At 50.5% G+C, this 121,896-nt stretch overlaps 1 protein-coding gene across 8 annotated transcripts; it reads right to left on the reverse strand.

The window, feature by feature from the left end:
• Positions 1-44,436: 44,436 nt before the first annotated feature.
• Positions 44,437-121,233, reverse strand: Banp (BTG3 associated nuclear protein). Of its 8 annotated transcripts, none has more exons than XM_052166158.1 (14): positions 121,117-121,233; positions 100,283-100,421; positions 98,869-98,960; positions 93,196-93,395; positions 83,464-83,580; positions 81,857-82,032; positions 75,143-75,382; positions 70,229-70,396; positions 65,117-65,247; positions 63,888-63,950; positions 63,259-63,297; positions 49,982-50,107; positions 46,553-46,696; positions 44,437-45,053 (listed from the first exon to the last, which is right to left on the reverse strand). In XM_052166158.1, exons 2-14 carry the CDS (start codon positions 100,350-100,352, stop codon positions 44,982-44,984), a joined length of 1,638 nt encoding a protein of 545 aa, XP_052022118.1. In that variant the 5' UTR covers positions 100,353-100,421; positions 121,117-121,233; the 3' UTR covers positions 44,437-44,981. The 8 variants fall into 8 exon arrangements, with proteins under 8 accessions (XP_052022118.1, XP_052022116.1, XP_052022117.1 ...); XM_052166156.1 differs by having other exon boundaries at positions 63,888-63,959; XM_052166157.1 differs by lacking the exon at positions 121,117-121,233 and adding an exon at positions 118,190-118,250 and having other exon boundaries at positions 63,888-63,959.
• Positions 121,234-121,896: the final 663 nt, after the last annotated feature.

A 121,896-nucleotide genomic window follows, 5' to 3' on the forward strand; every position in this document is an offset into this window, starting at 1 on the left:
CGAATGGAGATAGGGGCAGGGAGGTAGAGGAGGCAGAGACGGGGCGGGGCAACCATAACTAAGGATATATGCAGAAACTTTATGGGAATCTATTAATAGTCTGAATGGTAGTTTTTTTTAAGTATTACATTAAAAATAAAAATTGGTCAGAGTTTATCTCATGTAGGTGGACAATTCTGTTTCCAGAGGGTGTACAGAGCCATATTGGGGCAGTCTTGGGGCAGTCTTGCACTTGGTCAGAGTTTGACTTTGGTCAAGGTTAACTTCTCCCAGTTAGCCAGGATCCTGCTCCACCTAGGGTGGAGCGCACGTAGTAAAGGTTAAGTTCATTGTTCCTCCAGGTGTAGGGATTCCTGAATTAAACAGGTGACCCACCCAGCTGCCGGAGCAGTCAAGACGAAGACCTCCAAGAGAAGCTAGACAACTTCCACCGGAACTCAGCCTGGAGTCTGGGGGGAGGGTTTGCCCAAACTGTTAAAAGGTCCGGCGCCATTAAAGTTTACGGCTTTGATCAGTGAACATTGACTTGGCCGTACGTTCTTTTCGCCGCTCTTCCCTATGACCCCAAAATTCTCTCAACAGGTAACCTGGTTTACATGTGGCTGCGGGCGGCTACAAGAGGGCATGGTTTATTTCATGAAGATCAAGGTGACAGGCCACCTCCCTGTTGAGTATTGGTTCAGAGAGGTCCCAGAAACGCCCACACCTGCTTGCCTACTGTAACTACCACCACCATGTGCTCTGCTTTCAAGACACTGAGGAATCGATTTCTTTGAGGAAATTCTCTCCCTGTTAGCTAGCTTCTATGGCGCCGGATGCTGACAGGTAAGTCAACAAGGGAGAAAGACATCAACAGTCTTCCCTGGTGCTGGGCCCTGTGCAGTAATGCCAGGAAAGATATGTCACTGGGACATTGTGGCATAGTGGTTATGGGGGTGAGCAACTACTTTCTGTTTGGATGTGAAGCTGGCTCCACAGGAGGGATTTCACGTCTGATACTGTACGTTTGATCAAAAGCCTATGACTGGGGGAGCTCAGATGTTGTGGGAGGGAAGAGAATTAATGGTGGTATTTTACTAAATAGTCATGGTATCAAACTCCCCTGTAAATATACGTTTCTACCCATAGATCTATACTGTTTTTCATGATGACCAGAGAAGCTTCATTTGTGCAGTGAGCAGAAGTTAATGCAGAGACGCACAGCTGGTTGGCGTGATTGAGTCTGAGTGCCCAGCTGATTGGCCATCTGTGTAAGCCTCCGAAGCACAGGGGACGTCACACAAGTGTGAAGACGAGAGTGTGAGACGGGGAGCTCTGAAACTCTGTTTCCTGGACATGACGCGATGACGCACACGTCAGCTCACAATGGCAGGGATTGCCTGCGTGGGACCTGGACACGATCAAGCCATTGACAGTGGCAGTGTGGCTGCTGAGGAAGGGAAAGTCACTTTGCTCTGGGGGTGTGGGTGCTGGTGTGTTGCCCAGGCCACAGAGGACGGCCCCACACTCATGCACTGTGGGCAGCACTAACTGGACTTAAGGGTCTGTTGTTAATAATAATAATCCATGAGTCTGTGAACTCAGGAGGGAAGGAGAAGGCAAGGCCCTGGCAGAACTGGAGGAGGAAGGGGGAGGTACTGGGCAAGCTCACAACACACTGTACACATGCATTCAATTCTCAAAGAAGAAATGAAACTATTACTGTAACAGGGGGAGATGCCTGTGCATCAATGACGCCCACCTTTGGGTGTGCCTCTGAGGGCTTTTCCAGATAAGATTGACTGAGGAAGACCTGCAGTGAAGTGCGCGGTGCAGTTCCAAGTATTGGGGTCCTGGCCAGGATAAAAAGGGAAAGGAGAGACCGACATGTGCTCTGGTGATCCTGTCAGGGCGCTGAGTCTGCCCAAACGTGAGCACGCGCCCTGCACAGCTGCTCTCGCTTCCCTCCATGAGGCCTGAGCGCTCTTCCCTCATCTTGCTTCTTACGAGGCATTTGGTCACAGTCATGACATTCGGGCAGCCTTTCTCCAGCAGTTGTCAGAAATGGTCTGCTGCCTGGGCTGTCCCAAAGGTAGCAGCGCTCTTCAGACAGGGTGACATCTCGGCTGGGCTACCATCATAGAATACCTTTTTTAATTTTAAAGGATTTATTTTTATTCATGTGTACCCGTGTCAAGGCGCACATGAGTGAGGTTGCCCTCAGAGCCCAACAGAGGACATCAGATCACCCAAAGCTAGAGTACGGGTGATCAGGGGCTACTTATTTCCAAGTGGCTTTTAATAGGAAAAAAATGGACTAAATTATATAAACTCATCAGCCAAGGGATTCTTTAAGTTAGCACTGATGTGTGAGCCCTAAACTCTGTCCCTTCCCTCTGTCCCTGGCTCCACAAGCATTTGGCTCATTATACACATGACATATATTTTGTAGGGAAAAATTAAACTATATACTTGGTAACTGTTTTTTTTTTTTTTTTAAGGAGAAAGAAGACAGCACAGAGATATACTGGACAGGAAGATGATCACAAGGTGCGGGTGTGTAGGAACGGCCGCAGGTAACAGAAGAAATATGGAGGGCAGCTTGTTTCCCTGACGACGAGTATGAGTTGGCACTCAAACCTTCGCCAGGCCCACTGTGATGCCCCCCATCCGCCATGGAGTCGGAGAGAGCATTTCCTATACTGATGGTGCACCTTGAGTTCTGCCTTCAATCTCCCAGAACAGCTGGAGAACTGCTTCCTACAAGGACACAGAGACCACGCCTTCCCATCCATCCTCGCCAGCTCTGGGCTGCGGTCTGCTTCATTCTCACCCGGCAGCCCTCTCCCTCCACGCTGACATTAAAGACATGGAGGCAGCAGACACGGCGGCATGAGACACTGGGCAGGTTGCTAGCAGACTGAAAGGAAACAGCCATGCCTAGAAAGGAAGGGCCAGTGTGGCTGTGCAGCTGTGAACTGCCCCGGGGGCACAGGGCAGGGCCACATGTCACTGAAACCTCAGGCAGCATAGCAGTGTGGCCATACCTGACCCTCTGGGAGGACCTGACCCTGGGATGTGCGGGATCTTCTAGGTGCGGATGTACCGGACTTCATAAGAATGTATACTCTACAGTGCTGCCCAAAATGCTACACAGCAGAGCCCCTGCAGATGTGTTCACATGTTCAATGGAGGACATTGCTTCTGTGTCCTCCAATCATGGCTACAAAGTGGACTTCAGATAAAGCCCAGAGTCACAGGCCACCTTGCCACCCAGTCACAGACACCCAAGTTGCCCTTATCACCTGTCTACGGCATCCATTCTCAATGTTTCCGTTTTATTTGGCCACAGAAACATGAGAGGTCACTGCAAACATTCACAAGAGTGAGACGCAGACTCCTAGAGCATCTATAACGTGCTTCAGTATTGGTGGCAGAGCTGGAGAGAGCTCTGGTCTTTCAAATCCCCCTGCATATGTGACACTGGGGTGCAGTGTTTTCCACTGTGGGGAAGATCAAACTCACTCAATGTCACAAAAAGACAGACTGACAAGGCCAGCCAGCCATCTGGGGTCCTGGTGACAGAGGGTAGAGTACTGGTCACATACCCAGTGACCAACAGTACAGGAACAGACCCACAGACTCCCTGGTACCTGGGTGCAGAGGGACGGATCCAGGTGCCCCTGGGCTACAAGCCAACCCAGGCCAAGCCCTTCCCCATGAGTGAAGGGCAGGCAGCTGAGGTCACTGTGAGGCTGGGCTGCGGAGGGCAATTTCCAAAACATGTGGACAAGAGCAGCCACGGAGCATCAGCACCCCCGGGCCATGATTCAAAGCAGATGGAGAGGCTGGGAGTGTCCCCGCTGATGACGGGCCTCCCAGGGACGGGGATGGCAGGCTCTGTCCTTAGCTCCCCTGAAGGTGTGGCTGGGTACAAGCTGCTCCGTCCAGGATAGCACATGCATCCTACCTAGCATTGCTATGACCGTGTGGGCAGTGAGGGCCCAAGTCACCCACCAGCAAGTTGTAGAAGTGGATCCAAACAGAGGCCAAGTCCCAGGCAACAGGCTAAAGCCTGCCAGCAGAAGAGCAAACGCAGCCAAGCCCAGGCCCTGCGCCTATCACCCACGGGACGTATGCACAAAACACCAGTGGGCTCTACTCCGTTGAGCCAGAGGCACCTGCCTCCATCTCCTCAAGACTGAGAAACACACACTGGACCATGCCCAACCAGACCCTGGAGACCAGGGCACGTAACATGCTTTCAGAACTGTAGGAAAACAGGGTCCCTCCTAGGCAGAGCGGCTGGAAGGCCCGGGAGGGGAGCTGACAGGGAACCTCACTATTGGGAAGGGAGTACGGGGGACATCCCCAGACCAACCTTGCTGCTTCACCTTGGCATATGCAGTCTCTGTTTCATTTGCCTTCTTTTATTTGGGGTTTTCATTTTCAACAGTGTCTGACTGAGAAAAACTGACATTTAAAACAATGTTAACAGGGTATGATATGGGTGCTAATTTCTCATGTCACCAGAAAACAGAGCCTTGTCCCTACTGACCATGTGGCCACCTGACAGCTTCTGTCTTGTGCCCTCACAGACAGGGATGGTTTTAGTGTCACTGAATTTCAGGTCTGAGTATGTCCCAGGCCGGGGACTCAGAGCTGAGAGTTCATTCCTGTCCTGAGCACGCGGGGCTGAGCTGTGGGCTGAGACACGGAAGCATGGTTCTGGGGACAGTGTTTGGGGAATAAGAGCTTTGATCTTCACTGGCCATTTAAGGTCCCCCTACCCTGAGGGGAGAAACCAAAATCCCCATGGGAATGTGGGTAAGCACTGTTTCACCACCAAGTTTCCTGCCCAGCACAGGTCTGAGGTGGCCAGGTCCCTCTGCTGTCCTGCCCTGCAGCATTCTCAGGAGTGCTTTTGTATTACAGAGGCCATTGCACTAGTACTCACCTTTAAACAGATGGACATAAACTGGAATGCATGCATTGAGCCATCAAACTTGGCCTTGCTACTGTGAACACTCTGCAGAACTAATGGACAGGGTAGATGGTACCATAGGAATAAAAGTAAGACACTGGGTCTGGTGACACACTCTTGCAATCCCAGCTCCTGGGGGGCAAAGCAGGAGGACTGTCACAGTATAAGCCAGCCTGGGCTACATAATGAAATCCTGTCTCCAAATGAAGCAACAGCTAACCCTGCTTTGGAGGTCCATGTGCACCTGCAATCTACCCCTCACGGTGAGGGTGGGAGGAGCAGGCAAGGCCCCCTCATATGGAAATAAAGACACTGCAGTGCTACGAAGGTCTCGCCTGATCCTGGGGTCAGAGGTGCTTGTTGGCATATCCTATCAAATATTTTATGGGCAAAACTAAGTTATGCAAATTTACTCAGAAAATAAAGGTAACATAGAGCTGCCTCCCTACTACGTTATGAGGCCTGTTGCAGTAAAAATTAACTGGCAGTTTCTACCCCACCTTTATTCCCAAATAAAGGACACAAAACCTTAATATTTAGCCGGGCAGTGGTGGTGCACGGCTTTGATCCCAGCACTTGGGAGGCAGAGGCAGGCAGGTCTCTGAGTTCAAGGCCAGCCTGGTCTACAGAGTGAGTTCCAGGACAGCCAGGGCTACACAGAGAAACCCTGTCTTGAAAAACCAAGGAAAAAAAACCCTTCATATTTATAATAAGCCTTAACAGCGCCAGAGCTGAGCAGATATCTACCTCTATGCTAGTTTGTCTACTTCCTTGTCCATACCCTGAGGTATGACTTGCCATGTTCAGTGGCCACTCCTACTCCAGCTGTCCAGTCCTCATGGGCAGTTCTCACCCTCCCTTACCACACAGTCCTCCTCTCCTCTCCTCCTCATGGTATCTGCCTCAGACCCCAAGCCCAGAACAAAAGCCATGCCTACCTCTCTTCTGCCCTGCCACAGGCTTTAGACATCTTTATTCAACCAATAGTTTTAAATCAGGAGCAAGCTTACATAGCATCACTTCGTATACATGAGGATGTCCTCGTGCCTGGGACAAGGAGATCGTGTTAGCCAGTGTTTAGCATTACAATACATGGCAACAGACCAAACCTCAACACTGCACTGATGACAAAATTGAAGATACTGAGGTAGACAAGCATAAGGAATAGCTTAGCAACCCGGAACTCCACTTGGTTTGAGCTGCGCACACCTCTCCTAACAATGCACCTGAAAACCTGGGACCACAGCTGCAACAAGGTTCGTATACATTCCATTCTGGAGAATGGAGTAAGTCTCTCCTATAAGTCTACCATCAAGAACTTCCCTTTCAAACCAGGAGTGGCACAGGCCTTTAACCCCAGCACTTGGGAGGCAGAGGCAGGTGGATCTTTGTGACTTTGAGGACAGCTTGGTCTACACAGCAAGTTCCAGGACTAACAGGGCTGTTACACAGAGAAACCTGTCTACAAAAACAAAGAAACAAAAAGTTCTCTTTCATGAACAGTTTCTATTCAAACCAAACATATTCTTGAATATCCCTAGGTAAGGAATGCAGGGGGGCAAATCTGGTTTATACTGTTTTAGGATTCGTGTACAACAAGGTAAATTGTAGCCTAAGTGAGCCTTTAGGAAGGATCCTCTACCATCCTGTGCCTGCTGTGATGGTTTGAATATGCTTGGCACAAGAAGTGTTAGGAGGTGTGTCTTTGTTGGAGGAAGTGTGTCACTGTGGGGGTGGGCTTTGGGAGAGCCTCCTCCTAGAACATGGGAGACAGTCTGCTCCTGGCTTCTTTTAGATGAAGATGTAGAACTCTCAGCTCCTCCTGCACCATGCCTGCCTGGACGCTGCCATGTTCCCACCTTGATGATAATGAACTGAACCTCTGAACCTGTAAGCCAGCCCCAATTAAATGTTGTCCTTATAAGAGTTGCCTTGGTCATGGTGTCTGTTCACAGCAGTAAAATCCTAACACATCTATGTTCATTTGGGCACACATATCATTAAAATCAGATCCTGGGGAAGGGCATGCTCAGTGAGAAAGAGCTTGCATAATCCAAACCTGAAACCATCCAAATTATGGCCCTGAGCACTCTTTTCTTCTTATATTTATTTATTTATTATGATAAATTTATTTTATTTTGTGCTTTGTCTGCTTGTATGCACGTACTCCAGGATGCCAGAAGAGGAAGTCTATAATCCGGAGAGTTGGGAGCTGCTGGGTAGGTTCTGAGACTGAACCAGGTCCTCTGGAACAGCAGCCAATACTCTAATCACTGAGTCGTTTCTCCAAACCATATTTGGTTTTATTACATACATTTGTTTGTTTGTTTGTAACACACACACACATGTACACAGACACACACACACATAGACACACACACACACACACACGCACGCACGCACACGCACATGCATCAGGGCATGCATATGGAGGCCTGAGGATGCTCTCTCCTTCCAAAATGTGGGTCTGAGGAACCACATTCTTGGTGTCAGACTTAACAACAAGTACCTCCCACTGTGCCATCTCATCAGCCCAACAAAATCACAAGGAAAGAAAAGACATTAACAGAACAAAAAGATGCCCAGTCCCTGAACAATGTGTCATGCCAGAAGCCCAGAACTGGAGTCACTGTTGCATTGGGGGGAGGGGTTCACCCTGGTAATGGACTCAACACAAAAATCAACCAAGCAGCACACTGAAGGGACTGTGACATCATCCAGAGTGGCTACGAACACCTTTTCTTTAGAAAAACAAAAACTCAAAACAACTCAGGATAGAAGAGAATGCCCAAGGTCGGAGGAAGGACTATGAGGTGCAGAGCCTATGCCCTCCTCGCCCTCCTCACCCTCCTCAGCAGGAGACACCAGACTCTCCCAGCAGGGCAGGTCCAAAGCCAGAAGGTCTGTGATCCAGCTTCTGCTCAACCATCCAGGAGGCCGCAGCCAGCACAGCAGGGCAGAAGCAAGCATGGGGGCAGAGGTCAAGCCCTCAGACAGATCTCTGCATGGCACAGATAATCCTAAGGAATGTTTTAAAACCAGAGCTGTGCACAGCAGGGGCTCAAGAAGAAGGCCCATCCACAAACATTGATTGCCCTCCCCCAGAGAGCACCAGCCACTGGGACCCCAAGATGGTGCAGGGCTTTTTAAAATAGCATTTGTTACAATGTTGGCATACTTAAGGATTTGCTTAACAAAACAGGAGGTGGGGCCGATGAAAGCCAGGGCTAGGGATGTGCTCTGAGGCAGAGGGCTTGCTCAGCTCCCATGAGCCTCAGTGCTCCATCCCAGCACATAAGAAAGAAAGGGGGAAGAGGAAAGATGGGAGAGGGGGAGGGAGGGAGGGAAGGAAGGAAGATTGGAGGAAGAGAGGGGGCCATAAAACCAAAATGGATTGGGAAAAAAAGAGACAACTTAGAAGACATTATTTTCAGACATTAATTTAAGGTATATTCTAAAGTGAAGATGTGCAGGCCAGCAGCAGCAGCAGAATGCCCAGAGGAAACTCTCGGGTGGCAGAGGGGTCACTCAGGGAAGCAGTCCCCTCCTCCACACAGCTGAACTAGTTCTCAGCTGTATGGAAAAGGCAGGAAATTCCACCCTGACTTCACAGCATATTATCCTGAAATGGATTATAGATATAAATTTATAAAAAACCCCAATCTATACAACTTTTATATAAATCTTTATTCATGATCTTGGGAGAGACAAATACTTCTTAGAGTGCAGAAGGCATGAAGCACTTAAAGAAACATCAATACTTTGAATATCAAAAAACTGCCACCGTTCTTCAAAAGAATAAACTAGATAAGGGAGCATGTTCCCTATTCTCCCAGCACTTAGGATGTGGAAGCAGGAAGATTAGAGGTTCAAGGCCAACCTGGGCTACATGAGTAAGCCAAATCAAACAACCCCCTGCCAAAAAAAATTACAGAGCATTATTTCGGAAACTAAAAAGCAAGCCTCAAACTGGGAGGAACTATGTTAGCACTACATCCCTGATAAAGGACATAAACACAGACCATGCTAAAAGGCTCCACAATGGTGGTAGAAACATCCCAATTAAAATGAAAGGATGGGCTGGAGAGATGGCTCAGTGGTTAAGGGCACTGACTGCTCTTCCGAAGGTCCTGAGTTCAGATCCCAGCATCCACATGGTAGCTCACAACCATCTGTACTGAGCTCTGATGCCCTCTCCTGGTGTGTCTGAAAACAGCAACAGTGTATTTATATACACTGTTATATAATAAATTAATAAAAATTTAAAACAAATAAACAAGGAAAGGACAAAGAGAAGCAGGTTGTCAGGTGACAGATGCTCAGAATCAGGAGTCACATAGTCACCAGTCCGCTCTCCACCTGGAGCAGAATGACTAAGGAGCCGTAACCGACTGCAGCGCCAAGGTCCAGCATGACTGTGGACAGGCCGCTCCACACTGAGGCACTCCACCAGCTAAGTAGAGGAAGCCACAGCTCATGTTGGCAGGCAACTGCCCCAGAGTCACAGTGTGTGCAGTGCACCCAGGCATGTCCCGCAGCACAGCAGCACCGTGACAGCAGAGCTCCTGTCAAACATGTATTTTGTAGGCTGCTCATCACAACAAATAGTATTTTCAACAACCACACAACACATGTCTACATGCTTGCATGCTAACACCCATGTGTATGTGTATGTGTACCTGCATGCTAACACCCACAGGAGCATGTGTGCCTGCACGCCAACACCCACAGGAGCATGTGTACCTGCACACTAACACCCACAGGAGCATGTGTACCTGCACACTAACACCCACAGGAGCATGTGTACCTGCACGTCAACACCCACAGGAGCATGTGTGCCTGCACGCTAACACCCACAGGAGCATGTGTGCCTGCACGCTAACACCCACAGGAGCATGTGTGCCTGCACGCTACACCCACAGGAGCATTGTGCCTGCACGCTAACACCCACAGGAGCATTGTGCCTGCACGCTAACACCCACAGGAGCATTGTGCCTACACGCTGACACCCACAGGAGCATGTGTGCCTGCACGCTGACACCCACAGGAGCATGTGTGCCTGCACGCTGACACCCACAGGAGCATGTGTGCCTGCACGCTGACACCCACAGGAGCATGTGTGCCTGCACGCTGACACCCACAGGAGCATGTGTGCCTGCACTCTGACACCCACAGGAGCATGTGTGCCTGCACTCTGACACCCACAGGAGCATGTGTGCCTGCACTCTGACACCCACAGGAGCATGTGTGCCTGCATGCTGACACCCACAGGAGCATGTGTGCCTGCATGCTAACACCCACAGGAGCATGTGTGCCTGCACGCTAACACCCACAGGAGCATGTGATGCGGAGCCCCAGAGTGGAAATGGCCCAAGCATCAACAGGTGAGCCAGAAGCAAATCACCTGCAGTCGGTCACTCCATCAGCGCTCACACTGACAGGAACAGAGCTCCTCTTGGGAACACCAAGTAGTCAGTCTCAGTGACACTGCTGAGAAAGAAATCAGACACACCGAATGCACACAGATGAAGACATTGGTTCAGAGTTATGGAAAGTCTATCTAACCAAAGCCAAAACTATCAGGCAGTCACTGGGTTGGGGGGGGGGAGGTAGGGGTGGTATTCTACCATGATGAGAAAGATTGACCCAACGTAGTATGTGCCCAATTTACCAAGTGATACAGGGTGAGATTTCAATACTCCAGGCAGGGCAGGCTTTGAAGCAGGGTCTCCCTCTGTAGCCCAGTCTAGCTCCAAACTTGTCACCTTCCTGCCTCAGCCTTACACTGGGATGGCAGGTGTGAACAGCTACTTCTGACTCTCAGGAAGATATGTTTACAATAGAAACAGTGGCGACCACATAGTGGAAACAACACTGCTGAGCTCACGGCACAGTCCACCTCGCTCACACTGACTCTCCAGTGACTCCAGCTATGGCTCTGGAGGCCTCTGGTTTTCACAGATCACTAGCCTGCCCCACTCCCACTGGATCCACCCCAGGTTTTGAAAGTGAAATGTTCATCCTAAGAGAACGTGAGGTCAGGGAAGGCCAGCATCGGAGGAAGGACAGTTCTCTAGAAAGACCCATGACTAACACATACAGAAGGAATAGTAAAGAGAAGACTCCAGAGTGAGATAGACCTGTAGTGGGCATAGTAAAAAGATGCCTTTCAGACAGTGAAAATAGCTTAATCAGGATCCCCACTACACCCAAGGCTGCACACAAAAACCAGAACCCACGGACACCACTCACTCAAGATAATCACACACACTCCTAGAACCCCAGGACACCTACCACTCAGTATATAAGCAGAGACCAATAGCAATGCTCTGCTCTGCACATCTGTAGAGATGACATCTTGATCTGCCTTGTGGCTAGAGAGCCTCTCCCAGGATCCTGACCCTAGAATCAGAGATTTCTGTTAAGAGACTGGGCCTGACCTTGAGCTTGGATACGCCCAACAGGTGAGCAGCCTTCGGAGGCAGGTATAGAACTGGAGTTAGGGACTTAGAGCATGAACCCTGTGTCATGACCTTCACTATAACATAGTGTACACATACCTGCCTTCTTGCTTGTGACCTCATCACATCAGGACCTGATGACACAGTCATTTACCATCAGAGGAAAGACTGCCCAGGCCAACAACCAGTACACAGGAGCCCCAGCTACTCAGGAAGCACAGGCAGATGACTGAGTCAAGGATTCCCGCGTGGGTAGCCATGCTAGGTTAAGCATCAACATGGTAACCTCCTGCGTACCGGGGACCACTTGGCAATCTAAGGAAGGTAGAGTCAGCTCAGGTAGAAATACAGCATGCCTTGAGTTTCAAACTGATCAGACAGGAAGTTCAGATGTCAGAGCCATCCCAGTAAGTCATGTCTAGGCTGCACAGAGCCACCTACCTGTGACATCTTCTGATCAAAACAGACTTTTTTAAAAAATAGAACCAGGATCTAATCCAACCACTATGTCTACCGAGAAATTTGAAGGAACACAGGGAACAAGGGATGTATTAAAGGCTACAACTGGGTTTGATCACCCAAGCCAGGATGATGGGCAGATTCATCAGTCTGAGGGATGCCCCGTGTCGGAGAACCAAGAGTCAGGTGATGGGCAGGGGGACGGTCCTGCCTGAATTAGATGTCCTGTGGGTTTTAAGCTGCCATCTGTCAATATTCATAGGCAAGTGGCTTGAAGGCTTCCTGGTTGTGTCACACTGGGAAACAGGAGTGAGTGGGCTGGAAGGCCTGCACCTGGCATAGCTGGGCAGTGAAGATTCGCTTGTTCTGTCTTTCTCTGAGAGGTCCTCACCCCTACCCCCAACCCTACCCTGGATACACTGGCTCAGCTCCGTCCATGGCCAAGAGAACAGAAAGACAGACTGACATGGGACCCTGACGGTAAAGAATAAACCTGCTCTCAGAGGCCATCCTGGACACGTCAGAGCAGTGCAATGTGGTCTGGCAACTGCTTTGACAACTCGGGATTAGGAAGACAAGATGAGGAGGTTGCGGAGAAAGCAGCGAGTGATTTATCATCCTGAGGTCATTGGAATCAGTTATGGATGCGAGCAAGTATGTATGGCATTCCACCTACTCGGCTCCCGGAGGCCCAGGGCTGGGCCTCAGCATGGGAGCCAAGAGCCAGCGCTAGGGCCAAACTCTCGAGGGCTCTGGGCCAAATGAACCCCCTTCAGAGTTAGTGTTCTATCTACATAATTGATGACATTCTCATGTTGAAGCCTGACCAGGGCTTGTGACCAACATGAGCTTTCAGCTCACGATATGGTAGGGGCCCCATTGCCCTAGTTTCAATTCCCCCGCTAAGTCCAGCCCATCCTCGCAAGCCCCAGAACCAACACCTACTACCAGTTCCAAGGGGCTGATCACACTGCCCCCAAGCGGAAGCCAGAGGATCCAGTATAGCATGCTGGCCTTACTGTCTGGTAGCCTGATCCACCCACCCCTCCAGGATCAGTGCAGGACACCCACAGTCATCTTTCACCCACTGCTCCCAGTCTTCCCCAGTGGGGAGCTGATGTATATTATATAGTGGATCTCTGCTTACTCAAGGAGGCCCTACCCAGGGGTGCAGTGACTCAGGTTTTCTGGCATTTGGCCTTGTCCAGCAGGGGATTCTCATCCCCTTTGCTGCCATCCTGGGTTCTAGCCCAGACACTGGAGGCCCAGGGTGCCCAGCTCCTGCACATCATCAGTAGGTGCCCAGGTAATATGCTATGGTCACTTCCTCCAGCCACCCTTGAGTAAGTTCCCAGCCCCTGCACTAAGCTACCCTCTCACACCTCATGATGCCATTCTAGGGAATGGAAATGAGGGCAAAGCACAGGGCTGCCTGTCAACTCTGTCCGGCTGTCCTGTATGGAGTAGGCAGAACCCAGCCTCCTGCCCACACCAGGGGCAGCCAGTTCCTGGTGGTGGGCCTCTGGCTCCCTTTGAAGACCCCACCCAACCTTAGAATGGATCTGTGAACAGGCAGAGCTGGGAAATGAGCCAGGGGAAAGGTTTCTCTCTTTTTACAGATTTGTCCCCCTAGCACGTGTAGGCTGTGTTCTCTCTGTCCTGTCTTCGGGTAGGTTTCCTAGCTGCTTGACGGAGTTTGGCTTCCCCTACCCTACTCTTTCCAGAAAAGCCTGATCTATGGGTGAGACAAAGCCTCACTTTACAAACTTGGCTGGCCATGGTCAGAACAAAACCCAGACCTCCCAGCCATATACCCACAATTCTCTCAGTTTACCAGGAGGAGCAGGCTGAGCAGCTGAGGATACCCTCCCTGTCTTCACTGTCCTCCGCCTTCACTTCCCTTAGCTAGAACTCAAACAGCAAGGGCAGGGAAATGCACTGCAAGCTGCAAACTCAAGGCTGTCCACAGCTGTGTTGCAGACCTACCCAAAGGGTAGGCCACCCCGCCCAGCAGGAACAGCGTCCTGCACCAGAACCTCAGGCCCCTCCCTCTGCTGGATCCTGCATCCAAGCCACAGACCCCAAGTCCCAGAGCAGGTGTCACCTATGACCACACCTGCAGCAAGGGTTCCAACGAAAGCCTCAATGCTTGGCTGCTTTAAGCGGCCGGCCGGAAAGGGAATTGTTGACCTGGAGAATGGCTGAATGCTTCCAGAAGAGCTAGGTCAAGCTCATCGGGACCGCTAATGATGATGGATGCAAGCACGGCTGGAGGGCTCCAGAGCATGCTCCAGGGATGGCCTCTGAGCCCGGGATCTGCCCTTAAAGGAACAGGAAGGAGGGGCGGGAGGGAGGAGGAACCCACCCAAGGCCAGATGTGAGTCTAGAAACCGACTCCGGGCAGCCTCGAGACCCCTCGGCTTATGCAGAGCAGCCGCAGCCATAATTGCTCTCTCCTCTGCCAGGGCTCCGTGGAAGCAAACTGAAGTGGGGAGGGGCTGCACATCAAGCCTGCCTGCTAACTGCCTCTGCCTAAGGGGCAGTTTTACACTGCTGTGAGTCACAGAGGGGAGAAATGAAGGTGGGAAGGCCTGCTGGGGGCGGAGGCAGTCACCACCACCACCACCACCACCACCACCACTCGCATCTGGTCTCTTGCTCCAGCACTGCCTCTTCAGTACCGATTTGTAAATTCACCCGACTCTCCCCATGGCCTTATCTACTTGGCTCTCTGGATCTCTGGGATGCTGGCAGCATCTTCCCATCTCCCTCATAAACTAATGCATTGAAATCGCTGACATGTGTGCCTTTGGTATGTGTGTGTCAGGACATCATCTTCTGAAACTGGCCCTTCATACAGGGGTCGCAGTGCTGGGAAGCTGTGGAGCAGTGATCTGAGCCCAGATCAGCCCACTCTGCCCAGAAAGGGAAGTCAGCGCCACATCTGCATGTCATTGGTGCGCTGCTCTGCTCTGTGGTGGAGGAAGTCCAGGTTCAGCGAGGGGAGAGAAGCAGAGGACGGCTGACAGGCTGTCCCAGGTGCTACACGTCCTGTTGCCCTCCTCTGAAAAGTTCAAAGCTGACCATCTGAAAGACACCACCTTAGGGGAAGAGAAGGAGGGCCACACCCAGAGGCCACAGCTGAGGAGCTGGTACTTCAGAAGGATTAGATTGGGAAGGAACTCCTGACACTGGGCTCTGGCCTTGTCTGGGTGCAGAGGAGCAGGTAGGTACCAAGCAGCTGCTGAAAGGATTCCCACAGCATGGTGCTAAAAAAGAGATGAGGGCTCCTGGGCTGTCCAAGGCTCCGGGCAGCTTTGTCCTTCCTCCATCGTGTTCTGGCTCAGGAATAATGATTGCTCCCCAGGCCCTTTAGAACATCCTCCTCTAGCATGTGAGCATCACGCAGTGTCCCGGTTCTCCCCCAGCGGATCCTGGGATCTGGTGGTCTATACTCATGATGGCAAGTCTCTGAACACAGCTCCACTCCTGTCCATGCGTAAGTTGGGGTCTCATCCAGGGTCATAGGGATCTCAGGAGGTCACCTGACCTTTCCCTTTCCCAGCTTATTAAAATGCAGCGTGTCTTCACACCCTCCACTGTGGGACCAAACAGCTTTCCAAGGTGGCTGAGCTGCCCAAGGCATCTCTGGTGCATTCCGCTTCACTTTCCCACGGTGCAGGCTCCTGTGCCGGTCCAGAATGGTGGAACTATCGGAAGTATCACAGTCTTCCCCAAGCCACCTGGGGCCACGGCACCCCAGAATCTAGCAGCTGACTTCTCAGCCTGGCCCCACAGGACGCTGCACAGGGTGAGGATGTCCCCACTGACCACCCTCCTGGGCGGCAGTGAGGGCAGAGCTCTGGCTCCTGCTTGAGGTGAGCCCAATCTTCAAAAGGTTTTATCAAATTTTATCAAATCCATGTCCACCCCTCCAGAAGGGTGAGTCCTTCATCCCCACAAACACGCAGAAGCCCAGGGGAGGCAAACTCTGGTACCCAGCATAAGCCAGGGCCACTGAGGGCTTTCCTCCAGCCCGCTGTCTACACTCAGTCATGGGGCAGAGAGAGTTGACCATGGGAACTAAGAGGCTCCTCCAGAGGCCTCAAGCTACTCAAAGGGCTGAGAGATGAATTCACTGTCCATGGCTGGAAGCCATAATAAACACATGCAGGCAGCAAGAACGCAGAGGCCTGCAGCCTACCGTGCAGTGTGATAAACAAGAGGCCACTATTATACTCCAAACATACAGTCAGCCCTGCACCCCAAACACATCCACCCCTGTACCCAAAATACAGGTCTGCATCTCGAACACAGTTCCATATCCCAAACATAGTCCAGCACCCTAAATATTCAGCCTTACACCCCAAGCATCCCATCAGCCCTGTACCTTAAATACAGTCAGCCCTATGTCCCAAACACACACAGACAACCCTGCACTAGGAGACTGATTAAGAGAGGGACATGCTGGCCTATGAAACTAGGCCAGAGGTCACAACGCTGGGTGTCCTCGGTCACTTTCTACCTTATTTGCCAAGGTACACTCTCTCACTGAGTCTGGAACTTGCTGTTGAGCTAGACAGGCCAGCAAACGAGCATCTGGGGATCCGTCCATCTCTACCTCTTCAACACTGGAGCGAAAGATGCCGCAGCCCCATCCACCACAGCCAGCTTCTCGTGGCTGCTGGGTGTCCATGCAGGCTCCCCTACCACTGAGCTACCTCCCCAAGCCCTCAAATGCTTAATTCTAAAAGAGAGAGATAAAGTCAGAGAATTCTACAGATGCAGAATGCTTGCTCCAAGCACTATCTTAAGCTGTGGTCATAAAAGTGACCATGAGATCATAAAAAAATTAGCGACAATAAAAGACAACAATCAAAAGTTAACTCAAAATATAGAAAGCAAAGGATTTGAATATTCTTCTGCGCTGTTCCTCAGCATGTGAGCATAATCTAGGATATATTTCAATTGTATTGCACTAGAATGTTTCATTTTAAGAACTATTGTTTGCTGGGCGGTGGTGGTGCACACCTGTAATCCCAGCACTCTGGGAGGCAGAGGCAGGCGGATTTCTGAGTTCAAGGCCAGCCTAGTCTACAGAGTGAGTTCCAGGACAGCCAGGGCTAGACAGAGAAACCCTGTCTCGAAAAAATCAAATCCAAAAAATCAACCCCCCCAAAAAAAACCTATTGTTCAAGTTACTGATTTAAGTTTCATGATAAAGTAATTGTTAAATGAAATGTGTACGATGAGCTTTTTAAGATGCAGCTCAGCACTAAAGATTACCAAATAAAAATATCAATCAACTATGAAAAACCATCAGAGTTCTGTCCTACAAATATATCAAATATTCAGCCAAGATTTAATCCTTTATGTAAAAACAACCATATACCTCTCATTAGTATGCAAATTGGTTTTCATCTTTAATAACTGGTGACCGTTTAAATCCATCCAAGTGTTCTAAGGTAGACTTGTGGGTTAGTGAGACGTGCAGTGGGCAAAGGCGCCTGCCAACAAGGCTGAAACCTGCATTCCACCCCTGGGACCCACGCGGCAGAAAGAGAGAACAGACCCTCTCAAGTTGTCCTCTGACCTCCAGGCAGGTACTGTGGCATGTGTGTACCTCACAGACAAAACAAATAAGGGGTAAAAAGAAAAGATATGGTTTATTATTCAGCATATTTGATTTGTTTGTAGAATCACCAGCACCGCCAGTCTGCTGCCCACAGACACGGCATGGGAACAGACAAAACGGAAAGGAAGGCCCAGCGATGGAGCTCTTGACACACGGCAGGCCTCTGAGGAAAGCACCTCCACAGCTCAGTGGTCCTGGCCAGGCCCAGTCACTGGAGTGGAGCAGACAGTAAGAGAAAGCAGAAAGCAGTCCTCAAAGCACCCAGCTCCCAGCGTAGACAGGCATCAACCAACGCAGGAGAGGCCAGGACCTAACTGAAATTTTAGAACCTGGGGATCAGGAGAAAATATTCGGACCTGGGATGACATGAAAGTCTCTGGCAAGACCAAAACCATGGTTCATAGGGAAATTGGACTTCATCAAAAGGAGACTTGCTTACTGGTGACAAATTAGAAGGATGACAAGAGGGGACATTTGCAGTGGCACCTTCTAAGGATCTCCTAATCTACAACACACTGAGTAGTCACACACTGCAGAGCAAGCACAATGGATAAGCCAGTTGGTAAATGGGCAGAGGGTGCAGAGAGCACTCCCTGAAGGAGGCTGGAGGCTGGTGATGAGTGGGCGTGAGAGATGTTAGGGCTGGGGGGAGTGCACATCACTGCGGGCCAGCAGAGGAGCTGCCCTCTCCATCACAGAGGGCACAGAATAGAGCAGTCATCTAGGACAATGCTATTGTATCTCCTAAAACCACACCACAGCCAGCGCCAAGCCCAGCATATGCACACATGGGGATCTTGTCCACAGGACAGACCCATCTTCACATAAAAACAACAAGAATGTCCCCATGTTAGTCACTCTTTCTGCTGCTATGACAGCGTACCAGGCGAGACTCTGCTTACAGAAGGAAGGGTTTAGTTTGGCCTAGAGTTTGGGGCTGTGCTCCCATCATGGTGGAGAAGGCATGGTGGCAGGAGCAGAAGGTGGTTAGCCGGTCACAGGGCAGCCACAGTCAGGAGGCGGAGAGATGAATGCTGGGGCTAAGCTCCCTTCTCCTTTTGATTCTTTCCGAGACCCCTACACATGAGGTGGTGCCACCCACGATGACAGTAGGTTTTCCCATCTCAAGTAACGCAATCCAGAAACTCCCTCATAGATATCTCCAGAGGGTTGTCTCTCAGGTGATTCTACAGCCTGTCAAGTTGACAGCCATTATAAACCACCACAGCCCAAGTGTTCCTCAAGAGACAGGCAGACCTCCACCGCAGTTGACTCTTCAACCCACCTCCCTCCTTAATGTGTCTACACTCAGCAGGCCACGTTCCAGTGAGCTCAGGCCAGGATTGCTGACGGGACAGTGGGTCTCACTAAACCCACCTCCAGCTACAAGCAATTCTACATTCAGGCTAAGAGCCCTACAAAGCTTAGGAAAGGATGGTCTCTGAACCAGAAACGCGGTCCCCAAGATCTCAGCACTGAGAAGCTGTCTGCTGTGGCCCTCTGCCCCTTTGTCTATGTCTTCTGTGCTTGGAGAACAGCCATGACCACACAGAACACAGATGCGCTGTCCTCCTTCCCGGGTCATGTCTGGCAGATCTATGTGAAATCCACTCCAGAACTGTGCAGTGATCCATCAACAGCCAGTCCCAGGGGTGCCAGGCCCACCCGGAGAGTCAAGCACTGTTGACTAGGGAACCGGAGAGTGCCAGATCCCAGCATGAGAGTCCTTGTACCATGGCTGGGGCTGTCCCTGACCCTGCATCTGTAGACACGGTCACTACGGGAAACAGGCTCTACCAGAGCCTCACCGCATACCTGTGCAGGAACAGGCCAAACCCTAACAACCTGCTGTGGCAAAGTGGAGGAGCTCAGGGCTTCTGTCCCTGGCTTCTGGTAAAGGTTTTGGTCTTTGGAAAGACTTTGTAGGACATATATGTACAGATGCTGCCTGATTTCAAAGTTGAAAAGAAAGAAGCCCAGGACTCAGAGCCGCCCATCCGTAGCCACACTGCAGCCCAGGGTGCTCTCACTCAGTCTCAGGACCTTGCACCAAAATTAACAGAGATCTTGGGTACACAGAGCCATGTGCCACCTCCAGCCCAGGGAGGGGACAACCCCAAGATGCTTCAACCCCTTCCAAAAATGCCTGGAGCCCCAAAGGCCTGAATTGAGAGATGCTTCCTCCTCCTGTCTGCTTTGGCTATGGAGTGCTCCCTGCAAGAGGCACACGTTGAAGCTCCGCCCCAGCTAGTGCTGGGGGCAATACTGAGAGGTGACTGGATAATGAGAGGAGTGTCTGCCTCACCAGCAGTCAGTCCACTGAGGTTTCCCACAGGGATGCTTTACAGGAAAAAGCCTGTGTGGAAGAAGTGGGTGAGTGATACCTTATCCCTGGACCGGCTGCCTCTGTTCCCTTTCTCCATTTCCTGGCAACCTTAAGGTGAGCAATCTCCAGGGCCACACATTTACCTCATGCTTCAGTCTTTCCACAGACCTAGAAGCGATGGAGCCACAGCCTCGGGTGGGGCCTGTGAAGCCTGGACCAATGAAAATCTTTCCTCTCTCATGCTGATTCTTCTTGGGTATTTTGTCACAGTGACAGGAACTAGTATATCTGCCAAGACAGGCTACCTAGCAGTAAGTACCCTTACAGCCACGCAGTTGGCCAGCCGCAGCTGTGCCTGCACCCCACAGCCCCTGACTCAGGGGAGACTGGCACTGCGCACTGCCCATGCACTCACAGGTGCCCAGCCCTCAGGCCTCATGGTTTCCCATCCAAAGAAAGAATCAGAGGGCCCACCCAGCAACCAGACCTAGGCCCGGTGAGGTCTCCCCGTTTTCTATTCTGGGCTTTCTCTTTTCCTAGTTAGAACCACAGACCCTGGCGTGGCACAGGAGGTAACATGCTCCTCTCGACAATGTACACAGGCCTGGCTCCTCAGCTTCCTGTGACACCCAGTGTGCCAAAGAAGCAGATGGAGAGGACATGGGGCCAAAGCCACCTGAGCCACCATGCTGGCCAGTGGCTCAGGGAAGCCTCACCCCATACGTCGGTGAGTGGAGATGAAGGGAACAGCCTTAGCTAAGGAAACAGCCTTACTTCTTCTTAAGAGACAAAGGACGCAGGACACCAAAGATCCCTGGGAGTCTGCAGAGGTGCTCCTGGCCTTGGGCAGCTCTCGGATGGTTGCTTCAACCTCAGCCCAGTTGCTGGAATTCCACAGTTGTTACAGCTGCTCAAAGCATCAAAAACTTGATACTCCACGCAGGCGTCAGAGATATAAGACACAGCGTGAGGGATACCGGGTCCCTCAGAGTCACCAGGAGGCTTTGTCTGCCTCTTTCCAGTAGCCCTGGCATCCCCTGACCTGTGGCTGTATCACATCAATGCCATCCTGTTGCTACATGGCCACTCCCTGTGTCTTTGCCTCACGTGCCTTTGGTAGGACCCGTGCTGTCACGCTGGATGCTCCGGAAGGCTCTCCATGAGGCCCCGATCCTGCCTACAAAAACGTTTACTATGGAAGGAGGTGATACTAGGCATGCTTGGGGCCCACATGCAGTCTGCCATCTTCATCTCTCCTCACAACAAGGAGGTCACAGAGCTGCCCTGGAGTGGACAGAGCAGGCCTCACACCTCGTGGAGGTGGAACTGACACCAAACTATGCCAGTTAATGCTGATGTTTAGTTACTGCTCATCCACTGCACTGCAGTACTAAGTAGGGCGGTACTGCTCTGAAATCTAGGGCCACGGAACTAGTGTTCCTCACTGGGACTATGATTCTGACCATATCCCCCAAAACAGCTAATGGGGCTCCTCTCTGAGCACAGTTGCTCTGGCCTGATGCCTCTCGGGGTGAGCAGGGGCATCTGTGGTGATACAGCTCTACTCAACCCCAGCCATGCCAAGAAAAGGACTGGCTAAGCATCCACACACCTCGGTGGCCTACCCAGCCCACACTGTCATATCTGTCTCTTGAAATAAAAGCAACCAGGTACAGGCCAGCCTAACTTTGACTTCACAGGGAAGGGAAGACCACTGAAGCCAGAGGTGGAGGTGAAGACAGCTAACCTTCAGGGGCAGTCCTATTAGAAGGACTTTACCTTTCTGTGGAAAGGGACTAACTGGTCTTTTAACCCTTTTGGGGTCATGAGCTTTCTGGATTGCCTTTTTTTTAAGATTTATTTTTAATTATGTGTATAGGATTTTATCTTTAAGAAGGTCATATGTATGTGTAAGTACATTCCCACAGAAGCCAGAGACGACACTGGTCCTCTGGGGCTGGTTACAGGCAGTTGTGAACAGCCTGCTACAGGCCGAGGACGCAAACCCTGGCCATACAGAGGAGCAGTCTCCTAACCACAGAGTAATCTCTCCAGACCCTGCTGGGCTTTTTGCTGTTCTTCTTTTGATCTATCAGATATTTGTTCCTGCTGAATTAAAAACCTGGCCTTCCAAAAGAAATGGATTAGGAGACTGCAAACAAAGACAGAAGACAAACAGCACTGAAAGTTCTAGAACACAGGCAATGTCAACCAGACTCTGCTCCCTCAAAAGCACATGGATTCTTCCCCGCTAGGTGGCCAATTACAGCTGTGGGGTTCCTCTGAGAACCCTTTCCCAGGGAGCCCCTCTAACCCCTGCCAAGCACAATGGAATATGGAGGTAGGGCAAACAGGAAGGGAAGACACAGGTCCTCTGCTACCCCTCAGAGGAGGGGCCCAGGGGAGAGGAGCCTGCTGGACACTGCACCAATCCATTCTGTCTCCCTCCACAGAACCCAGCCAGCACGAAGAAAGCACATCGTACCTGCCAAGGCTGTCAGATACTGCTGGCAGGGCAGTGGTTTTAGATCCTCGATTACTAGGGGGTAGTGAACCTAAGGGAGGATGGCCTCTCAGCTCCCTGGAAGCAGGACCCTGGCCCTTACCAAGACTGTGACCTAAAATTTCCAGGGAGCCTCTGGGGCCAGGTGGTATGGCTGGTCTAAGAATACATCTTTCTGTCCATACTCACAAGGTGGTATGAGCACTGGCCTCAGGGGTGACGCAGCCATGACTTCTGGAATCCAACGACTTTTCCTTTGATTAAGACAGGGTCTCACCATGTAGTCCTAGATGGCCTGAAACTTGATTCATGGACCAGCCTGGCTTCAAACTCATTGAGATCTCTCCGTCTGTGAGTGGGACTAAAGGTATGCACTACTGTGCCTGGTCTACCTTTCTTGTTAGCTGTATTCGCACGTTTGCTGAGGCCTCCATATCCCATGGCGGGTGTTAGTGCACAGTCGCTGAGGCACAGGCAGGGCCTCAGGCCACGCACTCAGTCCCCTGCACGCTTTCCCTGCCTACGCAGCTACTCTGCCAATCCTGTCTGAGATGCTTGCCTCCCGCACTATTTTTAAATATTCCCAGGCTGGGACTGGGACTCAGTTAGTAGAATACTCAGGTACCATTCAAGAAGCCCTGGGTTTCTCCCCCAGTTCCCCATAAATTGGTGTGATGCCTGTAATCCTAGCACTGGAGAGGCAGAAACAGGGAGACCACAAAAGTTTGAAGCTATATTCTCAATTACATTGTGGGTTTATCTAACATGTACTACAAGAGACCCTGTCACTAGAAAGAAAAATTTCTCCAGAATATGCATAGGTGACAGGCACCTATTATACTTTCAAGTATCAAATCCCTCTTAATGACCAAGTGGCTCCTGTCCGGGGGTGGGGGGAGGTGGGGGGGAGGACCAGCCAGAGGCCACACACCACTGTCACCAGCTCAGGTCTGAAGCACACAGAGATGAGAGCTTCCAGGTGGGCACAATCCTCATCAATCGATGCCACTGCAAGCCAGCAGTCCCTAAATGACAGTCCTCAAGTCTAGCGGGCTTAGAGCAGAATCCTCAGATCCCACCTGTGCTGTATGGAAGAACTTCAGAGTTTAACACCATGAGAAAAGACAGACCTGCAGGCAGAATGCCATGTGACCCCCTCAGAAGATGTGTCCAGACAGACACAACAAAAGCTAGGAAAGGGACAGCCTGGGCTGGAGCTGCGGGCTGGCTGGTGAGAAAGCTGGGGTCCTGTCTGCAGCGAGGGGACAGCTCTAAAATGCAAGAGTCCCCAGCTCTGCAGACACAGAAACCCAGAGAGCTACACACTTCGGCAGGGAGAACTGTACACTACGTGGACTGTATCTCAGTAAATCTTTTTGTGGGAATCCCATCTGGAAGGCAGATGCTTCGCAGTGGGACAGGCCTGGGCTGCAGGCGGGGCTCAGCAGCTTCCTGGCCAGGTGGCTCTGGCCTGTATCCACACCTCTCTGAGGTCCAGATTTCTCTGACCATAAACCACGGTTACAACTGTTTGTCTTGCTCAGTTCTTTGGGGCTCTGGGAAGACAGGAAGGCACCGTTCTAACTGCCCAGCACACAGGAGATCAGGCTAGAGGCCTCGAAGAGCAGCCCTGGCACTGTCAAAGGCTCTGCAGTCCAGAGCCTTGTGGCTGGTTTGCATCCATGCCTCCTGAGCCAAACCCAGCTGTGCCCAGCAGCTGGGAACAGACAGCTGAGCTACTCCATGCCCCAGAACCACCAGCAAGAAACTGTTCAGGAAAGTGCACACGCTCACACACGCACACACATGCATGCACACACATGCAAACTGCTGCTCCAGATCAGTGAGGGCTTTGAGAGCAAAGAGAGCAGTGAGAGTCCCTACTGTGGGCTCTCCGAGCTGGTACTGGGGGGGATGTGGTCCTAAGCAGAGTAGTACCTCAGCTTGGCCAGCGCAGAGCTCAAGGCCCAGAGGAATGCATCTACTGTGCAAGCAGACAGCCTATCGCTCCTATGGGGGGCTGAGGGGGAGGCTTCTGTGTTCCAGTGAGAACAGCGCTAGAAACCGAGAGCTCTCCATCCCAAGCAGAGGAGCCATGGGACCAGAGGCAGGAGCAGAGTGAGACACTCAGAGTAGCCCTGCTGGGGGCTGGGGGCTGGAGAAGAGATCGTTCCTGCCTTGGGATGATCTTGGAATTCTTCAAATTAGGGTACCACTCCCCCCAAAAAGAAGAGCTGTGGAAAGCTACCTGTGCACAGAGAACCCCACAGACCCAAAGCTGGCAGAACAGAGCAGCAGTGGGGAACGGGGAACAAACCAGGCTCAGGGCCTGCAGCTCCACGCCCATCTCAAGGAGTGTTGTCCTTATCAGTATGGGGGAGCAGCAGGTATGGGGGAGCCACACAGCAGCAGGACACCAGGAATGACACAAGGACACTCAACAGCTAGTCCAGTATCTGACCTGTTGGTCACAGAGATCAAGGGCACTCAGAGAACCTGGCTTTCTCAATGCAACCATGCTAGGGTGGGAACTGCTGGTTTGGGGCCTGTGTTTTTTTAAAGACCACCTGTGCCCTCTTGTTGGTGCTGCGGATACGGCATGACACATGGGCGCCACTCTCACACGTTCACCCCAGGCTTCTACACAAAGTGTAACCACACTTGAGGGGAACACAGAGCAGCATCGGGGAGCCTCGTCCCCTTCCCTCGCTCTGTGAAGCTTCAGAAACCAGCCAGGGTCCCAGCCCTCGCTGCCGCTATCACCCCACTGAGAAACACCGAGGCAGACTCCACCCGCAGGCTCTGACTCCAGTTGTGCCCGTGGAGGAGCCTTCCGAGAAAGTTCCAGGAAGTTTATCCTTAGAAACCGAGATTGTCACTTTCGCTCATGGCCCAAATTCTTAATGGGAAACAGACACATCAAATAACTACCAGAAGGGGCCTGCTTTGAGTCCCGTCCAAGGAAAGGGTCGTGAAGAGACCAGTACTTAGAAATATCATAAAAATGGGTAGTTAACAGAAGCATATACCTAAAGTAGCTTGCCTGTGGTTATAAACTGTCTGGGCTGGCTGGCTGGATAGCGAGTTGGGAGGACGCAGCAGTCCTACCCCCTACTTTGTCAAAAACAACAACAAAACCAAAGAACCAGTGACAGCAGGCACCCGGAATATAATGTCTAGTTAAGTCAGCTTGAAGCATCAGTACCCAGGACTGACAGATGTTCCTGACACCTGGAAAGCATCACAGAAGACTCAAAATAGCCGTCATGGATGCCCTCGCAATGCCAGAGCCAAGGTGTGCTCGGATCTCTTCACCTACAGAGCTAATCTCCCTTCTCAGTCCCTAGACTTTGATCCAGCAACTGGAATCTTCAGGAGGAAAACAAACACTTTGTTTTGCCTTGAAGATGTTTCCAGATTTCGAGCTCACATGACTGGCTTGCAAGTCTGAATGTATTAATAACAAGAAACACAGACTGCCCTGCCCGCACCAGATCCGAACTCCTAACAAACCGCAGCCCGCAGCCCACAGCCAGGCCGCCTCTGAAGCCGGTGCCTGGCGGTCCACTTACCAGAGTTGGAGCTGTGGCAAGGCTACTATGGGGCTGTGCTGGCAGCTCCCTTCAGGGCCTGCATTCGAGACCCCGGTGCCCGCTACAGCGTGTCTGGGTCTGCATCTCGCTCACTTGAGCTGGCTCTCAGCTGGGAAGTCTCAAGTTCCAGGCGGCCTGGGATTCCCTCTCTGCTCAGACACTTAACCCTGCTGTGCCTGGCGGAAGGGGTTTGGACGGCGCTGTCTTCTCCGTTAGGACTCAAAGTCTGCTGCCCTCACAGGCTAAGCAGCCGTCTGGCTTCCCTTCTTGCTCGATCCTCAGGAACTCGAACACGTGGCTAAAATTTGGGGAGGCGCGGCTCAAGAGTGGGTGGCTTCACAAAGGCTGGCTCTCCCTTCCAGGGAAGCAGGGGGGTACACACCTGCTGGCAGAGAAGGTGAAAGCCCTCACTGTGAGGTGTTGCACTGGTGTCTGTGGGATATCCCTGAGCTGCAGGGGGCGGGGGGTGGGTATTCCTGGTAGAGGTAATGTCCATGGCCCATCTCAGGCTCAAAAAAGCAGTGGGGGGGGGGGGCTCGGCCTGCCCTTATGCTTCCAGAGGCTGCACTATAGAAGCCTCATCCTCCTGTGCAAGTGGGGATGAAACTGACTGGCGGCTGCCTACCCGTGGCTGTGGGGCGGAGGCCACAGCAGATTCCTGCTGAGCTGAGTGGCCCGTTCTGTCTGCTTACAGCCTCTCTGGTGCTCAGGAACTACTAGGGAAACCGAGTCAGCAGTTATAATTTATCGGGGTCACATACATCAAGCTTATGCCCCAGGATAGGGCTGGGATAAGAAAGGAGCAGGCGGCACTCAGGCTACGACCTCAGCCAAGTGCCAAGAGCAGAGTCGTGGCTATCTTCTACTGCCTTTCAAGTCCTCTTTCTGTGAGCAATTAGCGCTTTACAATCTTTACAATCGGGGAAGGGAACCAGCAGCCCTGGCTTTCCCAGTGGCTTCTTCAGGCTTCTTCTAGCAGTTATTCCTGACATTCCCTCCTTGTCTCCATGTTTCTGTCTCGAGCCGTATCTTCCTGTGGGGATTTATTTCAAGCCCCTCCATCTGCCTGTAGCAGATGGGGTGGGGCTTCAGCCTGGAACACAGCAGACCTAAGCATCCAACAGGAGTGGGCTCTGAGAAGTCCATGCTCACAGGTACAGACACAGACTGGGGAGGGCTTGCGGGAGTCGTAGCGAAGAAACCACATTTCGTTAACACAAAAGCACTCTGAGTTCTGGAAGCGTGTAAGGAAGTGACTATGCTCACAGACAAAAAAACCCACCACCACCCCAGCAAATGAAAAGATACAGGCTGGGGGAGGGGTCTGGAAAGCAGCAGGGCACACCCAGTACACACCCACTTGCTCGTGGAGCACAGCTCTTGGATCTCCTGCTTCAGGCACCGACTGTTTGACCTCAGCCCCCAGCAAGGGCTGAACAGCCAAGGCAAATGGACAAACACAAGATTTACATTCACACACACACACTGCTAAGTCCTCTGACAGCTCTCTCTTCGAGATTTAGGGGAAATTCAGCATAAAAATGGACTTTTTAAAGGTGTAACCCCTGGCATTTAGCCCATCCAAAGTATTTTTGTCTCCTCCAAGATTCCATTTCCTCTAAGCTCCTCCAGCCCTGGCAGCCGACAATCTGTTCTCCATCTCTGTGGAATGGCCTGTGTGGTTAACAGGTCAGGTATGCAGTGGCCAGCTTCTGTCCCTCTGTAACAGGTTGTCAGGGCTACCTGTGTGTCATGGGTCAGTGCTCTGCCCCTCTAGCCATGAGCCATATCAAAATGTGTTTATGTACTGTCAGTACAACTGACACCACCGGGATGCATCCAGGGTTTGGTGCTCTGCAGAGCCCTGGCCTCCTGAAGTGCCCCTCAGCCATGTGCTGCAACCCCTGGGGCTCCAGCTCAAGCTGGCCTGCTCCCTCACACATTTCTAATTGTTCCCAGTCATCCAGTACTTCCATACTGTCGGCCCCTGTGGGAATCCTCTGGCCACATTATCCCTAAGGAATGGACAGTGGGTGAGCCCATACCCTCTGTGCACAATGCGTAAAGGAGGGATTGGGCAGGGAGGATCCAACTGCTGGCCTTCCAGAGGCTGAGCTGTCCTTACACTCACAACATGGGTCCTCAGGCTGAGAAATGGTTCATTATGGGCTGCAAAGGTTCGTGTCCTTGGGTCAAGCCATGTCCCCCGGCTGCCCTTTGCGATGCTCATGAGGCTAGGGCTTTGCAGGGTGTATGGAAACCTGCCTCTCATCGTATGGACAACCAAAGTGTGTGCAGCAAAGTCTATAGAACATGGCAGCAGCCAGAGAAAGGAGAAGACCTGAAGTGCTCACCCACCAGGGCCAGGGATCTCATGTGGCATGACCTACATTCCACATGTGACCCCAAAGGGTGTGTTGATTACTCTTGTATTGCTGAGAAGAGACACTATGATCAAGGCACCGTATAACAGTGTAATGGGCTTGCTTACAGCTCCAGTTAGTGAGTCCACAGCCATCAGGAAGGAGAGCTTGGCCAGAGGCAGACACAGTGCTAGAGAAGTACTGAGAGCTCGCATCCATCTGATCCACAAGCAGGAGACAGAAACAGAGAAAGAGACTGGCCCTAACATGGGCCTTTAGAACCTCAAAGCTCCAGTGACACACTTCCCCCAACAAGGCCACACCTCTTGATCCTTCAACAGTCTACCAACTGGGAGTCAGAGCCTCTGGAGGCGTCCTCATCCCCAACTGGGAGTCCGAGCCTCTGGGGGAGTCCTTATGCCCCAGCACAGGCTGGGAGAAGCAGCAGAACGAACATTGGTGGGCTCCACGCTGCGCACAGGCCCTCCTACGTAGCACCTGCTCCACACAGACACTGGGGATGCCTGGCTGGGGGGGGTGCAGCTGGTGGGGGCAGGTGAGAGTGTGTGTGTGTGTGTGTGTGTGTGTATGCCTGGCTGGGGGGGAATGCCTGACTGGGGAGGGGGTAGGCCCAGCTGGCCGGGGGTGGGGGAGTGGGGGCTGGGGGGATGCCTGGCTGTGGGGGGTGGGCCCAGCTGGCCGGGGGGTGGAGGAGATACCAGGCTGGGGGGATGGTGGGCCCAGCTGGTTGGGGGTGGGGGAGTGGGGGGTGGGGGGATGCCTGACTGGGGGGATGGTGGGCCCAGCTGGTCAGGTGGGGAGTGGGGGGTGGGGGATACCTGGCTGGGGGGATGGTGGTCCCAGCTGGCCAGGGGTGGGGGAGTGGGGGGTGGGGGGATGGTGGGCCCAGCTGACACAGGCTGCAGCTTAGAAGTGGGACTTGCTGTATTCTCAGTGATACCACTGGCTGTTTCCTGCAAGGACCACGCTGCTGTCCACCTTCAGTGGCCACAATACTATCTCCCTCAGTGCCCACACTGCCATTGCCAGAAGTGACAACCTAGCTGTTCTTCAGTATCATGTGGCTGCCTCCCAGAGAGGGTGGCGGCAGGGCCTGTGTCCCTTCCGGGGAGGAGGGGAGTACAGAGGCAGGACCTCTGTCCTTTTTCCTCCGAGTCATCAGAGAGTTTTGAAAAGAGCAAAACTAGCAGCCAAACGCAATAGCAGGTTGGGCATATGTGCCCTAGATCTGTGGCAACAGCCCTACAAGAGCTAAGGGAGGAGCCATGCCCTTCTGGACCCCTGGCACACAGAGAGAAGACCACAGGCCTACCCTCTGTGGTGACTGAGGGGATCCTAGGGACCAAGCAAGAGAACCAACTACCTCTTCCTCCAGTTCTGCAGACTAGAATTCCTAAGTCCAGGTGTCAGGACGGCTCTGCCCACAGCTTACACAGAGCCACCTTCCAGTCTCTGGGGAACCAATGTCACTCTAGTCTTTGCTACTGTCTTGATGAGGTCATGTCTGCACAGACCCTTTCCAGATGAAATCACACAGGTGAAGGCCCAGGGCCAGAGCTGACCCTCCATTTTTTATCACTGTGACAAACACCTCACTAAAATAATGTAAGGGTCTGTATGGGTTCCTTTTCTCATTGCTATGATCAAATATTATTGTGGCTCACAGTTCAAGATACAGCCTATTGAGGCTAGGAGTGGTCTCACTGTATCTAATGTTAGGAAACAGAAAACATCAAACGCTGGCCCTCAGCCCCTCTCTCATTTAGTCCAGGGAATGACACCGTTCACAACAGGCAGCTCTTCCAGCCTCGGCTGATCTAATTAGAGAATCCCAGGTGTGACCTCGGGCTCCTCATGACTCTGTGTTCTGTCCAGCTGGTTATGAATGAGCATTAACTATCACAGGCTTTTGTGTCATGGTTTCAGTCCGTCAGAGTGAAGCAGCATGGCTCACACCATGGTGCCCTGGAAGAGCAGGGAACACGGTGACACTCTTAGACCATCCAGCATGAAATCCCTTATGGAGCTCAGACTGACTTCTGATCTAACACTATTTTCCAAATGCTAGGATTACAGGCATGGCCGCTGCACCCTCTTATTCCATCCTGGTCTTCAGGGGAGGTCTTTTTCATTTAGCTTATCCTCTCTGGCTCTGGCCCTGTCCTCACGAACACAGCCTAGAGGTATGCCTTCCTCATCTCCTAAGCAGACTTTGTGGGACAGAGGCCTAAGTCGGCTCTGGTTGGCTATTTAGTAAGAGTAGCAGTGTGTCCCTATTGCTGCAGAGGGAAGGCCAGACGGCCAGCTGTCTCATCTGCCTCTCTCTGGAACAAAGCCCATCTTACCCCTTCCTCAACCCACAGCAGACCCCACCAGCAGGGAGCATTGCCAACCTCTTAGAAAGGCACAAGGGTGGAGAGGTGTGGATGACTGTGACCCTGGAAATCAGGATGTGCCGGGTACCCTCAGAGAGAGGCCCCAGGCTTTCTCAGATGTTTTGCCCACACAGCCTCCTCCCCCAACCCCACTTCAGCCTGAGACTTCCAGTCACTATCTAAAAGCTAGTAATGGAGAATCCCTAACACTGTGGGTCACCATGATAACTGAATTGAGACGCTAATCTTGGGGATTTCTATCTTCTTGTCCTAAACAGTTTGGTAAAGATCAGAAGGCAGCCCAGCAGGAGAAGTGGAAGGGCTCCATCTGGGGCTGGTCCTGCCTCAGTCTTCAGCAGGCCATGCTCTTCTTCATTGAACACAGACTAAACGTGGCTACCTCCAGAGCCAGGACTCTAGCACCTGGTAAGGATCCTGCACATCCAGCAGCTGAAATGTGACAACTGGGGAGAGAGACGTCAGCACAGGTGGACGCTCCCTGCTGGGTTAACCACGGACATAGCCATGTGTGAATACTCACACACGTGTGGGGCACGCCCACTTCTGGTTGCCTCCACTGCTTTCTGGCTCTGATGTGCAGCCTTGACGGTCACCTGTGCTGTGGAGTATGACGGTCGGGCTTGATGGAGTCTGGAAGGAGGTCAGCAAAATGATACGTGATGCTCTCTCTCTCTCTCTCTCTCTCTCTCTCACGCACGCACACACACACACACACACACACACACAGGCACAGCAGAAGCTTGAAAAGGTACAGGCCACATCCACAGCCTTCACATGTCCCACCAGATGCTGATCAGTGAAGAGAAAGAGAATTTGCTGGAGGATGAGGGGCTGGCAGGCACCAGAGCGGTTCAGCCCAGTATTCCCTTTGCCAGTGATGGGCTAACGCCTCATCTGCCCTAAAATGCAGGGAGAAAAGCTTTACTCCCCAATTCATCCAGACAGGTGATGCCAGCCTCAGTATCGCTTGCCCAGATAGACAGATGAGAGGACAAGTCATTCTGTGCAGTGAATGTCACTGCGCCCACTGTCTCTGGGTAGCCTAGCTGGACTGTGGTGACTCCCTGGCTGCAGTGGGTGATCTTCACTGTCAACTTGCTGGGTTGAGAGTCAGCATGGAGACACGCCTGTTGGTGTATCTGGGAGGTAGTGACTTAGAAGGTTTCACTGCAGAGGGAACACAGACCTCGAATATGAGTGGCCCCATCCCTAAAAGACAGGCCTCTGGCTGGCCACACTGGTGGGAGACTGTTAACAGGTATGGGAAAACTCTTCTTAATTGTGACTGGGGGACTGGAGAGATGGCTCAGAGGTTAAGAGCACTGACTACTCTTCCAAAGGTCCTGAGTTCAAATCCCAGCAACCACACAGTGGCAACCATCCGTAACAAGATCTGACCTCCTCTTCTGGGAATGTCTGAAGACTGCTACAGTGTACTTACATATAATAAATAAATAATAAATCTTTTAAAAAAAATTGTGACTGGGACCATATTCCCTGGGCAGGGGACCCTGGAATATGTTGTGTAAGGTGGGGAAAAAAACCAGCCTAAAACTAGCATGTGTTTGTCATTCTCTGCTTAGCAATGTGATCAGTCACCTTCCAGTCCCTGCTGTCACGCCTCTCCTACCATGATGGGCTGTAACCTCCAACTGGACGTAAAAATAAACCCTTCTCTCCTTTAGTCCAGTGTAAAATAGCTTTATTTTGGACAGCTACTTTCTCACAGCAAGGAGAAAAGCAGCCCTGGACAGAGGGTGCCATATCTGAGCAGGACGCCCATGGCACCTGTGCCTCTGTGGCTGAGAGTGTGACAGCCACCTGTGCGCCTCTCAGCCTTGGCCCCATCCGCTCAGCGACCATTTCTCCATAGCACAGCAAGGTCAGCATTGCTTCTAGGTGTGGCCTGGCCTAGCCTGGGTGACCCCGAGGATCTGGAAAGGCTGGTCTGCCCCCAGATCCTCCTGATCTACTATCAACTAGACCTAGCAGCAAGTATCAAACCCAGCAATCAAGTAAGGGCTTCCCAGGGCCATGGCTTCCAAAGAACGGCCCCTCTCTCTGTGCTCCGGGCCCTTGTTGTGGGGTCCCTGAGCTGACTATTCCTGTGGACCCAGTACAGGACAATGGCTTCTTGGGCCAGGGTCTTCAGAGGCCCCACCCAGCCATCCCCTGGTGCTCCCAGCCCTGTCGCCTCGAATCTCCACTAAAGAGGAAATGGATGCCATGTGAATGGGAAGCCCTGACCTCCCTGACAGAACAGGAGTCTAGTTTTCTTCTCCACATCGCCCCCCCCACCCCCACTCCTTGCTTCTCTCTTTCCCTGTAACTCCTGCACACAGACGCCTGGGTCCCTCCTACACTTGACACTGTAGCAGCAACACCTTTCCAGCCCTGACAACTGGAACCATCATTAGACTTGGGCCAGAACTATCAGGTCACCTTGTGCCCCTCGCCCAAGAGGAGGTTGGTCCTTAGCCTCAGTCTCTCTCCTTGGCTTTAGTAGCCAGTACACGACACCCTTGCCTGGGGGTCAGAGGGAAGTGCCCTCTGTCTGGGAGAAGCATGAGAAAAAAGGGACCTTTCAGGGTTTGCCCTAAACTCCAGTGAAGAGCAGAGTATGGCTCGGTCCTGCACCCACGCCCACTGGGATGAGATCATTCTTTAAAATTTCCCCCAAGGCAGGGAGAAGGCAGAGGCGGGAGCTGGGTGCCCTCAGGGACTTCTGGAACTTCTGGCCTCCCAAGCTGCTGTTCCCCCCACCCCACCCCACAAGCTGCCGCTCCCCAAACTGCCCCCACCCCCACACAGAACTCAGCAGGCTTGAGCAGCCTCTTTGACTCCTTGGACCAAAGAGATGCTGTGCCCACTCAGCCTGAGTGGGAGCTAGTGGGCCTGTTTGTTCACACCCGGAGGTCTTCACAGGGTGGCCAGAGAACCAGGCCCTGAGAGTTCCTCAGCCTACAGCTTGGCTGCCCCAGACAGGGAATACAGACACTGAGAGAGACCTCATGGGGTCTGAGCAGACCAGCCCTGTTGAGTAGGTATGTTCTTGGCAGAAGCTCTGGGGATCTGGGCCCATTCCCTGAGACAGACTGATCTAGGATAGACTAGTGTCCCACCACTTGGGCACAGTGATGGCTCAGGGCACAAAGCCCAGGCAGCTCTAAGGCAAGTTCCATGTCCCTAATCTGAGGCTTGGTGGCCAGAAGAGCCCCATGGTCATCAATAGGGGGTGTACTGTCACCATCAGGCTCAGGACCTATAACCCAACATCAGCTTGACCCAACCCCTGTGTAAGAGCCCAGTGGGGCTGAACTCTCAGACACTCCTGACCTGAGAATTCTGGGGCTGGTCTAGACCTAGATCCTAGCTGCTGTGGGCTTCAGGAACGTGGGACTCCTCTCCAGCGTGAGCACCCTAACCATGACTAGCAACCTTAGCCAGCGTAAGAATGAAGCCACTACGTTCTACCACTGCCAGTATTCCCTCAAGTGTGTCAGTTACTGACAGCTGGAACCTGCCCCCAAACTTGAGCAGCAGCCCTGACTCTGGAAGAGACGGCAAACCCTGACACACCCACCAACCCAACCACACAAGTCCCCAGCTCTCTGCCCTGGCAAATTCCAGACATACTGCAGTCACAGCTATGCCTGGAATGGGAAGGCAGGGGTAATGTGGGTCAGAGGAGGACGCTGGCCTGAGCAGGTGGCCCACAGGGGAACCCACAGGGAGTTTCAGGTGATTCCTAACGCTGTGGCAACAGCTGCCCGCCAGCCCTGAACTCAGCAATGCTGGGTGGCAGGAAGCAGACACAAAAGTGTACCATGCAAAGGGGCTTTGGGAACAGACAGGGACCCCAGCCCCTGTGGCTGGAACATGTGTGGACCCAGTTCCCTTCCTACCTGGCATTGTAAGGTGACATCTCCTTGCTGCTCACCAACTACTGGTCCAGCCTGTGCCAACCCTCCTCAGAAGCTTTAAAATCCCTCTGAACCCTCTCCAAGGTTTGTATGTGAAGCCAGGGTTTTGGGGTGGGGGAGGCATGAAAAACTGCCAAAACCAAACTGACCAGCAGAAGCTGGACACCCTCATGCCAGGCTTGTGGCCTGGGTGGCAGACGGCCACTCCTCAGCAGGGACACAAAGGGCATGCTCATTGTGCCACCTCCACACATCAAGCCCCATTGTTTCCCCAAGTGGTATTTGGGCTGCAGGCTCTAAGAGGAATGAAGCCTTCCCCACAATGAGGCTCAAAGGGGCCTGGAGGCAGAAGGCTCACACCAGTGAGGCAGCTCTGTTCTGAGCAGCGCAGGGACCTAGCGGCAGCCTCAGAGTTTCCTGGCGTCTGTTCACGGGTGTTGCAATGGTGGGGGGTGAGAGAAAGAAAGAAATAGGAGATTATTAAGTATTTTTTTTCTCCTGAGCCACAGGGCCAACTGGGCACACAGACCATCTGCAAAACCACTTCAGCTGACTAGCAGGAGCAGTGTCCGCCTGAGAATTAACCCCTCTAGGACCTGGTAGCACCCTCTGCAGAGAGAGCTTCCTGGGGGTGGCAGCTGTGGGCACTTCTGCAGAGTGGGTGACAGAGCAGAGTTGGAGGTGGTGGGATGGGGATTTGCACACTCTTCTGGCTTCCTTTCCTCCCCCTCCTCACCCAGATGTTAACAATGGACGCACAGTTAGAGGTGTGGTACTAAAGACAGCACGGTTCCTAGCTCTGAGCCAGCTGTGACAGGGTTAGGACAGCAACCAGCCAGCCTCCTGGAACAGGTGGGACTTGGACTTTGCCCATTTGCCTTATAGCAAAGCAGCCAGACTTAAGGCCACCTCAGACTTGGAAAGGGCCCTAGGAAGCCAGGCAGGGCCTGGGGAGAGGTGTCAGCACTTTGGACATAAAACAGGTGGGCCTGAAAATGTTTGGCTGAGGCCCAGGTCCCAGCAAATGAGGACACCACAGAGCCCACCATAAGTCCCAGCCACGACACATCCTGTGCTGCCGTGTTCCAGCAGGTGGCATCCGAGGCAGCTGGCAAGCCACTGCCCTTCATCGATGCTGCTTCCTCCGCACAAGGATGTCGTGAAGTAAGAACACAGGTGCGCACAGTCCCCAGTAGAGGCTTCCTACGAATGGCTGCTGCTAGGGCCAAGGTGAGGGTCCGAGCTGCATCTGAGGTAATTTTCTTTTACAGCTAAAGTGAAGGCTGTACATGTGAGACATTCCCACTGTGAGGGATCAAAAGAGCAAGGGAGCAGCTCTTGTACCAAAGCCCCGTGCCTATCAACTCAGGTGTCACAGCCAACCAATTTGCTGGCATCTTAGAAAATGTACAGGAGGAGCCAGCCCTGCGGGCCATATAGGGCCAGGACGGGATGGCATCTGCGGAGCAGAGCCTTCCTAATGGCAGAACTCTGAGCTCCAGAGACCCAGCCCGGTGTAGAGCCCCACAGGGGAGAGGTATTCCCACACTGCCAAGCCTAGCTTTACCCATGATGGCCTAACGGGAGAGCTATGAGATGTCTCCTCATTGGCTCTACCTCTGTCTCTCCAGCTCTGCCTGTCTATGCCCGATTCTGACTTTTTGTTTTTGTTCCTGTTTTGTGAGACAAGATTTCTGTGTAGCCCTAGCTGTCCTACTATCCTAGAACAATCTCTGTAGACCAAGCTGGCCGGAACTCACAGAGGTCCACTTGCCTCTGTCTACTGAATGCTGGGATGAAAAGCCTGCATCACCACCATTCAGCTCCCCCTGATTTTTTAAGATGAGGTCTCTAACTCCCACTGTGTTCCTTTGTCTCTTTATGTCTCTTACTCTATATTTCTGTCTGACCTCTCTAAAACCCTCCAGCCCTAGGGACTTTCAGAGGTGGCTGCTACTTGTCTGTCATTGTGCTGACCTTCAAGGGAGTTCCAAATTCTGGAAGCACAGTGGGTCCTTGGGTCTCCAGGCCCAAGGTTTCTTTCTAGGCAGGCAGAGCCAGCAGCTAGAAGGCTACCAGAAGTTTCACATGTGATTAAAGGTAGAATATATCTAAGGCTGGGACCCAAAGGGCTCCGGGATTCAACACACAGATCTGACTGTGGGGTCAAAGGCTCAGAGAAAGCACAGGAGGGTGATCACATACCCTGGGGCTATAGGTCAGTCTTCTCCGTGTCACTCCAACCTATAAGCTTACCAGCCATGTTCTCTGAGCCCCTTCTCTAAGTACTTAGTTTGGTCTACCTGTCTACAGCTGCTGTTTTGTGTGTGGATTCACATGTATGTGTAGAATGTACATATATGTGTATGTATGTTCATATGTATGTATAGTATGTGCATTTGTGTATTCACATGTATATGTAGTAGGTATGTGTGTGTGTGTATGGAACACCAGAGGTCGACACTGAGTATCTTCCTAACTCATTCTCCACCTTATTATTCTGAGACATGGCTTCTTACTAACCCTGGAACTCACCGATCTGACTAGATGGTGGCCAGCAGGCTTTGAGGATCCTTCTGCCTCTCTTTCCCCAGCTCAGGGCTTACAGACATATGCTGCCAGGCCTGGCATTTAATATGATTGCTGGGGACTAAAATCATGTCCTTATAAAGACTGAGCTATTCCTCCAGAACCCTAAAGGTATTCTCTGCGGAGTTAATCTTACCCTGTTTTATCATTTGCAACCCAACCTGAGGATTTGCTTAGATCTTAAATGCGATCTAAGGATATAAATTGACCACAAATCCAACAGTCAGTCACAGTCCTTCCTGATTATCCATGACACCACCACGCACAAGAGACAAGCATGAAACCCACGTCCAGCTCAGGAATGAGATTTATAAAAGGCCATTGTCTCTGCACACACACAGATGGACAGCAACCTGAAGGAGCTGAGAGTCAGCAGAGGTAACAGTCCTGGACCAGTACCTGCCACGGCCAGGCTCACTGGGATCCCAGTCCAAGGAGTGGACCAGAAAACTGGCCAATACCCCAGCTCCCCTGGAGGGATGCACTATTCACCAAGTGACACTTGGGCCCAGGACCTCAGCTCCAGCTCCTTTGGAGCCACTTATGGACAGAGGCCCCACTGCACCCAAGCCTTGGAAAGCATGGAGCTGGGCAGTTCTCCTCCCGCCGTGCAGCACTGCTCCGCTCCTCCGGGAAACCGTGACCCTGGCTCACTTGCTTCCTCAGCTGCAAGCGTGGCCCATCCATCATTTCCTGTCTGCTGGGCATGATGATCTCAGATAAAACTCAGTGGGGATACACTGCCAGCAAGCCTTCATCCATCCTATCCTCCTGGGTGCCAGATAGATCGTGACAGTCTGGTCTGACTCTAGAGGACAAGAAATCAAGATAGGCGGGTGCTGCTGCCGCAGCCTCCAAACTTCTACTGGTCAGCACCCCACCTCCCCATGCCCAGTGCTGGGCCCTCAGCCCTCCCCATTGCCCTTGCCCAATTGCCCTATGTCCAGGCTGTGGACCACGCCAGTTGTCTGCTAGAGGGGGCAGTGGTGGGCAGGCAGCTGCAAAGGGAGGGAGGTTGCAAGGTGAGGCAGCGGGAACTATGGCATTTCTATTTGATCCAGTAGAACACGTTAGCACTGTGGTGGCGGAGTGAGGTGGGAGGTAGAGGGACAGGGTCAAGGGACAACCTAGGGCAACAGAACAGCAGAAGACACACAGCTGCTTAGAGTGTTTCTATCCCAGGTCACAGGGGCAGGGCAGGTAGCTTTCCCTGTCTGTAAGGTCTGAGTTAGTGAAGGGGTAGTCAGGGGCTGACGATCATGGACAGCCCTGGCCTGGGGCCTGTGCTGCAGGAGTACTCAGGTCTTACATGAAAGCTGTGCTGTCTGTCAGTCTCCTACGGCACCTACGTGCCTGCAGCTGCATGCATTTCATGACATTATGATTTTAAGCTACTTCATGTTTGTTAGACAGGGTCTTACTATATAGATCAGGTAAGCCTCAAACGCACAATCCCTGTCTCCATCTCCTGAGTGCTGGGATAACGGCAGGCACCACCACACTGACCTAAGGCTGATTTAATGATAGCCTTTTATTTTTAAATTTTCACTGACAGAAGACAGGAGCACAGTAACATTTTTGAATGTTGGTTTTTGAGCCAATAATTTATCTCTGAGAGTTACTGATACTCTAGATTTTATCTTTGGCAGCTACCTAAAACTTTCTAAAATTGTCTTCACACAAGCTGTGCTTTTTCCTGCATCTGTTTGTTTTCTTGTGTGCACACCTGCACATGGGGTCACCTGGCCTGTTTCCCATGACAGACTGAGAGCCATGTGCTGTGGCTTCCAGGTTTCCCTAAAAACCCTTAGTGAAGTTCTTTATGCTTCTAGAACATCTGGGTTTCTCCACTATTCTAAGTGAATGCTAAATTTTATTAAACGCAGTTTCTGCTGAGATGGCTTAATGGCCTGCCCATATGTTTTAACACTAATGCCATCCCAAATCAGACCAGGGCACACCTGTACACTGAACACCATGTGGCTCTGATGGGTGCCTAGAGGGCTTGAGTTACTGCACTCTTCATCATCAGGACATTGGAAACATAATACCCAGAGCCCCCACGAGCACCCTCCACTCTGGGATTTGATTTACTAACCTTGGCTGTGTCTTCTGTGTCTGAGGAACACTACTATAAAAATTCTTTCTCTGCAAGTCAAAGATATACCTGCCTTTAAGTGTGGGGAGTGCCTCGTGTCCCACTTTCTGGAAGACAGAGACTAGGACATCCCTACCTCCCCTACCCCCACCCTGGGAGAACACATTTTACCCTGAGGATCTTCTACTTGTTTTCCCATTCACAATCTCCCTCTGACAGGCTCACCTGCTGTGACAGCAGTTATCTGTACTACTGTTCATCTGTTGTCTAACTGCAGAATCACCACTTGGTTCGCTGCTTAAATTCTCCACAAGTCCTTGTGCTCCGCAGAGCCAGCAGGGCTATTTTTATGTCCGCCTGAGGTGGCTGCATCTGTCTCTCTGGTCTGCTTCTGTTGTCTGCTGCTGCCTGGGGTTTTCACTTCACTGCTTCTGTCTGCAAAAGTGCCTGCGGATATAATCTGATATCCTCCTCCTTCCAGAAGGGTTGGGACTTGTTCCCACCAGTCTGCGGGGGACACAAGCAGCCTCAGCCATGCTGGCCGGCCTTCTGCCAGCAACTGAGACAATGCAAGTTAGCTAAGGGGCTGCCCGGTAAGCCAGGGTGTACCCTGCCAGAACCCACCCAAAGTAAAGGGGTCCATTGGGGAATGTATTCTTTGCTGTCTGGTCCCAGTGCCTGCCCAACTAGCTTTAAGGGCGGTGAGGTCCAGTATATCCACTTAGCTATCACCTGAAAGGCCACCCAGTCCAAGAGAAAAGTGACCCCAATCATCCCCAACGACCAGGTGCCCCTTCCTCACCTAGGCCTCCCTTTCTTCAGGGCTTCCGATGTCCCTGCAGGGGCTTCACTGTCACCGTGACACTGTCCTGTCCTTCTTTGGACTGGCTGAGTATTTTTGCTGGCTGTAAATATCTCGGCCCTATTAGTTTGGAAGTAACAGTTTCTTGTGTCATAGTGACAACTCCAAGGGTCAGGTAATGTCCCATCATGTCTCCCTCCTGCTCAGACTTCCTCATACTGCCTGTATCATAGGTCTCTTCTGTGCCAGGGCTCTGTTCGCCTGCCCACAGGGTGCCACTCTATTTCCACATCTGGCATCTTGTCCCTCCTGTCTTAATTGAGTCACAGAAGCCCCCCGCAGTGCAGAGCTGCAAGCGTACAGCTTCTGTCCTGTGTGCCTAGTGAGCATGCCACAACAGGCTGTGGCACGGCACAGCTGGCGTCCAGCGCTTGCCTGTGGAGTTCCTCCCTCAGCAGTGATGTCAGGTAATAAGGCAGGTGAGGCAGATGGCCTCAGTCCACACTACTGGCAATCCAACCTGACAACTTGACTGCAGGGTGTCACCTGCTCCTCTCCACCCTAGGGGCAGTGTAGCGCTGTCTGAAGGTAATCACAAGCTAGGGCAGGGTCATTCCTGTGCCAGCAGAGCTCTGGGATCTGGTCCTGAAATCACTAGAGCATCCCCTATGGAGGCTAGATGAGGCCCCACTTCACCTTCTGGGGTGCAGCTGCTCACACTTCTCTCCTCAGGGTTGTCTAGTAAAGCATGGTTTAAAGGTGTCTCAGTGCAGTGAGGCTGACCGCTTCCTGTTTATTGGGCATATGAAGATCTGGTGAATATGTCTCAGACTTTTGCCTTTTTGTTATTTTGGCTGAACAAAATGTCAGCAGTGACAGTCTCTCAGTGACTCGGAGGCCTCAGTAGGGCCTCTGCCCCTCAGATGCTCTTGAACTGTGGCACTGTGTTTACTACCACCATCCTCAGCACACCTGCCGAGCTCATGTGCACTGAGGGACAGAGCCCATCTCTCCTGAGTGGTGGGATCTCCGCTAACATTTATTTTTAAAAGGCTGGGCCTTGGGCAGGTGAGGATGATGTGGCACTCCTGAGCCTGCTGCCTCCTCCCAGGTGTTGGCACTGGAGGCTTAGGCCACCGTGTGCGCCTCAGCAGCATCTTCAAGTGCGAGCTCTGCCTGCTTTCCTTTATACCCAGCTCAAGCCACCCTTGCTCAAGCCAAGGCTCACCACCTAGTTTACTGCGCCCCTCACACTTGGCTCCTCGTGAGATCCCACCTGCCATGAGCGCCACTGTGGAACTTGGGTTCCTTGCCCCAGCACCTTCACATCCTCATGGTGGGTCTCTGTCCCAAAGTGTTCTGTGCCATCTGCTGCTGGGCCACACATCAGTTCATTAAGACAGACAACTGTCGTTCTTAAAGATTTATTTTTATTCCTCTGTGTGTGTGTGTGTGTGTGTGTGTGTGTGTGTGTGTGTGTCTGTGTGTGTCTGATGTGGGAGTGGGAGGAGTGTGGGAAATCAAAGGGGCATCGGGTTACAGGCAGTGAGCTATCCCCACTGGGGAGGGGAGAGTGGTAAGAACTCTAACCATTGAGCCATCTCTCCGACCAGTACTCATCACTCTTGTCCACTGCAACAAAAGTCCCTATTCGGCTTCTGCAGGAAACCTCACTGAGAGAACCTGTACTTTCTCAGAGGAGGCTTCTCCTTGGTTTTTTTCTCTAGTTCAGTAACATTGCCTCAGCATCTCAGAAAGCACGCTCGTAGGTCTTTGGCTCAGCTCCTCGGATGGCCATCAGGTGTCCGCATCCAATATATAGACTTTCCAGTCTCAGAATACCCAGATGCCAGGCATCCTCATTTGTCACAAAGGCTTTCCAAATCCAGGTTCAGGGACATTTGTCACTGGTTTCTTATAGATGTCTCTGATCAGATCTATTGTGACTTTGCTGAAAGTTCTCTTTAACTATGAACAGGTAAATTTCACATACCATTTTTCTTTTTAAGATAATCACATGGTTCTATTAGCACAGTAAGTCACATGACTTGCAAAATATACCAAATATGCATGGCTGAACTGACTCAACCTGTGGTATCGGGTGACACATCACTTGATGTCACCAAGCACAGCCTGTTCCTGATCTGAGGTAGCTCAGCCATTCAGAAGCAACAACCTTTCTTTTCTTCTTCCTTCCTTCTCCTGCCCCACCCCAGTCTGGTGTCAAGACAGAATGTCATCCCATCTGTCGTTTCCCAATTCATCCATACAATTTTGGGAGAGTCTCGTCTTCTACTGCCTGAGGGGCAGTGGCAGCTTGTCTCTGTCACCTTTCTTACCAGGACTTAGCATCCTGTCTGAACACTGGCATAAATGGAGCTCCTCTGTCTGTAATGCTCCACAGCACTGCTTTCCTCATCTGAATGTAGACTTACTTCCCCATCCCAAGGTTGTTGTCTTCAGCTGTTTTTCAACACACCTGATGTATTCCACATTTTGAAATCTCTGTTATTCAATGAAGCATATCTTCAGGAGTCCAGTTTTATATACTTGACCTATGAGAAGTTTTTTACCTCATTAAAATCTACCTCGATTCCATGTGGTCAGAGAACACACAACATGGCTCAGAGCCTGTGGCAAGCAGAGTTCTTTAGCAATGCTCCAGAGAACATCTAAGAATAGACCTTTCTCAAGTTGTTGGGTGATGTCCTACAAAGACAAGACCAGGGCTACTGGCCACCTGAGCAAACACTCTAGTCTTTACCGTGGCATGTCTATACGGGTCTCGGATACTGAAGGCTGAAGATTGCATATGCTTTTCTTCAAGGCAATTTAGAGTACTTTAAAATATTCACTTCTCTTCTTGTCTGTCCGGAGACAGTCATCTTTTCCTGTTTTGATGTATTCAGTCTTAGATAGTCAATTTTATATAGATCACCTAAGATCCATTTCTATTCCAAGTGGTCCATGTTTGCTGGGGAACCTCCATTGGGGCGCGTGCTCCTAGTCTTGAAAATCCCCCTAGAATGTCCTTTCCATGGGCATCTTTAGCACATAGCCTCGATTTTTATGTCTTTGCCAAATGTGATCTGTCTATCAACAATAACCACAAGATATATTGAAGACCAAACATTTCACCTTTTCAAGTGACCAGTCACTTGGTGTACAAGACAAATATCCCTTATCCAACCGGAAGCAGTGTCGGGACCCCCAGGGTGCAGGATCCCCCGTGCGCTGCTGCTGCTGCTGCTGCTGTTCCTCTCTTCGGGTCCTAACAATGTGTTTCTGTCAATCTGTCAGTCTTCCAGTAAGCAATCTTCTTACCTCTGCTTTCTTTCAGTTACAAATGTTTGCAAATTCATCATGCCACAGAGTGGGCCAGAGTGCCGATCCTTTGAAGGTCAACTAACCCTCTATATTTGTATCGAGAGGCACACTTGTGCTCACCTGCTCAGATGCTGGTCCTTTAGGCTATTTCCACTCTAGGTCATTATGGATGGGGCTGTTGCGCATGTGCACACACACAGGTATTCCCAGGATTGCAACTGCAGGGCCACATGGCACACTGTCGCCTTCCAGTCCTCTGACTGCCAGCATGGGTCTGCTGCCGTCTCCCATCTTGTATCTGGGTGTGGGCCTATGCCATGCTCTTCCCGAGTGTGCTTTCCTCTTGCTCTCCATTCTTGCCCAGACTCCTGCCCAGATGTGTTACACAGCTTTGTAAACTCAGTCTCCATGCCTTTCCCCATTTTCCCCACACAGGGCCATCTCCAACAGCGGCAAGTCTCCTATGAAGATGGCCACAACCATGTCAAATTGTCTATTCCATAGAGCCTCTGCTACCTCAGTGTGCCCTGGTCAATAACCAGCCCAGGAATTCAGAATGTGGTGGCATGAGACAGAGACATGACAATCTGGGACCATAACTTTGAAATCCTCTCAGGGAAAAGTGTCAAGCCTGGCACTGGCGGTCAGTAAGGACTTTATTGGCATTTCACAGGCCACACATGTGACTACTTGAACCTGCTTTCTCTACAGTCCTGCCTTCTCCACAGGGCATTCTCCGGGCCCCCTGGGGTTGCAGTTTATGGAGCCTAAGCATTCAGCAGAGGACAAGTTAGAATGTCCTTGCCTTTGAGGGCTTGCTGTGATGAAGTGGGAGCTGCTGCCCCAAGGGGTACCCACAGCTCATGCTCCCTAGAAGAGAGAGCCAGAGGACCTGTCTGGCGGCATGGGCCTGGAGGTGAGCATTCGTCCCAGGACCCATCCTGGGGAGTCCTCTCATGGGGTAACAACACTGAGCCTGTGGCCATAAATACACTTTATTTCATTAGAAATGCATAATCACACTGGGGAGCACTCCCTCTGGAGCACTCCCCTAGCAGCAGGCCTGAAGTGCTCCAGCATCACCAGCTGGCTCCAACACCTACATCAGGACCCTGAAGGGAGCACACGGCCCAGGCTTCCACTACTCCACAGTTGTGTTTCTGTTCTGTTTTTGTTTGTTTGGTTGGTTGGTTTCTTTTCTTTTCTTTCTTTCTTTTTTTTTTTTTCCATTTTCTTTTTTGTTATAAACACCATAGCAAATTAAAAAAGCTGTTTAAACAAAATATCGTAGTTCTTGTTTTTCTGAAGGTACTCAACACTCTGTACCATGCTTCTCCTTTGGAGACCAGCAGTGAGACTCAAACCCTGAGGCGCCTTCCAGCAGGGAGTGGCCAGGACCTTCCCTGGGAGGAGGAGCTCTCGAATGCCCAGCAGAACCTGCAGTTGCTTGCTAAAGCAGGAGAGCAGGGCACAGGGTGGGCCCATGAGCAGCTGTGGCGCGGTGCTCCTGCAACGCCTGGTCTCACTGGATCTGGATGGCTCCATGCTCAAGCTGCATTTCGGGCTGCAGAGTAGGTTGCAATGCCTCAGCTGTCTGCAAGGTGGGGGAGAAAGGAAAAGTGTTCTAGAAAAGTACAGCAGCACACGTGTGTACCAGCGAGCCACCTATGTGTTACACAGACAGACAAGTTCCACACATAAGCAGAAAAGGCATGCCAACCTCAGAAGCTAGGGTACCAGGCCAGCCCTGACCTAAAGAGAAACAAGCACATCTTACACCTACCCAGGGGAATTCTGGCAACCGGGGCCACGGGACTTAGACACACCATGCTCTCAACCTGACATAGTTCCCTAGACCCTCAAGGTCACACTAACTTCCTACAGAAAATGCCCCAGTGTTCTAAGTGGCACCTTGGACAACAGCTTAAAGTCATGGCACCTTCCAGTGGAGTATATTAGAAAGACTATGAAGTCACTGCTTCAAGGTGAGGATTTGTAACCTTGGAATGAATAACTGATCTTCCATCTCAGCTAGACTGCAGGCACACTAAAAGAGTGCCCTGAGATTTGGTGCTGAGGTAAGCATTGGTCCTGCAACACAGTAGGCCACGGCTCGCACCTGACAGCTTGTACTGTAGATCTAAGTTTCTGTTTTTTAAAGACAAACAAAAAAGTTTTCTCTCCCTGCTGGGAATGCATGCTGAGGCCATGTTCAGTTCACTTCTAAATAAATAGATAGGTAGGTAGATAAATATAGATAGATGGATGGATGGATGGATGGACAGACGGATGGATGGATACAAAGATAGAGGAGAGGAAAGAGAAGAAGAGGACGAGGAAGAGTGCAGCCCAGGTGAGGGATGTGGACTGCAGGTGCTTTCTAGGAAGCTGTGTGCTCAGCCAGGCAGGAGAAAGAACCTGTGGCTTTATCAAAACAGTGAGATCAAGTGGGCGGCTGTGGGCAGCTGTGTGGCACACTGAAGGAAGAAGTGTCTTGAGGCTCGATGGGGTCACAGCTGAGGCCTGCAGATGGGAAGTCTTCACCTAGGTTCTTCTCTGAGAACCTGGAAGAGGTTGTTCTGAGGCCTTCAGGGAAAGAATCCAATAGTCCCTTCTCCTCAGATGCCTGGCCTAACAGCTCCATAAGCCCTTCCAATGCCTGAGGCCAATAGGCCTCAATAGCTCCTGGGAGAAATAAAATCCTGACCAGCCTATGGCCAAAGCCCTGTTCTCAGGTTCAGGTGAACGGAAACCTCTGTAAGAGCCTGCACTGCTTACTACACCAGGAAAGCTGCCAGTGCCTGCAGGTATGCAGAGGGAGGAGACCTGACTCACGGGACAGACTCGACTGTCAAGTCTTCTGCTCCTACCAGGTCACCTGGCCTTGCTGGGCTGAGATCAGAGGAGCCCGCAGATTCTGATCTCAGGCGTTAAGAGTAAACAGAAGCCCCATGCCTAAGCCAGACCGGCTTGCCTCTCGACATGGGTTCCCAGTTCTACAGGAATGTTAGACACAGCCCCAAGTTCAGTCTCCACTAGGGAGGCTAAAGGGACTGGGAGGGACTGGGAGGGACCGGGAGGGACAGGACTTACCTGCGTTGCTGCGGTGTGGTCGCTCACCGGCGCCAGCTGCACATACTGAACCTGAATGTCACTGCCCTGGAGAGGCGACCCGTCTACTCCTGTAGCAGCAGGGTCTGAGGAGGCCACGGCTATGAGCTGAGCACCCTGCAGTACCTGGGGTTGGGGACAAAGCCAGGCTGGTCAGTAGAGTGCGAGTCAGCAGACCCCTATCCTCTTCTGGTCCAGGAGCAGCAGGAGGCCACAGTGTGGATGTAAGTGCAATGGCACCTCGCTGCCTACTGCAGAGACACCGCTTACATGAGTGCTGAGTCTTCGATTGTCATGAAATCTGCCACATTCACACGAAGCCTTGCAGAAACACCCTTGCTACACACAGACATTAGTCTTTTAAAGCTCATGCAAAAACAAATAAGCTAAAACTTGAAGACTGCTGAGAGCTTAGCAAACCCTGGCCAGAGCCCATGTAGAGCCAGTAACTTTAGTTAGAGAGACAACAAGGAGAGGGGGCTGCGGGGGATGGGGTGGGGTGGGGGTGGGGGCTCAGTGGGTCACTGCGTCTACACAAGCGTGAGGACATGAGTCTAGAGCTACAGCGTCCACACACACACAAATCACAGCAGCTGTGTATACCTGGAACCCCAAGCAGAAAGCCTGCTGGAGCCAGCTCCCAGCCAGCCTAGCCATAGAGTGAGTGAGTGCCGGCTCAGTGAGGAACCCTGTCCTCAGATGAGGACACTAGGCACCTCTGCACACACGTGCGCCTGCACGCATACACACACACACACACACAGAAATAAAGAAAGGAAAAGCTACTGTGGCAGGGAGAGTGAAGGGTGACCAGGCTCCTAGAGGGGGTGTGAGCAGAGACACCAGGAGCAGGTCAGTACAGAACGGACCCTTCAGTCCTTTTTAGCTGCATCCTTCCACCATCCTGATCCTGACTGAGCAGTGACACTGCCTCAGAATAGACCTGGAGGAGAGGTAAGCTTGGGGTAACTCCAGCCCTGGATACCCTTACCACTGATTCACTTCCCACAAACCCGTCTGATGCTCACAGGACTAGGCAGGAGGCTCAAGGCAGGCAACACAGCCTCCATCTGCTCATCTGTAGTTGCCAGGAACCACGGGCCCTACGTCAGCATTGTGACTACCCTAGGTGGGAAGGCCAGGAGTCCCAGGCATGCAATGCCAACAATGGACAGAACTGCCTGAATTAGAGGCACCTTTGGCAAGATGGCACACCCATCCTTTGGTATGGAGAAGATTGCATGTAACTCCCCACAACCAAGACAGCAGCACAAACTCACCCAGTCAACTTCTAAGAAGAGGTGTACTTGTAAATAGTGCTAGCTTGACTGTCAGATGACATGTGCCTTTTTAAAGGACACACTGCAAGAAAGGACAGTGTCTTTTATGCTAATGATGGTCTGCCAAACTGAAATACACTTCAGGTTCACAGGTAGTGGGAAAATATTTTTTTAATGACTGAAAACCCCTTTTTAATATTTTTGAATAACTAAAAAAAGTGAGACAACTATTTGGGGAAATGACTGCCAACAGATTGAATATAGCTGTCCCCTTGGAAACTCATGCTGAACTCCCTGGGTGAGGGCTCCGATGGGCCGCAGTGACAGAATCAGCAAGTCGGTCTTTCCTAAGAACTCCTAGCATTCCTTTGGCAAGCAGTCCATCTACCTCCTTCCTGGGGAGTGCAGTGGCTTCTGGGTCAGTCTCACTTCCGGTATGACTCTGCTCACCGATGGAAGCCCTGACAGACTCTACTCAAGGAGGAGCCAAGGGACAACAGCAACAATGACAGCCTGTCCCTGCACATATCTAGTCCTCTGACATGCCTCTCTAGACCTGCTGCTCTTCTGTATGTCAACATCTGGGGACCGGAGGACAGTTTCCTTGGCCTGACAGGAACCACACATCTGGTCATCCACTCCATGGGCCATGGTGACAGGCAGTGCAAAAACCAGGGGAGCTGGTCCTCAGGCCTCTCGGTGTTAAACTCAGGTTAAGAGGAAAGAGGGCGTGCAAACACGCAAGCTCAAAACTGCACATAAGCACTTGCCTGGTACATCTACCCCAATACCCAGCATCTCCCTACCCCACACCCACTATGGCACAGCTGCTGCACACTGCCTCTTCAGAGCAATGCAGGGCAACAGATGCTAAAGTTGCCCAACAACTGGCTGACAGTAAAGACTCCTTGTTTTGGATAAAGCAAGGCCCCTTTCAGGGGGAAAAGCCTGAATAGAGCAAAATAATCCAGTCTTCTAAGAGTCCCTGACAGAAGCCTCTGGATTCCTCCTCCGCACTGACTTGTGCTCAGAACTACATTTCTCCAGGCATGGCACTTTGCTTCATCTGACCAAGCAGTTCAACTTGAAACAAAACCAAGAATTTTATATTTAGGAAAAAGCAAACGAAAGTCCTGTTTGGGGACAGCCCTTGGGGCAGACTTGGTTAGACAGACTCTCCCAGTCTAGAAGCTGGCCTTGACCTTCCTGGGCAGCCAGGGCAGCTCGGGCTCTCTTCCTCTACACTTACTCACCCAGAACACCTCCTGCTCGCTCTACGCAGCAGCTCTTGAGGCTCTCAGTGGGTCCCACATGTTCCTGTGCCAACCCTGCAGGCTACCAAAACCACGCTCTACAGACGCGTGAACATTTCCCACCCAGCACCTGAGTCACAGGAGCTTCCTGGTCTCACTGCAAGAACACGGGGTTAAACAGACAGGACAGTGTCTATGGAGCATCGATGGCCCGCTTGTACTTGGCTGTCTCCCCTGATCTACTCTAGGCCATCCACCAGGTAACCCAGGGAGAGGCAAAGGGGACTCTCCAAGTGTTCCTTAAAGAGCAGGGCAGCAGGTTTCAGAAGGAAAGGTACAAACACCAGAACTGCTGCAATAGGAGAATGGCCCTATCTCCAAGAACAAAAGGGGTTCTGTGGGGTGAGGGATCCAAGCTCTGCAAATGGGCCTGACTTACTGGCCATTCACCAAGCCATAGGTCTTCATATGTCATTAATTGTTTCGTATGCCTATACACATCTTCAGACACATGTGGTCATAGGTGTGCACATGCACACATCTGCATGTAAGGTACATACCTGTTCAGACACCTTATCAGCTATGCTAAACCCCTAACATGCTCCTCTGCTATGAAGTCTCTGGCTGCCAAAGCCAGCTCTCAGTCTCAGACCTCGGCAGGTATTCAGTGCGGACAGAGGCAGTGACTGTGGCAGCATCTGGAAGCCTGGGCTTACTGCATGGCACTGTCTAACTTGCTGTAGGCTCTGTAAGGGTCAGCTACCTATGGCAAGCAGGTTCTGCCTGCTGTCCAGAGCTTTGACCTGACCCTTCCTTCATGGTCCCTGGAAAACACTGCTTAGGCCACCCACATCTCCCAACAAAAAACACTTACAAACCTGGATCATTTCATTTCCAGCAGGCAGATCAAGTGTGTCTCCTCCCAGAGGCCATAGCTGGGAGGGATTAGCCTGGGCCACTGAGTCACCGCTGACAGGAATGGGATTCTGGCACAGGCCCCACGACTGGAAGAGATCAGAATGGGGGCTATAGGCTGGGCAGGGACTTGTCAAGCCACAGATCCCGCCTTGTGGGGAAGAGGTAGGAAAAAGGAGAGGTGCTGACACCATGGCTGCCTGGTCTGCTATCTCCTAGTAACTCAGAAGCCAGGCCACATTTGGAAAGCCCAAGTTAGGAGTTACAACATAACCAGTTCCCCATTTGTGTTACAGTTTTACAGATTCCTCCATAATGAATCTAAGGTAACTGCAATTGCATTTAAGGAAACTTTTATAATCATAGAACCAGTTTCCCAGAAAGGTCTGCCTGTGTTGACTGCAGCAAACAATACCCTCCCTGCTTAGCACCCCACCAGTGCTGTCCTGCCAGGACTGCCAATAAAACCATTTTTTCTATGAAACATGGAGCTGATTAAATGGTAGGTGTTATACTGTAGGAAAAACCTGAATTCGCAATATTAAGACAAAGGTGTAACTCTACCAACCAATTCATGAACGGAAGCAAGATTCCCATCTTCGAAAATCTTAGAAAGTCATGACTTTCAAAGACTAAAGCTACCAGGCCTGGACCCTGGCTATGGAATCTGACCACATCCGTTTCAACTGTAGGGAGGAGCTGGTGAGCTGTCACCTTGGCTGGCTACTGTGACGAGGAGACCAAGATACATGTCAGGGTGCCGTCATCATACTCACTAGGAGGGCACTTGCCAGGAAGGCCTGGCCATCCCTAAACTGTCCAATTCTGGTCATGCTTCTTGGGCCTGCCCCTGGGTCTCTGGTCCACACTCAGGAGTTATAATGTTAGTGACCATTCCTCATCCAGCAACAGGGGCAGACAAATACCTGATCTGCTGTGTGGGCCATTCCTCCAGTACCAGTACCAGAAGAATGTTCCAAGGAGTTTCCCAGGCAGTTAACAAAACAAGCACCTTTTAGCCAAGCATGATGGCTAATCATTTGATAAGGAGAAGCAGAGTTGAAACCCAGCCTTGGCTACTTAAGTGAACTGGAGGATAGCCAGAGCTACAAGAGACAGGAAATGCTACTCTCAGGGGAGAACTATGACAGCCATGAGGAGGACAACACAGGAAGAGCCAGCTGTACCCAAACAAGGTCTGTCTGTCCTGAGAGCTTCTCTGAAATACCACAGCCTAACACAGCAGGCAGGGCAGGGCAGAGGACATCTGGCATCTATCCACACATCCCACAAACAAGGCTACAGAGATCCCAGCAACACTAGACCACTTGCTCTGTGACTGACACAGTTACAATGGAACCCAACAGGTATGTATCACAAACATAAATGGGGGGGGGGAGCACAGTGAGCACAAGAAGGCCCACTACACGACCTGAATCAACCACATTCCAGTCTCTGGCATCTCCTAGCAGTGCTTCAAGAAAATTGTACAGGTTGAGGTATGACCTTAATGTTAAATTGGTGATGAAGAAAAACCCAAGTCAGATCCCAGCTACAGGACAGCAGAGATGAGCTTGGGTTGGGTGAGCAGGGTACATTTTGGCTGCCCAAGAAAACCAAGTAGTCAGTGTTCTTGGGGGTCCCACCGCTGCAGGAAGGAGTGTAGCAGGATGCAGCAATGCAGGCCACCATGGCATGGCACACAGGGGCAAGTTCGCACATCTCTCCCTACAATGAACTTCTGATTCCTTCACTCTTCCTGCTCCATCTGCATCTGAACCAGAGCCCCGAGCTGCAGGGTCTCCAGGCAGGCTCTGGGATGGGGCAATGTCTAACTGCAGTGACATGAGAGCTGGCACCCAGGCCAACAGCCAGACCCTGCATCTCCAGGCAGCCATGCCAGCAAGCCTGCAGCTGACCTCGGGGCTCCCCAAGGGACAGCACGGACTGACACACCACGGCCGAGGACAAGGAGCAGGCACTGCTACATTCCCAGCGTCACTGGCAGCAGCTCCCCTGACACATTTCTGAATCAGTGCCAATTATTTTCAGACGTAAGAGAGAGTGGCAGTGGACAGGAGTTGGGAGGAGCACACTGAGGGAACCAGGAGGACGGTGCTTTGGGCACACACTGTCTGCTTTTCCTCCATCTGCTGTCAACTCTGCAGCTCTACTTACAGCCCAACTGAGATCATGCAAAACTGGTGCTAGCCCTAAAAATCAATGCAAGAAGCCCCAGCACCTTTCAGCAGTATCTCCACATGAAACTCCAAATCCCACCAAGAGTCTAGGGCACAACCGAATAAGAGAAAGGAAGTCTTTGTGCCAAGAGTAGACAGGCTTCCCAGTGAAGATTAGTGTGGTCACAGGAAGGCCTGGACCTTACTGTGGGGAAAAAGGCCCAAGTAGCTTCAACTTATTTCTCACTAACTTGATCCATCCCAACAAGGATCTTTCCACAACCCATGTGCTAGCTCAACTGGTAGTTTTCTCCAGAAAGAGCAGGGGGGTGCTAGAAAGACAGCTCTCCAGTAATACCTCCAACCACTGACCTGCCCAGGTAGAGACTGCCCACAAACGTGTCAGCTATACACACATTCCTGCAGCAGAAGGCTACTCGATTGTGCTTTGCTGTCCTTCCCTAAACCGTGTTGTGTATGTGTATGCATGTGTGTGCATGTGTGTATGCACATGTGTGTGTACCAGTCTAAGATCAATGTAAATTGCTCTCTACATTCTATGTTGAGCTGAGGTCCCTCATTGAATCTGGAAATTGCTAATCTGGCAAGCCTGGTTGGCCAGCAGACTCTAGAAAATCTATGCCCACCTCTTCAGGGCTGGAATTACAGATGTACACGGTCACATCAGGCTTTTTATGTGAGTGTTGGGATGGGAATCCGGGTCCTCATGCTGTGTGGCAAGCATTTTACCCAGTGAGCCATATCCCCAGCTACCACGTTTTTGGGTCTCTGTTCTAGTTTGGGGTCTCTGTAACCCTAGGGTCACTACTGCTGTGATGAAACACCACAAACAAAACTAAGTTGGGGAGGAAATGGTTTACTTGACTTACACTTCTGCAATGTAGCGTGTACATCAGTGAAGAAGGCCAAGACAGGAACCGGGAGGCAGGAGCCGATGCAGAGGCCATGGAGGCTGCTGCTTACTGGCTTGCTTCCTCTGGCTTGCTCAGCCTGGACCAGTAGCCCAAGGGCAGCAGCACCCACAAAGTGCTGGGCCCTCCACATCAACCACTAATTAAGGAGATGCCCTCTGGGTTTGTCTACAGCCTGACCTTACAGGCATGTTCCTAAGTGAGATCCCCTCCTCTCTGATGATCCTAGCTGTGTCAAGATGACATAAATCTAGCAACTCAGTCTTGCTCTGTAACCCTACCTGGCCTGCAGAGATGGACGAGCCGCTGCCCACCGTGGCCACCTTCACTCCTGCTCAGCTCCATCATCTTTAAGTCCTCTAACGTGTGTGTGTGTGTGTGTGTGTGTGTGTGTGCGCGCGCGCGCGTCTATGAGATGCACTACTATATGCATGTGTTTTCATGGCAAAGGGGTTATGGCACAGGCATGTAGAGGCCAGAGGAAAACATCAGAATTCTTCCTCTGCTGCTTTCTGTCTCACTTTACTGAGACAGGGCTTCTCACCAGATACGAAGCTCCATGCTTTCCTCCCTGGATTTACCTGTACCTGCCTCCAACACTGGGGCTCCTAGCAAACATGGCATCCAGCATCTACATGGCACTGGGGATTCAGACTCAGGTCCTCATGACCTTGGGATGGAGGGGGGATGCAACCATCCGACAGACATTTCCCTTCTAGGCCATGGTCTAGAGCCCGTGGTTGCAGTGATTTCTCCAGAGCCCTGGGAAGATGTGGTCTTGCACACTGAGCCAGGAGAGGACCCAGGCTCTGGAACAGCAGGTGGTGGTGCGGCAGTCCACACGCAGGCTGCCTGAGAGAAGCTCCCAAGCAGAAGCCTAGCCATGCTTCCAATATGAAGCTCTCCGTAACAAGAGAGTGGGCCTCCAACACAGCTGGGCTTTGCTGCTAACCTGGGGGTGGGCGGGGGTGGGGGTGGGGGGGAGGACTTTGAGGTAGAGAAGTCAGACATAATACCAATGGTGATATGGGTTGGGGTAGAGGTGGTCCTGGTTCTATGGGTTGGACTATCTCTTCAAGTTTGATGAGCCTCCATGTCTTAGTATGACCTCACTTAGAAATAGGGCCCCTAAAGGATAAGGACAGGCCCTAGCCTAAGGACAAGTGTCTTTCCAAACATCGGGACATCTAAACACAGGCCATAATTCTAGAAGGTCGTGAAACAACAGAACAACAAGAGCTATGAGGATGATGTGACCATAAGCCAAGGAATAGCAAGGACCTAGTACAATAAGCAGAAAGCCCTTCCAGAGCCTTGAGAAATAGTGAAGGCAACAAGCCTCCTCTGCACACTTCTACACAGGCAACCTGGCTTCCACTGAATGCCAACAGCGTGGACGGTCCCTCTGCAGCCTCTACAAGCGTCCTGGACTCCTCTGCAGCCTCTCCTCTGTACAGGCGGCCTTGCCTCTTCTGAACGTCCCTGGCCTTCAGAATGCAGGCTGAGACATTTATTTCCTTCTGAGATCCAAGGAGGGACTGGAGGCTTGGGGGTCCAACTCCCAAAACACAAACAAGGCTTTCCCTTGAGGCTACCAAATGGACTACAGGCTGATGAGAACTTCCCAGAATACCCTGAGGCCTCTCTCTAAAGGCTCCTGCCCTCTCCTGCAGCTGCTCTGGGCCAGCTCAATGCCCTTCAGAAGAGCCACCAATGGTCCCCTCTAACTGTTTCCCGGGGTCCTCTCCACACTCTCTAGGGCCCCTTCCTAACAGGGGTGACAATGATAAATGCTGCGTCCCTGCTAGGTGTCAGTAGGAATTTGTAGCATCTTAATGTAAAGAAGTTACCAGAATGCAAAAAATACACAAAATAGTGACTTTAAAAGGCAAATTCCAGGCCAGGCGGTGGTGGCGCACGCCTGTAATCCTAGCACTCTGGTAGGCAGAGACAGGCAGATTTCTGAGTTCGAGGCCAGCCTGGTCTACAGAGTGAGTTCCAGGACAGCCAGGGCTATACAGAGAAACCCTGTCTTGGAAACACCAAATAAAAAACAAAACAAAACAAAACAAAACAAAAACAACAACAAACCAAAAGGCAAATTCCAGGGCTGGAGAGATGTTCAGCAGTTAAGAGCACTAACTGCTCTTCCAAAGGTCCTGAGTTCAAATCCCAGCAACCAAATGGTGGCTCACAACCATCTGTAATGAGCTCTGACGCCCTCATCTGGAGTGTCTGAAGACAGCTACGTTATACTTACATACATAATTTATTTAAAAGAAAAAGCCAAATTCCAGCTCTGAAGCAGGCAGAGCAGACCTATCTGACAGAGACATGGAAGAGGAACTTCAGATATCCATACATAGAGAAAAAAGCTCCCCCCCATGCACACTAGAGCGAGGCCCACTTGGCTGGCAGGGTTGTGCACCCTGGCTGCCAGCCTCTTACTTGTGGCTGGGTCTCCTGGTCCAAGCATTCCTCAGAGCTCCGTGGCCTGGACTCTGCTAGCAAGGAGTAGAGCACGCAGTCCAAGGGTCTGGCCCTGACCCCAGCACTCGGAAACTAAGGTGTGATGGGAACTGAGCAGTCTTGAGAAACTCTGAGAAGTATCCCAGCCTCTCCCCCACTGAAGCGCAGCGGCTGCTTCAGAGCCACTGGGAAAACGAAAAGTTTCTTTAAGATGGCGCGACAGCTGCTCTTCATGGCAGGTCTCATGATGTGTTATGAGCAAGAGGCTACTTTGACTTAACTAAGACCAAGAGCCCAAAACACTAACATTATGGGTTGTTTTGGGAATAGAGAAATTCTGCAAACAAAAAATAAAAAAGCCCAAAAAAACAAAACAAAACAACAACAACAAAAAAAAACCCACTTCCAAGAGTGGACTGGAGGCAAGTGGAGAGCCTTACACAGCTGTCCTTGTTCCCATGGTCACACTGAGGCTGCCCTTTAGAAATGACCCATTCCAGAGATAGAGTCAAGCTATAATGTCACACCACACTTCTCTCTCCTGTCTAAGGCTGGCAGGGAAAGGCCGCAAGAGGAACAGGCGCCTACAAGGAGTGAGGGGTCCTGAGAAGGGGTGGGGATGGGGGGGGGGGGGAAAGATGCATGAAAACAGACAGGAAGAGAACCCTGAGGCTAGGGCGCTAAGTCTAAGACCTTAATTGCTGATGTCATCTTAGATGTCAGAGGATCTCACAGCCCTGCCAGTCAGCCTCAACCAGAACACAAAGAATCAGGATGCCGGCTGGGGACAGGAGAGGATGCCAGCTGGGGACAGGAGAGGACGCCGGAAGGGGGACAGGAGAGGACGCCGGAAGGGGGACAGGAGAGGACACCGGAAGGGGGACAGGAGAGGGCACTGGAAGGGAGGACAGGAGAGGGCACTGGAAGGGAGGACAGGAGAGGGCGCTGGAAGGGGGACAGGAGAGGGCACTGGAAGGGGGACAGGAGAGGGCACTGGAAGGGGGACAGGAGAGGGCACTGGAAGGGGGACAGGAGAGGACACTGGAAGGGGGACAGGAGAGGGCACTGGAAGGGGGACAGGAGAGGGCACTGGAAGGGGGACAGGAGAGGACGCTGGAAGGGGGTTGCATGAGGGGCTTTAGGGACCTGGGGACCACAGTCCAACAGCGCCCGGGGCTAGCTGAGGTTACAGCAGCCAGGGCTCTCTGGGTTCTCGGCATAGATGTTACCTTGTTATTCTGAGCTGCATGCTACCCATGAGGAAACACAGTCTGGGACACTGACTCATTTGCTCAAGCTCATAGGGTGAATAAAACCAAGTGAACAGAGGAGCCTTACAGTCAGTGTCCCAGCCCGGTGCCCTCCATGTTGGACTCAGCATGCGGTGACAGGTTCATTAGAGAAGAGCGAGGAGAGCAATGGCACAGCTGGTCATGGCACCAAGAAGCTGCACAAGCGTCAGCAAGTCCAAAGAACAGCTAAACTGTTGACGCCCGATTTCTTCTCCTTCAGCGTTTCTTAGGGAGGAACGCAGCCGTAGCACTAGGACATGTGCCAATGGGTAGCCTTCCTGGACAGCATGCTCCCAGCTCTCTGGAGAGGACCTGTTGAGAGCCCAGATTAGGAGCCTCTGCAGCACCCCCAAAGGAGATGATGGTGCAAGAACCAGTGAGGGCTAACCTGCTCCAACTCACCACGTGGCTGGCACTCAAGGACCAGGGCAGCCCCCAGCCAAAGCTCTGGCCTGACCTTGTGGCACTTCAGTGAGCGCTGCTTTGCCACTGCCCTTTGCTCCCCGTGGCCCAATGCTAGTATTAGGCACATCACTATGACCCTACATTTTCAACCTGAAATCCATGACAAGCAGACCTGTTGGTGCAGGCCTGTAACCCTGACTACTGAGAAAGCTGGGTGAGGAGGGTCCTGGACTCAAGGCCTTCCTGTCCCACATCTTAAATCAAGAGAATAAATTCATGGCCAGCCTGTAGAGCTTAGTGAGACCTTATCTCAAAATGAAAAACACAAAGCGAAGCCGGACACAGCGGCCCATGCCTTTAATCCTCACACTTGAGAGGCAGAGGCAGGTGGATTGCTATGAGTCTCAGGCCAGCCAGAATTACATAGTGAGGCCCTGTCTCAAAAACACAAAACAAAACCAAAAATCAAAAAGGGGCAGTTATACATCTCAAAGGCTTTAATTCAGTGATATAGTACTTTCCTAACAAGGGCAAGAGTTCAGTGCCTAATATCTTTAAAAATATAGAATTAACATATACAGACAGGCCCTGGCTTGTGGATTCTCTCAGCTGTAGGGTGGTGTAAAAGTATGCCCACATAGCCACTGCTGACGGGGTTGGGGAGGGGGTGGGGTGGGGGGCGGGGCGGGGCAGGGGGTGCACCACCATGGTATTACCGGGGCTTTTTGGCAGGGGAGATGGCAGAGAAGGAGTGCGCATGGCAGATGTGTAAGTGCTAGGCTGCAGCACCAGCAGAGGCGCTCAGCAGTGCTGATGGCTCCAAACACCCCGAAAAGAAAGGAGCTGGACCTGTGCCCAGTGCTATCAATAGTATCATAGTTAACAATCTTAAGTGCATTGGAAGCTGGACAAGAGAGATGGGGAAGTTGGGGACGGGGGTGGCACCCAGCTTTAATCCCAATACTTGGAAGGCAAAAGCATGCAGATTTCTGAGTTCGAGGCTAAGCCTGGTCTACAGAACAAGTTCCAAGATAGAGAAAGCCTGTCTAGAAAAAACAAACAATAGAATTGGAAAATGATAAAATCAATCCAAACCGATCCTGTGATTACAAGGTATGCCCCTACCTGGGCTGTCTATGGTTCCTAAGAGAATGGGATGATATAAGAGGGAACCGGGGGCAGCAGCAGAACAACCTAGCCTGAGCTAACAACCTAGCCTGAGCTAGCTTCAGGGTGTTGTGAGTCCACCTCACCTTATACAACTAACACCGCCCCTTTCAAAATGCCCTGGCTCCAGTGACCAGGCCGAAACAACAAGTGTTCAAGCATTCCTCAAAGTTATCTTTAAAAAAAAGAAATCACATGCTTCCCAGCCACAGAGTGTGCCCAGCTTCTCATAGACTCTTCTGTCATAAGCTGTGGGACACAGTACAGAGAAAGTCACCAGAGACAAAATCAAGATGCCAAAGTAACATGCAAACCTAAACACCCCCTCCCCTCGCTGCTCGAAACACTGCCCAGGTACACAACACAACAAAGGCCTGCCTTTGGCACACTTGGCAAAAGTTGGTCTGTTTCCCACAAGAAGCCTCTGGAGGCATCCAGTGCTCCTCCTCCTGCCGGGCTCGGCTACCCCAGAAGACAGAGAGCCGTGGGGTGGGCGTCCGAGGTCCCCGAAGCTCACTCACAGAGGCAGGCAGCTCAGAGAGCTTTACAAGTTTGAGGGTCACCTGGAACCAAACTGCTTGCAATCTTCCTGTCTGCCTGTGATTAGAGAGAAGCCGTGCCACCAGGTCTAGCACACACAGGTTTATATCTATAGAGTTCATTTTTGAGTTCATTATGTGTAGAACTCATATAGAGTTCATTATGTGTAGGTTTAAAACCCGTGTATCTGTATGTGGGTCTGTGAAAGTGAGTGCTGGTGCGCAGAGGCCAGAAGTGGGTGTCACATTACCTGTGGTGTCCTTACAGGCAACTGTAAGCCACCTGACATGGCCCTGGGGACTGAAGCCCAGTTCTCTGCAAGGCAACAGGTGCTCTTGGTTATCAAGTCACTTCCCCAGCCCCAGCAATTTTTAAATGGGCTTCCAATAAAATTCAAGAAGAATTATCTTCTGACTTATCAAAATGAAGGGAAATAAATATATATTGCTATTTACAACACAAATACCATTTATGTGAAAACCTGGACCATCTTAGGGTAACAGGCTAAGCTGACAACTGCAGTCATTTCTCACACGGTGGTCCACAAGAAATGGGATGTATCATAACCAGCGTTCAGGAGTTAATGGGGTAGTGCAGAAAAGTACACACTACTGTAGTCACAGTGAGGCCCAGGCTGCCTTGGGGAGGGGGAGGAGCTATTCTGACTACATGTGTTTATGAAAGAAAGACCCTGGAGTCCTGTGAGGTCGCTCTCACTAAGGCTGTCTCCAGAAAGACTGCTGTCAACTCTGAAAGAGCTGGCTCAGGCCTGGCTGTCCACGCAACAGCACACAGAGAAGGAGCCTAGGAGGCGGCAGTGGCTCACATCAAAGCTCAGATCTGGGGGCAAAGTGACTGTCCAAGACCAAGGCCAGTCCCCAGGGGCCTTCTCCAGGTAGCTACTGGTTTACTGGCCTCAAGAAGTCCCCATGACCTCAAAAAGGTCACTGTTTAGCATCTTCAATGCACCCAGGAAAGCTCGCCTCTGCACCGCAGCCTTCCAATCCCACGGCTCTCCACATTTAAGGACTGCCTGTGAGGACTGAGATCCCTCTGACCTGACAAGAAATGTATCAACACGCTTGTCCCACCCATGGCCCCACTGTAGAGCCCTGCCCTGTCAGTTCCCCTTGCAAGAGGTCCTACATTCTCTGACTCTCTTTGACTCCCCACCCAAGTTACACCCAAACAATGTCATCAGACCACAACAACCCTACTAAGACCACTCACTGCCCATGCTCTCAGCTAGAAAACAGGAACAGGGCAACAGCACTATGTCACCCACCTCCAGCAGTTCATTGGCTTCACCTGAGAAGAAAGACATCACCAGTTCCAATCAGCTTAAATAATCTGCCAAGCTCCAAGAGCTGACTCTCAGCAAGAACCGTCAGAAACAGCCAGAAAGAACCATCAGAAAGTCACAGAGCAACGGAGGCCCAGGTTCAGCTGCACCCCTCACTGTCCCACAGCTACAACCAGTGCCTGCAGGTCAAATCCAACTCGAATGGAAAGTCACATAAAAGACGGGAAGCTATCACAAGAAGACACACTGGCCAGAAGGCAAGGGAGACAGCAGCCTATGTGGACGAGTGCTGCAGCCTGAGGCTGAACTCAGAGCGCTTGGCCGGACTCAGAGGAGCCTGAGAGCTGATGTGGAGCCGACACTTACAAACCAAGATAAAGCAGTTTTGAGAACCCAGACAAGGACCCTCTAAGTCACGGTTTAAAAGATTCTGTTAATCCCAGCACTCTGGGAGGCACAGGAAGGTGGATTTCTGAGTTCGAGGCCAGCCTGGTCTACAGAGTGAGTTCCAGGACAGCCAGGGCTACACAGAGAAACCCTGTCTCGAAAACCAAATCCAAAAACAACAACAACAACAACAACAACAACAAAAAGATTCTGTTAAAGTTTATATTTCACTATCCAGGGAATCCCCTGCCTCCTCCTTCTACTGATCAGAGATACTGAGTACTGAGTGTTGGGTACAGAGTCCAGAGATACTGAGTACTGAGTGCTGTGTACAGAGTACAGAGATATTGAGTGCTGGCCATTACAGCAAAGGCCTGGAAACCTGAAGTGGGAAGACAACTTGCAGACAGCAGTGAGCTCTAGGGAGAGCTCTAGGGCTAGAATGGCCAAGAGCAAGCAGAGCCCCTCTAAAGCTGGCTAGTGCAAACAGAGGAGCAGACACAGGACAGCAAGCAGTCCACCCACTCCTACCCCACTCACTGAGAACAGCCCCTGAAGCTCCAAATGTCCCCATTTCCCCCACTGGCCCTCCTGACCACACTTGTCCACAGCGGCTGTCTACACTGGGAATAGTTGTACACCCAGTGAGCCATGGTCAGATGGCTCTAATCTCATTAACCCTTAATCTCTGGTGTCTAAATCCTCCTGTGACAGACACCCTCCCTCTGGGGACACAGCTGTCCCTGTCACCCTGCTGCAGCCTTGATGCAGCAAGCCCCACCACCTTCCCACATAGATGTCTTCCCAAGCTTTTACAACTGAGGACAGGGTCCTAGTCAACACCTTCCCATACATCTCCAGCCAGCACCTGCAGCCAGGCCTCAGGAAAAGTAAGCGTTCCCAGAGGATGCTGAAGTCCTGAGACCAAATCCAAAGAATTCAAGATCAAAAGGCACAATCCTCCTGTGGACCTAGGAAGAGGAGAGGTGACTGGTCCCCAGCACAACTCTGGGCTCTTTAGCTCCACTGAGGACATCGGGGTAAACGGAGCACTTGTGCCTTTTGCACTATAAATGAAGCCATTCTGAGTCAGGTCCCTGAACAGCCATGAGACGCAGACAGATGACAGAATGAAGGCAGAATCCTCAAGTGGAAAGCTAAGGGTCCAGGAAGAAAGGGCTCTGCCTGAGCACATGCTGCACACTGCCTTCTGAAGGAAGGCAAGCTGCCTCTAGGTGGGAAGGGACCTTTGCTATTCGCTCCCAGATACAGTACCACTGGGAAGCAGGGGACAGAAAGAAAGCATGGGGGTTCACATGCAGAAAGAATTAGAGATGGATGAGTTACTTCTCAGTGTGGCAAGTGACCAGCACAGCAGCTTCCTGTAGGGAGGCTGCTTGGAGCAGTCAGTAGGACCGACAGGCTTCTGAGACATTGGAAGCAGGGGCAGAACCAGAGGGGTCACTACCTGGAAGCAATGGCTCTTTCACAGCTTCTCTGTCTCTGACTGGATACCTGCGGCCATGTCATGAATTGCCATGTCTGGAGTTGGACACAGGGATCTCTGCCCTCACATTAGGTGGCCAGGGCCAAAGAAAAACCCTACTGTGTTTATTTCCAATTCCAGGAGAAACTCTATTCACAAAACAAACAGTGGGGAACTAGGTGAGGGGCTTTATTTTCCTCATCCACGAAAAGGTGCAGCCTTTCCATAGGAAAACACCAACAGAAGAAACCCAAAGCATGCCACCCAAGGTAGACAAGAGGAACTGACTGCAGGCCTGGCTGGGCCTCTGCTGGGCCTCTGCTGCAAGAAACTCTCTAAGAGGAAGGCATGAAAACCGACTCTGCTACTTGTTCCTAACTGCTCAAGCTTGGCAGAAATGACTGGGGACCTTGTTCCCTCTGGCTCTTTCCACAGCAGGTAGCACAAGGAAGACACATGGGACTCCCACGTGTGCGTGCACACACAGAGAGTGCTAGCCTTGGAAAACAAGGAGCAGAGCATGGTGAGTGAGCACTGTGTGTCTCCACAATGAAACTACATTATACTACCAGGAGCCAGTCCTGACTACTCATGACCCAGAACTAAAACCAATCTTCCCAAAGGCCACACAGTGCAAACAAACCCCAGCACCAGCCTCCCTCCCAGCAGGAGCACATCCTCGTGGGGACCCATAGCCTGGGGTACTTTAGTAAGCACACTAGTCCTCCAGGTCTACACAATGGAGAGCTGCTCTCCTCACTCAGGAGAACAGGAAGTGTTTAACAGCAATGATCAAGACCCAAGCCTACCTTGTCCATCAGATTCTCACGGAACGTTGCGGAAAGCAATGAACTAGGGGAGTTTCTCCTCCAGCGCAAACACCAACGCCCAGGAGAGCCCAGGAAGTACAAGCACAGGGCAGAGCCCACCGTGCGTATCCTGGACACCTCAGCTCAGCTCAGCTCCCTGCTCGTGCTGGAGGCGCCCCACCCCCACCCCGACAGCAGTATCTTGGCTGAGGGGTTCAGATTGTGTGCAGGCCATAGGAGGAGGAGTGCATGGGGAAGGGGAGTACTTACCTGGCCATCCTGACCCACATGATGGATCTGCAGATTGCCCTGCACAGTGCAAAAAGGAAACAGTGAGAACTTCCCTATGATTCAGAAATAACCAGGAAACCACTAAGTACAAAAATTCAATATATTTTAGCAATAAAACCCATAAAAAACCAAGTATTATAAGCTGAATCTCTAGCTTTTTTTCTTATATTAAAAGCATAAAACCTTAAACCTACTCCCTCAACTCTGACCCATGAATGAGGACACCTATTTTTTTTCTTTTTCTTTTAAACAACCGTAGATTCACAAGGTGTGTGCACAGTAGCCCAATATGGCCTACGGCGGAGCTGAGTCCCCATGGCAAGAATACACCATCAGAGTGCTGCCTGCTTGAGTCATACTAGGCGGGAATTACTCCAGCTGCTGGGACCAAGGGATCCCTGAGACTGCAGTGCCTCTCCACAGCTCTCATTTCACAACATCATCGACTGTAAAGGATACCAGGAAAGCGCCCCAGGTACCCCACTGTACCCCACTCCACCAGGCATAGTCTCTCCTAGAGTTTCCCAGGCTCTGCCAGAATGGCATTGGTTCCACATACTGAGTGCATGACTGTACGGCCTGTGACCTTGACAGGACACCTGACTCACCTCACTGTCCTGTGTGATCTGCACCTGCTCCCCTTGAGGCACCTGGGCAATATGGAGGTGGCCCTGTGGGATCCACAGCAAGAGAAGACACCAAGAAGCATCAGAAGAAAACAAACCAAAGGAAACAGCAAGCACCCTCTGCCGCCTTCATGCCTAGCTGCTTCCGGCCCAGGAGAGTGTGCACCTCAGAAAGCACTGGAGAGCAGGGAGCGTTGCTTCCACGCCCGGGCAGCTGGTGAGATGTGTGCACAGCCTCAGCTTGTGCCACAGCCTCCAGGAGGGAATGCTCACCACATGACTTATGGGCTGTGCTGAACCTTTCAGTGTTACTTACCAACTAAGAATAAGGGTGCAGACAGGAAGAGTTAGGTGTGCACCGCACTGAAGCGGGCAGATGTCAACCTCACAGAATGTAAACAACCCATAGAAACAACTAACAAACGTGGCTGCACAGAAAGAAGCCCAGGGCTCCGACTCCTATTAAAACCCAATTTGGGGCAGGAGAGATGGCTGAGGTAATAAGAACACTGGTTCTCAGAAGACCTGAGTTCAAGTCCCAGCACTCATGATGAGCAGCTCACAACACCCCATATAACTCCAGATCCAGAGGATTAAAAGCCCCTTCTGGCCTCTGTGAACATATGCATTCATATGCACAAGCCCTACACACTACTAAAAATAAAAATAAATCTTTTTATTTTTTAAATCCTATCTTGGCCCAAACAGATCTTATAGCAATCTGCATATTCCAGGTATTAGGCCGCTTCTGTCTCACTGCTCACAGAAACCTGTGGCAAAATGGTCCATTCCAGGGCTTTCTTTGAGAGCTGTCCCTAGTCAAATGAAAATACCTGCTAGAGTCTAGTCAGTTACACAAACAAGCCCCGAAGAGCCACCACCTCCAGTCACTGCTTCCTTTAAAACAGCCCCACAGCCCAGTGGACCAAAAGCACCATCACCCCAGGGCTGCCCTCAAAGTCCTTGCTCTCCAGCAGTTTCTGAGTGGCATACTTCCCACTGTCTGCTCAGAGGGTGCAGAAGACTTCTGCTTAGCCTTTGTGTTGTCTCCAACTCAGAACACAGCACTCAAGTGAGGCCTGCCTCTTCACTGTGCGGAGCCCAGCACACAGTGAAGAAGGGCCGCACAGAAGCCGAGGCCTTTCCCAGCCACCCCCCTGCCCCCCCTGCCCCCCCCCAGCCCCCCGACACCGCAGTGAGAAGGTACGTACTACTTGCACCTGTCCATCCTCCCCAATCTGGTGGATCTGGACTTGCTGTGCATTGGCCAGTGCGTAGTGTAGGGCCTGTGGCTGTGCCTGCTGTAGCTCACCGGTGGGTGGGGGAGTTCCCATCATGGTCTCTGTGAAACACAAGAACAAGTGTCAGGATCCTCAGGTCACACACACACACACACACACACACAGAATGAATGACACCTGTCATCTTGGCTCCCTCGTGTCTCCCCTGCCTCAATTTCTACAGAAGAGGAAAGGCATCTGGTTCCTAGATTCAGGTGAGCGCATCTCTGCTCTGCAGAGTTGTCAACTGCAAATCAAGGGAACTGAGATTTGCGACAGATTCAAGCATTGTTAAGATTGAATGACACCGCTATAACAAAGTGTCTCTCCTGCAAACACCTAGACAAACGGCTGAGCTACTGCAGGGCTTGAGGCCTGTCCACAGAATGACCTCAGGGCTGCTAGGACCAACCCTGCCTGCACTAGAGCTGCACTGTGTGGCATTTCTCCAAGACAAATTTAACTCAAGGATGCATCTGCAACACATTCTATTTTCTATGTTCAATCGAAGTAAGGCACATTTGGTGTGATACATGATATATTAATTTTAATTATAATACTAACTATAATGACTTTCCCCCAGTACTGGAGATTGAGCCTAAGGCCTCCAGCATGCTAGACATGCATCTGACACAAAGCACACTTCAGCCTCTAACTATGACATTACAAGCAGAATTTTCTGACACAAAAAATTAGAGTTTGTATGTTTTTAAATTTTCAACATATATTATGCAAGTCTGTGGCAGAGCTGTAATAATTGGTCAGAACAAACATGCTGGGCAAACATGGGAATGCCCTGAACCCTGAGAAAGTAGACTTCCTGCCAGTGTGTACTGAAGAAGAAATACAAAGGCTGAAGCTGACTGCAGAGGAAAGCTCCACAGCAGCTCGCCGCGCCTCAGGAGCCCGGGTGACTATGAGAAGAACACCATGACAACTAAACCTGTGGGTTCACACATGCACGCACAGGCGGAAGACAGGGGGCTGGCCCCTCTGCCTTTCTAAACTAATGGCCACTGCACAGAAGCCATGCTTCCTGTGTAGAACCTTCCAAAACAGTGGACCATCTAGGAAACAAACATTCAGCTCTGTGAGCTTATGGGAGCATTCTCATTCAGACCACCCTAGTCTTAACACAAAACTCACAGAAGGGCCAGTGAGATATTTGACTAGGTAAAGACACTCGCCACCAAGCCTGCCAGCCTGAGTCTTATCCCCAGGAAGCACACAGAAAAGGAAGAGAACCTGCTCTTGAAAGATGTTCTGGAGCTCCACTCACGAGCATACCACACGCATCCTCACTACCATGATCCCGACACAGAGGCACAGCGGCATGCATGTGAAAAGTCACATACAAAATAAGTAAAATGGAATTCAAGATGAAATTCTTATCTATATAAATATTTGTAAGCACACACAAAAAAAAATCATTTGGAGTATTGTTCCATGGTTCCTCGTCTCTGCTAACAATTCTAAGGTAACAAGGCGACCCAGCTAGAATCAATACCAATTCCAAATTAACAGAATTCTGGCTTAATTACATTTTACCATCACCAAATAGCCTTGAATACCAGACTAGCATTGCCACGCCAACGGCAGATACGGACAGAACAATGACAAAGATGTGGACAGAACAATGACAAAGATCCCAGAAGTCACTTGGCCTAGGTACCACTCCGCTTAGTCAGATCTCTGCCAAGAATGTGGCATGTTAGGGCAGGCCACAGAATGTCTCCTCACCAGTTTACAAAGCAGTACACTTTCACAGCACCCATGGGTGCCGAGTGGCAGGGACATCCCCAAGGCCAGGACCTCTGCCGAAAGCAAGCCTGCCTGCTCACCAGACACAGCCTGGAACTAGAACTTCTAGGCAGCCCTGAGCCAGTCCTAAAGCACACCCAATACACACCCAAAGCCACAGGAAGAGGGCTATAAAAATCATGCCTCACGTTCCGGGGCCCCTTGACCCCTTCAGCAGCACCCTCCTGGGCAATGGTTCTTCTACTCCATGCAGTGGAGACCACACAGTGGGTGATCAGCACGGTTCTCATGCTAACAGTGTCCACCAACCAGGAGGAGAGAGACCACAAGTCAGTAAGAAAAGGACCAGCCACCTGACGGTGTCTTCTGGGAATGATGCCTAGGTCAGCCTAGTGAGCATACTACACCGTCTGTCCATTCCCCACCAGTCACCCTGGGGGGCTGACAGCGGCCAGGGCTTCTCAAACATGCCACTCCTGGGGACTTGCCCAGAATTTGGGCACTTAACAGACTGCACAGCGACTGGCTGCCTACACAGGAGGCCAGCATTACAGCATCTTAGAGAAACCAACAATGTTTATAAACACAGGAACAAAAGGGATAAAAAGTACAACTAGCTACTAATTAAAAAAGAAAAATACTGAAAATTAAAACATAAAATATAAATATCATCACACTAAGCTACTGCCACGCAATAGAAAGAAACACAAATAACTAGAAGAACCCATCCGCTACTAGGTAAACAAGCCCGCCCCTGTCTGGAGCAGGAGCCACAGGCACAACATTGAGTCTCCATCTGCAAAGCAGCCACTGGCTCAAAGACCAGGAAGCCCCACTGATTTAAGAGCAGGCTTGGACCAGCAAGGTGGGTGCTGGCTAGAAATGTGGAGCCTCAGGCCACTCCACACTACCTCAATTAGAATATAAACTGGCCTTGATTCCACAGCAGCACACCGCACCTGACAGAGCGCCTGCAGACCCAGATGCATGTGTCCATAAGCAATCTGTCTGCAGAGGGAATGCTCTGGTGACTGTTGGCGATATGAATGAGTGCTGAACTGCTTCTTCTCGGCCAGTCCCTTGGTACCTGCACCTCTGAAGGCAGTCCACCTCACCAACACTGCCACTCCTCAGATCCTTTGTGGAAACTGCCAAACCCTGCAGTTAAGCATCTCTTCCTTCATTCAAATTCCACTGTCACCACAGAAGCTGTCCTGGAGCAGCAGCCTTCTCAGTGGCTCCTGAATACTACCCTGTGACCATGGGGCAGACTATCATGTGGTCTGAAAGGTGATCATGTCAGAAAATGTACACAGTTGAGCTGCACAGGTACCGGGACTCTGCATGTGCATGCATGCAACAGTGGAGCACGCAGGTACATGCTTCTGGGCTATCTGAGCAGAGCTTTGAATATGTGCATCTACAGAAGCCTGGCTCTTTCCATCTGCCCTGTGCTTGTCTTAGCACTAGTAACACAGGCCCTGCCTCCTTACTATGTCAGACTCAGGTGAGACCCAGCTCATCAAAGCCCTGTCCAATCAACTCTACTTGACTAATTTCTTGGGATGAAACAGCCACCTTCAGCCTGCATGAAATCCAGTGCCTTGCACCCGGTCCCTCATGTTTCATCTCTAACTATGCTTGGCAATTTTTTTGAATATAAATTTCCCTCTATGCTACTAGATTTCTGTTCCTCTTTTAAGTCCGTGGATGTAACTTTAATAACATTGTGGTGGCATGGGCTGTTAAGACTGGGTCTCCTTAGTCACTAGGGTGGGTGGGTGGGTTGGTGGGTTGGATTTAGGTTTTGTTTGCTATCTATTTTATTTTCCTCTTTCTTGGTATTGGCCCCTAGACCTTGTGAACATTCCTAGGTTATGTGTCTGGATTTTGTTGTTTTCCTATTACAGTGCTGAAATCTGTGACCCGGTATGATCTTCTCAGGTTGTCATTAAACTCTGGCTTTATGAAGAGGTGGCTTAGCAGTGCTGCCCTTTCAGAAGACCTGAGTTCCCTGTACCCACATAGTGGTGCACAACCCCCGTAACTCCAAATCCTGGGGATCTAACGCACATTTGTCTGCACAGCACGTTCATAGGAGGAGGCTGCCTCCAGTGCAGCTGTTACGACCTGAAAGGCAGACTCTTGCCACTCTTTGTTCCCATGGGTGCAGCATTCACGGACAGCAGCATGGGAAGCCACAGTGACAAACAGAACTGATGAAACACTGCCAGACAACGCCACGAAGACCCGCTGCTCAGGGAGGGAGGGAGGGAGGGAGGGAGGGAGGGAGGGAGGGAAGGAAGGAAGGAAGGAAGGAAGGAAGGAAGGAAGGAAGGAAGGAAGGAAGGAAGGAAGGAAGGAGCGAGCATACCACAACCTGCACAGTAGACAGCACTCAGGAGCACATCTTAGATTAGTCACAAGTCCTGCTTGCCCCATTTACCAGCCACACCCCTCAGCCAGATACAGCTTCACCAGACACATTCCTCTCATGCCTAAAGGCTCCCTTGGGTTCCCAGGATAGAAGTCCAACTCCTAGTTCTGCATGCCACCTGCAGAAACACTGCCTACGGGGAACAACGTGTGCGGCCCACAGCTGCCACCTTAGAACCTTGGCAACAGCTACAGCTAAGTATCTGATAACCACTAAAACAAAAGAGGAAGAGCTCTTTCTGGAAGATGGTCCAGGAGGGCTCCAGGTTTGTAGCTTCCAAACCAGAGTCCCTGGACAAAGGGTGCACTGAGCGGGAGCCCTGCTGGGCCCCTGCCCACTGCTGCCCCAGGTCCTGAGCTCACCCAGGACTTGGCTTTCAGAAGCTATGGCTCCTGCCAAGAAAGCTATGAGAAAGAGTTTAAAAGGCAATTTTAGGATTGAGAGCATAGCTCACTGGCAAAGTACCAGAGCCAAGATTGCCCAAGACCCTTAGCACAAGCCCGACACTAGAGAGAAGGGAGGGGTCAGGCCAACAGGTAGGGCTCAGATGTGTGATCTTAAGGACAAGCCTGGGTCTAGAGGCGCAGACTGAGACTAAAAAAGCATCATCCCATGGCCCTCTGCCCTTCACCCACAGCCACTCTGCAAGCAAGAGCAGCTATTCCTAAGGCAGCAAGACACTCCGAAGAAAGGTCCTGTGCCAAATTCTCCTGTTGAGCCCACAGTGTAAAATGAGTGGGCCTTGTGTTCTTGCCACACTAGGGAGTTCCCACAAGGCCAGTCTCACACTGACCGGGGCAGGGCTGATGAACAAAGGCTTTGGGACAGCATTTTCCTGAGCCTACCTGAGGCACTGTATGAGGATGAGGATGGTGTCCTCCGAGAGAAGCTCTTGACCGCCAGGCTCTGGCCTCTCTGCTTCCGCCGCCAGGCTGTACGGCACTTGGAGTCAATGCTCTGCTTGATCCGATACCAGTCAGATTCCGTGATTCCAAATTTATAGAAGAGGTGACCTGAAAGAACATGTCCCAGATAAGAGCTCTCATACACAGTCCTTGTCCTGAGCCCCACTGCTGAGAGCACCAGACACAGCAGCTAAGCGCTGCTAAGAGACCTAGCGGAGCCGCTGGCCTACGCCTGGAAGCCTGACTCGTCTTCTAGAAAATCTCCATCAGGGAAGATCGTCCATTACTCAGGTCATGAGGGTCAGCAGGATTAGATGCAGATACTTATCACTCCTGCCTAGTTAACCTTTAAATAACCTGGCTTCACCCCAACACCAAGGGGACTCCATTTCTCACAGGCTCCAGACTCCCAAGCCTATAACTTCTCTTGCCCTAAACTCACAAGGCAATATACACCATCCTAATTATCTAGGGAATCAAATAAAGACTTCACGCTGCACTCATGCAGGTCTTGCCAGAGTTGTAGTCCGTTACCCTCTGTTCCTCTGTTTGGCCCAGACCACCAGAGTCCAGACCAGCTAACAGTACTGTCTCCCCAGCTCATCCAAAAATGCCCTCAGTGCAGCACACTTGCTTTCTAGAATGCCTTAAACGTGCACGAGTCTCACACAGTGTTTACACCCTTCCTCCCTTATAAATACAGGGAACTTAGTTTTGCTCTCGGTGCCTGTCAGGAACTGGAGGGCCTTGGCACTCAGTAGGCACTGGCTAGTGTTCAGGGAGCAGCAGTTGCCTGAAGATATTTTGCCAGTGATCCCTGCCAGATGCTTGCTCCTGCACTCTTAGGCTGTCTCCTAAAACCCATGTTCTTAGCATAGGAATTATTTCCCAGAATTGCTTGGGACCCCAGGGACTGGAGGGTGGGGCAGGAGCACCCAGCACCCAGCAGAGTACCACTGGAACCCAAACTGCTCATCCTTAGAAGTACAGAGCAAGCCAGGAGTGCCATGGAACAGCACGCGGGGCCTGGCCCAGCTCACTACCTCATGCCATGCCCCTCCCTTTTTTCTTTTTAGAACTTACTTTTTGTTTCTCCATTCCTTAAATTTGCCAATTAAAAATTATATTATTAAATTTTTTGTGTGTGTGTGCGCGCACACACACACACACACACACACACACACACACACACGAGTCCCAATACCCGCAGAGGTCACAGTCACTGGATCACCTAGAGCAGGAGCTACAGACAGTTGTGCGCCGCTGCTGTGGGAGCTAGGACTCGAACTCAGGTCTGCTAGGAGGAGTAAGTGCTCTGAACCATTGGACCCTGTCTCCAGCCCATGGTCCTTTGTCTGCCACAGCCCCAATATCAGTAGGAAGGATGGTAGTGAATGATATCATAAGACTTTCTCTTCAACACAGAGACCTCTATAGCTGGCTTATGCAATTTCACTGATTAACAGGAAAATAAATGGAATAAACTCAAATTATAATAATCAAAAGTCTAAGCAAACTTCCTGTTTTGGCTATTAAGGCCACTGAGTTTAGATCATCTACTGAGAGGTAAGTTACCACCCAAATTCTAAAGCTGCTTTTATCAATAGCAAACCTGAGAAGCGGTAGAAACGAAGCCTTTCGTTGCTATATTAAGAATTGAGCATCAGGAGATGTCTTTGAGTTTCCTGTTTACATATACTAGGCACTGACACAATGACCTGTGACCTGGAAGGAGACTGGCCTGCTGAGAGCACCACAGAGAGTCCTGTGGTACCTTTCACCTTCCCCTTGGAAAGGGACTCTGGGAGAGAGCTGGCAACTCTGATTCTGACTTTCAGGTCACTTAAAATAGACACGGAATCATCATCCAATAAACCCCTGAGAAACCACATTTGCTACAAGTGGCTTCAGGTGTGGACAAAAGCCTCTCCAGGTCCCAGGCTAGGTACGTGGCTTCCAATAACAGTTACCACAGACCCCTCTGCTGACCAACACCTCAGCTGATACACCTTTGAAAATCTCACGGAATAAGAACGTCATTGCCCTTGTGCCTGTTTTGAAGCCATCCCACGGTGTAGCTTCTGGCTCCCTGTCCTGCCATGTGTCACCTTCATCAGCTGAAGACAGACAAGACGAGGCTGACGTCACACCTTCCTCTGCTGCTCAGCAGGTCATGCGGTAGAATCAGGGCTCAAAAGCCAAAGCCCTCAAAAGAACAGAAGCCTGCAGCTGCTGGCCTGTGGGTTACCTGCTGCCCCAGGAGTAGGAAGTACTGCTCTTCAGGCTGTGGAGGCTGCCAGCTTGCTCGCACCCACGAATGGTGGAGCAGAGAGCATCTGCTCTCATCACTAATGCCTTTCCGCCCCAGAACTCCACTGCCGACTATGATATGGGAAAGGCAGCCTCCCAGCTCCGTCTGCATGAGCCTACAAGAAGCCCGCTAGGAACTGTGGGAAAGGCAGCAGACTAGAGGTAACAGAGCTGCTCTTCAGTGGGTGGTATGGTGCTTCATCAGTCACAAAGGAAGGAGGAAACAATCACAGCTAAAATAATCTCAAGTCTGAGGAGAGAACCAAGCTGAAAACGAGCTGCCAACAGCTCATCTTTCATGTCACAGACAAGACACAAACAACTGCAGTTCCCCAGAAAAACATCAGAGTCCACCAGAGGAATGGAAGGAGAGCCGGACAGGGATGCTCTGTGGGCCTAGGCAGGCACAGCAGTTTCCTTCCCAAGGACAGCCTACAGGCTCTCCCCAGCTCACCCTGACCAGTTCACACCTCCCCAGAACTCCTCTTAGTCTGCAGTATCCCAGGCCACTCTAAGCCAGCACCACAGCTGTGACCGGTGCCTTCTGGGAAGAGGTTGCCCACTGGTGTCCAGGACTCAAGCACTCTGCCACCAGCTTGAACTGACCAAACTCTTCCCTGGCTCTCTAGGCAAACTGGCATTCTTGGGGTATCCCAAGACCTGTACCAGGCCATGGCAGACCAATGCCACACCTAGATCATGTCCTGTATCCAAAGCATATGAGTTTTCCTATCTGCCTTCAGGACCTGGGAAGAGACAGCATCTGATTATCCAAACTCAGAGAACCCCACATGCCTGTCACTGATGGAACAGTGTCTTCCAAAATCGTCTTTTCCAGGACCTCCAAATGAGAGTGTGCTGGGACCCAGGGCCTTTGCAGACAGGACGGAGGAAGAGGTTACAGTAGTGGGATCTCACTTCTGTACAGCATGTGCTTATAAGGAGATGGCAAGAAACAGACATAGACATCCAGGGAGGAGATGGCCAATGGAGGTAGCCTCAGGGAGCACCAAAACTACCAACAGCCACCAGAGCTAGAGGCACAGCCCCTCTGGAGGAGGTGTTGCCCAGCTAACAGCTAAACTTCGCATCCAGGCCTGTGCCTGAATGCTCTAGCATGAACTCTGTTATCATAGTCCTAGAAATCCAATATACCCCAAAATGCACCAAATCAGGAGAGGTCTCTGGATAATATGCTACCTGCAACTTAGGAACAGGAAACTGTCTGCTCTAGGTAATGGTTTAGGAAAGTTACTGCATGGGTGTGGTGGTGCACACCTTTAATCCCAGCACTTGGGAGGCAGAGGGCCCACACAGGTAGAGGTAGAGCAATTCACCAAGTTTCTGTTCTTACAGAGCTAAGGAACCAGTGCACAGAGACTAGCATGGAGCCTGAGGCCACAGAGCCATGGTCATTATGAACAGCCTGCACTCCTCCTCGAGCACATGGCCTACAGTCAAGTGAACATGGTGTAGACCATGGTTTGGGGAAGGCAAGGCAGACTCTTGGACAGATAGCCATAGCCTTAGGAACGCCCCCTTTCCCCACCCCATCCTGCATGGGAGCAGAGGGCACCACTTGCCAGTTCTAGGTAGCTCTGGAATGAGCAGTCTAGGAGGCTGGGCATCAGACTGGACCACTGAGGAGAGGAGCCTTAGCTTCCCCTGGAGCTAAGCCAGTGTCTAACTGTGGGGTACACTGACCCAACACTCTGAAACCCCAGGGCCAGTCTTTCTTTCTAAAGAAGGTGTCAAATACCTACCTTCTGTGGGATATTTGATAGAGCTGTGATTCCTCTGACCCCTATACTTGCCCATGTGGCTGTCTCCTTGGTAAGGACAATGCAGCTGCCCCCTCTGGGATGATGGAAAAGTCAAAGGTGTGTCCCCAGTGAAACTAAACACACAGCCATCCCAGGACTCATCCTGCATGTGAGCATTCCAGGTAGCTCTGGAATGAACAGTCTAGGAGGCTGCGCACAAACAGGACCACTAAGGAGAGGGGCCTTAGCTTCTTATGTGCTTTCCACGAGTCAGCAGGATGACACAGTGACAGGCAGCTTGAGCAGTGGGTGTTCCTCAAGTAGGAGAAAACAACCAGTTCGTGTTGGGCACTAAAATCGGCCCGAGAATGCTACTGGTTCCCAGCACGGCCAGGTCAGCTCACGGGCATGTCATGGTGCCAAGGCCAAGACCTCCCTGAACAGAAAGAAGGTGGTACTCTGCTCGTGCCATTGGGAAGCTCAGGGGCACTGGGTCAGTGGGCAGCAGGGACGCAATCCTGCCTCTGCTCTCTCTTCTCCAAAAGCAGCCTAAGGAGGCATGAGACTGGGATGGCTAAGTCCTCTCGAGCAGCACCCCAAGTGTCCCTCTCGACACAGGGTACCACACAACATCTTGCCAAAGCAAACCCTATGTCCAGATCCCCATCTCCATCCATGACGGCCACTGAGCCTGGCATCACCCCCAGGAATGGAAACATGGTGTGGATTCAGCTCCCCGACCACCTCACAAACCAGGCTGTTACGAGCTGTGTGAACTTACACCGGATGCCATAGATAGTGAGGGGGTCCAGCTGCTTCTTCCCATGCTTGCCCTGGCCCGACAGGTTGGACACGGCCTGCACCTCTCGGTGGAACAGGTAGTCCAGCAGTGTGAGCGCCATCTTCTCGGCTGTGCGGCAGTTGGTGCTGATGTGCAGCATGTCAGAGGGGATGATGGCGCAGCGCACCCGCATCTCAGGGTTGTTCTCATCGCCCAGCCAGGTACCGTTGGGATAGTCCTCTGAGAGGAGAAAGGCCTCAGTTAGCAACGCTCAGAAGCATGTTCAGACAGTACAGCACACAGCTCAAACATAAGCTTCCTGGGGCTGTTAAGCCAAGTTCCCAACCTCCATCTGGCTGCCAGGAACACCAGAGCTGAGGTATAGCAGGCCCAAGCCACCCTGATTGTAAAGATATGAGTTCAACTAACAGAAGTTCCTTGGGCAAACAGAACGAAAATTATGTCTCAAAGGCGGGCAAGTTTGCTGGGGAAGCAGTCCAAGCACTGCCAGATTTCCAATCCATGGCCAACTCATCTGAGCACACTCCAGCGGTGCCATGTGCCCCTCTCGCAGGAATGCTTTGCTAGGTCTGTCACAATACTGCCTTACAATACTGTATGAGTCAGGGTTCTCTAGAGTCATCTGGGACAAACATCATGGGGAAACACGCTGGCAGGGAGGGAAATGGGCATGGGTACTCAGCACAGGCAAGGATGGGAACAGCTGAATTTTAGAATTCAGAAGATGATGAATAAATGATCTCTTGGCATCAATGGTTTGTAAATGGAGAGATGGTTCTCAGAGACAGGTACTTTTCTAGAAGTCAGCCAGTAACTGTTATATCCAGTGTGCATACAAAAAGTCCAATGGGCTGGCTATAATGGTACATGCCCAAAATCCCAAAACTTAGAAGTTTGAGGCAGGGGAATCCTGAGTTTCAGATCACATAGGCTACATAAGGAGACTCTATCTCAACAAACAACAACAAAACAAACAGAAGTAAACAGCTGGGGGTCAGGATAATCTCAGGTAGAGAGAGGCATAGGACTGCTGTCATCACTCGGTGATAAAGGGGGAAGCAGGAGGAAGAACGGCCTGCCACCCAGTGGGCCATGCTGGGTCACTCAGTGTATTAGCTTCCACAAACACACAAACCTGGTGCCCTCTGACCTTACAGACTTGTGTAACAGTAGAGTCCAGGTTCCCACTGGTAATACTACTGAATCATGTCTACCTAGAACATCTACCCAATCCCTATCTGAAACATACCTTCTGTCAATTCAGGAGGGGTGTGCTTACTGTATTAATATGTCAACCCAATGTTACCATCTGAATAAACACATTCTTCTAGCTTTATTTTACAGTTTAAGCAAAATAAATGTCTTCTTTTCCAGTCATATAAATCTTCAATGATATTATCACTTTAAAAAACTATTAAAATGAAAAACTTCCAGCAGCAACTTGGATTTTCTGCTTCTTTAAAGCAGGTCAGAATACGAGCAGCTCTGAGAGTCTATCTTAAGCTCCAGAGAAATAAAATGTGAGACACAGAGAACTCCCAGGTGAGCATCTCCACTTCCCATGCTCCCCAGCAAGCACCAGTGCAAAGCCAGTCTGGGTCTATGTTTCAGCTTTCCTTCCCTGAAGCAACTTGTCCCGAGCCCAAGCATCAGGGGCCCAGGTCCTCTATTATCTCCAGGGCCTTAACCTGAGCAAGTCTTTGCCCACCATGACTTTGAGGTCACGTGGAGCATAAAAAGATACTTTGCTCCAAATTTACTGTGCAACAACTGCCACTCAGCAACTCATCCAACAGTGTGGGCGGCAGAGATGCCTCAGTATGAATCATCACCTCCCCTGCCCTACAAGAGCAACAGATACCACAAACCTCCCCTGTCACTTCCATCACACCCGAGGCCCAGGGCGTCCACTACTCGGAACAAGAAAAGCCCCCTGACAGCAGCCTGGGTGTGAAGAACAAGAAAGCAGTGTCCACTCTCCATGCCTCACTGGGACACTGGGTTCTGTGATAGACAGCCCTGCCTCCCAGAGCCCCAGTTCCTACCCAAGAGTACCAGGCACAGTTGTGGGTTTCCTAAGCCATTCCTGGGGCTCTGCTGCCGTCCTACAGACCAGTGACATAGGCCTGACCCAGCAGAAAGGTATAAACAATATGAAAAGGAGTGAACATGGAGACTGCAGAGCTACTCAAACCCTGCATCATCACGTCAATCAGCTCCTGCGACCAGCCTTAGTCTCCTTCCAGGAAGCTTTCAGACAGCAGACTTGTAGTCATGACTACTATTAAGTATATTTTCTATCCATGTGAAAAATTAATTCCCATCTGGCATTTATTTGTAAAGCAAACCCAGGTACCAACATTAAGACACATGCTTCGTGAGATACCAGTGGTTCCAAAACTGAAGGTAAGCAGAATGAAGTCCCCTGGAACTTACCAGAGAGGAAGCAGAAGCAGCACCCACTGCCTTCCAGGCCACACTGCCACACAGAACCCAGCCAAGGGTCTCGATTTATTTAACCCAGTTCATTCAGCAAGGGGGCAACAAAAGGCTCTGTAGAGTCAGAAACCACCTTCTTCCTGTGCACTTGTACATGTCTGCCCTGAATGGACCTTGAGCCGCCCAGGGAGGGCCTGAGAGCAGCCACAGGACCTGGGTCCCTATCTGAGCCTGCACATCCAGTTGTGACACCTGCAGCCAGGCTTTGAGATGCTCTGACACAATCCCCACCCCTGTGAAGATGGCGAAGTAGCTAAGCAGTGTTCGACAGGGGCAAGGGGAGCGGCTAGACGGTGGCACATGCCCTGACCCAAGGACAGGCCACATGGTAGAGGACAGCTGGGACAGCCAGCCACTACTTCTATGGCACAGAAGTGGAGAATTTTACACATTTATTCCACAAACTGCAAATTTCAATTTAGAAATGGCATACTCCAACATTTTCTTTCAAAAAAGTTTTTGGTAGATATATATATATGTACCATTTTTGCTTCATTTTTCTTTTTTTAATAAGCTATTTTAAATAACAATTCTATTATATAGCTGTGTTTTCTAACCAGTAATGCACAAATGTTTCTTACATAAGATAACTATGCACAGCCAAGGTCTCTGTTCCCTAGACCTCATGGTCACTCCACAAACAAGATCCACCAATGTGCCATCAGCTCCTCCGTCTACAGCTGGGCAGCCCAGGGGTGGGTCAGAGAAAACAAAAACAAAGCAAAACTTAAATTGCAAGCCACTTGGAGCTTCCCCAGGCTGCAACCAGCTTCCTGGTGCAGGGACCTAAAGGGAATCTAACACAGGAAGTTGTCAAAAAGTCCTGACTACTTAGTGGAGGGGGGGATATGGGGAAAGGTTTTGCCACTGGCAATGTAAATGAAAATGATATTCATTTAAAAAAAAAAAAAGAAGGACCTGACTGGTCAGCAGAACACGACAGGAAGCCATACACTTGCAGAAACCATGGGCTGGGCTGCAGAGGGAGCAGTCGAAGCGGTGACAGCTGGAACACAACACCTCCCCACGGGAACTAAATGCTTAGGATTTTACATGGAGGATTAGCCTGTCCTCTAGGAATTACCAAATGCCCACACTGTGGGAATAGAAACCTAACTAAATCCCTTAATTAACAGATCCCGTTTCGATGCATTCAGCCAGCTTGGCCTGTGAATGGCTTTGCCCCTCACACGCTCAGTGTTCAAGAATAGAATGCAAGGATGTCCACTACAGAAGACATGGGCAGAAACTCAGCATAGCATACCTGCTCTATGACCCCGTCTCTAAAACCTACAGTAAGGTGAAATGGTGCGGGCTGTCATCCAGCTCCTTCGGAAGGTAAGGTGGCAGGGCTGAAATGTCAAGGCCACCTACCTGAGCTGCAGAGCCACATTTAAGGAAAGCCTGGACGGCCCGAGTGAGATACTGTCTCAAACTCGGAATGCAGAGAGGGCTGGGGTGCAGCTCGGAGGGAGAATGATTGTCAGGCAAGCACACCACCTAGGTCCGATCCTAGCACCCTGAAAACAGTAGGATTGCCCTTGTAGTATAACCAACTGACTTCAAATTTTATATAAAGCATTTGGAATTCTTAAGCAATAACCTTTTGGAAGTCTGGTACTCCAGACCTCAAGCACACAGATACTCAAGAAGACACAAGCCATCTGTCTGCTTGTGACTCTTGGCTCCAAACGGGGCCAAAAGGACTAAATCCTACAAACCTCCACAGCACACCATGTCAATAATTCTTCTATGACATGAGCCAGATGACCTAACACTCCCTGCTAAGCAGCTGCCCTGGGGCCAGGAGGCAGATGGGGTGATAAGGCCCACAGGTCAGTGGCCAGGACTGCCAGGACTAGTGGGCAGTGAGTACGACGTGAGAGACCGTCCTGCCTGACAGTCCGTATGCAGCAGTCACTTAATAATGATGCCTTCTGTCCCCACCCACTCGTCAGAGAACCACTGTGCCGACACATGGCTCAGCAGGATAATACACACTGCTGGTAAGATACTGTGACCTACCTTCCCCAAGGTGCGAGAAAGCCAGATGGCTCTGAACTACGACCTCTTCTTTAAAAGCTGGGAAATGTCCTGGCACTGGAGAATGAACAGTCCTGATGCTGTCCGCCAGCATGGCGGTGGGTACAGAAGCATTTAGGACGGCAGGGACAGTACTCAAAGCCTCTACTAACAACAAGTATCTTATTCAGAGGTGCAGCCTAGACTCAGAACTCTGACACCAGTCTCTCCTGAGTTCACTTCAACAGTCTGCTATTTCCCCAAATACTGGTCATATCAGATTCAAAAGGGGGAAATTCTTAGGATAATTGCAGACTTCCCAGATTATCAAGATTCTGTTAAGTAGTGGTCTACATCAGGCCTAAGCAGCTAGCTAAACAACCCCAGGGCTCGCACAGCTCTCAAGGGAAAGGGGAGAGAACAGTCAGGCTCCTCGGCTGTTACAGGCATGACCTTTATGGGGTTCCTTGAAGAAGGAAGGATGCACCTTTCTTCTCAGTATAAAAACAGCCAGCTGTCCTGGCCTGGAGTTCACATAGATGCTAAAACTTGCACACTCATGTTCACACACCACAATGTACAGCAGCCAAAGCCAGAAATAATGCAAATGCCTGTCAACCAACCACGTCACATGAAGGCAAGCCTGGAGCCGGGAGCCTGCAGTCCCCGCCACACAAAGGGAGTGCCAGAGTATAGGGCACACGGTCCCTGCCACACAGGGAGAGGCACTGGTAATTCAGTCCCTGTGTGCACAAAGAAAGACCAGAGCAAAGAGAATGAAAGAGAATGCAGACCCTGTCCCTATGAGGGAGGCAGGGGCAATGATGGCCTGCCTTCTGGATGCCAGGACCCAGGCAGTCATAGTAGGTACTCTGAGGACTCTCCTTCACACAGACAATCAGCAGCTCCAGGGCTGGCTGAGAGGGCAGCAAGTGACCAGCTGGGCTGAGGTTTCTTACAAGGATGATAAGCCATTCTAGATTCAGACAAAGGTGACAGTGGAGAAATGTGGAGTAACTAAACCTGCTTCTGTCACCGTGACAGAGACAGTTTCTAGTGAGCAAAGCTTTCAGAGGGTTCAGTCCACGATCGCTGGCCCTGTGGCAGTCAGTCTTCAGTCATCACGGAGGAAATATGTGGTCACTCAGTCCTTGGTCACTGGCCCTGTGGTGGCCAGTCTTCAGTCGTCACAAAGGAAGCACGGGGCACAGGAGGCTGTGGACGCTGAGACTCAAAAGGGAAGGTCCCATGGGGCCAGGATCCCACTCCTCCTCAGGACCCGCCTCAGTGCCCCACTCCTCTCCTAGGCCCACCCCATGAAAGGTCTACCTCTGAGCGATAAAGCCATGACTGTGGTCAAGTTGTCAGCACACAAGCTCTTGGGAACAACAATCTAAACTTAAGCAACTGCTAGAACGTGTACTGTAAAACCATCAAGTGTGTGGTATATAGCTTCAACTCCCAACACTGCAATTTTGAAAGACATTATTTCTAATATATCAGATACAGTAACATATCTAAAAGCAAAATCTCTAATAAAAAAAAAGTGCTTATAGGAAAAGTCAATCATTTAGATAAGGAAACAAAAACCTCCCAAAGTCTCACAGGTAAACAAAGTCTATGTGTGGGATTTGCCCACAGAGCTCAGCCTGTCAGAGCTCCTTCCTCTCTCAACACTACTGTCACCTAGTTAGTAGCGAGGAGGTACTTCAGACTTTTCAGGGAAGAAGAGCCTGCCCCACCATGGGGACCACAAGAAATCATGGGGAGGAGTCTAGGGAAGGCAGACCCCGCCCTTGCTTCCCTGGCTACTTACAGATCTCCAACACAAGAGGCCACCCAGCCCACGAAGCCTGTACTCTCTAAGCCTAGCAACAGCCTCTGGAAACCTGAGAAATGCTGAGAACAGTGGCGGCTACTAGTGCATGGTCATAAAAGCTATTCCTCCTCAGAAAGCAGGCCATCCAGGGAGGCAGCTCCACAGCAGACATGCCAGTAACATGAGAAAGACACGGGCACAGGGAGACAGGCACAGGGAGACAGGCAGCCACGGTGGGATGCCAGCTGCTTTAACTTTCTCCATCACTCTGTGTCTCTTCTTACCAACAGTAAGCCACACCCCTTCCAGAAGTACAGCACAAAGGCACAACTATGACAGCCCTGAGGACGCACCTTCAGAGTTCAGGGTGATGAGTGTGACGTTGCTCCCAATGTTCTGGCTTCCTGGCTGGCCGCAGTTAGACACGGAGTCACTGGCCTCCGACCCGCTCTCTCCATCTTCATTGTGGCTGTCGTCCTGACCAGGCACTTTCACCACGATGGTATTCTGCCGTCGCCCAGGAACAGCGCTGGCGGGAAACAAACACAGCAGCCCAGGCTGTGAGAGGACATGAGTGGTACACTGAGATAGCCCTGACTCCCGCGGCTGTGTGGATTTATCCCAGTGTCTAGCTGACCATGGGCCAATGCACATGGTGGGTCCCCCAACATGCGGTATGTCCCCACACGCACCCTCCATGGAGATGAGCAGCAACATAACACGACAGTCTGAGACCAACGAGACATACAATATAAAGCAACTGCTTACAAATACGAACAGCACAAACTCAATTGAACCACAACTCACTGAGACTCAGCCTAGAATCCAGCTTCCAGATCATAGAGGCCATCCACACATGTACAATGGTCACCACGTGTCAGAGTCCCCACCCATCCATCACCCAGGCTGTCAGACACCCAAGATGACTTAGCCTCCAAAACACCTCCACACTCCCTATGACTCCCACAGACAAACCCTAGCATCAACTTCCAAGGCCATCAGGAATGTCGGGAGTCCTCTGGGAGCCATTCTTGGTGCAGGGCCCTGAAGTGCAGCAGCAGCCAAACAGCGAGCAGCAGAAAGTACTCAAAAGAGACCCAGGATTGATTTGTTTTCTGAATGACTCTGTCAACAGTTTGGACTATGACCTACTAGACACCACAGAGGAAGCAACGCTCTAGTTCCTGTAGACAAAGCCAAACGGGCCTTAAAGCTCTGGTCCTCCCCAGAGCCAGGAGGTCCTTCCTGAACGTGACCCCACAGAACTACCCACGGTGACCTGGCTCATCATCACGCCACACCCATGACCTCAGCGACGGCCAGGAGGCACATCCTCTCCCCAACAGAGTGGCAGGCCTCCAGCACCCCACAACACACACAGCAGCCCCAGGCCTCCTATTTCCTAGAGAACTGGTCCAGGACAAGAAGCCAGAACAAAGCTGGAAGGAGCTGCACCCCACAGAGGAAAAAAAAGCAAGGCAGGAATCTGCGAGATACTGCTGGTAATTAAAGGTGGCCACGCTTTCCCGAGGAAGAGGCCCCACACGGCATGGCTGTTATGCACTTTCATTTCTGATGCAAGTTCCATTCAAAACATCTCAAAGATAGGGATGAGAAAAACAAGTCACAAACTCAACACAAGTACATCATTTACCAAACTGAGAAGAGGCTCAACTGCAGAACAGACAGATGGGAGTGGTCAGCTGACCACATGCAATATCCATCCTCTTCACATACCAGATCCAGCCCAGCGGTCCTTAAGCTGCCCACCCGTGCTGTCTCACACACCACTGCTAAGCACCAGGTTGGCCCTTCCTGACCTTCAGAGTATGGTGGCTGCTAACCAAATGGACCCTGTGACTACAGACATGGACATGTGCTCAGACCGAGCCCTGGCTCAGGAACGCTCACTTATCCTCATGATAGTGGCAGGGGAGGTGGGGTGGTGATGGCTACTGACTTGCTAATGATATTTTCCAGGGAATCCGGTGCCCTGTTGCTCAATGGGTCTTCCATCTTGGCTACAATGGCGTTCTGCCGATCATTGTTGAGTATTACTGTAGTCTGGGGGACGACGCTATGAAACAAAAGAATCACAAGAAAAAGAAGACCTTAAAACAACAACGTTCATTGTCAGAGCACATGAGTCATTCAATAGCAGAGAGCGGGGTCCAGTCCTGGACATCTCCCCTAAACTGGAGATGGGGCTCTCCAGATTCCTGCTTGTCGGTATTCTTGTTTGACCCAAATACCCAGCATGGGCAGGGTGGGTTGCGAACATTTAACAGAGTAGGCAGGGCAGGCTAAGGCACCCTTCTGTCCTATGCATCAGCAAGCCTTCTCAGCAACAGGGTTCCGTGAAAAGAGGTCCGTCTTCATTTCCCCTTGGGTGTATGCGTGATGTGTGTGTGGGGGTTGTGTGTGCACCACATACAGGTGAGTTGTGTGCAGAGTCCAGAACAGAGGTTGGGAGTTTTCTTCCATTGCTCTCTGCCTTATTCATTTCAAATAAGGTCTACCACTGAAGAGTGACCCAGTCCATTCAGCTGGGTTGCTACGTCAGCAAGCCTGGGATCTGCCTGCCCCACGCCCCCAGTGCCTTTTACAAGAGTGTCAGGGATTTTACACTCAGACTTCGTGCTTGCAGAGGCACGAGCTTACCCACTGAGCCGGCTCAGCTGCCCAGCCTCTTTCAGCCGCATCCCTCCAACACTGTGCTGGTCTCACAGCTGCCCTCTAGAGTGGGAGAGTCAACCAACCCACGGGCAGTGAAGGAAAACACGCTCACACACCACCCACAGCCCTCCGAAGAACACAGAACCAAACCAAGAGGCCTTGAGGCTTCAGTTTGAGGAGAAATTCTAGGAGAATGGGCCAGAGCCCAAGAATCACCAGGTTCAGCAACACCCAGAAGGCAGCTCTAGGGTGTAACTGAGCAGGACCAGCAGCCGGCTCTCAAGGGACTCCTTCCCACTGCAATCCTCATGTCAAGTCGGAGCACTTCAGGATACAGAGTTGTCTACAGCGTGGACCTGAGACCCAGGGTCCTTGTCCAGAGGACAGGGCACTCACTTCCTCCAGCAGGCCATTCACTTCTGCCTCTCAGTCATTCCACTTATGCTCTGGTGACACCTAAAGTGACAAACTAAGATCAAGTGTCCATGGAGATCCAAAGTAACCCAGGAGGCCTCTGCCTGCTTCTGTGGCTGTGTGGCCTCCAGCACACACTTGCCACACTCACAGCACAAGATGGAAATGGCTGACATGGCCTGGTACCATACAATCCTATCAGCCACAGCTTGATCCAAGTAACCAGAAGACACCCAATATTTACTAAAATATTATGCAAAAGTGCATAAGTGCTGGAGAGTGACATACACACAAACGCTTCTGGGAACATTGGTCACCAAACTAAGATGCGGACTCAGGAAAACATTTCCCGGTGCCCGAAATTTGGACTTTCTGAACACAGTATCACCTCCTTTTCTGTCCCAGGTGTATGACTCCAGACCACACGCTTGCTCATTCTCCTGTGTGACTTCTGAGGTATCTGGGCTGACCTACCATTTTAGTGACTTAGTCAAACACAGAACTGGGAGCTGCTGGAGGTGGGATCTCACAGATGGGACTACAGCTCCTCATTTAGTTCACTGTGGTCTATCAGGGAGAGGCGATAGGGTAGGAGAGGCCGCTCCAGGAGCCTTCCGGAAGGAGGTATCCACTCCTCCGGCCTGAGGCAGCCCCTTTCTCCTACAGCTTCACACACCGTTTGCTCAGCAGCTCCTGAGCCAGTTTGGCTCCTAAAGTAAACCATGTAAGCACACACACACACACACACACACACACACACACCAAACAGCCATGTGCACACACAAGTCCCATACGGTCAACATTGTGAATTAATTAAAAGTTTCCCAGGAGCACTTGTGAACAGTGTCCCCAGCTATGAAATCCATGTAGCCTGAACGGAAAGGAACAGCAGCAAGCAGCCCTGAACCCACGCAAGCCTGAGCCGCAAGCCTCCTTCAGATGCCATCGATTCCACACGGGCACCTGGGCTCTAGGCAGGGTAAGCCCCTGCACAGGTCCATATAATGTCCCTTTCCCAGAAAGAGCCCTGCTCTGCCACCTCCCGGGATCTCTCTAGAGAACCGTCTGTCTGTCCTTCAAGAATGTCATGTAAAGGGAGCTGCGGGCCAGCCACAGAGCAGCTCACCACTGCGGCTTCAGTGGCTGGAAACTGCTCCACAGCATGGAAGTGTTACTGAGTCTGGCCCACTGAAAAATGGTAAGAGTGTCTGTAGGTATCTTCATGGCTGTGCCTCGGTCATGAGTACACATGGCCCTGAGCACCACTGCCTGGCCATGTAAGAAGGACACCAGCTTCGAAGGCCTGGCCGTGCTGCTGCACATGAGAGCTCCTGTCTTCTACATTCTTTCTGGCATCAAGGCCTATCTATCGTCCTTTGATTCATCTTAACAGTGTACAAACACCGCTGGCACCCCCAATCCCCCATCGCCCCCACACCATCTCCCCCACCACAGCTCTGCCTGGCATATTCTTATAGTCAAGAAGCTGAAGACTCGCAGGCATCCCTCAGGCTGGTCTCACAGTAACTTCATTTACTGCTGAGTTTAGAACATCTTCACTTGTCTGTGTTACTCTTTCTATGCTCTCTCAGATCAACCTACCACCTGCCTACCTGCCTGCTTTCTTGAATCAGACTGAAGGATCCTTTTTGCCTGGTTCTAGGCCCCAAAGACCTCTTGTGACCTTACAGTTGGCCTGTGGTCTACCTTTACAAGGACCTCCCGTCCAGGTTCTCTTCCAGTCCAGGTTTTCTCTGTGAAAAGCGTAAACTCGGCCAAGGGTGGCTTCCACCCCTGTCGCTCCCTGGGTTGCCCCACAGGATATCTCTCTCTTTTGCTCCAGGGTCAAGCCGGCTATTCCCCCCTTGGTTTATATGGTGAAATTCTTTTTATGATCTCTACTCATTCCTTTACAATCCTGAATTAACTACTTATACTTCTACCCATAGCTGTCGAGTTTCCTTTTTATTAATTTATACTTGTTTATTTATTTGCGTTTCCCCACTTCCCTCACAGTCCCCTCCCCATCCCCCTCCAAGTTGTCTATTTTTCTATTAAATAGAAATGAGATAAGGACTGTAGAGACGGCTCAGCAGTTAAGAGCACTGGTTGCTCTTGCAGAGGACCCAGGTTCAGTTTCCAGCGCCCATGTAATGGGTAATAAACATCTGTAACTCCAATCCCTGGGATAAGGCCCTCTTATGGCCTCCATGGGCACTATACACACATGGCACACTTACAAACGTATGGACGAAACAAAAATCTTTTCATAAAACAATGAAAATTTTGAAAAATGTAAATGATATGCCCCATAGACTGCTGGGACTTTTGGAGAGGCATGGGGTCTTTGAGACAGCATCTATGTATCCAAGGCTAGGCTCAAACTTACAACTCTTCAGCCTCCACATCCCAAGTGCTGGAACTACAGGCAAGTACAGTCATGCCTGACTGTTCAGTTCTTATGGGATGTTGACTGTGGTCGAAGCTACCTAAGCTGAATACATCACCTTTACATACTACTGTTCAGTAGTAAAGCATGCTCGATACTGTGGCAGAGCAGCAGCCACGGGACAGTATGAACACGGGACAGTATGAACACGGGACAGTATGAACACAGTATGAACACAGCCCTTCAGAGGGGCGCCACCAATGAGCCTGGCAGCACTGGCCGCAAAGGCCTCAAGAGAAGCAAGTTGCTCATTTCAAGTACTGTGAAACGTACTTGAACACGGGGTGCCTTCCACACAGCAGCATGAGATGAAGTGTGTGCACACGCATGTATACACACACACACACACACACACACACACACACACACGCACATACACACACAAGGGGGGTAGGGAGGAGATGGGACGATGCAGGATCTTCCAAAGAGGCTGTAGTCAAAATACAGACAAGGGCGTCTCAGTGCCTCTGCCACAGATAGCAGCTCAGAAGACATCTCAGCGACCTGAGGCCATAGAGCTGGCCAGGGATAAGTTAGATGTGAACCCAATGTTCTCTTATAACAGCAACTTTCTAAAACAAAACAAAAAGCTGAGCTTACACTTCTTCTCACAAATCAGAACTTTCTGGGAGAAGCCAGAGCCCCCTTAGAACCTAAGACCTCAGTTTACTTTACAATTGCCCTGGGCAAGTCTCATGAGATCTTTGGCTTTAAAAAACAGCAAAAACAAACAAACAAAACTATACAACAATTTCCCAGTTACACACACACACACAACAGTTCTGCTGAGCCACCTCCCCTCACAGCTGCTCACCCTGCTACAGGGTACACTTAGCACCTCTGGCGTCTGGTGGTGGCCTTCTGTCCACTTTGTTCAATAATGCATTGCCAGCACCCCAAGCCCACCAGCCACAAATGCAGTCTGCTGTTTCAGGCCCACATGAGTTAAGACTGGGCTCATCCTGAACTAAGCGTCTTAGGGTTCTGAGGTCTTCACACAACTGGTGGACATCCCAAAGAAGACAGAAAGATGGCGCACCAGAGCCAGCGGGCAGCACTAAGCATACAGCAAGCAGAGGATGTCTAGAGCCACCTCACCCGCCAGTCAGAAGTTGACATTAAGTACCAAAAATTAAAGATTTGAAATCCAGTGAGTTTCCTGGGGTGTGGCCAGCATTCCAGGAACTTATGACCTTTCACAGCTCAGAGTCACTGAGGCTCACACTGCATTGAGCCCTGTTCAAAAGTCACCCTCATCATGGTACTCTAGCCTTCTGATGGGGAGACACGGGTGTCAGAAAAGTCTCCCCCCAAGCCAATTATAGTGGATTATGTCTGTAATCCCAGGCTGGACTAAGGCAGGAAGACTTCTGTGAATTCAGAGCCTACTGAATGAGAAACGCGAATCCAGATAGCTGCCTGACAATTTTTTGTTGTTGTTTTTGGCTTTTGTTTTTTTTGAGGAAAATTTTATTTTTAATACTAATAATGCACAGTACCGTATCACATGAGAATAAAGATTATTGGAAAGGGTGGGGAAAGTTCTTCCTGAAGATGAACCAGAAGTCACCCTATGCCACACCTTCAGAAAACAGAACTGTATCAAGGTGCGCAGAAGGACAGAACACCTGGAAGGGAGCTGGCGCAGATGCAGTGAAGGCACAGAAACCCTTGGGAGAGAGGGGAAAGCTCCAGCAGCAGGGTCTTGGTGCACAAGTCCAGCTGGCCTCCCAGTTCACGGCATCCTCCAGCCTCAGCCTCCTAAACGCTGGGATGAAGAGTGCACCACATGCCAGGCTCCTTCCTTTTCAAATCCTAAAGAAAAGCCACTGAAGTAAATGAACTCAGAAACTAGAGACAGGCCCCAAAGGTAGAACAGCTACCTAGTATGTGACAGATTTTCATGTTGAGAGGTGAGTTCAGAAATGAGCAAACAACTGGGTGCTGGAACGTAAAGATTCATGGGAGGGACGAGGTCGTGGCTCTTTTAGGACAAGATCAGTCCCCAGCACCCGCATCAGGGGCTCCCAAACACCTGGAATGCTAGCTCCAAATGAGCCAACGACCTCTTGGCACACACACTAATGCTCAAACCACACACATGGAAGTAATTGCTTTAAGTATTTCTGGGAGCTGAGACTGCAGCTCAGTCAGAAGACAGCCTGCCTTCCATGCACAGTCCTAGAGGAACCCAGCACCTCACACACAAGGCTTGAAGCATGCCAGTGGTCACAGCGCACTGTGGTGGAGGGTGGAGGGTAGGGGGTAGGGGGTGGGGGGGTGGGGGGGTGGGGGGGTGGGGGTGGGGGTGGGGGTGGGGGTGGAGGTGGAGGTGGAGGTGGAGGTGGAGGTGGAGGTGGAGGTGGTGGAGGTGGAGGTGGAGGTGGAGGTGGTGGAGGTGGAGGTGGTGGAGGTGGAGGTGGAGGTGGTGGAGGTGGTGGAGGTGGAGGAGGTGGAGGAGGTGGAGGAGGTGGAGGTGGTGGAGGTGGTGGAGGTGGTGGAGGTGGTGGAGGTGGTGGTGGAGGAGGTGGTGGAGGAGGTGGTGGAGGAGGTGGTGGAGGAGGTGGAGGAGGAGGTGGAGGAGGAGGTGGAGGTGGTGGAGGTGGAGGAGGTGGAGGAGGTGGAGGAGGTGGAGGAGGTGGAGGTGGTGGAGGTGGTGGAGGTGGTGGAGGTGGTGGAGGTGGTGGTGGAGGAGGTGGTGGAGGAGGTGGTGGAGGAGGTGGTGGAGGAGGTGGAGGAGGAGGTGGAGGAGGAGGTGGAGGAGGAGGTGGAGGAGGAGGTGGAGGAGGTGGTGGAGGAGGTGGTGGAGGTGGTGGAGGTGGTGGAGGTGGTGGAGGTGGTGGAGGTGGTGGAGGTGGTGGAGGTGGAGGTGGAGGTGGAGGTGGAGGTGGAGGTGGAGGTGGAGGTGGAGGTGGAAATGCTTAGTTCTAACAGTGGTTAAGCTGTTAAGCAATATGTCCCACGGGCCAACCCTGGAGGCAACACCCTGCCTCTGTCTGGAAGCTGCCCGCAAGGCTCCTGGACTGCATCTGCACCATACCAACACTCCTGCTCCATCATCAGGCTGTGTCTAGCTGCAAAGAGCAGGAGGGTAACTTATTCGCCATCTGTATGAAAATGCCTGCACTGGCCCTTGAGGCCTTTTGGTTAGGCAACACAGTGCTGGCCTTGTTAGAATACTTGAAGCTGCTGGGCGGTGGTGGGGCACACCTATAATCCCAGCACTCTGGGAGGTAGAGGCAGGTGGATTTCTGAGATCGAGGCCAGCCTGGTCTACAGAGTGAGTTCCAGGACAGCCAGGGCTACACAGAGAAACCCTGTCTCAAAAAATTCAAAAAAATTCAAAAAAATTCAAAAAAAAAAAGAATGCTTGAAGGCCAGCATTAAAGGTTGGCTCACCAAACCACTGGTTTCCACAACAATGCAGATGCTTCGACAACTACTGCTTCTCCAAATGTCCTAAGCATTAAAATACCTCATTGCCATCCCTACAACTCTGAAATCAAACTCACAGCATACCTGCAGGAAAGACAAGCCAGGCACAACAGAAGTCAGTCCATTTCCATCTCTGGACACCGAATGCCCACCCCTGTGACCTCACAAACATCTTTATCATTATTAAGCTTACACATCAAAGAAAACAGGCCTTCTTTTCTTTAAATTTGCTCATTCAGGTCCAGAATCCGAAAATCTGGACCCCATGCCAGCTAAGGTTGGCAGTGTGTCACAGCCTTCTGTCTGCCAAGGAGCACAAACAATTACAAGAGCACCCTTGGAGCCCAGCAGCCTCAGCCTTGTCCAGCAGGTGTCAAATGACCAGCAGGGGGCATAGATTTCCAGAGCAGAGAGAGGGCCTTGGGTCCCACCTCCTTCTATATCTGGGCCTCTGCAGCGTCTCCAAATGGGAGGCTCTGTCCTTCAAGAGCATCTCTAGGCACTCAAGGCCTCCTTAGAGCTGGGGACTCTGGCAATGGCTCCTGTATTAGTTCTGTGGGTCACACTCAAAGCCAGCACGTAGTGGCCCAGTGTTTCTAAGTTCTATGCCCCACTGGCCAGGTTCTGTGTAACAGTTCTGTTTCTTCCTGAATCTGTACCAATGACTTCCTCCATCTATCGATGGAGTCCTGGGATTCTGCTCTTGTCCTCCAGGCTGTCCTCAGGCTTCCTGTTAACAGCCTTCTGGGGAATGTGGCCCTGTCACCATCATACCCAGGTAGTACCCCGGCTCTCATCTTCCTAATGAGGAAAATGAGACTTGGAAATGTCTAGGCCCTGGTAATGTTCAACTAGGTGACCTTGGCAATCAGTGCTCCCAAACAGACAGAATTCCAAAGCATGTACATAAAAACAACCCTCTTCCACGCCTGCTCCTCCTATGACCGGGTAGAACTAGAACAGAGAAAAAAGATGTTGTCAACACTTCCCCAACTCCTGAAGACACCATGATCCACAAGTGACAAAGTCTGAGGTACTGTCCCCAGAAGAGGCAGTATCTTATAAGAAGCAAAGATCACTGCTCTTTTATGTCACCCTGGGGACAACAGTGCTGTTTGCTGCAGGCCCAAAAGCTCTGGAGTCAGTGTGACAAACATGGCTACCAATGTAAAATGCCACTAGAGTCTTGGTGTGACCAAGGAGACTAAGGTATGCTTCAACACCCGAGACAACTAGCACAGAGCCCTCCCAACATGAACACCCCAGGCCCTGAGCACCCACGTGAGGACCAGACATCTGACTCTGAACCCTGGCCCAGGTGGATTCAGGTAGAAGACGTCCTTACAGTTTTTATGTAACTTGAACTTTCTAAGAACTCGACTACTGTGTCAGTCTAGAAAGAACTACACTTTGCTTCATTGGAAATGGCACAAAGAACTCAGCATTCTGGAATATTCCACTGCTGGTGGGTGATGCCTACAGCCACCGTCTCCAGGCTGCATCTCCATTCGCAACTGCGTGTTCAAACACAGACTCTTCCACCCTCTGTCATCCTCTCACACCTCCCCTTGAGAAACAGGCCACTCCATTAACTCGTAAAGCTGTATTTCCAAACATTAGGTTTGGGGACAAAGGGGCATTTCAAAAGAGAGCCTGCACAGACACTGTGTGCACAAGTGTTTAGGGGGTATGGGGGGGGGGGGTGAGCTGGTATGCTCACTTCACTTCAGTCATAAGAGAAGCCCTGCCTCTCCTGGGGCGTGAGACCACAGAGGGAGGGAGAGCGAGTGAACCTGGGGTGCTGAGAGTTACCAGAGGCCTGAATAGCTCCATCCAACAGACCTTATCAGGAACTGTCTCAAAAGAGGACTCTTGAATACCCCAAAACCATCCAAAGTAACCTCTGCTCTCCCTTCCCACACCCCTTAAATACACAAAAGCATCTACTGTTGCTTTAGTTAGCAGCACCACTGGCAGGGTGGCACCCACCAACCACCCAGACCACAGCAAAGCCACTGGTGTCCCTTTAGGCTGCTGAGGCTGGCGTTGCCACCCTATTGTTCTTCCCAACCCAACAGGCAAGAGGAGGTCTTGGAGCACAGAGATAACCCTCTGCCCACTACCATGAGCAGACTTCCTCCTAGACACCACGGGAAAGAATAAGAACAACCGGATCACTGGGTGGGTGTTGCCACCCACAAGGGTCTCATGGCACACTGCCTCCAGAAGACCCAGTGTGAGAAGGACACCTTCTGCGGCACCTTTCCATCCCACTGAGTCCGCCATGGCAGCAGAGTGCAAACCGTGCAAAGCTCTCTGGGAGGCCACAAACCTACTTAAAAATTAGGCATAAGGCAAAGCTCAGACTGAGTAGAAAGTTTGCTATGATCAAGTAAAAATTATAAATACCACCCCTTTAAGAAAAGGTAGGCAATGACCAGCTAGAGACAGAGAGAGAAAAGCAGCAGCACACACGGGCCGAGTTCATGGCCAGGCAAGGAGAGCTGAGTCTGGCTGCTTAGGCCAAGAAAGAAAGCCGGAGCGACTCGGGCCGTCCCAGCAGAGCCTGTGTTTGGTTTCGGTCTAAATGAAACCAGTCCCATGGAAGCACCAGGGCAGCTATCCGGGGCTGCGGCAGATCAGCGACAGCAGCGAATGGGCTGGCACGGGAACACTTCCCTAGGGTAGCCTGCAGAGCCTCGGCTCTTCCGTACTTACCATCGTACTTTGTTGCAGGTCTGGGTGGCGCCAAGTGGGGACCCTGCCACCATGGGGACCTGGATGGGACTGTGCTGTTTATTGGTGACCAGGTCTAGCTTCTCTTCCAGAGATTTGCAAGTAGCCTCGAGAGCTTGCAGCTTGGCCTCAATGCTATCCAACCGCAAGCATATCGTCTGGTTAATAGAGTACAGGAAAGACTGGAAGGGAAACAGAAGAGCTTCAGACAGGGTGTCTTCCACTGTGAGGAGCACGTCCTTAGGACCCTAGCTGGCTCCTACGTCCACCCAGTGTATTTCAGCTGAATGAGCCCTGGGCCATGCCAAGGTATTCAGTGAGGAGCCCAGCCCTCTGTGTCTAAAAGCCCCTTGCAAGCTCACCTCCACTAAGGCCATCGACTAATAAGCTTGTCACTGCTCATCCACAGATTTATACATTTCAGCTACGAAATCTTTCTAATGCTGACAGATAATACCTACTATCCAATCCCTGAGAACCAAAATTGATGGCCTCACTGAAACCTATCAATGACCCCGTCCGGGAACCTTCTGAATATCGAGTGTGCCACCTAGTGGTCCATAAAAGGAGCAGTTCCAACTGCCAAGCTGAAGTCAGTCAGCAGCCAGCCATGGCACAATAACTCAGGACCACAGAGAGCAGAGGGAATGGCTCTGTTGCCCCACGTGCCATTCCTGTCAGAAGCTACCAGAGACATGGTACACACAGGAATTCTACTGTGAAGAGAGACTTCCAAGTCAGCGCTCAGGGTGCTGGTGGTAACTGGAAATGTGGAAATAAGACCAGCAGCCTCTGAAGAAAACACAAGAAGGATTCAGCTGGAAAAGAAATGCAGCCTCAGGGACACATCAGAAAGAAGGTGCTGGCCAATGAGCGCAGAGGCAGTGGCTCAGACTGACACTGCACCTCAGAGCACAGGCAGGCAGAACAGCATGTCCCTCTGCACCTGGTCCAAGTTAGTGGGGGCCCCTCTCTGCTCTGCTTCAAAAGGAATCTCAGAGCAGTATCACAATTACAACAATCGCTGAGGGTATACCACACCACCACCAACGGGGTGACAAAGCATGGCCGCAAGGCTCAGCATTCTGAGCAGCCACACATACACACACACACACACACACACCATGCTGCTCTATTTCCCTGCTGTGCACAACAGGTAGGAGCAGCCATGGGAAAGTGCTGCATACCCAAAGCCTGGCATCTACCTCCTCTCTGCACACCCACCAGACCCAGCAGTCAGACAACATTCTTTTCTTCAGATGCTGTGGGCCTTACTCCTACATTTCCTGTCATTAACCAGCACCCTGAACCCTGGCTTAAAGGTCTCTTTTCACAGAAAGACACTAGTAAAAGAAGGTTAAGAAAAAGAATCACCCTTCCCCCGCTAACCATGCTGTCTATGGGCAAGGCTGTGAGTGTGCGGAGACAAGCAGCACTGGGCTCGTCCCCACATGCCCATCCGGTTCTCCACGGAGGCAGCATCAACAATGCAGGCAGGCACACCATAAGAAAGGAGTGGTGGCCAACTGAGAAAGATCACTGTTACCTGAGACTAACATCTCAGGTAAACCCACAAAGGAAGAAGAAGACAGCATTCTCCCTAGCACTGCTCCACAGGTCAGGTGCCCACCAACAGCCCTGACCTGTCTGCTGAGAATTACTCCGGCAATTTGGCATGTGAATGTCTTCTGATCCCATGCGGCACATGGCTGCATGTGACAGCACACATGCTGAGTGTCTCTGGCAGAACCCAGGCAGCCGCTTTCCTCCATGGTCTGCTTCTCTACCAGATAAAAACGTGTCCTAAGATACAGTTAAGGTCATGGTTTACTTTGAGATCTGATGCTGTCCTTCTATCCACTCCTCTCAAGGTGGATTTCACCCAATTTTTTTTTTTTTTAAGATGGCATCTTTCTATGTAGCCCTGGCTGTTCCACAACTTAGAGATCTGCCTGTCTCTGCCTCTCAAGTGTCAGGATTAAAGGCATGCGCCACCACTTCTGACCTGAGTATATTTTTCAATTCCCAACTTCCACTGATACTACCTTCTTGTTACCAGAGCGAATTGAGCATCTCAAGAAGTCACCATTGAGATGCCTATGAAGAGAATTGGTGTCAACTGAGTCACTCTTGTAAACTTCTCCTCCTGTAATAATATTTACCTCTTGCTCTACAGACACTGGATCCCAAATAAGAAAATCCGGAAACAATTCACCAACTGACTGGGGAGCCTACTCGCCCAGCCAGCAAACCTCAGGACTGAGGGTGGGCCACAGTGACCTTCCACTTTCCTCTCACCTGAGGCACACTCATGCACACACAGGAGGACTCTTCGATTGTCCTCTTCCAAAGCTAGTGTTCCCTCCTGTCTTTTGCTAGAAGAACAGGGCCGGTGCTTTTATGCAGCATTTCAGTAGCATCTCTGAACAAGCCCAGGCCCTTCCTGTGGCCTCATTTGAACACATATTTAAATAAATGACCCATCTGGGCCTCAGTGAGGGTAGGCCTCAGGCATGGACTGTAGTGGCAAGGCTGGGACATATAGGCCACAGCCCAGAGGAGGCAAGGAGAGCCTCCCCTAGAATTGCAGAAGGTGTGGCCCTGCCACTGTAGAGCAAAAGGGTCTGCTCTGCTGTTTTAAGCCCGGGTTGATGGTAAAAAATTACACAGTGCCTAAGGCTGGTCTTCAATACCAACAAAGACAACAGAAATCCCACATACACATGGAAACGGAGCAAGGAGAACTTGGTCAAGGAAGGAAGGAAGGAAGGAAGGAAGGAAGGAAGGAAGGAAGGAAGGAAGGAAGGAAGGAAGGAAGGAAGGAAGGAAGGAAGGAAGGAAGGAAGGAAGGAAGGACTGACTTTCTAGAACTTAATGGAAGACACATCATACCAAAACTTAAGGGACACAATGAAAGCAGTGCTAAGAGGAGAACTCACAGCTCTAAGAGCCTCCAAAAAGAAACGGGAGAAAGCTTACACTAGCAGCTTCACAGCACACCTGAAAGCTCTAGAACAGAAAGAAGTTAATACCCAAGAGGAGTAGATGGCAGGAAATAGTCAAACTCAGGGCTGAAATCAACCAAGTAGAAACAAAAAGAACTATACAAAGAATCAACCAACCAGGAACTGGTTCTTTGAGAAAATCAACACGGTAGATAAACCCTTAGCCAGACTAACCAGAGGGCACAGAGACACTACCGAAATTAATAAAATCAGAAATGAAAAGGGAGACATAACAACAGAAACTGAGGAAATTCAAAAAAATCAGATTCTACTACAAAAGCTTATACTCAACAACACTGGAAAATCTGGATGAAAAGGATAATTTTCTAGACACATACCAGGTGCCAATGTTAAAACAGGATCAGATAAACCATCTAAACAGTCTCATAATCTCTAGAGAAATAGAAACAGTCATTAATAGTTTCACAACCAAAAAAGGCCCAAGACCATATGGGTTTAGTACAGTTTTATCACACCTTCAAAGAAGACCTAACACCAATACTCTTCAAACTATTCCACAAAATAGAAACAGAAGGAACACTACCCAATTCGTTCTACGAGGCCACAATTACACTCATACCTAAACCACACAAAGACCAAACAAAGAAAGAGAACTTCAGACCAATTTCCCTTACGAACATTAATGCAAAAATACTCAATAAAATTCTTGCCAACTAAATCCAAGAATACATCAAAACGATCCTTCACCACGATCAAGTAGGCTTCATCCCAGAGATGCAGGGATGGTTCAATATACAGAAATCTATAAACATAATCCACTACATAAACAAACTCAAAGAAAAAAGCCACATGATCATTTCATTAGATGCTGAAAAAGGCCGGGCAGTGGTGGCGCAAGCCTTTAATCCCAGCACTTGGAAGGCAGAGACAGGTGGATTTCTGAGTTCAAAGCCAGCCTGGTCTACAGAGTGAGTTCCAGGACAGCCAGGGCTACACAGAGAAACCCTTTCTCAAAAAAACAAAAACAAAAACAAAAACAAAAAAAAACAAAGCAAAACAAAACAAAAAAAACAAAAAACAAAAGCTGAAAAAGCATTTGACAAAATTCAGCATCCCTTCATGTTAAAAATCTTGGAAAGATCAGGAATTCAAGGCCCATACCTACACATAGTAAAAGCAATATATAGCACACCAGTAGCCAACATCAAACTAAATGGAGAGAAACTTGAAGCAATCCCACTAAAATCAGGGACTAGACAAGGCTGTCTACTCTGTCCCTAGCTATTCAATATCATACTTGAAGTTCCAGCTAGAGATATTAGACAACAAAAGGAGGTCAAAGAGATACAACTTGGAAAGGAGAAGTCAAAATATCACTATTTGCAGATGATATGATCACATACTTAAGTGACGCCAAAATTCCATAAATTCCATAACTCCTAAAGCTGATAAATAACTTCAGCCAAGTGGCTAGATATAAAATTAACTCAAACAAATCAGTAACATTTCTCTACTCAAAGGATAAACAGGCTGAGAAAGAATTAGGGTGTACAAATAATATAAAATACTTTGGTGTAACTTTAACTAAGCAAGTGAAAGATCTGTATGACAAGAACTTCATGTCTCTGAAGAAAGAAATCGATGAAGATCTCAGAAGATGGAAAGATCTCCCATGCTTATGGATTGGCAGAATTAATATAGTAAAAATGACCAACTTGCTGAAAGCAATCTACAGATTCAATGCAATCCCCATCAAAATTCCAAATCAATTCTTCATAGAAAGAGCAATTTGCAAATTCACTTAGAATAACAAAAAACCCAGGAAAGTGAAAACTATTCTCAACAATAAAAGAACTTCTGGGGGAATCACCATCCCTGATCTCAAACTGTATTACAGAGCAATAGTGATTAAAAACTGCATGATATTGGTACAGAGACAGGCAGGGAGATCAATGGAACAGAACTGAAGACTCAGAAATGAACCCACACACCTATGGTCACTTGACCTTTGACAAAGGAGCAAAAACCATCCAGTGAAAAAAAGACAGCATTTTTAACAAATGGTGCTGGTTCAACTGGCGGTCAGCACGCAGAAGAATACAAATCAACCCATTCTTTTCTCCTTGTACAAAGCTCAAGTCCAAGTGGATCAAGGACCTCCACATAAAACCAAATACACTAAAACTTACAGAGGAGAAAGTGGGGAAGAGCCTTGAACACATGGGCATGGAGAAAAGTTCCTAAACAAAGCACCAATGGCTTATGCTCTAAGATCAAGAATCCAGCCGGGCGGTGATGGTGCACTCCTTTAATCCCAACGCTTGGGAGGCAGAGGCAGGCGGGACTTCTTGAGTTCTAGGCTTTGTCTCCATATTTGCTCCCCCAGAGCTCCCAGGGACTAAACCACCAACCAAGGAGTATACATGGCTCAGGCTGCAAACGTAGCAGAGGACGGTTTTGTCAGGCATCTATGGAAGGAGAAGTCCTTGGTCCTATGAAGGATCAACAGATGCCCCAGTGTAGGAGAATCGAGGGCGGGAAGATGGGAGTAGGGTGGGTGGGTAGAGGAACACCCTCATACAAGCAGAGGGAAGAAACTGGGAAAGAGGATAACATATGAAATCTAAATAAAGAACATATCCAATAATTAAGAAAAGAAAATAGAAAAGACAATGACACCGCACAGCACCTTTATGGAGGGGTCCTGGCAATTGATCTCTAGCCGCTGGCGCTTCAGAGCGGGCTCATCGTCATCTGTCACGACATGATTTTCCAGAACAACTGAAAAGCAACCAGAGATGGAAAATGGAGTGAGCACACTGAGTCCCTCGGGGCTCTCTGCCACCACAGCCAAGCACAGCATTGGCACCTTAAGGCTCATGAAAACAGCACAGCCCATTTCTGTTAAAATCCTCAGCCAGCAGAACTAGGGCGCTCCCTCATGCACCCCCACCAAAATCAGACCACCCAGTCAATATTCTCCAGAGCCGAGCAGGCTGAGCAGGCTGAGCAGGCCAAGCCTCCATAGGTCTTCTCCCAGCTTCACATAGTGTGTCTGCTGGCCATTTCCCCATGAAATCAGAAGCACCCTCACCTGGCCTGAGGGTCCCGGGCCCGCTTCCCACACGGGGCTGAGAGTGTGCATACGACAGCCATAGCCTTCTGCATGTCATATGCCCCAAACGAGCTCAGCCAACAGGCTGAGTTGCATGGAAGTCAAAGCTGCTCAAGAGACACCCCAGAGTCCCTGCTGACCCCAATGCCAGCCTCTACAGAACAGTATTAAAGTGGTGGTCACTGAGCCAAAGAGCAGCAACACCATCTCTGCAAACTGCACTCTATGGAACACCGGGAACTAGTGCTTTTCTCTCACAGAGCAATCATTTCCATAAGGCTTACTTTTATGTATATGTACATATCTATGTCAATGTATATGATATGTTGGGGTGCCCTCAGAAGTCAGAAGAGAAAAGGGCATCAGCTCTCCTGGAGCTAGAGTTACAGGTGGTTGGAAGCTATCCAATGTGGGAGCGAAGCCTAGGTCCTCTGGAAGAAAGTTCTCCTAGCCACTGAGCCGCTGCTCTGGCCTGACACAGCCACCTTCCCAGAATTCTGTGCTCAGCATTTTTACTGACCTTTATGCCATGAATGTTTTCATGCAACTAGTTCAGTTTATCTCACACTGACTGCCCGTGCATTTCTCCATCCTCTGTGCTCACTCACAACAGAAAGGACAAGATTACACCTACAGATCTGTGTCAGCCTTGCCTCCTCCCTTGGCAGCACCCAGCAGCCATCTAGGCAATGAATGGCCTTAACTCTTTTTTGCAGAAATAAATGTGTGTGTGGGTGTACACGTGTGTGTGTGTATGTGTGTGTGTGTGTGTGTGTGTGTGTGTGTGTGTATGTGTGTGTGTGTGTGTGTGTGTGTGTATCTACACGCGCACGTGCAGGCAGCTCTGCTTCCATCCTATGATCTGAATTGTCACCCAAGGCTGGCATCACTGCTGTGTCTGCTTTACCGGGGAATGACGCCCAGCAGAGTGGCTTTGGTACTGGAAAGAGGGGAGGGCCCCAGTTCATCTACTGTCTCCCAGCTGTACCTGGGTGGTCAGGACTCAGGTCTTCCACTGCGATCTGAACCACATCCGCCAGGTCCTGCTCTGACATCATCCAGAGCGCGAGAAAGGGGCACACTGACCAGCAGAGTCCAGAAATCACGGGGTATAGGGTTTCTGTCACCTGCAAAACAAATGTCAAGAACCAGAAGGGACGATTAGTGGTCCCGATGTGGAACTGATCATAGCTCTGTGCACTGAAGGGGTCTTAAAGGTCTGCAGGAGCTTCACTGTAGGGCTCTACTTGATTTTTGAGTACTCAGAGATGTTCAGAAACATAACTAGCTACTTTTCCCCCTCTAAATAGTGAAAGGAAAGCCTCATTCCCCCTCCTCAGCCACCTCCAACAGATCTTCTAGAAGCAGGTCTGAAACCCTCAGGCCAAGCCCAGCATCTCCAGGACCCCCACTGCCCGGCCTAGAGAAACACTCTGCTAAGCACTGCCTTAGGGGGCCTAGGCCTCTCAGTGACTAACACATCCCAGAGAACCAGGTATAGCTGCATGGCCCTCCAGACACCCCACCCTAGCAGGTCCGACTGTGACTTTCTTCCGGCTCCTGGGACATTCTGATTAAGCCAAAGACCTCATGCTTCAACATGAAAGTGAGGCCAAGTCCATCAACCCAGATCTAAATAAATGGTTAAAAATGAACAGTTACAAAAGAGCAAGTTAGAAAAACTCAAGAGTAAACAAATACAAGAGGTGGAGCCTTAACAAAACCAACAGGAAAGTGAATAGGAACAGAAGAAAGTAAAAAAGACTAAAGAGAATGTTTCAAAATGCACCATGGCCAGGCAGCTGTGGCGCACGCCTGTAATCCCAGCACTCTGGGAGGCAGAGGCAGGCGGATTTCTGAGTTCAAGGCTAGCCTGGTCTTCCGAGTGAGTTCCAGGAGCACCGAAGAAGTCGGGTGAGGACACAGCAGCAGGCAAACCATGGGCGACACAGGAGAGAGCTGGGGCACGGAAATGGGACCTCGGGGCTGGCATCTCTTGGGCCTGAAGCACAGCTCAGCAAAACGAGCACAAGGCCCTAGGTCCCACGGCCAGGAAAGAAGGGAATGGTTCCTAAAAGCAGAAGTGGAGCTACAGGTGCTGAAACCATTTATTAAAGGGCACGCCAGACCTGCAGAGGAAAAAGAATTCTCCCTTATACATCCAAGCCCAAGAGCAGGATGGCTTACAACACAAAGAGAATTCAATCAAATCAGACAAAGAAAAAGTGGATTAAAATATCTCAGCTACTATGAGAGGGGCTGGAGAGATGGAGGACTGGAGAGACAGCTGAGCAGTTGAAAGGGCTGTTCTTCCCAAGCCCTTCCCCAGCACCCACGTGGCAACTCACAGCCATCTTTAACTTCTATTCCTGGGGATCTGACACCCACTTCTGGCCTCTTGTGACACTACATTATAAATAATGGGCAGGCATACATGCAGACAAAACATTCACTCACAATAAAATAAAATGATACTATGAGAAAGAAATATGAGCCAATAATTTTATATCAAAACAAAAAATCCCTATCAAGCCTAAAGGCAGCACGCTGATGCATATAGAGTGTCTAGGAATAGCACCCTCCTACACAAATGTGTAGGAAAGGCTCTGCAAAAGTAAAACAACTTCAGAAAACGAGAATCAGTAGAAGAGACCAACTCAGCTGAGGGTCCTGGGCACTGAGGAAGGCTGTCAGACAGAGAAGCGCCTCCCTTCCCTGCTCTGACAACAGATACAATGTAACTTTCAAATGGGGAGAACTCACCTACAAAATAAATTCTAACCATCTTCAGTAACTGCTCAAGGGGCACTGGAGCCCCTGCTAAGTAGCTGAGTATGTTTTGTCTGCTTTGACTACACATGGCACTCCAATCCTGAAGACTCCTGAAGGTGTAGAAGCTGGCATCATGGTCTGAGAGTGATCAACTATATATCTGGGTACCACAATCTGAACAGAAAGGGCAAACTCAGGTGTGGGTATGTGCTGACATACTCTGCCCCATGCACTGAAAGGCCAGAGGCAGCTATGGGCAAAGTAGCAGGCTATATGCCCTTGGAGCCTGGCTGTGGTGCTCAAGGGCCAGATCTCACAGAAGCCAGATTCTTGAAGAAAGGGGGAATTACATATTCCAAACAAGTCTGAACCCAGACTTTTTAAACCACATATAAGGACACTGTAAAATCACTGGACTCCCATCTGAAGGAAGCAGCCTTCAAGTAAGGGCCCCACAAACACTGCTGGGCTCACATCTACAGGACACACAGACCGATGTGAAGTCCTATTCTGGGTAAACATGAAAACGCTGACAATCACCAAGTCTAACTGCTGCAGTGAGGTGAAGAAACACTGGAAATTCACAAGCTTTTCTCCTTACCAGTTCTTCGGGGAAAAAGGGTGCCAGGGTCTCACCTTGCAAGAAATCAAACAGGCAATGAATGAATGAATGAATGAAGTGTTGTACTGCACTACAGACAACACATCTTATTAACACAGTAACAGAAGAGATGATGGAAGGTCTGTAGAAATTAAAGTGAATTTTAAAATTGGCAAAACCAAGGAAAGGGCAAAAACGAAACAACAATTAAAACTTCAAGTCTGGGTTGTGCGATGGAAACCACTGTGAGTGAGCTGCAGAAGAGCGGTGCGTCCATGAGTTAAGTCACCACACCTCACACGCAGTTTTGTTTGAATTTTATTTAATCAAAGGGCTTCTTTAAGAAAAGAACTCAAACTGGAAAAAATACTTACTATACCTAAGCCAATTCTTTTTTTCTTTTCACAGCAGTAGGAAAGACAGGTAAACCTATAAAAAAATCAGTCACAAGGAAAGGCCAAGCCATGGACAGGTGCTCCACCTGCTGGATAACTGACAACATAGAGATCTGACAAGGCACTGAGCCCCAGTGGCTTGCAGGGGCCTTGGAATGACACTGGGACACAGGCACCTTCCAGCATAGATACTTACTGTACAAAGATTCACTCAAAAAAGAAGCATAATGGAACCCAGGGCAGTGTCTTTAGCAGCAGCAGAAAGCTGAGCAGTGGGATGTAGTGCAGTGTGCAAGGACTGGCCTTTGAGTGCTGCTCTCTGGGGGTAGAAAGAGAGGGAGGGGAGAAGGACTAGCTACGCCCAGGAGGGAGGAGGAGCTATGCCCAGGAGGGAGGAGGAGCTATGCCCAGGAGGAAGGACTAGGTATGCCCAGGATGTGCAGGGGTGGGGGTGGGGGGTGTCCGTCTACACAGTCAATGGTTGGGACACATGAGAGGAAAGCAAGCTCTCTGGTTTTTCTCTACCTTCCACAGTTCACTTGTAAAGTGATCAGGCACACACACTGACAGTGTCAGGGTGATGCCAGAACATGGCCATTTAACTCTGATCACCATTGCTGTCTTCAACCTCAGCCAGACGACTGTCCCCAGAGCCTGGGATCAGGTACAGCCCCCCTGGGCTCCCCTGGGCCCCTTCCAAGGCCTCTGAGGAGGAACTTGAAAGACAGAGCAGTCACAGCTGAAAGATAACATAGCTAGTCTCATAAATTCAGTCTTCTTACTTCGAAACGAAGTAGAGGAGCAAACTTCAGCTCTGAGCCGAGGCAGCGGCCTTCACCTTCCTAGAGCCACCTAGCCAGATTCAGCACTAGACTGAAAGCAGTCTGGGTTCTAGCATACTGAAGAACTGAAAATACACTACAGACCCTTTTCCAGGAAAATGCAGACAGACAAGTCTTTGCCCTTTTCAAGGCTGCAAAGATTCTAGAATCACCAGCATGCCTGCCTCAGTACCTCAGGACAAATGCCACCAGACTCACCTCCTCAGCTTCACCTGCAGCAAGTGCAGCTCCAGCGCACAGTGCACAAGCCACATCCACCTCAGCTGAGTAACAAATGCTCACTTCAAACAGCAAGGGTTGCTTTGGGGGAGGTTTATTTGATTGCATAGCTTTTACACATGAACTTCATAGATGACTGTCACAATGTCAAAAGGTTGGACACTCCTACAAATCTACACAAAGAGACACAAGTACAGAAGCCTCTGGAGCCCTCCTCCAGAGAGAACTGGGCCTGCAGCCTGGGCCTTCTCCAGGCCCAAACATGGAAACCCATGAAAAGCAGAGATCTAGAGAAAAAGACCAGCTTCTCACAGATGTGGATCTACCCCCTGTATCCAGGTCACCTGCTGTGGACAGTCTTGTCAGAAGGAACATTAACTGACTGGTCTAAAGCCACTTACTCTGGCTCTGTAGCCTATTCATGAATGGCCAGAACCCACAGATTCCATGAGCCTCGCCTGCCTCTCCTAAGGGGACAGTGGAAGAGGCTTTTAAATGCCCAACTCTAGCACCTCCCTGCTTTCTAAAAGCTCTGCAAATGGCTTAGGAAAACACTCTGGACTGGCTATAAAACCCTGAACTCTGACCTCCTCCAAACAAGGACACCACTGCCCTCCTCGCTGTTTATCCAAATGTTCCTGTTGCCAGGATAAAAACATTTAAAATTCTGCTAAGAGTGAAGGTTTCAATAGAAAAAAACTAGGGCAAGCAGCCCAAGAAAACTGGAACCGAGAGACATGCACACAGTTGCCATTTTGGCAAATTAGCTTTGCCGTTTCTCAGAAGGCCTGGGGAGAGTCCAGACCTAATGTAATAAAACAGCTGGACTAAGACTAATGCTCAATAAAGACTCCTACTGCAATTACCATTTAGAGTGCTGAAGCTCCCAGGGTGCACGTGGAAAGGGGCAGTCCACCAAAGTCCCAAGCCAAGCACTCAGCAGGGCACAGCAAGATGAGGGGGCCCCACCACATGTTAACGTGGAAGAATGATTTAATCATGCGACCCCAATACACCACAGAAAGGAACACCAGTGGAAAGTCCCAGGTGTATGTGTATGTGATCCTATACCTGTAGGATGGCGCACAGCAGGACCCAGGGGACTGGGGCAGAACACTTCAAACCTAAGCTGACTCCCTATGGGAGGCAGGGATCCCAGGATCTCATTTCCCCTGGACTCTGCGCTGAGTGGCTTACTTTCCACGTGACTTACTTATTATTTACTGGTTGCTTTATGACACAGTGTCTCTAGGTCAGAGTAGTTCCCTCGTTAGCATAGGCATCAAATCCTGTGCTAACAGGCCTGAGAGATTCCCCCCCAGCACTGGGTCTTGAACCTAGAGGTGTAAGCCACTATCTACATATCGAGTGAGGCCCTCTCTGACCCCTCTCACCACAACCCCCACCCCACCCCTAACTCCTCAGCACACCTGCCTGCACCTTGACTGAACTCTCACAACTCCTGGCCTAGCTAGGAGTCACTCTTCTCCACTCACTCCTCCAGACACCACAGCGCAGCCCTGCTTGCCCACCCCACCCCAGCCTCCTCCAGGGTGCCCAGTGCTCCTGGGCACTCAGCGAAGTCTCTCCACTTGCTCCCTCCCTCCTTGCTGTTCCGGAGCTCCTCTCCTGAGTGTGTCTTTCCTGCCAGGCTGCTCCGGCTCCAGGGCTCTGGCTTCTCGCCTGCAGGGCCATTCCCCTAGGCCACTGTTCTTACGCCTCTGCCTGCTCCCCAACAAATCCCTGCAGGGTGCCAGGCCAAGGCCCCTGGGCATGCTGCTCAGCTTCACCACACACACACACCAGCACTCTCAGCACAAGCCCCTGATATCCATCCCTCCTTGGATATTAACCCCAGGTAGCCATCACAGCCCTTCCTGTCACCTTGCCTGTTGGCAGTGACCCATGTTACCCAGCTGCCTGGGCCAAAGCTTTGTGCCTGGGAGGTTCCTTTATTCTCTCCTACAGATTCTGGCTCAAGCTCTGACTGCACCCAGGCATCTAACATCTGCATCCTGCACAGTTTCCCAGGGTCTTCCTCCTTCTGCTCCAGAGCTCTAGCAGCAGCTCAAGGGCCACGTCCGAGGCAGCCAAGACTTCCTCAGCTCCTGCTGCAGTGGCAGGAAGAGTTTGTGTGTCCTCAGCAGGCACACCAGCAGCATCCAACAGCCTTGGGATCTCTTCCTTGCTCACTCACTGACCTGTCCAGTCATCCCACCTCCACCCCCAGCTCATAGGAACAGCCCAGTCTAGTCTCTTGCAGTGAGACGACCCTCCCCCTTTCTGGTCCAACACGGGTTCTTCAGTGACACTAAGTCATGCCTGAGGGACACCAGCACCCACCTCCCTAGCCCCAGGCCCTGCCTTATGGTCAAGCACGGCTTACTATATTTCATAAATATCTGCTTTGCTAAGCATCTGCCTCCCATGCACTGCTGGAAGCCAAGGCCGTGAGCATCTGAGCAGCCTGCAGAGCCTGGCTAATACAGGCATTCTGCATCTGCTATGGGCCCAACAAAGGCCTATGCTCATACCAGATCCAGACACCAGTAGGCCATCAGCACTGCCACTGAGAACCCACTGGTAAGGTGAACCCTGTTTACCCTGAGCTGGCCAGTGCTAATAGTACACTGTGCAGAAATGTCACACTGTGCCTCATTAGTACATACAATTATGCCAGCATCACAAAAATTAACACTATTACATTTCAATAAAAATCAAAGCCAGGCATTTGTAATCCCAACACTCGGGAAGCAGAGGCAGGCAGAGCTCTGTGAGTTCAAGGCCACTCTGGTCTATATGGCAAGTTCCAGGCAAGATAGGGCTACATTATGAGATTCTATCTCAAACACACAGTAAATTAAATTAAATTAAATTAAATTAAAGACCATGGGCTACATCTTGAAAGCACTTGTGCCTGTGCTCTGGCCTCCACAAGCCCGCCCTGTATGCACTGAGTACCTGCAGAAGCCCGGCTTGGCTTTCTGGGAGCCAAAGGCTCTCAGCACTGCCGCTCAGCATCCTGTCAGTCAGCAATACGCCATGGTAACAAATATTTAACTACAAATGCATTTTCAAATATTTGCAGCATCTGAGAGAAAAAATTAAAAGTACTAATACAGGAACTTTTAAAGCCCTCCTGGGGAAGCAGAGCTGGGAGAGTAAGCTCAAGGCCTACTGGGTAAACTCAGTTGAGCCTAGGCAGGGCAACGTCATAAAACCCTGTCTCTCCAGGCAGTAGTGATGCACACCGTTGATTCCAGCAATCAAGAGGCAGAGGCAGGCAGATCTCTGAGTTTGGGGCCAGTCTGGTCTATAGAGTGAGTTCCAGTTCCAGAACAGCCAGGACTACACAGAGAAACCCTGTCTCAAAAATTTAAAAAAAAAAATTAATTTAAAAAACAAAACATGGGGCTGGAGAGATGGCTCAGAGGTTATACTGGTTATTCTTCTGAAGGTCCTAAATCCAATTCCCAAAATGTCACCTGATGCCCTCTTCTGGCAAGAAAGTATACATACAGACAGGGCACACTCATATACATAAAATAAATAAATAAACAAATCTTTTTTTTTTAATTAAAAAAAAAACACGCTATCTCAAATTAAAAACTAAGCAGAGGCCTGGGAGTGCAGCTCAGTGGTAGAGCACGGGTTTGGTCACCAGCGCGGGATGGGCTGGGTGGGCCACACGACGCCACTTAGAGTATAAAGCTTCATTTTAAGGGTGAAGGTTAAAAAGAGCACCAGCTCTCATGCCATGAAAAAGCAATGAGGGCAGAGGAGAAAATGACTGAACAAAGGCTCGCTGTGTTCCAGCACATTCCCCACAGGGATTTTCTCGGTCACGGCATGAACCACATCATACAGGACGTTGAGACAAATGGCTTCTTTCCCGACAGCCTCGAGGACAGGCATCTCAGAGCTGTTTCTTACATCAAGCCTCTCCAGGAGCCTTCATGCCACATCTGGCTTGGTGGGGTTATTTCCACAGGAAGCAAGACAAGGCAGCCAGACACACAGCCCTGGGCTGGAATGACATGCCAGTCACCAGATGCCTGTCCAGCAGTGAGTCTAACAAGCCCACTGCACATGCCCCCAGTGAGAGCCTAGCGTGTTCCTGACATGTCTGGAAGGGGCTGTGGAAAGCATCCATGGCTTGTCCGGCCTCACTTTACAGAAGATAAAAATATGCATCACTGTTGGCGAAAGCAAACAGGCCAGAAGCAGTCCTTAGTGAGAGAGTGAGGAACAGATTTAGGCAGGACACAGTGTATGCAAAAGGTCCTCCCAGAACCACCCCAGGAGTGGAGAGAATGTATTCTCGTCCCAGTGTGCTGCTTTGCTCTAGAGACTTGAGGATCTACTAGAACTGGGATGCCAAGAGCACAGTGCCAGAAAGTCAGGGTACAGACACACACACTGGTAGACACTGGATACCAACACTTGGGGTTCAGAGCAGGTGGATCTCTGTGAGTTCAAGGTCAGACTGGTCAACTTACATAGCAAATTCTAGATTGCCTAGGCTACATAGTGTCTGTCACAAAAATAAATTACATTAAATATAAATAGGATAGCAACTGTCACTTCACTGTCCACTTTCAGAAGTAGCAAAGTGGTACTTAGGCAGCCAAGTCTCCAGGAACACGGAAACTGATGGAACATCAAAGATTACCCAAGTCTTTTCAGGACACAGGAGCACTAAGAAACAAAATCCAAAAGCCAGGCGCTCAGCAACAGGAGCCACTCGTTTATAACTAGGGCACTATGGGAAGGCTCGGCTTGGGTTTTCCCAAAAAACACATCTGGGGTAGAGTACAAGGTTTTCCCAAAAAACACATCTGGAGTAGAGTACAAAAAGAACAAGATGGAAGCTGAGGAGATGGCTTGGTGGGTGAGGTGCTTGCTGGACACACACGAGGACCTGAATTTAGATCCTCAGCACCCACAGAAAGGGCCCTAGGGCAGGTGAGGCAGAGGCAGGTCTCCAGAGGGGACTGCCTGGACTGCCCGTCTAACCACACGGAGAAGCTCCAGGTTCAGTGAGACACATCGGCTGAGAAATCAAGGTGGTGACAGACCGAACCATTATTTATATGTCATTTACATGCATGCATGTGGGCACACACACTGAACGGATGGATGGATGGGTGGGTGGGTGGGTGGGTAGATAGATGGGTGGGTGGGTGGGTGGATGGGTGGGTGGATGGATAGGTGGGTGGGTGGGTGGGTGAATAAAACAAGTTAGAAAATGGCAACTGGACTCTAGGAACTGGACTCTTGCCTCCGGATGTGAGGACAGCAGGAGGCAAAAGATCCTTTTCCTAGGGCTCCTGCCCTCCCTACCCTTTGGAAAACACAGGAACACTGTTTTTCTTTGAGATAGAACCTCTAAAAATGTTTCAAGTTAAGACCAGGAAAGAGCAAGCCTGAGGTCAGGCTACTCCCTGGAGGTTGATCATGTGTCACTCTCTTATACCTCCCCTCACAAACGTCCCCCAACCCACCCCCGACCTGCTTCAGCCACACCAAGAACAGGCCAGTGAGCTCCCACAGCTGGTTTCTGTAGTAATGCCTTTCTCCCAGGCAGTGGACAACAGGCCAGACGTGTAATGGTGCCAGACAGCCTTCTGGACACACGAGCACAGCTAGATCACCTTAAGAAAGCCAAATACCAGGGCAGAGATGGCAGCTCTGCCTTTAATGATAGAAATCATAGGCAGAGACAGGAGGACCTCTGTGAGTCTGAGGTGGACGTGGCCTACATAGCCAAATTCCAGGCCAACCAAAGCCACATAATGAGACTTTGTTTCACTATAAACAAGTAAAAAGAGAGAAAGAAATCCAGGGGCTGGAGCGCTGGCTCAGTGGTTAAGAACACCAACTGCTCTCCCAGAGGTCCTGAGTTCAATTCCCAGCAACCACATGGTGGCTCACAACCATCTGTAAAGAAATTTGACACCCTCTTCTGAAGACAGCTACCGTGTACTCACATAAGATGAATAACTAAATCTTAAAAAAAAAAAAGAAAGAACGAAAAAACAAAGAAAGAAAGAAATCCAAATATCTAGGAAATAGGTTCAGCTTTAAGCTTGTCCCACTCACAGGCATAACCCCAGTAAAGGGTAAAAAGGCTGGATGGCTGGGAAGCAGCACTTCTGACTTTTGGGATTACGATCTCCTGCAACACCTTAAAAATCAGTGAGGCCCAAACTGCTGTACATAATAAACCACCTCTGCTATCATATCAGAATGTGGTTGAGTATTGTGTGTTCGCTTTAAATAATACTTATGGACATTTTATTTTTCTTTCTCTCCCCTACCCCCTTTTTTTCAAGACAGTTTCTCTGTGTAGCCCTGGCTGTCCTGGAACTCACTCTGTAGACCTTGAACTCTGAAATCTGCCTGCCTCTACCTCCTGAGTACTAGGATTAAAGGTGTGAACCACAACCACTCAGCTGACATTTTACTTTTTAAACATATTAACATACAAAATACATTTTAATGAAAAGGAGCTACAATTTTCACAATAATAAAGGCTTAATGACAAGTGGCCTGGTATTGCCCTTCCACAGGCTGACTGTGGAAGGCTACCGCTATGGTCGCAGGCTGGCAGAATGGCTGGCTCTGGATGCAGCCCCTGACTTCAGCTGGCCTGTGGGGAGACACAGCTAGAGAAAAAGAGAACAGCTCAACAGCCTCTGCACACGGCTATGGATACACTCATGTGGTGACCCTAAAACTCAGCACTTGCTTTAGTTACTGCAGGACGTCTGGCTGCAGCAGAGCGTGAGACCACACTGGGAACTTTGCTTCTGAATTCCTCAAAGCCCACTGATCTGTTCTGCTTGTCCACTGGGTAGTTCTAAGAGAAGTGTAAGCTTTCATCCATCATTCAGAAAATCCTTTTTTTAAAAAAAAATATTTATTTATTTATAAGTATACTGTAGCTGTCTTCAGACACACCAGAAGCGGGCATTGGAACCCATTACACATGGTTGTGAGCCACCATGTAGTTGCTGGGAATTGAACTCAGGACCTCTGGAAGAATAGTCAGTGCTCTTAACCTCTGAGTCATCTCTCCAGTCCCTTCAGAAAATCCTGCTCGGTATCTGCAGCTACAGATGCCATACACGTCATATGATACTAAAAGTGTTGTACCAAGCAGAGGCAACAGACTCATCCCAGCACTCAGGAGACTACGCAGGAAGATCTCAAGGTTAGCTTGGATTATGTAGTGAAACCCTATCTCCAAATAAACAAACATTAGCACTGACTCTTCTTTGAAGGAGCTGTTGGGCTCACAATAGTAAACACTGTTTCCTGAAATTCTAATCCCACTTGACAACTCGATTCATATCACTGACAACAGACTCCTTTGCAATGATAGGCTTTGCACATTTTGTAAGAAAAGCCACATTGCTCAGGCTTTCTTTTGTAGTGGCCCATGAGTTAGTTCCTCTCCCAGCTTCCATTACTGCAGAGGGCTGTTCTGGAACAATCCCAGGAAAATGCTCTCATCTGTCCATGTCTCATGACTGGTAAGATAAGGTGAACTCTACGGTGAAGACTTAGAAAAGCAATGGCTTTACTGTGACAATCTTCTGGAACTGGAATTACAGACAGCTTTCAGCCACCAGACAGAGACGATGAGAACTGACCTCGGTCTCCAGAACAGCAGCAAGTACTCTTAAATCACTAAGCCCATCTCCAGCCCATCAAGGACATTCTTGGGTAAAAATATGGCACTGAATGTTCTACTGCCTTGCAGAAAGCACAAGAACACAGTGTGGTACCCCAGACCTGACTTGTGTTCAAACACCAGCAATTGTACCCACCACAAATTATGTACCATGAATCCACATGTTGACAGAGAAAAAGATAAACAATTCCTCTTCATTCTTTGGCTTCACATGCCCCCTGGAAAGGTGTTCCAGATGTGGGCCATCCTGATTGGGGGCTGGCAGGCACAGGCATAAAGTCAACCTCCATCTCTGCCTCTCTCTTCTGTGCTCTCTTTATCCAGCATTTCTCCGTGTTCAGGCTGCAGTATTCAGGTTTCCATTTCAAATCTGAGAGTCAGGCTTTCCTGAATCACTACTGTCTCTTCCCAACTGCTCAGAAGGGGCCACCATTCCACAGCTCCCTGGGAAAGAAGCCTGCCAGCTTCCCTTCAACAGTGCCAGGGTAACCTTTTACTGCTGGCTCCTCTCAGCATCTCATCTCTGTTCACACCTGTCACCTGTGTGCATCAACTGGTTCCAACACATCCTGTCTCCATGGTACACCTTGATGGCAGATTTGGTGTGCCTCCCAAACCAAACCATGTAGAACTGGGTAGGACTTGCCCGTCAGCTGCTTCTGAGCACTGTTTGTTGCACGGAGCCCATTCCACCTACCTCAAAGGCTCCATCCACCCTGAGCAGTAGCCTCCACAGCTCTCAGGGGCCCCAGCCCCTTCAGATGGCCTACCTATGACCTCAGCCTGCTCCTCACACACGAACCCCAGAGAGGCAACACAGTGACAAACCGGAGCCCACAGACCAGGTCAACCTCCCACCTCTTTCCATGCAGTCCATGAGCCAAAAGCTGCTCTTACATTTCAAAATAACAGGAGGAAACTTTTACAGAACTACTGTACTTTATGATAGAAAAATGAGATGACATTTCAACTCCCATAAAGGTTTCACTGGGGGCTGGTGAGATGGCTCAGCAGGTAAGAGCACTAGCTGCTCTTCTGAAGGTCCTGAGTTCAAATCCCAGCAGCCACATGGTGGTTCACAATCATCAGTAAGTGGATCTGACGCCCTGCCCTCTTCTGGTATGTCTGAAGACAGCTATAGTGTACTTAGATATAATAATAAATAAATCTTTGGGCCAGAGAAAGCAGAAGTACTGAGTTCAATTCCCAGTAACCACATGGTGGCTCACAACCATCTGAACAGCAACAGTGTACTAATATACATAAAATGAATAAATAAATCTTTAAAAAGATAATCTTAAAAAAAAAAAAAAAGCCAGGCGGTGGTAGCACACGCCTGTAATCCCAGCACCCTAGGAGGCAGAGGCAGGTGGATTTCTGAATTCGAGGCCAGCCTGGTCTACAGAGTGAGTTCCAGGACAGCCAGGGCTATACAGAGAAACCCTGTCTCGAAAAAAACAAAAAAAAAAAACAAAAAAAAAAAAACAAAAAAAAAACAAAAAAAAAAAAAAATCCAAAAACAAAAAACAAAAAACAAAACACCCAACCAAAAAAAAAAAAAAGTTTCACCGGAGCCAAGTACCCACTGTCTCTAAGACTATCTGCTTCTAGCACACTGCACACCAAAGCTGCTGGGCTGCACTAGACTCTCCAGCACCTAACCTGCAGCAGGTAGGGGTATTTATTTGTGCACTGGGCTTAGCAACAGGAGGGCCTATTACAAGGTTATTAGTCATATTTGCAGAGATCATAAACAACTTTGACTGGAGATGAACAGAGCACAGCACATGCTATATCCATGAACCATGGCCTTGAGGACTTTAAACAGTGACATGGACTGAGGAGATGCTGCACGATAGCTAATATTAAGAGCAGAGCCACTCCATACACTTCCGACTGTGATCTACAAGGCCCAACCTATAGTTTCTTCTCCACTACTAAGTCAACATTCCAGACATCAATCCCGACCTGAGCCACACCACCCATGCTCTTCTGCCTGCTTTGTTGTTGTTTTTTGTTTTGGATTTGGTTTTTTCGAGACAGGGTTTCTCTGTGTAGCCCTGGCTGTCCTGGAACTCACTCTGTAGACCAGGCTGGCCTCAAACTCAGAAATCCGCCTGCCTCTGCCTCCCAGAGTGCTGGGATTACAGGCATGCGCCACCACCGCCCGGCTTCTGCCTGCTTTGTAACACTGCCCCACCAGCACCAAAGCAAAGACTCATATACCTGGCCAGACATGGTAGGCCAAGCCTTTAGTCCTAGCACTCTGGAGGCAGAGGCAGGCAGATCTCTGGAATTTTTAAACTAGCCTGGTCTACATAGTGAGATCAGTCTTTAAAAAAAGTTTTCAGTCATTTTAGTTTTCAATTTACTTTCACATTAAAATATCACAAATCTTCACAATTAACCCTTAAAGCCCAAAAGTAAAAGGACCAGATCTGATAAGCTCCAATGAGCAATATATACACACAGCACATATGTAAGAACAGGACACTCAGTCAGGCAGTGGTGGGGCAACAGCACTTAGGAGGCAGAAGCAGGCAGATTTCTGAGTTCGAGGCCAGCCTGGTCTACAGAGTGAGTTCCAGGACAGCCAGGGCTACACAGAGAAACCCTGTCTCAAAAAACAAAACAAAACAAACAAACAAAAAGAACAAGATACCCTAGCTTGGAGGACCCAGCTCAATAGCAGTGTCTTCACTGACCCAGAACACACCCCGTACCAGGAGGACCTGTGCATAAAATGCCCAACACTGCAAACACATGGCAATGCCACAGATGGTGGACCAGGACACACCCCTCCCAGCTTTCCAGTAGAGAGCAGGATACCCTGGAGCAGGTCCACTCCAGGGCACATCACCTACAAGGCTCGCTCTCACAGTCCCAACTCCATCTGAAACGTTACCAGGTGTCTGGATGTGGTGCTCCAGCGACTGAGTGGAAGATGACTAGAACATTTATCAACAATGTCAGCTGTGCCAGCAACAAAAGAGCAGGAAAAGTATTTGCTTCACTTCAAAGCAATTGCCAAGAGTAACTTTTTGAAGAAAATCTGTTAGTTGTATTAAAACAACTACTTAGGGTTAGCACCATGAATCAGCAGGTAAGGGCACTTGCCACAAAACCTGACCCTCCTGAGTTCCATAATCAAAGCCCATGAAGAATATATCACTGAAAGTTGTTCTCTGACCTCCACACACACACATGCACACACAATATAGAGTTAAAATTTGAAAAGTAAATTAGAGTCATGCATGTGGTCCATGCCTTTAATTCTAAAGCAGCAGGCTTGGTGTAAGTTTGATGCCAACTTGATCTATAAACCAAGACTTTCTTCTAAGAAAAATGCCAGATCTGTCTGTCTGTCTGCTTGGGGAACAGGTTGTTGTTCTTCTCACATAATCACCAGGATGAAGCTGCAGCATGAACCAGAACATTTAGACTATCAGATGAGCATCCCAGCCCTGAGCGTAGGACTCCCCAGAAACCACACTGCTCCACCCACAGGACCGTAGGTGCTGGAGTCGGGGCTCTTCAAAAGTAACAGAGGACATGGAAAGGCTCTCTATCATCGCACACTTGCACTTAAGAGCCAGCTTGGGCAAAGCCAGCTGTGGCCTCTGCCACCAGTCTCCAACTTCTGATCTGCAAGGTAGAGATGACCAGTGACGACAGAGCACAGAGCAGACACGGTTTCTTATCTGCCCATAACACACAAAGATCCGAAGCTCTGAGTCAGGGCCTCCACCAGCATCTGATGACACTTGAAATCACTAGAAGCCTAAGAAGGAAGGGAACCGCACACTTGTGAAGGAGCGAACCTCTCAAGAGGCAGGGCTCCTCCAGCTGTCTTCCACTTCCTACTGAAGGGATTTCTGATGGAGATAAGGAGCCAAGCCCTGTGACTCCTGTGACGGTGGGAAAGCTCTGCCCGCAGCAGTGGAGCTGACTGGGTCACCGACATCAGCCTGGGGGCGGCAGCGGCTCCCACCCTGAACACCGCCTTCTTCCTGCCTCCTCCCTTATGTGGCAGATCTGAATTTTTGACAAATATGAATTATGGAATTCTGAAATACATCGTAAATATATGTAAGTATTAAACCCTTATTTTGCAAAAATGTGAATAACCTGAATCCTACAAATCTTTAAAATCCATGAAATTTTAAACCTGGAAGGCAATCACAGTCACTTCACAAGGAGACTCTGGGAGTGACCACCCTTGACATAACACGTTTACAGAAAATATTCTGAGGTCAAGGGTGACGTTGCCTTGTCATTGGCTGAAACTTGAACTGTGACCATAGCTGTGAGCTGACCATCAGTAACAAGGAGGTTCAGCTGGTAAGCAGGTCACACAGCCTTGAAATCAATCTTGAGCCCACGGAGGCTGAGTTGTAGGGTATCTTCAGAGATGCATCCAAAGCACAAAAGGCGGTCTACAGCGATCATCTCCATCCCAAGGCATCCCTGGCTCCGGCCCGTGCGTGAGCTGATCTTGAGAGGCTATTCCCATCGAGGCTGCCCCATCCAGGAAACCTATAGCCATGGAAACTGCAAGGCTTCCCCATTCCTTCCTTGGGTCTGTTGGCAAGGTGGAGATGCTTCGGGTTTTGGCCTCAAAGTAAACTGAGTTTATAGCAACAGGGTGTACACACACCAAGGTTTTACTTCCAGTTCTATCCAAACCCATCTCCAGCTTCCACAAGGCTAAACTAGCTATCCGATCTGATGCAAGGAAACCAGGCCACAGCCCCTCTCACATCAACAGTGTTTATGGCTGTCAGGTCTGTCAGCAGAGCACCATTCCAGCCTTCATCTGCCCTTGGTCTTCCCGCTCACTGTACCTAGCTCCTCCATACTCACTTCCTGTGTACTGTCTAGCCTCAACATGTTTTTTTTTTTTCTTTTGGTTTTTTTTTTTTTTTGAGACAGGGTCTTACTACTATATAATAGCTCTGGCTGTCCTGGAATTCACTATGCAGACCAAGCTGGCCGCCAACTTATAGACACACCTGCCTCTGCCTCAGAAGTACCAGGATCGCCACACCCCACTGATCCTTAACAACTGTTAATGTTCTTCAGAGCACCTGAGAGGAAGGCAGTGGTTGCCATCATCACATGCCCACTCCATTTCACCTTTCAACCTTTCAGGGACATGCTGAGACCTGTTTCCATCTTTTGCCCTCCCCAGCCTCTTGTCAGACTTAATTCTTCCAAAGCTCACCTCTGTATGCAATCAACCACACAGGAGCTCCCTCCAGAGTGCCCCTGAATTGCCCATCACCAACATGTGGGTCCTACTGGGGAAGTAAATCTGTCTGCTCCGCCATGGGCTAATATATATGTAATCTTACTAGACAGTTCTTGAGTGTGGAGACACAAAAGCTACAAAGAAGTTAATTCAAGACAGGAGTCGAATCCACGTTATTTTGGGAATGTTTCCTCCTCCCTGGTAGTGGCTCTGTGCTCCTCCACCGTAGTCCAGTGTCAGTTTCGAGACAACTCTAAGACTGGCTCCATCCAAGCCCCAGTGTCAGTGGGAACTTCTAATGGACCCACGGACAGGAGGGTAGCACCTCCCACCATTTCAAGGCAGGCAGGTCTCCCTGCAAGCCTCTGCCTGCGACCCTGGTGCAGCCTGAGGAGACAATGGTCATGGCTCCATCCACACCTGCTCTCCAGGTTCCCAGACTCTCCTCCTTCCAACTAACAGTGCAGGAGACTGGTCAGAAGCACTTCCACTGACCAGTTCCCTGCGAGCAGTTAACATCGGTCACCAGAGCCCTAACTTCAGGATCACATTCTTGTTGGGTGGGGCCCTCATTGCATTCAACTGTCTAGTCTCCCCCCTCCCAGGGAAAATGGATTTAAATGACTGAGATGGCCCGTAAGTAATACGGGACTCTACAGTCAGCCTTGCATCATAGAATTCAGTCATTCAACTATACACTTTAGGTTTCCACAGCACAGCTGCCTGAGAGAGCAGGCTAAGCTACATGAGGAGGTATCAGGAAAGCACTGCTGCAAATTCATCTGACCCTATGCTGAACCCTCCGGCCCCTCGGATGCCGTCAGTCAGCATATACACACACACACACAGACCACATGGAGGTTCTGAGCATCCCCCCCCCCCCCCCCACACCTGGAGAAGCGCTGGGCAGGGTTCTAGTCAACACTCCTCCTCACGTACATCTAACATGTTCTTGTGAATACACTGCATTTCTAGCAGAAAGCTGATGTTCTTAGTCTAGCTCTTGGGGTATTTGATCTCAGTGTCTCTATCGATCACACAGCCTCAATCAATCAGATGCTACAGTATCTGCTGGGCTCTTTCCAGAGATAGCACCTGTTTCCTGCCAAGACTTACATAGCAGGCTGGAGGAGATATGACAACTAGAGTGTGGAGTCCTGAATTAGATCCTGAAACAAAACGAACAAAAGATGTCAGTGGGACACTGAAACTTGTGTACGATCTGTAATCTAGGTAAACTTGCTGCTAGATATTAATGCCAGGAGAGAAAATGCAGGGGAAGAGGAAACTCACTCAGTTTCTCTGACATTCTTAATCACACTAATTCTGCACGTGGACCTAGGAATGCTCCTCATTCCAATGTGTGGGTTGCTGTGGACTCAGTGCAAGGCCTGGCAGATGCAGCCTATTCCACTAAGCACAACTTTCAAGTGTGCACCCCAATGCAGCACCCTGCTATCCCTGTGCTATGGGTATAGCAAACACCGCACTGCGCACCTTGGGGTCGGTGAAACATGATGTGCTGCCTGCTTGCACTAACTCAGCAAGAAAGTGAAGTGGCTAAACGTCAGTGCTCACTACAGAGGTCAAATAAAGTGTCTGATCTCGGTGTCTGACCAGCCTCCTGCATCCTGGTGCCCTACCAAGATAGCAGAGCAGAAGAACCATCCATTCAACTGGAGGTGACCACAGAGACCATGTTCTGGTACACATCCATCACAAAGACCAAAAAAATGGAAGGAGAGAAACTGTCTAAAGACTACAGGCTTTGAAATTCCTGTTCAAGGTGAGTAGCCTTGTAAACAATTTCCACTTACCCCATTAAAATACTTACTAGAGTACAATAAGCTCACAAGAAAATAGAACACACCGAAAAGACTTCACAGTTTCTGCCAGGCAGTGGTGGCACACGCCTTTGATCCCAGCACTTGGGAGGCAGAGGCGGGCGGATTTCTGAGTTCAAGGCCAGCCTGGTCTACAGAGGGAGTTCCAGGACAGCCAGGGCTACACAGAGAAACCCTGTCTCGAAAAAACCAAATCCAAAACAAAAAACAACAACCCTCTGGAGGGAGGGAGAGAGGGAGAGAGGGAGGGAGGGGGGGAGAGAGGGGGAGAGAGAGAGAGAGAGAGAGAGAGAGAGAGAGAGAGAGAGAGAATCTAGATAGCTTGGAGAACACAAGGGTGGGGCTCTAGGCCTCACCAGAGCCTCACCAGTCTCCATAGCCACCACAGAGACAAGTAAGACAGCTTCCAAGCAGAGGGAAACTCTCGAAGATGCATAAACAGCCCAAAAATAAGGTGTGTGCTATGTGGTCCACCCAGTCTTAAGGTAACAAGCTCTCCCAGGCACTAGTTGGGAAACCATTTTTAAGCCCCTCTCCACAGACCCAAGGCCTCCTGCCAGTTTCCTCTTAAGGTCTAAGGTTTAAGCAATTATAATTAGCACTACTGGGGGACCTACCATCCAAAGCAAGAAACTGACGTTTACCACCCACCCTCAAAAGCGATACTAAACAAGAAATCAGATAAGAGAACTGAAAAGAACCTCAAATAGTTTAAACCTGAAGGAGAAAACTTATTCCTGAAACAAACTTCTGATCAAAAGGAAAAGAACAAATACATTCAGAAATTATTTCAAGATAGTTTCCTCTGTGTAGCTCTGGCTGTCCTAGAATTCACTCTGTAGAGCAGGCTGGTCTCTGAGATCTGCCTGCCTCTGCCTCCTAAGTGCTGGGTCTAAAGGTGTGTGCCACCACTGCCCTGCTCAGAAACTAGGATTTTGATTGTGGATTCCACCCTACCCTCCCAGATAGGGTCTCACTATGTAAACGAGGTTGGCCTCAAACTCGCAAAGATTCCCCCTGCCTCTGTCCCCTAAATGCTTGGAATGAAAGTCCTGTGCGTCACTGCACTGCACAGAGCAAAATTTAAAAAAAAAAAAAAAAAATTAGGGCTCAAAGATAAACTGAAGCTCTTTCCTGGAATAAGAAAGAATAGAAAGATGAAGAAACTCAAGTAGTGTACCCAAATGTGTGTCACACGTGGCAGGAATCTCTGAAAGAATAAAATCGGGGGTGGGGGAAACAAATTCTCTAATGACTTAAATTCTCATGGGAAAATCTCCCAGAGCTCCAGGACACGCCTGTTACAGGCGTCCCGTACCTGTGAACTGTAAAACTGATCAATGCCAAGATGATCTTAAAATCGTCCAGGGAGGAAACAGTTACCAGAAAGGAAGTACTTGGCAGAGGATCCCTGAGGGCTCAAGAAGAAAGCTGACTGAAACACTGTGTCCTGAACTAGCCAGGCGTGCAGGAAAGCCACCGGGACCTACCTGGACAGGCCCAGGAGGCACTAACCCAGACCAGAAAGGGGCAGAGGGGAGGTGGGGTGAGGCCGAAGATTTAACACTATCTTCGAGAAGTTACAATGTCACCGGGGCAGAGAAACAAAGGCCATTACAAAGAAGGGGGGAAAGCGGGGCCGTGCGGGACGGGGACGTGACGCTAGGTGGGGAAGCGAGCACCAGCATCAGCCCCGATGTAAACAGAGAGCAGAGCAGAGGCGGATGCGCCCGCCAGGGCGAAGCCACCCTACCGGGGCAGAGCGCCAAGAACTGCCGGGAGATGGGGACGCCTAGGCGGCAGGGCGGCGCGCAGGGCCCGGGAGCCCCGCGCGAGGCCCTGCACTGACAGACTGGGCGGCCGGGCAAGGGGCACGGCGTCCGCGCGCCGAGGCCGTGACAGGGGCGCCGGGCGCGGGCCCGGGAGGCGCCGGGGCTCCGGTGCCGAACGCGAGCACGGCCGCCGGGCCCCGCACGCCCAGCCCGGAGCCCGCAGCCCCGGCGGGTGGAGGCGCGGAGGCGGCGCGCGGACATTCCGCGGCCCGCTGGCCCCCGCCCAGCCCGGCGTGCGGCCCGCGGCCGTTGGCAACGGTTGGCGGCGGGGCGGGGCGGGGGCGGACGGAGATCTCGCTCTCGCTCTCGCTCTCGCCCCGCGGGAAGGGGGAGTGGAGGCGCGACCGGCTGCGGGAGCTGCAATTACCGTGTGGGCTGCGGAATTCTCGTGGTGTTTGTCGGGGAGATGCGATAATGGCGTCCGTCCTCGCGAGAGAAGCAGCAGCTCTGCGCAGGCGCTGCGAGCACTTCCCCACGGCCTGCGCCCCGCCCTCAGCGCAGGCTCCCTGGGCGCGGGCCTCGAGGGAGGAGCCAGTCGGACGAGGGGCGGAGCCTGCGCTGGGCGCCTCTTGCGCGCGCTTTTGCCGACGGACTCCGACGAGCATGCGCAGTTGTCCTCCCATGCTCCGAGAGTTGACTCACTGGGCCCTTACTTCCCCATCTCACGTCCGTGTTACTTGCTAAAGCAGTAAATCCCCCAGTGGCCAATCTAAGGAATGTACGTCCTCTTTGACGAATGTGAACAGACACTAACGCTACTCTGATGACTACAAATCCCAGTGTACTCTGTGTGGCACGATGCTTTCTGGGACTGGTAGTCTCCGCGTCTGTGATTTGACTGCTGGGGTTTGTAGTCCATCCGAATCTGGCCGCCACATGCCTTCCCTGCCCTGAGGGCTGCTGGGACTTGTAGTGAAAGCAATTCCAATGGGCTGTACGCTCCCAAACCGTTCCTACCTATTCGTCCTGGGATCTGTCTCAGACGTTCCGGGCTCGTTCTGTGGCATCGTCTCTAAAGTTGCCTGACTTCCTTATTGTCAAGCAGATCGCGGGGACACTGTCACTGTGATAGAGATTATATATGACATGCTTACGTATCATGCAATAGGAGCTACGAAGCGTCGATGTGCTTTTGTTGCCAGAAATG

The sequence above is a fragment of the Apodemus sylvaticus genome, chromosome 21, assembly GCF_947179515.1.
Source record: "Apodemus sylvaticus chromosome 21, mApoSyl1.1, whole genome shotgun sequence".
NCBI classification, from domain to species: Eukaryota; Metazoa; Chordata; class Mammalia; order Rodentia; family Muridae; genus Apodemus; species Apodemus sylvaticus.

Excerpts from the sequence above, each read along its gene's own strand:
- Banp (XM_052166156.1), bottom strand. The coding sequence starts at position 100,352 with ATGATGTCAGAGCAGGACCTGGCGGATGTGGTTCAGATCGCAGTGGAA. Across the intron at positions 65,248-70,228 it reads ATCCTCATACAGTGCCTCAG|AGACCATGATGGGAACTCCC; the intron begins GTAGGCTCAGGA and ends TGTGTTTCACAG. Across the intron at positions 63,960-65,116 it reads AGGATGGACAGGTGCAAGTA|ATCCCACAGGGCCACCTCCA; the intron begins GTACGTACCTTC and ends CTCTTGCTGTGG.